Genomic DNA, 144179 nt, shown 5'->3' on the forward strand with positions numbered 1-144179 from the left:
ACGGCGGCTCCTCCCGGCTTCGGCCCCTTTAAGTGCTTCACTGACTCAGCTAAGCTTCCCCCTCAGGTCGCGTTTTTTATGAATGAAAAACGTCCTTACATTCATTATATAAACAAGCCAATGCTGATTGGCCAATGGCCCCCGGTGCATAAATTATGTAAAACAGACCCCTGAGGGGGTGGAGAAAGACCTATCGTGGGCCAATAGGAGGTGGAGTTGGTGGGGCGGCTCCGCAGGATTTGCCCGAAGACAGGGTAAACAAGAAGTGATGGACAGCCGCGGGAACGGCCTCAGGCCAATGGGAACGAGTCTGGGTTAGGGCTGCGGGCCAATGGCAGCGGGCGGAGCAGGGGGCTGCTGGGGGCCGGGCCAGCGCTCCAGCCTGGTTGGCAGCTGCCGCGCAGAGTCCAGCCGCTGGTGTACTGAGCGGTTCACCGTCTCCGGAGCGGCTCGACCCAGTCATTCGCCTAGGCGCCCAGGCCCGGTGCGCGCGTGCGTGAGCGCGCCTGCGCCGCCGGGACCGCTGCAAGGGGCAGAGAGCAGCATCCTCAGGTGAGTGGGCGTTGAGGGGGCAAAGGGGCATCACAAGGTGTGTCCTGCAACGGGTCCGAAAGGCCCAGACGGCGAGAGTTCACTGGCTGATTCAGAATCCTAAAGTCAGGGTGCACATCTGGGGTGAACCCCGGGGGCTGACTGGCCCCTCCCCCCAGCGGCCCGGTCCGGTTCGGTTCCTGGGAGGCATCGGGCGGGGGCGGCTAACGGTTCCGGAGCGCGAGCCGAGAGGGTTTCCGCATATCGCGGGGGAGGCGCGCCCGAGCGCTAGGTGCGGGTGCGGGGCTCAGGATCGAGGTGGGGGAACGCGGAGTTGCGGGGCTTTACTGTCTCTGGAGATCTGGGAGCCCTGAGGGACTTGGAGGCTCGCGAGAAGAGACGCTTGGCGGAGCTTTGCAGTTAGGAGGAGGGGGCGGGAAGCAGCTTGAGGCTGAATGTTTGAGAGGTGCTCCCCCCACCCCCCGCAACACCAAAAAACCAAGAAGGGTTAAATGACATAGGCATGTGCAGCCTGCGGGTTTGGGGGTCGGCCAGGAACTTATGCAGCTCTTGCAAGTTTCAGATTTTGGAAAGTAGACACCCAGTCCCCCACTCCAATTCTTAGCAGGGTAAGGGCACTGGGTTCCGCGGCGACTCTTGAGAAAATCCAGGAGCGCCAGAACTGCGGCCTGGGGATGGTAGAAAGAAACACAGTGCGGAGCGGGGAAGGAGAGATGCTGGAGCCTCGCGGTGGATTGGGGGTCCGGCTGCATTTTCAGAGGGAGCGGGGAACCGAACTCCTGGTGGAGGATGGGGTGCGGAGGAGAGATGTTTGGGGTTGGAGGGGGTAAATTGGAGGCGGTGGGTAGCACGGCGCCGCACCTCGTTTTTATGAATGTGGGTGACTTTATGAATGAAGCGGGTTTCTTTAGTTGGCTCGCTGCTCCCTGCGGCTTTTTTTTTTTTTCCTCCCTTTCCCTTTTTGTGAATGAAGCCTGGAGCTTTCTTCCTAAAACGCTGGGGTGAGGGGCCTGCGTTGGAGGCTGGGCGTGCGTTGGGAGTGGGGGCGGGGGCGCAGTTGAAGTTTTCATGAATGGGGAAGGCTGGGAATTGGGTGGAAGTGTGTCTTGTTTTGTGAATGGGGCCCAGCGCTAGGGATCCAGTTACAGTCTCTACCTGATGTGGCGGCCGCGGCTCGCTTTCCCATTCATAAAACCAGGCCCGCTGCGCGCCACCGGGGAGGGGCCTCCATCGAGCCGCTGCGCTGTGTTGAAGTTTTCCTGGGGGCACCCGGGAGGGGGGGTGCACAAAGGAAGTGGTTTAAACTCCTGGATGAACTCGAGCCTTCCCTTCAGGCTCTAAAAAAATACTTTGAACACAATGTTTCTAGTCCTTGAACTCTGAGGGCTGCTTTAGATCCTCCGTGCTCCTTTGGATTAGTTTATGGCAGTTTCTTTTATTAAAATTTTAAAAGAAAATTTTTTTCTCAGGGAGAAGTATTTCATCATGAAACTCTGAAAATATCTCCTCACCCTCCTCCCTGCTTTTCTCTTCGTTGTCTCCCTTCTCTGATAGACATTTACAGAATTCCTAAGGCCACGACTTAATCAGACAAATTTTCGAAGGCGACAGAGAACTCTTTTTCATGCCCTTCAACTCAATGCTAAGATTTCTCAGATTTTCTATACGGGTTGGTGACATTTGAGAGAGGCTTTATTCTGAACGTTTTTGCGCTGTTAGGAAAGCAAGCAGGCAGGATGGCGGCAGTCTTTTTCTAGAAGTTATGAACTGTACTGTTATGCTCCTTTCTTTCCTTTGACTTTGAAAATATCTGATTACTCTGGCCAAGTGCTGAGAAGGCTGGCTGTGAAGAGTTTTCTTGTATCCTGCTCACTTGTGAAAATTTGATAGGTTCCACATTGTGAATACAAATTGGATGGAATTGCCCATTGGAAAAAAAAAAAGTTCCCCACTTAAAATTTATATGCAAGTTAAAGAAATTATTCATTAAGCATTGCTTAGGTCTGAGATGAGTGAAATTAATGTTTTCCACCTTTATGTTTACCTAACTGCATTTTTATTTGGGAAATGGTACCTTCATAATATTGTTACTTTATTTTTCACAAATTAGGAAACATTCTCTCATCTTGCATTTGACCCCAATCTTTTCCCCCAGCCCCAACACATACCAGGAATGAAAAGAGCTTAATGCTGGGGGTGGGTGGGTGGAAAATGTCTTGGAAATCTGACCTTACTATAAGAAAATAAAATTTAAATTATAATTCTTTTTTTAAAGGTCTTTAGTAAAAATATGTTTAAAATATGTACAGTGAAGTTGTTTATCAATTTCTTTTCATGGATATTTTATTCTTTTAGAAGTTGGAGATACCACAGGTATCTCTAAGTTGCCATGGAGATATTTGTGACATTACAGACATACACCTGTTTGGACAGAAGGTTTAGGTTTTAAATATAAAGAGTTGTGTCTGAAGATAAGTATACTTCTGATCAGTTTTTTCCTTGGAATTATACATAGTGTTTTTTACTACTGACCTATAAAATACTTTTAGAAACACCATGTGTGTCAGATTCTTAATTGCCAATAATTTGGACTACTTAAACCCAGTTTCTCTACTTCCTGTCACTGTATTTTTAAAACCCTACTACAAATGCTCTGGAGTATCTTCTATATCAGAGAATCAAGAGATCACTTTTTAATGATGAAAATAAGGTTTTTGGTTTTGGGGGAGTTTTGTTTGTTTTTTTTTTTGGTTTTTGGTTTAGTTTTTTTTTTTTTTTTTTTTTTTTTTTTTTGTAGAGGAAAAGGAGTACCAAGTCTATAATCTTAATGATAAAAAAAAGACAGACAATAATGACTGGGTAAATGGATTTGGCACTGAGTACATTGTGAACCTTTGATACCATTAATCAAGTTCAAAGTTGGTCTGAAAGCTTACACTTTGAGTGGGCTTTTAAGTACTTCAGAGAAGGGTAGTGATTTTATACAACCCTAAAGAAAGAGCAGTATAAAATTGCTTTATTGCCCCCCACCCCCCAGTTAAAATCTCCCAAATTCATATTACAGGAGGATCTCTTTTCCCCCAGAAATTACTCAATGCTGAAACCTTTCAAAGTGATATTAGAGACATTGGAAGCACCATGGATGGGTTTTACGATCAGCAAGTCCCTTTTATGGTCCCAGGGGTAAGTTTATGTGGCTTTTGGTTTGTTTTGTCCTCCCTCTTCAGTGAGTCTTCTCATTTGTTAGTGGGTCAGTTCCCTTTGGGCCTCTTTACTATACTTCAATCTTGTCTGTTGGCCTCTTTCAGAAATCTCGATCAGAGGAATGTCGAGGGCGGCCTGTGATTGACAGAAAGAGGAAGTTTTTGGACACAGATCTGGCTCATGATTCTGAAGGTAGTGAAGCTTTCCCCTCCTCTGTTTTGTTTTCCTTACATCACTCCCAGTGATAGCAGCATGTAGACTCTTCCCCTCTTCTCCCTTGCAGAAGTAATAGCCTCATTCTGGGGTCTTCTGTTTTTAATTCCAGAGTTGTTTCAGGATCTCAGTCAACTTCAAGAGGCTTGGTTAGCTGAAGGCAAGTTTCTTGGCTGTCCTATTTTCCATATAAAACATTTTACTGTGCCTTTTAATAAAACTTAAAGATCTAAAATAAAAATCTCTTTTTCAGCACAAGTTCCTGATGATGAACAATTTGTCCCAGATTTTCAGTCTGATAACTGTAAGTACCTTTCTGGTGAAGACACATTTGTTCTGAAATTGGTTGGTTTGGGATCATCAATGTCTAGAATATTCTTTTCAGCCATACCAAACTAATCTGGACAGTGGTATGCATGTAGTTTCTTTTAATAATTCAAGACTAAACCTGAAACTTTTTGTTCCATTTCTTATTGAAATTATTTCTGAAATGTTTCTACTCTATTGCAGGCAAGATTTACTGAACATAATTTCATCCTAAATTTGTTTTTTCTGCGGGGAGGGGCAGGGAGAGCATACTGGGGGTTGAACTTGGGAGCTTGCATATGTTAGGCAGACACTCTACTATTACATTACCAGTGCCCCCACACCTTCCCCCGCCCCAGTACTGGGGATCGAACTTAGGGGCACTGTTACCACTAAGCTACATCCTCAACCCTTTTATTTTTTATTTTTTGAGACAGGGTCTCACCAAGTTGCCCTGACTGGCCTCAAATTTGCAATCCTCCTGAGTAACTGGCATTACAGGCATATGCTACTGTGCCTGGCCTAAATTTCTTTTTACTTTTAAGAATATTGCAAAGCTCTGATCTCAAAATTGTAAATTAACTGACATATAAGATGCTGGGCCAAACAATTATTAATCATCCGAGTTCTTATAGCTTTTTTTTTTAATACATTAAGCCTTTGATACAAATGATGAATCTGGATATTTTTTTTTTTCTTTTAAAGAGGCAGCAGATAGTTAATGGGAAATTCCAGTTAATTGTGGTTTCACTCAACATGTTAATTTTGTTTCTGCTAAGCTATCAGAGGGTGTCACAGACTGACCTGATTTTATTTTTCTTGCAGTTGCTGTGCCTTTACTGTTCATATAAGAGTAAAACCTTTTTATTAAAATAGTCATTAAGTGCTCATTACTTGAGATAATAAGATGCAGCTTGTGGCTCCAAAGATGGCTTTGGGTGCTGACAGGAGCACGGTTGGTTTTGACCTGAAGTAAGGGGGGGGGGGGCTGTCCTCAACAGGTTTGGGAGCTTTTATGGTCCAGGCAGAGCTATCAAGGACAAAGCTGGCTGATGAAATTTGAGCAGCACAGGGCTGCTCTAGAGAGCATTAGTCACTGGCGAATGAGCAGGTTTAAGAGAGGCCTGGAGAAAATGCTGTCTCTCTTGAGAGTTGCATCATAGAAAAATTCATGTCTCTTAGTCATAGTTTATAATAGCAAGCACCTGAGCCAGGCAAGGATTTCAGTTTCTCATTTTGCACCAAGATTTTTCCCACCTTTTTAAATCTGTGTGTGTGTGTGTGTGTGTGTGTGTGTGTGTGTGTGTGTAAAAATGCCACTGGGAGATAGGGTATCTTTGAATCTAAGTAAAAGCTGGGTATTCTAAATCTATTAAATGAAAGAACAGAGGTACCAGCTAAACATTCTTTAATGATAGGCCTTATGTCCAAGGCACAATGCCATGAAACTTTAAAAGGAATAGACTAACACAGAGATGCATGGTTACCTTAGCTTTGTCGTAGCTTGCTGTGGATGTTTTCTATATGAAAGGAAATGCTTATTAATTATTGCCCTTTGATTGCTTTCAAGTGATTGGGAAGCTTGCCACTGAAAGGCTAAATAAAGATAATTCAAATATTTTTGTGTGTGTGTGTGTGTGTGTGTGTGTGTGTGTGAGAGAGAGAGAGAGAGAGAGAGAGAGAGAGAGAAATGAAAGACAGAATTTGTAATCTAACTTTGTTCTGTGTTGACAATTTGGCCCAGCCTTTCCATTTCTTGCTCAGAGCAACAGAAACTAGAGTCTGTTTGGGAGGTGGCTTTCTTGGCAGAGGTTCTTTGAAACATTTTTATGACACTTTTGTTTGTTTCTCTATAACCCAAAAGAGTTAAAAGGGAGGTGATTGCCTGTGCTGAAGCAAAGGTCTGTTCATAAGAGAAAGATGTCAGCAAATAAGATTTGTATTTGAAAATATATTTATCTGGAAGAACAAGCTAAAGCAAAGAAATCAATAAATGTGTTTTGGTTCCTTAGAAATAATTCCTGCTTAGTGAATAGAATGTGCTAAGTTCAGTAATTAAAATACCATACCTTAAATGGAGGTGCTTTGAGAGATGTCCCTGCTTACCAAGTGTGAGTTTTTTTACTTTGCTTTTTGCTTTAAATGCTTAAAGTTGAGTTTTTCTATATTTTAAGGATAAAATTGCAGCCTAGAAAAGCCTCTTATAGCTCTTTCCCCCTCTAACTCTTATTTCTTGCCATGGAGCTTAGGGAAGGATAGATTTAAGTAGGTTTACTTGTTGAGAGGTTGGGCAAGAGCGCCATTATGGGGCAGTGTGGCCTTGAGCTGTTCGTTCAGGCTCATCTGTTTGACTGTGGTTCAGACTGACATAGAGCCCCAGAAGAACTGCCAGAGTCCACAGCTGGGCAGGGCAGAGCAGAGAACCCTTACTTCTTTGGGAAGACTTTCCACAGCCTTGTGTTGGAGGTCTCCATTCTAGTTATCTCTGGAAGAGGCCATGATTATTCCAAGGGAGGGAAAGAAACGTATTCAAATTTAATGAAGTCTTAGGAGTTAGTTTGAATCACCCAATCAATGAATTGTAAACCACACTTATAATTGCCAGGAAGAGCAAACCTTTTTTCCCACAGTATCAGAAACATTTGTAATAAATGTTCTTACCAGTAACCACTGATAATGTCAGCTTATCCTGTTAAAATGATTTGATTTAATTTTCCGGTATTCATGAGAGTGTGTGTAAGTATTAAGAAAAAACTGCTAAGTAATGTGAGTAATTATTTTTTTTTATTTTGGGATATCAGTTTTGAGGATTATGACTCTTTTGGGGGGGATAAACACTATAAGTTTAACTCCTAAAGAGATTATGTTTTCTAAGTTTTTCAGATTTGGGTTCCCTGCCCATAGATATCCATCCCTGAGTTATATGAATAAATAAAACTATTGTAAGTCTTATGGAAATGTCCAACTTACTTCTAGCTATGCAGACATTAATGAAGTATCTCTTACTACAAATTCCTAAAAGTCAAATTCAAGGAAGGAGAAAGTGTGACCTATGGACTATAAGCGTTCTACCAGTATCTTCCATTGTCCCTTGGTCCTGAGAAGTAACCCTAAAAATCCTAGACTGTTTGAGCTGGAAGTCCCTTGTAGAGATCATCTTGTCTCACCCCTTCATTTTACAGAAGAGATAATATAATGTCCAAATAGCTGAAGAGACTGACCATTGGTTTGGCGGCAAATAGGTTTAGGTGAATGAGAAGGAAAAAAAAAATCTACAATAACATCTTTTAAGAAACTCTCACAGAGCTGCAGAATCAGGCTATGGGCAGGCTCAATGGATTCAAAACTCTGTCTCATCATTTCAGATACCTGGAGGTGACTCTCAGGAGAAAGCCTTAGGGAGATTGCCAGCCATTTAGTCCATCACCTCAATTCTCTTCTGTAATCCCAAGAAAGCTATTACATCTAGTGCTTCAAGTTTTTCCATTTAGGATTTGGAAGAGAGCAAGAAATTATAAAACAGAAAAATTATTAAAACTGATATTTCCTTAAAGACATATTAATGTGTATATACATATTTTATCTGTTTATAAATCACTGCACGTATGTGTATCTGTATAAATGAATGTGTAGATAAATACGTACATTATCATATAGACTACAAAACCAGGGAATCTGGGTCAGTATATCCATATATACACATCTTTACTACACATTTTTACAGAATTAACAAAAGTCATAGATAAGATTGGTTCTCAAAAGCCCTTCAATGTGGGGGTGGAGTACATGTTACATTCTTTTTTTTCTGAACTGACTACTTGGGTACTTACGGGAGTAATACTAGATTTTGGCATATATAAATAGCAGTTTTTAAAAATGCAGACTTCAGAGCTGGGGTTGTAGCTCAGTGGCAGAGCACTTGCCTTGCACGTATGAGACACTAGGTTCAATCCTCAGTGCCACATAAAAATAAATAAAACTACAAAAATAATTTAAAAACATGCAGAACTTCATTTCTTATTTTTTTAAAATATCTCTCATTTATTTCAGTGATGGTATTGTGAATACCACCATCAGGATCTTGAGTAACGAAAATATTTAATACTGAGGAAAGAGCATGATAAAATCTTATTTTAAAATCATAGCCTCAATACTAAATACAATTTAGAGATTTGTTCTAAAATTCAAATGACCCCATTTTCCCCTTGAAGTGTTCTTTTTAGACCTGTGTTTCAAAAAGAATGGAACTACTGAAGGAAGTACAAGTAATTTCCTAAGGACTGACTAATTAACTGATAAGATCAACTTTTCATAAATACATTGCAGTAGATGGCTGGGGAAATAGGATTAATTGTTATGACAGCCCTTGAGCCTAAAACACATTGATCTTAATCCTGTGTCACTGTGAGATTATTCTGCTGAAAAAAAATTTTTTTTTCTTTTAACATGGGAAGCAGATATAGTAGAAATAATCAGTTCCTTTCTTTTGGGCAAGGCACATCTTTCTGACCCTGATGGGGTGTAGAAAGCTTGAGTTTACTTGCTCTGTGGTCTAGGGCCATTTCCATTTGAAAGGATCCTCCTAAAGTCTTTAGCATTTTTTGGAAGATAAGAAAGAGAACTGTAGGCACTTCACAAAGGAGAGGCATAAGGAAGTCAAGGCTATTGGTTTATACTTTTTAGGAGCAAGTGGTTCTGTAGGTAGGGAGAAGGAAGAAAAGAATGCTGAAGAAAGCATGAGGAAAAGCATGGTCCAATTTTACAGAGTGACTTTCAATGTCTTTGTTAGGCAGCCCCACTACCTTGTCTCTGGAGAGGTTGCTAAATGATCTGAAATCCTTCCTGTTTTGATAGCCTCTAAATCTCAAGGACTCAAGACCTAAAGTACCCATTGACCTAAAAGAGCCTAAGTTTAACAAAGTCTGCTTTTTCTAACTTTGATTCAGTTAGGCTTATTTAAAACAAAACCAGGTAGCCTTTCCAGTCCTTTATATTTCATGAGGAGACTTGAGGAGATAATCTCTGTCTTCCAGGCAGATCACCTGTGTAGGTTCCAGAAGCAACAAGATCCTGACATCTATCAAGAAGCCCCCAATCACTCGGGCCAGGGTTGTAGCTCTCTGATAGAGCATTTGCCTAGCATGTGTGAGGCACTGGGTTCGATCCTCAGCACTACATTAAAAAAAATTAATTAATTAATTAAAGGTATTGTATCCATCTACAACTTAATTTTTTTTTTAAAGCCACTGTCCATTCCTTTCTCCTTTAATAGCCTTAAATTTTACAAGATTAAGACATAGGTAGCTGATAAAGCCAAAAATTTGTATTGTCTGCCATTTCTACTATCTAAGAGTAGTATTGTGACTTCAGTTACTGGGAGTGGGATAGGTTTGGGTGCCTGATTCTTTGCCTAGAGACTGTTTCCTCCAATGTTTCGTGGGTTTTAATGGTGGTAAAGCATATCCAGTCTCAGAGACTGACGGCCCCCTCTCAGGCATACGGCTGCCCTTGAGGCAGCTTGGGCCCCATCTGTGCCCTGGCACACAGTGCTTCTCTACTTGGATTCCAAGGAGCTCAGAGTCTTGTCATGTTGCAGCTCCCAGCTCTTGGATGAGTGCCAGGCATGCTGATGCCATTACCGGATTAGGTTGCTTTTTTAAAAATTCATTTTGTGAACTCATCAAACTCATTTAACAGAGGCTTTGGTCGTCAGTTTCTATCATTGTCCTATTCCTCTAGGCTCTGCTAAAAGGAGTGGTGAGATACTAGGCCCCTAGTTGTGTGTGCGCGCATAAATCATATTATAATGTGTGTGCACCTTTGGGCCTGCTGGGGAGATTAAATGGACTAGCAACTCAGATGTTAAAGGGAGAAGAGCCCCATGTGAAAGGAACCTGCCTAGCAAATAAAGGAGATTTCCCTGATTAGAAGGAACAAGTGTATAAGGAAAATTGCAGCAGAGGATGAAAGATTCCAAGAAGGAAGCTTAAATCTAGGTTTTAAAAAGCCAGGAATTTGAGTTTGGGCTCCTGAACCACCAAGGCATGGAGTGGGGATTGTAGTCAGAAAGACCTCAGAGGAATAAGGGCAGGCAGTGAAAAGACGTAAACATCAGACATTTAAAAAACAGCCAAATGTGTTAAGAAAAAAAAAAGAAAGAAAGAAAGAAAAAGAAAGACACAATCTGTGAACTCAGTTATCTCCTGGATTTGATTTTCATAAAGAAATATGCTTTTCCTTGAAATAAAATGTGGTTGTCAAACCGGCTCCATCAGCTCTCCCTAGGGGCAGTTATTAAAGGTTTGGAAAAAAATCTCTAAGAAACCAAACCAGTTTTTGGCTTTGTACTTTTGGAAATCTTGGAGTAAATTTCACCATCCAGTCCCAGACTTGCACATTCTTCCCTTTTAATGTCTCCTGGGCATTTAAAGGGTGTTCCAAACCCTTCCAAACCATGCCAAAGCCAAGAAAAGGCACTGTGAAACTGTCCTAATAGGGAGCTCACAGCCCCCTTCTCTGCAGCCAGAGAATCTGTGTCTCCAGAATCCCTCTCCCCTGGGAGGAAGCCAGGTGGCTCCCAGTGTAGCTACTGGCAATGAATGGGAAAGAAAGTCTAGAGAGGCAGGCTTCCAGAGAGAGCTGTCTCCTAATGCAAACCAGCTCGCCCAGGGGCAGGAGAAATACCAGTGAAGTCTGTTTTTCTCAGCTGGAAGCTACACTCCGATTCTGAACTGGACTGCTTCTGAACTGGGCTGCGTATGATAGTTTTGTTTTTTTTTTTGCCTTTCCCCTTTTGCCAGAGGGCACTTCCCCGACCTCACTTATAGCAGATTTGCACACCCTTGCAGATTTCAGCAACAGTCTTGGCTGTTTAGATCCTAGGGAGGGTGCAAAGCAGGCAGGCGCCCCTGCAGGGTCTGAATTTCTTACATAAACAGAGCACACTGGGCGAGCAAGCGTCCCTGCCGCGACAGCTGGGCGCTGGGCACTGTTAGGTCTGCCCTACCTAGCTGAGCTGCAGACTCCCCCTTTTGCCTGAATGGAGCATTCCAAATTGGTTGTGAATGGAGGGCGGGGCTCACTTGCAGACTTTTTCAATGAATAACCAGACCCCATTGTGCAGCCTGTGGAAAAACAACCAACTCAAACAACACTGGGACTGTTAGAAATATGCTTGTGATTGGCAGCTTGGAGAGCCTCCAAAATTAGTTTCCTTTGGCTTCCGTGCTGCTCCCTGTTCTCCAAGCCTGGGCTTAATGGAGTTTGAGTTTTCTTTTAAGTGCTGTCTTTAACCCTCAAGCTGCCAGGCTGATGGGGCTACATTTACAGGGAAGGGCCGCCTCTAGGCCAGGAGTCCTCTCCCTATTGGCCCCATCTTGTCTCCCATTTTAGACTAGCTATGTAAAGGGCAGGATAATAGAGGTAGCTTCCTCTGGAGAGAGGTGTTGAGACTTGATCTGAGGATATTATCCTTTTATCTCCTTCCCTGGAGTTGTGGCTTTAACTCCCCACAGAAGATTCCTGCCTGCCCTTGGGCTCTGACCTCCATTGCTCTTCACTCCAGGCCTGAAGAACTTACCATGCACGGATGGATATTTCTTGATTAGGTTTATTTTTTTATTTTTATTAATTTATTGTGTGTGTGGTACTGGGGATCCACATCTCCAGTCCTTTTTATTTTGTTTAGAGACAGGGTCTTGCTGAGTTATTGAGGCTGGCCTCAAGCTTATGATCCCTCTGCTTCAGCCTCCCCAGTTGCTGGGATTACAGGCATGTGCCACTGTGCCCAACTTCTTGCTTAAGATTTTAATACTGGATTGACAAAGATGTAATTATCCCTTGGCCGCCTTTCCTGTTTAATTTCCCACTGTGGATGGATAAATGTCATTTTATAAAAACGCAAACTCTGGTATTCAGCTGTTGGGGAATCTCACTATGGCTGCAACCCTTACACTGGGCACTAATCAAATACTTTGCCTCCCAAAATGAGCAGAAGTACCAGAAAGAACCCAGCCTCTGATCAAGCCCCAAACCAGAGTGACCTCTCCTCACACTGGAACCAGGCCAGATTCTAGGGCTACACACACCTTAGCAGTGTCCACCATTAAACATCCTTCAGGGTGGGCATGGTTGTGCCTGTAATCCCAGCAATTCAAGGAGTCTGAGGCAGAAGGATCACAAGTTCAAAGCCAGCCTCAGCAACTTAGTGAGGCCCTAAGCAACTTAGCGAGACACTGTCTGTAAATAAAATATAAAAAAGCATTGGCAATGTGGCTCAGTGGTTAAGCACCTCTGGGTTCAGTCCTTAGTATCAAAAAAAAAAAAAAAAAAAATCCTTCAGCTAGCTAATACCCACAAAGGGCTGTGTGGGCTAGCCCAGGGCTATGTGATAAGGATCAAAAGAACAGTCAGTTAAAAAGCAAAACAAAACTTAATAGTAATGATTCCATGCATTTTCCTCAGGATTTTATGGATCCCTTTTTAGTGCTTACTCTACATCCTCACAATGATAATACTGCCATTTGCACTTGTGTTTTGTCATAAGGTTTTTTCCCTGAAAGATTCCCTTTGCTATAAATTGATCTTATAAGCATGCTTTCCCTTCCTTATTGAAAACAAACAAACAAACAGTCCTGGGCAGATTGTCCTTTGTGAGAGAGTTTGAAATGTGTCAGGAGGTGACCCTAGATAGTGGTTGTGCAGGATGGTGCTGATAGGGGGCTTCTCCACTGGAGCTGAGGGGAACTTGGCTTACATAAACACTTTTTAGCTGAGTGCCTGGAAATGCTTTGTAATGGCCTGAAAGAGCACTTGACAAGGATGTTTTATACTTTCCCATAAAAAAAAAAGTAGAATGGAAGAGGGGGATGTCTCTTGCCCATGGTCACCCTTAGTGAAGACCAGATCCAGAGCCCACCCCAAGTTTCCTAATCTGCATTTTAATAGAGAAAAACTGAATGAAGGTGACTGCACTGTGCTGAGGAATATCTTGAGCCAGAAAGTTTCTGTGTCTCCTCAATTCTCTCTTCTTCCTTTCCTGACTAGCCATAGAATTTTATTTCTTGAGAAAAGCACATAGGGCCTAACATATTCTGTATCTTGATGAATATTAAATTTAGTCCCTGCTTCCAATCTCTATTTGTTGAAATAGGGAAAAAATGTTTCTAAGGCTTCAAGTGTCTCCAAAAGCAGAGAGGCCCTATGATATGTTTATATCCAACTCTGCTACAGCAACCTGCTCTGCACAGTCAATACCTAGGAAATGTATTTTGCACGTGACTACATTCTCTCTTCTCTCTTCCCCATACATCTTCCAATAGGCCTAATACCAGCCTCTTCACTAGTAGGAAAGTAACTCTTTGAATCTCGAAACCTGAATTCTAAGAGTCCTTGGGATGACATTAGGAAAAAAATATGCTATTTCTTATTTTTTTAATATTTATTTTTTTTAGATGTAGATGGACTCAACACAATGCCTTTATTTTTTTTTTATGTGGTGCTGAGGATCGAACCTGGGTCCCACCCGTGCTAGACGAGCGCTCTATCACTGAGCCACAATCCCAGCCCCTATTTCTTATTTTCTGTTTCTTTTTTTTTTTTTTTTTTGGATGCTTACATTAGTCAGGTACTCCTTGGCTTCATTTAAACTTTGTGCAGCTGATACTTAATGCTTCCAGTAAGACTGCATGTGCTAGAGAACAAGGCACAGTCCAGGCACCCTGCTCACTTTCTTAGTTTCTGCTAGTAGGAGGAGGGCTATGGACAGAAGGGAATGGTTTTGGAAGGAGAAGCTGATTCCTCTAGGGTTTGGATTTTCTCCTGTCAGATTTTAAGGATGAATTTTAAATTTGAAGTTGAAGATAAGATTTTCCACAGGGTTTAAATGCTATTTCAAGTACTGTTATATTTCATTTTAGTGCCAGTTTAGAAGAGAATTGTATAAATTGGGAGTAAGTGTAGAAAGGATGATAAAGCTTAAGGTTTGGTTTCGCTCCTTCTTTTTTCCTTTCAGGAAAAATGCCCTGTTACCCTTATGTAGGTGGTGTGTTCCACCCGAGCAGCCCTTCCTGGTCCGCCATAGCAGGGCTGGAGTGGGAAGACTAGGGCTCTCCTCAGACCTCTTTCTCAGGATTGAAAATGAAACAGTTGCCTATGGTTGGTAAATGTTACTATTAAAACCCATTGAACAGCCATCCAAGGAAAAGTAGTAAGCTGGTCTGAGGATGCTCAGATCCTCCTTTTGGTGTAATCAGGTCAGTCAGTTGCATTTTTTTTTTTCCTGTCAATGTCATATGCACAAAAGTAACCAACACCCCAGATGGAAGCAAGCTCTGTGGCTGAGTCTAAAGCCCCAGCCCACTACAGTGGAAGGGGGTAGTGCATCAGAAGCGGGGATGGGAGGGGGGTTCCTTATTTTTATCTTGGTTTTTTTTTTTTTTTTTTTTTCAGTTAGATCTATCCATGTGGACAAGCCATTTACTAAAACTGTTAAATACTTTGGTGTTCTGGGATGTGATTCTTAATTAGAAATAATCATTCTGCACACACACACACAAAATTTTCTTGTGGAAGAGCTCCATCTATATCTATTGACACATGAGCCCTATCTTAATCAAAGTTGGCCCTGTTCTTTTCTAAGCTCCTTCTCTTTAATTTCTTATATTCAAGCCCTCTTGAGTTCCCATTCTTAGAATTCTAAAGCAACAATTCTAAATTGTTAGGATTGTTAGGACATGTGTCCTCGGAAGGAAAGAGGCTGCATAGATCCAAGTTGTTTCAAGTGCAATGCTGTTGGAAAGAGTATGAACTTCAAGTAAACCCCAAAGTAGTTCATCTAGGTATAAAAAAAAAGTCTCTGCTACTGTTGGCATTCAGTTTTCTTCCTTACTGGATAACAGCTTTTCTGTTTGGAAATGACTATTTAAAAGATGCAGTTTGTACCAAGAAGGAGAGAGCACTTCAGTGCTAGACAATCATTCTTACCCACAGTTTACCATCTGTGAGTCAGGACATTCCTGATTTAGTATATATGTACAAAGTGGGCTCTTCTTACTTCCATGACCACTTCTTTGGGAGGAGGGAAGAAAGAGCATTAATACAAAGAATGTCTTTCCTTCTGTTTAGCCAGAGTTAGAATAGAAGCCTTTGAAAATCACCTGTGTCTTTCTTGTTAGTATTGATAGAGGTGAAGAAAGGACAAAGCCAGTGTCTCAAAATCCTCCTAGCAACCCTCCTTCCTAGCTGATGCCCAAGAACATGCCAGCTTTTCTACTCTGACAAACTTGACACTGGAACATATGTCACCCTCATGGCTCTTTTGTTCTGAAGACGGGCAGTAAACCAGTCTGTGCATCTCTGTGCAGAACCCATTACCCTGAGCTCTTCCCTGGGCCATCTGAACCTTTAGAGGGTGGAAATGGCTTCTAGCCTTGTGCCTTGGGAGGGGTAGACAGCTTTGAGGAGCACTTTTGCTCTTCCTAGCCAAGCTTCCCTTCTCCATTTGTCCCACTGTCTATCCTTTAGGGCCTGAGTGTCATTCTTAACCTGGGTCACATTTCTTATCTCTGGAGGGAAATAAAAAGGTAGTAACTAGGGAGACTGAGGCAGGAGGATTGCAAGTTTGAGGCTAGCCTCAGTCACTTAGCGAGGCCCTAAGCAACTGAGTAAGATCCTGGCTTAAAATAAAAATTAAATTAAAAGGGCTGGAGATGTAGCATAGTGGTAAAGTACCCTGGGTTCAATACCTCTCACCCCCCAAGAAAAAGGTGGGCCGTGGGGAGAGAAGGAGAAAGGGGAATTACTGGGGACTGAAGTAGAGCAAATTATATTCTGTGCTTGTTTGGTTATGTCAAAATGAACCTCAGTCATGTATAACTATAATGAAAACTTATTTTAATAAATGATGGGGGAAGTCTTGAGCTCCCCCTGGAGTTTGGAGTGCCCTCCACATTTTTCCTGGTCAGCCCGAGTAGTACTGTCCACTTGTTTGGTTGTAGTTGTAAATAACTCAGTGATATCTTAAGCTGACTTTCATGGGGAAAATTGGGGGTGTCATCTTCAGAGTTGGTGATGTGATTGTGAGGTATCATGTGCTCCAGAGCTAACTGCTACTGTTGCTTGAAGAGGCTATGAGAAATGGTGGAGGGGAAGGAGGGAATTTCATGCTGGATCCTTGAGCTGGGCCAGCAGAAGCAACTCTCCCAACTGCCTTCCCGTCCCCCATGTTAAATGACATCACTAGATAATGTCGACACCGTAGTTCAAATAATATGATTCTAACAGTTAGGAATGCCTCCGACAGTTAGAAATCCAGAAATCCCCTTCCTGCAGAGTACATGTCCCTGTCAAGTCAATCCCTCTTCCCACAAAGAAGTTCATCTACCTTTGTGATTGCAAAGCCACCATTTTCATCTCTTCATGCTGTGATTCCAGCCAGAAAGGCTTTGTGAGAGGGTCTAATGGAAGCTAGGACCTGGGGCCCCTGAGGCTTGAATTGCTGATGTGCTTTGGCATCTTCAGAGCTGGGTTTTTCCGTAGTTGAATCTATCTTGCATCTCATATAGTTCACATTCCAAGGAGCAATAAGGGCATAAAATACTGTCATGCTTTGGGGCTGGGGTTGTACCTTACTGGTTGAGCGCTTGCCTCGCATGCGTGAAGCACTGGGTTCGATCCTCCACACCACACAAAAATAAATAAATAAAATAAAGATGTTGTGTCCATCTATAAAAAAAAAAAAATAGTATAGCACTGGCTTTATGCAAACCAAGTTAGAAATGCCCCACTCCTAAAACATACACACTGCAGCACCTTGTCATCAAAGAACAACTCTATACACTCGAGCATTTTCCCAGAGGAAGTGATATTCTACAAACCCAATACTCCATACATGTCACAATTGAGACCCACGGTGCTGTTATCGGCTGAACTCCACAGTGGAGATTAAGAGTGATCTGGGATAAACTAGGGAGGGGAGAGAGGCTTACAGAGCATGGCTTCATGGACTTAACCTCTTCAGGTTAAATTGTCTAATTTTAAACCTAGGTGGGGGAAATTTTATCACTAACTCTTAATTCCTCTAAACTGGGAGAAATTCATTCTCTCTCAGGGGGCTTCTTGAAAAATTAGTCCAGTTATTTTCTAAGCTCCTTTTCCTTCCCTTAATTTCTAAGTCCTACATTCAGGGACCTTGGGTTTCCATTGTCAGAATTCTAAAGTAATCTTCCAATGTTCCTAACAACTGTGTGTTTCTGCCACCCCATTTATATATCAAGAGTGGGTTCTCTGAAGACACAGTCTCTACACTGTCTTGCAAGCAAAGTGCTTAGCATTTTTTTAATAGTTCACTAGAGAAATTCCTGGGCTTGTTCCCCCCAAATACAGTTCTGGTTCTTGAATTTCCCAACACTTGGTATAAACCTCAACTGCTCTTAGATATAAGAGATGTCCCCTTACTTCACTTCTGTTCCCACTGTAGTTAGACCTGGCTCCGATTGCACTGGTTACCATTTCACTCTGGTATTCCCCAGCTTTTTTTAATGTAGGGTCATTAAAACTTCAAAAACTTGAATCTTGATCTTAGTTTGGTGCTATTCCTATACCAGTGTAACCCTAACTCGTTTTATTGGATCTGTTCTTCCCCTTGCCCGTATCATGATATTAAGTTCAAAGCCTTTTTCCTGGAGCTGATTGTGTTACCCAAATTTCTGGGACTAAATTCTAACAATAGAGTGGGTTTTTTGTCCACACACCAATTATCGAAGCCTTTTTTGCTGAGTGTAGTTTTTTTTCACACTGCATAGGAGAAATCTGATTCCTGTAGCCAAATGTTCCAGGAACTAGCTCCATTGGTTCCTAATTTGGCTTGTGGGTTATTTATTGTACAGAAGGTGATATCGCCAAATAGAAAGGACTTTAACCTCATGGTTAATCCTATACTCTGGGACCCCAAAATATACCATGAGGGTCAGTTCTTTTGGTCCTTGCTGAGAAACAGGACAAATTGGAAAAAATACCTGGAATAATCAACATCATAACCTCCTCCCACCGTAACTTCCTCCCTCCGCCATGGTTAATTATCAATCTAAAATCCTGAGTACTACAACTGTGCCAATCCTAAAGCAATTTTTCTCTATACCTACTGACTCCCTATCTCAGAGTAGAAACCTTATTTTCTTCATGTAGGACTTAGCCTAAGACAAATGCATCTGTTCTTGAAGTTTGAGATTGCAGAATGAACTTGCCCTGAAATCTCACGGGGTGTGTCTGCGTAGGTGTTGACTGTACCAAGTGTTTATCGTGTCTCTCAGACATTGACTCCATCCCATACTCCTGCTGCCATCCTTGGTTCCTAAGGCATAAATGCACAAGGGATTCTCCAAGGCCAGCATGATTTCTTCAGTACAATTTAGATCTTTAGCTCCATATCCCTTTCTGATTCCTCAGCCTGATAAGCTAGTTTGGGCCAGTCGGAGCCTCAGAACCTCTTGTGCCTTTCCCGCCAAGGGCCCAGCAGCAGAAGTCTTGGCCACCCAATTCAAGTTCTGTTTGCTTGCCCTGGTCTTGGTCCTGTTCAGCCATTAGGGACAGAAATTGCCAAGCCAGCTGCTTGGGGGATGAGAATGAGGGAGAACCTCAAGAAAGAGACCTTGAATTCTTTTTAATTCTGCTAACCTTCACAGTTGGTGATAACTGTATTTTGCTCTCTTGAGGACTCTGGAGATAAAATCTAATGCATTGTCTAGCTTTTCTGGTAATGTTCTAACCTTGTGAATATATATTCACAAAGAATGAATTTTTTTCCCCAAGAATGTTTTATGGCATTGAGTTGGACATATGTTTTAGTTCCTGTTATATATCAGTAATATGTATATGGAATTACTGATGGGTGTTACTTTGGCTGGTCATTTTGTACTTAAGCAGTCTTTTTACTTAAGCAGTCAAGTGTTGGCAGCAGGAAATAGTCACAGTGGGAGCAGTGGCAGTTTTTGCCATCTCTAGGGTATTTTCCTTGCCCTTTTAAGTGGGCCAAGGCCAACAAAATATTTGAGAACCACAGGCTTAGACTTTAGAGTATGACCAACATTTATCCTTGTGTAATTTTAGATTCCCAGGGTTGTATTATCCTTCCAATTTGGTAACAAGCCAAGAGTGGCTTTCTTCATGTGTGAATGCATGGGTTTGAAGTTCTTAACACTTCTGCTTTTGACATGTTAGTCAACCATAAAATAAAGGATTTTTTTCCCCCTTTCAATGCTTTTTTTCCATTTCTTAGAGGAAATGGAATATAATATGTCTTATTGGATTTATTTTTAAGACAGATTCCTACATTTACTTCATTGATTTCTGTATATGTATCTTTTTTTTCCTTCTGAAATATTTGAAAGCAAGTTGCAGACATTATGGCATTTCACCCCCAAGTACTTTATGCGCATCTGCAAAGATTAAGGACATTCTTCCCTTTATCCTAAGAAAATTACATGTCATTTGGTGTAATACTCAGAATTCTCCAGTTGTTCCCAACAGTCTTTTATGACTAATATTGATATTGTTTCTTGTTTGTTTGTTTTACCTAAAATTGAATTAAGAATCACACATTGCATTTATTTTATTCCTCATATATCTTCTTTAATCTAGAATAGTCTCCCAATTTTGCCCATATAACACTGACTTTTTAAGAGTACTGGCCAGTTATTTTATAGTTGTCAAGTTTTTTAGGATACATTTTAAAAGGATATATAGAAATGCAAATAGCACTCAGAAATGCTGATCTCAGGCCTGGAAATACAATATATTGTTGATTCTCTCACTTTTCCCATCCATGTATGTACTGACCTTAAAAGAACAGAGTGAGTCCCTTTAATCCCATCACAAATAGTTTGTGCATATTTGGGGTGAGGGGCTTTGGGAGGGACTCATTATTTTTTTTTAAACACAGCTTGTTTAATAGTTGATCCTACAATTTATGAATGATTTTTCACTACATTAAATTTGAGAATTTATGCATACGAAGGTTCAGTGTGTTAGATGTTGAAATAGCATTTTCTCCTGTACTTCCTCCAGTTCTGCTTTTAGAATGTGTACCCCTTGACTAAAATTGATATTTCCAGTTTTTATTTTCAAAACCTGTTGCCAGGCAGGATCAATGCTAACCATTCAGATGAGTTTGAGCATGGCTCTTATTGGGTTGAGAAATCTTAGACATCCCTTTTTCCACATACTCTTTTTTTAAACTGCCAGAAACAATCCACTCACTTGGTGTTCTCCTTGTGATCCTTATTGTTCCCAGAACAGGGTATTATATACTTCCATTGTCATTCACTAGTGCTGCTATAGCAATCACAAAGAATATGGTGATAATAATAAATTTTATGCCTAAAATGAGTTTCTACTTGGTCCTAAAATAGAAAAAACATTTCTGACTACTTCTAATAATATGGCAGAATTTAAAAAATAAGCCTCATCCTATTCACCCATTTTTTTTCTTGCTAATTAGCTGTATGAGCTTTGTCTCACAATTCATCAAAAAAGGCCAGAGCTAAGAAAAGGCAAGACACGGTTAGAAAGTAGACTTTTGACTTTATTTTGATTTTTCAAATCACAGACCTCAGAGAATACTTCCTCTGGTCACTAAAAGCCCTCTGGTCTTTGGGATGCTAGACAAGTTAAGGGTAAACCATCAAGGAAAAAGAGGCCACACCTCTTTTCTTTCCTGTTGGGTCCTTTGGTTTTTGCTTTGCCAATGTCATTTTATATTCACATGTCTCTCTGCTTGATAGTCTTTCCTTTGCCTTTCCTCATGTTCTCTACACCTGACATAATCAAAAAATAGTATGGTTAGATGCCCTGGGCTTCCCCACCCCCAATTCTTGACTAAACAGCGCATGGTTCTTCCCTTAGAGGGAAATGGGTGCCATAGTAGCAGTTTGAGAAGCAGTGACCCTATGCTGGTAGTCAAGATAGTAGTATGTTTAGGAATCAACCTACCTCACTTTATTTAGGATTACTGTCTGGAATCTTAATAATATCTGGCCATGACTGTTTGAATACATTCCACATCACATTTGTTCTGAAGTGCTATCGGAGGCTCTGGAGTAGACACTGGCCACCTAAGACGCAACCTCATGGGCATGCCATTCAGAAGCAGGTGTTGGTGTTCTGGTCAACTTCCGTCATGAGACACAACCTTCCATGTAAAGTAAGAGGATCATGGCTGTTGAATGTGACCAAATAAGGGCCTCTCCCAAGGTCAGGCTCACACAGCTGATTTGGAAAAGATGAGTCTGTCCCACGTGAAGGTAATGAAACTGAAGAAGGGAGGAAGAAAACCCTAAAACAAAATCTAAAGGACAACTGGTAGAAGGCAGGCAAAGCCTCTGTGTAGAGCAGCAAAAGTCAGGGTGGGTTTAGGCCTTCTTCCCCTCAGACTGCAGTTTAACTGATCAGCAATTTCATTTACTCTCCTCTGTAGCTACATAAATGTTTCATGTATTCACAACAAAGTCTGTGGCAAATTGAAACTTAGATGATTTTGAAACACCAAAGGAAAGTCTTATTAGTCAATAGGTTTTGCCTTTAAGAAAAAAATCCTTTTGAATGAAACTTTCATTCATCATAACATTTAACATAAGTGCTTCCCCTTGTTCATGTCCCCTTGCTGTACTGGTGAAGTTTGCTATTAACCCTATGTGGGGTAGCTGCCCTAGACAGAGTCCACAGGCCTGTACTTGTGGGCAGGAAAAAAATTTTGCCAGTGGAGAGAATTATTATTTCTTTTGAATGGACCAGCTTGTCTTTTTTTCTATCTTAAAATAATTGGGTTATTTCTTTGGAAGATAATTTTTCTTTTGTGATGGTAGAAAAGCTTTCTAAAATTTGAGGAATTTAGCATTAACTCATTGATGTCATTGGGACAGGACAGAGCTGCTTTTTTAAAAAAGTAGAAACTTAATTGAAGTAATAGAAATCATAAGGGTACAGCTGCATGATGAGCTTTCATGAACATTATAATCATTTAGATCAGGAAACAACTTATCAGAATACAAAAAGTCTCCTTTTGCCCTATCCACTTGAAAGTAACCTCTGTTCTGCTTTAACGGATTAATTTCATCTCTTTTTATACTTTATATAAATGGGTGCATACAGTGTATAACTTTTTGTGTCTGGATGCTTTTGCTCAGCATATATGTGACATTCATGTTCATGCAGTTGAAATTTATTCATTCTCATTCTGTGTAGGGCTAAGATTTTGTTTGTGGTTACATGGAACTTATAGATAAACTTTGGAACAATTGATCTCTTTATAATATCAAGCTTTCCAATCCATAACAATACATTTTTACATTTTTTTAGAGTCTTTTAATTTTTCTTAGTGTTTTGTAATTTTTAGTATAGGCATCTTACATGTTTTTTATTAGATGTATTCCTAGATATTTGATGTTCTTGTTGTTATTAGGAATTCTTTTTTAAATTTCACATTGTTTTGGATATTGGATATAGAAATAGTTCTTTTTTCTATATTGACCTTATATCCAATGACTTTGCAAAATTAGACTGGTTCTTAAACTTTGTGGATACTTTAATATTTTCTATGTAACCAACCAAACTATCTGTGAATAATGACAATTATATTTCTTCCTTTCTAATCCTTTTGCCTTGTGTTTATTTTTCTTGCCTTATTGCATTGGCTAGCATCAATCCTTTTTTTTTTTTTTTTTTTTAAATCATCTCTGGGTCAGAAAAATTTTTGAAGGAGTTCCCTAGTGTAATATGAAGAGCAACTAGGAAATTATGTTCATTCACTCATAAACATCAAAGTTTTTTATTTTTATTTTTTGGCTGTACTGGGGATTTAACCAAGGGGTATTCTACCAGTCCTGTTATTGAGGCATTGATTGATTGATTGATTGATTGATTGCAGTACAGGGATTGAACACAGGGAGCTTTACCACTGAGCTGTCTCTCAGCCCTTTTTATTTTATTTTGAGATAAGATCTTGCCAAGTTGCCGAGGATGACCTCAAACTCAGTCTTCCAGCCTTAGCCTCCCAAATTGCTGGAATTACCAGTCAGGCACCACTATGCCCAGCCATATCTAAATTTAAAATGTTATGGTATAAAGCAGTCCACCATATTTGTAATGCATACCCATAAATAAATAATTAAATCTTATTTACTAACTGCCCTTGGCATTTCTATCCCGAAAAGCAGAAACTTATTTATATTCATATATATATACATATATATATATATATAGATATATAGATATATAGATATATAGATATAGATATAACATAATATTCATTTATATATTATAAAATTTGGCAAGGATCCTTAACAGAGTTCTTGTCAAATAGGTATTCAAAGTGTTCCTGCCTCAGAGGTAGTATTAAGAGAGGTTGTCCAGAAGCATTTTTACGGAATGACAGGGTTTCTGGTGTGAGAGACAGCACCCACTTAATAGTGTGGAGTCTGCTTAATTAGTAACTGGCTATAGAAGATAACAGGTCTTCCAGAGTGCCTGCATTTGTCTAAATGAGCTGAAGACTTTGATCAACTTGAGTATAAAAGGAGAATGTGAACTTTTAAGTGGAAATTAGAACAAGAGGCAAGGATTGCCAAAAAAAATGAAGGCTTTTGAGTCAGAAAAGTTAGTTTCCAATAGGGATGAAGGAGGATCCTAGGCATTTTGGTGTCCTGCAGATAGGGGAAGTTGTTCACTCTTGAGTATAATTAAGTGTCTGAGGTGTAACCCTACTGGACAGTACGGAGGAGACATAAGGATACAGCCTTGGCAGTGGCAGAAAGTAATTCTTCCATTGTCTTCTCCTGGTTTGTCTTCCTTCTTCATCACGTTTCCTATTTCTTTAATCCCTTTTTGATTTAGTCTTTTTCCTATCAGATTCCATCTGGGAGGCAAAGGAATGGAATGGCTAAGAACTGCTTGGGTGGAAATTCCAGGCATTTACTGTGGCATATTTCTTTGAGCCTTATTTTCCTGTCTGCAAATGAAGATAATGAAGTAGTTTTGTTTGCCTTTTGTTTTTGTTTCTTTGTTTTTTGGTACCAGGGATTGAACTCAGGGGCACTTAACCACTGAGCCACATCTCCAGCCTTTTTTATTATTATTATTATTTTTTTATTTTGAGACAGGGCCTTGCTAAGTTGCTTAGGGCCTTGCAAAATTGCTTAGGCTGGCTTTGAACTTGCAATCCTCCTGTCTTAGCTTTCCAAGTGTCTGGGATTACAGGCATGCACCACCAAACCCAGCGAAAGTAGTTTTCTTATTTGGCTAGGAAAATTGAATGAAATAAGGTACATGAAAGCAATTTGGCAAAGAGTAAATGTCAAGAGGTCTGCCCATATGCCTCTTTGTTGGTCTCTCTTGTTCTTTTCCAGAGATATGGTTTTTCCTTGCCCATTTTTCCTGTGTTCTAGAGCACTTTCTCTTAACCAGGTGCAATGAAGTATTTTTATTTTAGTTGGGAAAAAAGGTTTTAACATTTTTAATGTACAAAGTGGGTGAGTGGAATATCTTCCATTTTTGTCAATATGGCAGAAGACTGCTAAAAGGACGGTAGGAAGCCTTTGCTTCCTCTCCCCTCTCATGGGTAGCTCCAAAATCTTGATCAAGTCCTTCAACTCTTTTGGTCTCAGGGGACACTTAACCACTGATCTCCATCCCTAGCCTTTTTAATTTTTTTTTTCTCTCTAATTTAGGGCCTCTAAATTGCTGAGATTGGCCTTGAAATTTTGATCCTCCTGCCTCAGCCTTCTGAGTCACTGGGATTACAGGCATGGGCCACCATGCCCAGTTCTTCAGAGTTCTTATCTGTATGTGTAAGGGCTTGATTTAGGTGTATTAAAGTCTTAGTCTCTCTTAACTGCATCTATGAAAGGATGCTAAGGATCAAATTATGCATGCATTGAGGAAGGGCTTATGTCTAGTTTGCTTTCCATTACATCCTCAGAATCTCCAGAATGTTTGGCCCATAGAAGATACTCAAAGAATACAGTGAGATGGCGAGAAAAGGAAAGGAAGAAGAATTCTTTACGATAAAGAAGGTGGCCCATATTCATCAAGAATTCTTGTTAGCGCACCATTGACCCACACTATGGGCCCGTCTTCTGTAACTCTGAGCTTAAAATCAAAGTTTCTAATTGAAGAAGATATTTATCAGCTCAAATAGTAAACACTTTTAACATTTCTAACTTCCCCTCAAGAGTTTATGATCTGTTTTCATTTCCAATTTGTTGCTGTCCTTTATAGTCCTAGGTCTCTGTCATTGTTTAAGGCAGCTATGCAAAGGTACTCTATTTTTGAAAGCACAGGGTATAATTATGCAACATCATAGCACCATCTGCAAGGTGCTGTGCCATTTTCTTTATTTCTCAGGCAGCATCGCATACCTCATTTTACAAATGAGGAAACAGACTGAAAGCAAAGAACATTCCTTGGGCTTCTGAGTTTCTGCTTTAAATACACCACTGTCTCTAACACATGCCATAGTCTGGGCTTCTACTTCTAGTCCAGCAGAACTTGGGGGAACTGAGCTTTCTTCCTCACCACTCATAGGATCCCTAACACTCATAGGATCCTCCTGTCAGGATAGATCTGTGAGACCTTCCATTCTTCTTCCTTCCATGTTTCATTGTCCTTCAAATGGTTGATTCCTGGGGGAAGAAACTGTCCGTGACTAACATTGTACCTAAACTTATAGGGTGGATGTGGTCCCTGCCTTCAAGTTAAGAACCAATTAGAAATAGTATCTGCTTGTTTGCTCATCCAACATTTCTTGAACTCCCTTTTGTTTAGAGAACAGAAGATTTTACATGTAAAATAGTTTTCAGATGAAAAAATACTATAGTAACTTAGAGCCAAAATGGTGTAATACACTCTAAAAGTTCTGTTTACATTTGAAGAAATGAAGACATCAAAATTAGCTAATAGTTTAGATCTCTTTTAAAATGTATGTATGCTGTTCCTGAAACCACCGTAACTTTTCTTTCTGGGCGACTTTGGTTTGCTCTCTAGTATCAATCATGTCAGCAGAACTGATAACTTTTATAATAACATTGTGGAATAAAAGCAAAACATTTCTTAAGCAAATGAGAAAATTGAATAATTCCTCAGATTGTTTCCTTTCCAAACTTAGGTCAAAAAGTGATTACAAATAAATTCTTTTAGACAAAGTAAGAAAAGTACTTTTCAGGGGCATGTAACTTTTGTTTAGACTGGAACATCATTACTTGTCTCCATTATTTTGCCCAAAATACCTACGGCAGAGGATTAGTGAGAATAGAGGCAGTAACCAGGGCCATGCTGAGAGCTGCCTCAGGGGGACCATGTTCTGTGTCAATCGTCTGACTCTCCCTCCACATTTAATAACAACATCCAAACAACAACAATCTTGGCTACTTTGTGTCTGAATATCTGAAGACATTTGATAACAATTGAGTGTTGGCTGCCATGATGTCACCATCGAAAAATCACGAGAGACTCTAATATTAGACTTCTAAATATAATCTGCCTGTTCTCAACTTATTTCATGTATTCCGGAAAAGCAATTGGCATTATGTAAGAAAGGAATTATAAAAACCAGTCTTTTCTAGTCAGTCACTGGCAGGACTCAGCTAAACCTTGTTGTCTGGGGTCAGGCTGCACATCCGTAATCCCAGCTACTCAGGAGGCTGAGGTAGTAGGATCACAAATTCAAGGCCAGCCTAGGCAGTTTATAGACCCTCTCAAGATAAAAAATAAAAAGGGCTGGGGGTGTGGGTCAGAGGTAGAACATTTGCATGCCATGCACAGAGCCTTGTGTTCAATCTTCAGTATCTCTCTCTCTCTCTCTCTCTCTCTCTCTCTCTCTCTCTCTCTCTCTCACACACACACACACACACATACACACACACACTAGTAGTTTATTTAGCTTATGGTTTAGAGGTTTAGCGTCTGTTGCTGGTTCATAACATGGCAGAAAAGCAGAAGGGAAAGTGAGCATGTGCAAGAGAGAAAAGTCTGAAAAGCTGGATTGTCTTTATAATAACCCATTCATTCCCTCGAGAACATCCTTAATTCTCTTCTTGGGGGCAGAACACTGATGACTCAAACACTGCCTTAAAGTCAAATATGAGTTTCAGAATGGACAAAGCACATTCAAACCATGAGTAGCATCATGTATGGAAGGACTGGTTGTGAAAAGCTGCCCTTGCTGGTTGGTCACTAGTTGGGCCTGGGCCAGACATGACCACAGAGGTAGCCAGGACTTCAGTATGCTTTTAGCCTTTCCTAGTAAGTTGGTTGGTCTGTTCAATTCCTTTGCTTTTTAAAATTTTTGTAGTGCTCCTGAAGTTGAGTGTTTCTTATTCAGAGCTGATATTTAGAGTTACTTGGAAAAGGACTTTTTAAAAATCATATATATAATTTGCTACTCTCTCTGAATAAGAAATGTATTTGCACCAGCAGTTTGAAGCCTTTGATAAGCTAATGTATAGTGCCTATCAACACTTTTTTGACTGTTTTGTTGTTTTTGGAAAAAAAAATTCTTTGTGTCCTTAACTCTTGGTGGTCCACCTGCTTTTTTCCTGAAGATCCATCATCTATAGGATTTTTTAAAAATATTTTTAGTTGTAGATGGACACAATACCTTTATTTTATTTAGTTTTTTTATGTGGTTCTGGGGAATGAACCCAGTGCCTCACACATGCTAGGCAAGTACTCTACCGATGAACCACAACCCCAGCCCACCTGTTGGATCTTTAAGGGTTTTGGAACCTCTGAGAAACAAGATCCATTGCCATCGAAATTTGGGGGAAAGATTTGGCTAATTAAAAGTGTCATTTCTGATTTTAAAGAACTGGGGAGGGGGCTGGGACTGTAGCTCTTGGTACAGCGCTTGCCTAGCATGGGTGAGGCACTAGGTTCGATTCTCAGCACCATGTATAAATAAATAACAATGAAGGTCCATCAACAACTAAAAAATATTAAAAAAAAAAAAAGAACTGGGGAGGGGGTATGGGGTCAGAAAGAGGTAGAATGAGACAGGCATCATTACTTTAAGTACATGTATGTCTGTACATGTGGTATGACTGTACATGTGGTACGACTGTACATCAGGTATAATCAGAAATGAAAAGTTGTGCTTCATTTGTGTATAATCTGTAAAAATGGAGCAAAATGCATTCTGCTGTCATGTATAATGAATTAGCACAAATAAAAGAAAAAAGAACTCTTCATTGGGTTTTAATGGGAGTTTATATGTGTGGTTTGCTTTCCTTGACACGCGATTTGACAAGAACAGTCAGCTGGTTTACAAGGTTTTCAGAAGGAAGCATTAAGCTCCTTGTTAACAGGCTGACCTCTGTCTTCTGATTTTCAGTGGTGCTTCATGCCCCACCTCCAACCAAGATCAAACGGGAGCTGCATAGCCCCTCCTCTGAGCTGTCGTCCTGTAGCCATGAGCAGGCTCTTGGTGCTAACTATGGAGAAAAGTGCCTCTACAACTATTGGTAAGTGGAGCAGGGAAAGGCTTCCCAGAAACAGCCATCAAGTTCAGTGACCCAAATATTATCCAGCAGATCCTTGGGGGGTCTTTTGTGGCATTGATATAGGTGTAGCCTAATCCATTGGGAACCACTGAGCTACACATAAAAGGCAAAACATTTAAAGTGTTGTGGCTCTAAGGGAACCAAGTTCATGGGATACCAAGCCCTGCTAGAGCCCAGAATACTGGGTGTTTGATCTGTGGCTTTGAGGCAGGTAATATATACTTCTTCATGTCTATCATATGTTAATGTGAACTTTAAGCACCAAGGAAGTAATCTTCAAATCAGAGTAAACAAAAGAGTCCCGATGCCTGTGCCCTTTACTTAAGAATATGCAGGCCCCCAGAATGAAGCTTTAATTTTAAATCATTCTTTGCTAGAGAAGGTAAACATAGATCTCTGCCTGAAAGGGGGAAGAGAAGACTTGTTAATTCAAGTAATATTACATCAGAAATTTACCTTCTGCAAAGATTCTAATTCCAGGAACCCTGGAATATTTAGGAGAGGGGGACCAGAGAGTACCTGAGGCGGAAATTCTCCCCTCACCCATCTACCCCTACACGTGCCTACATACACAGAGAATTCTTTTAGAAAGAGGGAAAAAGGAAACCGGAAGCAGAGGCTAAAATTATCTTTGTGAAAAATCACTAGAAGTGTTAAACAAATCCCTGTGACGCAGTGTGTTTGTCACTTTTCAGAGGTACAAATATTCCCTCAGGGCTGCTAGCAATTTAACTATGTTAATGCTGTCATTTCCTGGCAACAATGGGCTGCTCACTACTGTTCTGCTGGACCTGGTAACCATGCTAATGGCTTCATTGCAGTTTAATGGTTCCTTTTCTTTTTCTGTTCACAGTGCCTATGATAGGAAGCCTCCCTCTGGGTTCAAGCCATTAACCCCTCCTACCACTCCTCTGTCACCCACCCATCAGAATTCCCTGTTTCCCCCATCTCAGGCAACTCTGCCCACCTCAGCGCATGCCCCTGGAGCTGGCCCAGTACAAGGTGTGGGCCCTGCCCCCACCCCTCACTCGCTTCCAGAACCTGGACCACAGCAGCAAACATTTGCGGTCCCCCGACCACCACATCAGCCCCTGCAGATGCCAAAGATGATGCCTGAAAACCAGTATCCATCAGAACAGAGGTGGGTGCTGCTCCAGACCTTCTGAACTGCCTCCAGTATCCCTCTCCTTTTCTCAGTGGGAGAAGGGAAGCAGTTAGTCGTATTTGCCAGGTACCTATAATGTTCTCATTCCACTGAGGCGTCTTGTGAGGTAAGACCAATAATGATATGAATATGACTTGTTTATATACCACACTACTCCCGAGGTACTCCAAATGGTTTGTAGACATTACGACATCCTTATGAGGTAGGTAAGGAAGAGATAATTAGTGCTGCCCGCCCCCCTCCAAGCTAGGGGAAGGTTGACTTGCCCAGGATGTGTAATCTGTTGACCCTCTTCAAGGGCAGGTTTCCTGGCTCCTCATTGATTTTTGTCTGTGAGGGATGATCTTTGGTTTATGCTGCCTATAATTACTTTATTACTATTTTACATACATATTAGGGAAGATTGCTGAGTTACAGGAGTCATTATTATTCATCTGATTTTAACACGTTTCAACAGTAGATTAACCAAAGACCTTGATTGTAACAATCTGCTTTTGAGAAATCTCATGGTTAGTTTTTCCTGTAGTTTTTCATTTCTAAGAAGAAAAGCGAGGTATCAGGGGTAATTTGGAGTCCTTCATTTATCAAAAACTAAAAGTATTAAGGGAATTTATTCTGTACACTCCAAACTTGAGTTCCAGCCTCCTAACTCTATTATCTGTGGTATTCTAGAATTTTGTAGGTTTATAGTCTGCCTTTACGTAGAATGCTCTGGGGACCTGTCTTTTTTTATTCCAAGTCTCGAATGCTGAGATAAAGGCAGTTGGGTGGGTGAGGGAGCAGAAGGGAGAATGTAGAGTGTACTTCCCCAGATCTGGTCCAGCTCTGATTCCTATCCATATTTACTTGGAGTTTATTTTCCTTATTTCTAGAGAAGTAAAGTGCCTCTGGCTGGTTCTGATCCATTCCTCCTTTGCTCTGACAGCCCCCATAAAGAACTACATAATATGGCTGGTTGGTGTTTATTCCCTTGGTTAGGCCAAGGGCCAGGAACACCTATGCTGTACAGGGTTCCAGGGGTGAGTATTGTTAGGGTGCTGGCTCAGGAGGAGCCTTCGCTTATTTGAAAGAGCTGCCACCAGGCTTTTGACAACTGTTACCTTATATTAACAACCTTGTCCTTTTTCAAGATAACTGGGAAATTTGGACTTTTATTAAAAGTACAGTTTTTGGTTTTTTTTAAGTTGGCAACTGATTTAAATTAAAAACAACAACATTCTGCAGTCTAAACAAAACCTATCTGTGGGCAAAATCACTCTGCATTGCCTGCCAGTTTGTGAACTCTGACCTAGACACCATTTTTATTTCAACAGTTTTTTAGTGTTATGTTTTATGAACTTTTTAATAGCTCTGTGTCCAGGACAGAATTAAAAAGCAAAACATTTTATAGAAGAGAAATCAGGCATTGGAGCAACTAAAGGACTTTTAAAGAACGCACAGCCAAATACAGGGTCCCACATTCAGAAACCAAATGTAAACTCCTGTAACTATACTATTTGTTTTGGTTATGATTTTTTTTTTTTTTTTGAGTTGTTGACATCCACTAATGGCTATTAAAAACTGGATAAGTGACCTTGATTCCAACTTAAACTATATCCGTCTCATAATACAAATAGAACTTCTCTCTCAAATTACAAAACCCTCAGGACCTGCATAGTTACTCCAAAATCATGTGATAACATATCTTTTTTGTTTTGCTCTGGTTGTACTTTATCTGGTCAGGTGAATCAAGTAAGCTTTTTGAGGAAATAAGCACGGTTTAGACTCCTTTCTTTAGACTGCATTTCGCCTTATGTGCTTACTGTCCCCAGTATATATTGATAGTGATGGCAGTTTGCTAGAATCATACTTGAAACAACTAAAATGTAATCTAGTCAAAAGTACATTCTTAATGTTTCATGTAATTTTCGTATATAATTCTTCACAGCTCAGTTTATTTTTAGAAGATAAACACTGTGTTTGAAAGCCGTGATTTATCTTGATTTCCTCCCCACAAGAAGGGGGAATACCATGTAATTTGGCATGTTCAGACATGTTCCATTTACACTGAACGACCAGCTGCTTCTCCAGGGACGTGCTCTGCCTTCAGCCAGCCCCGTCCTGCCAGGGTTTTCAGCAGGCTGCTCACGGTGTTTACATGTGCTGGGTGGATCCTACATTACGCCCATAGTGCTGGCCACAAGTATTTCTGTCTTTTATTGTACCGTATCTCATTACATCTCAAGTAGAGGAAGGTCCCACAATTCAGCGGAAGGGGCTCCACTGAAGAAATATGTCATCTAAGAATTTTGAGATATCCTGATACCCTCATGCACTTGACAGCCAGAAAAGATAAAACATTCCTGTAGTGGAAAAATCTGCTTCTGAATAGTCCCTGAGAGCATCAGCATCCTGGAGGTGATCATGCTGCCATTGATAGACTCTAGTGGCTGAGTGATCAAGAGAAGGCTACTTACATTTGGCATCTTCTAGGAAAAGAAATGGCCTAACCTGTTCTCTCCCTTGGTGGTGACAGTCCATACCTGAAGGCTTACTGGGATGAGCTAAGTTTTCTGGAATTTTGATTTAATAGAAACTACTCAGTTCTTAAAGATAGTAGATAAATCAAGATCTTTAATAGACTCAAATTTTTCTCGTTTCCATTTCTTCTCTTAAGGTCCATACTAATAAATTGTCATTCATTTTTACCTCTCACATTTTATAGTTTTTAGAGAAGAAAAGACTTGACTATGAGTCACACGTATTGTGCGCTGACCTGAAACAAAGCAAATGTGTCTGACGCATCTCTCTCCGCGTACCCTGTTAATAGCATGTTATGTATGGCAGCACAGATTCACTTTGGGATCCAAACTAAGTTTCTTGGATGATTAATGGAACCTAAATAATGAACTTCTATTGGTTGGAATACAGATATATATATAAAATTTTTTTCTCTCCTTTCAAAATTCGGAATCTTAAGAGGGCTGGTTTTCAACATTTTACCATGTTTACTGAAGGGTTATTACCTTTTATCAAGATGTTTAGTAAATGTTCCTTCTACCTCTAGATTACCAAAAGTTTTTAACATGAATTGATGTTGAAATTTATCAGACATTGTTTATGGCCCTATTGAAGTGATCATATGATTTTTCTCCTTTAATCATTTGGTACATTACACTGATTTAAACAAAACCAACTTTTTTGTTTGTTTCTTTGTTTGGTCCTGGAGATTAAACCCAAGGGCACTTTGCCACTAAGCTACATCCCCCAGTTCTTTTTCTGTTCTATTTTTTTTTTTTTTTTTTTTTAAGATAGGGTCTTTCTAAGTTGCTGAGGCTGACCTCCAACTTGCAGTCCTCCTGCCTTCACCTCTGGAGTAACTGGGATTACGAGCATGTGTCACCTCTCCCAGTCCAATCTTGGATATTTGTGACACATTCAACACTTGTTTATTATGTGTTATCTTTTTTTTTTTTTTTTTTTTTTTTGTAAGTTGCTGAATTTGGTGGATTTATTTTTTGTTTGTTTGGCACTGCTGGGGATTGAACCCTGGGCTTCATGCATGCTAGGCAGGTGCTCTACCACTGATCTACATCCCTAGCCCTGAGCTTGATTTCCTAGTATTTATTTAGGACTTCTGAATCTATATTCGTGATTAAGAACAAAGTATCATTTTTTTCTTCTGTTGTCCTTGTTAGGTCTTAGCATGGAGGTCTCATCAAATGAATAAAGGGTGTCATCCATTTTCTGTATTCTGGAATATTACACATGAAATTGGTATTCTTTGTTCCTTGAATTTTTAAAAGAATTTACCAATAAAACCATTTGAACGTGACATTTTTCTTTGTGGGAAGATTTTTTTTTTAAATATTTATTTATTTTTTGTTTTCGGCGGACACAACATCTTTGTTGGTATGTGGTGCTGAGGATCGAACCCGGGCCGCACGCATGCCAGGCCAGCGTGCTACCTCTTGAGCCACATCCCCAGCCCCTGTGGGAAGATTTTTAATTACTGGTTCAGTGTCTTTGCCTGTTACAGTTTTGTTCTGGATTTCTATTTAGTTGAGGAAGTTTAATAAAATGTTTTTCCTTAGGAATTTTTGTGAGTTTCAAAATTAATTGGCAGGAAGTTGTTAATTATGTCTTTTTAAAAAATCTCTATAGCATCTGTAGTTGTCTCTTTTTCATTTTTGATATTGTTTGTTCAGACCTTTTTTGCTTTTTTTAACCTTAACATATACTTTGTCTTTTTGATAAGTCACTTTTAGCCTTATTTCTCTCTATTGGTATTTTTGTATTTCATTGATTTCATACTAAAACTATTCTGTTATTCTTTTTTTTTCTAATTAATTTGGTTGGATGACTAGTGCATTAATTTTTTTTTTTTTTTTTTGCCCTTTTTATTTAGAATATGAGCTTATAACCAAGTAAGATGTCTTTTGAGGCTGGGAATGATATAGACTGATGATTTCCATGTCTCTTAAGGTTCATGTCTTATCTAGAAATAGTTGCTAGTCGTTTCCCCTTTCACTCCCCAAAGTGTCCCAGTTTGGACAATCAATTACTTGATCTCCCTACCCAAGTCCTGCTTTAGTTACATTATATAGGTTCTGATTTGTAGCATTTTAAAAATGCAGTTACAAGTACTTCCTATCATTTCTTTTGACCTTGGAGTTATTTACAAATATGTTTCTTAATTTCTAAGCATGAAATGTGATTTTTATTTAAACGTCATCATCAGAGTATTTAAAAAGTTGATATAGTTGGGGAAACAAGGTAGGCCTATGACTCTGGAGTTGAACAGACTGACAGACCTAGGGTTGAATCCCAGCTCTTCTACTGTAGGATGTCAGGCAGGCACTTCACTTCTGTAAGCTGTGGTTTCTTCGTCTGAAAATGGAAGTATACTACACTTCCTGCATAGAATCATTGTATGGATTAAATAAAATCACATTGGGATAGAGAAGATGTTCAGTAAATATTCTGAGACAATTTTACTTAAAACACCGCTTTTATATTCCATATACTAAAAGAAATCTTCCAAAACATATGGAGATACCACAAACTTAGAAAGTTAATGTTAAGTTTTTAAAATGTAACACTCCTTTTATCCCAAATCTTTTCATCATAAGGCTTATCATTCTGTATATGCACAACTGATACTTGATTCATCTAATATCCTTGTAGTGTGTCATATTTGCTTCACCTTCCTTCTCCCAGATTTCATCTTGAGAAATCAGACCAACATCTAGACCTAGAAAGGACACATTTTCTCCTCCCATCTCTCAGTGTTTTATCACAGTTTAGATCGACTGGTTTGAATCTAAGCATTGTTGACAGGTCTCCAGGAGTTGACAGTCCTGGGAGTTGTTTCAGAGGTTTTTGGGTGTGCTTTTAGGAACCATGTTTGGCTCAGGAGTATATGGCAGGAAAATAAACACAGATGTGAAGTTGGGCAGTACATTGCCACTTGCAATAAAAATCAGGATCCTCTTTCTGAAAAAGGAGAATGGATATTGTAGACAACTAATAAACTCTCTTAGTTAGATTTTTGTCTGTGATGGTCTTCTCCCAACTTTTTAGGGTCTTTAGACTTGCATAGCTTCTGATTTTAGCTGGGGAATTATAGAAAAGGTCGGGTATTTGAAGGTTTTGTGTATTGAGGACCTAGCAGTGTGCTGGCCCTATTCCATACATTCTATTATAATGACCTTTACAATAGACCTTTGAGACAGATATCCTTGTTGTCTGTCTTTTATTGATGAGGAAACTGAGGTTGGGAGCAGTCACATAACTCACCCAAGGTCACACAGCTAGTAAGTGGTAAAGATTGGGTTTCAGCCTGGAATGTTTAGACTCCACAGCCAGAGCCTCTCTGTTTTTCATCATCTTCTCTTAGCCTTAACAGAAATATTAAGTGGTGGTATTGGTTTCTTGGCAGATTGCACACGCCATCTCTAAGCTGGCCTCCGAGCCCCTACTTCCTCACCTGGCACCCATAGCCACTGCGTAGGCTTCATCAAATCTGTACTTTTCTCCTCTTTTTTTCCCCATAAGCATTGTGTTTACTCTATATGTTGGCAGGAGAGACTGAAAAGGAAATGCAGAAAAAGCATCTAACGGTTTTCATAACGTAAACCAAATGTTGGTAGCGTGGGTGAGCTCTTGAGAGGAAAGGCGCTATATAAATCTGACAAATAAATAAATAACTGGTTCTTTAAATAAACTGGCACTGTAAAAAGCCTTACTCAGTAGTCCATCTTCCTTTGCTCACCAAATGTGAGTTCATTATGCTTGAGCTCTGTTGGGGTCATGGGCTGCAGTGGGAGGGAAAGGAGGCCGGGTGGAGGCCGGCTAGAAACCGGCTGCTCCTGGATTCAGAATGATCGCTTGCCTCAGTAAAGAAGCAGCGGCTTTGTCCAGGCTATTTTATGTAGACAACACATTCTTAGATACTTCAAAAGCATTGCTGTGAGGGGAACGGGGTTCAAATGAAGGTCAGTGAGTAAAGTTCACAGAATGTATTTTGAGGACAAGAACTGCATTACTTTACTAATCTCTACAAATAGGAACAATTACAGCAATGAATTCTGCGAGAATCTTTTCTTCCAAATATGTTGGGTTGATGACCTACCCCCAAGTTCCCCTTTGCTACTCCTGCTTTTTCAAAGCAAACCAGTACTGAGCAAACCCCAGTTACAGAAGCTGCCCTGCAGATCCCAGGCCTCGGAGCTTCATGTGTCCTTAGAGTATGGGGTTGAGGGGTGGCCGGTGCCCATGTGGAAGGACCTTTTCCTGCAGAGGCTATCCCAGGCCACTCTAGAGTTTCATGCTGGAAGGTGAGAAGATGAACACTAATCGGAAGTGGGGCCATCAGACCTGCCAGCTGCAGAGGCTCTGGTTACAGAACTGAGAGGTACAGGCCATTTTGGAGCCATCAGAGGAACTGATTTGTGGAGGTCACCTTTGAAGTTGCTAAGATGGTGGCAGAGAGGAAAAGGAGAGAAAAGGGAAGGTGGGTGCCCTCATTACTCCTCCTCCTAAGTAGCCTAAGTTTGGGCACTTAATAAAAATAAAGCCTTAAGAATAGCTTTTTGAGTTTCCTTTCTGAAAGACTTCCCTTCAGGTTTGTAGCATGCCGCTGTGCCTGAATTCTAAATGTCAAGACTAAAAGTGAGTTGCAAATTTTCTCGTCTTCAGAGACCCTTGCAAGGTTTCCTTAAATAATAGCAACTTTGAAAATCTAGTTCCTGATGAAGTTCTGCTATAGGGCATGCCTATCCCTTGTGAAAGGCTCTCGGCCCGCTGAACCTTATTCAGTTACTAAAACACATTGAAGACATCTGCCAAGCAGATATGGGTACTTTTGGTGTCTGGGTTAAAAGGATAAGTACATATAAAATTGCCCAGGGATCATGTTATAAGATTATCTTATGGCTCTATGCCAAGCATGGTGGCACACACCTGTAATTCCAGCTCCTAAGGAGGCTGAGGCAGGAGGACTGCTAGTTTGAGTCCAGCTTGCCAATTTAGCAAGACCCTGTCTCAAAATTTAAAAAAGGATTGGGGATGTAAAAGTACCCACAGGTTCAATCCCCAATACTGGGGGGAAAAAAACATGCAATGCTGGTTGCAGTGGAATGATAGACACCTAAGAACATGCTGTGACGTGCTACACCCCCTGATCTGAAGCGTGTTTTATCTGCACCCAGATCTCTGCAGTTTAAGATTTCAAATCTTGATGTTCTAGAAATCTGTTGGCCACCTGTTGCCACAGACTGATTTAAATCTAAGTCAAGTTATTTGATTAAAGCTATTCAAAGGATTCAGCTAAAAGTAGAGTAACACTAGTGTTTCAGAATTATATTGTTGGTTTTATTAAAAACTCATCGAGGAACTGAGGGTGAAGCTCAGAGTGTGTTTAGCATATATGAGGCCCTATATTCAATCGTCAACACTGAAAATAAAAACCCTCTTTGAAATTAGTTGTTATAAATCATTCATTACTTCTCAAACCCTGATTCCTATTTTCTACCTGAGAAAACCACGAATGCTTCTCTACGTACCCAGAGGTTAGTGCCTCATGCAAATGTCATGGATTGAGGGTCTCGTCAAGCCACACTCTAAAAGCCTGTCCCTGTCTGTCAAAGATCAGGGCCATGGCAGAAGCCAGGCTTTATAGATATGATTGTGTTTCACCGGTCCAGAAGCTTTGGGAGGATAGTATATCCTCACGTCACAGATAGGGAAACAAAGCCAAGACTCTTTGCTCTGTCACTTCCCTAGTAAGTGGCATCACTTGAGGGTCTCAGGCTTTCCTTCCCTCAGCAGGGAGGGCAGTTGGCACACAGCTGGATTTATCTGACAGCTAAAAGGCATCAAGGATACTCACTGATTAATAATCATAACAAAAGGCTTTTTATTGGTTGTTTTTTTTTTTTTTGAGAGAGAGAGAGAGAGAATTTTATTTATTTTTTAGTTTTCGTTGGACACAGCATCTTTATTTGTATATCGTGCTGAGGATTGAACCCAGGCCTCACGCATGCCAGGCGAGCACGCTACTGCTTGAGCCACATTCCCAGCCCTTTATTCTTACTACAAAAACAATGCTTGTTTATGTTTAAACCATAGATGGGCAAAAAAGAAAAATCACCAAAAATCATAATTCCCCAAAGCAAGCAGCATTAACATGTAGGTGTAAATCTTCCCACCATTTTATATGACTGCCATAATTTTTTTTTTATTATAGTAAAACTTTGATGTTCTATGAATTGTTTGGCAATATTTTGAAAATCTTTCCAGGTTCCTATGTATTTGCATAGTACATTGTATGTAATGGTTGCTTTCACTTAAGTGGTTATATCACAATGTACTTTTGGCCAGTTCCCTTGTTAGACATTTGTGTTAGTGGCCATCTTTGTAGCTTTCTCCAATCTGATTCAAGTGACATTTATGTGCCAGGCACAGACTTATTAGCTACTTACTTATCCTCCAAGGAAAAAATATTTCTCTTTTTATTTTGTACATTTTTTTATTACTAGTGAACTTAAATTTTTCATTTGTTTATGACCATTAATGTTTCTTAATGATTTTCCTGTTTATGCCCTTTACCCATTCTTCTCTTCTGAAATGTTAATCTTTTATTGGTTTTTAAAAGCTATGACATTAACATTGTCAGTTAGAGATTTTTCCCTGGTTTTACTTTTGGTTTTGGTTTTGATATTTTCTGACTATTATAGATTTCCCCACCACCACCACCAATTTAATGTTTTTCTTTTGGTTTTGTTTCTGCTATTTTTTTGGCTTGTAGAAATTTATACAGTGAGATATATCCATGTTTATCTTCATGGTTTCTGCTGTTAGTATGATACTTAGAAGTTTCCCTCACTCCAAAATTATTTAAGTTTTCATATCTATTTACTTTGGTATTATGGTTTCACATTTTACATTGAAATCTTTTATCCATTTGAAATTTATTTTGGCATGTGGTATTAAATGGAATCTAACTTTTTTCTCACTAGTTTGAAATGCCAACTTTAACAAGTAGTAAGTTTTGGAATATACTTGACAGATTTTGACTTTCTATTCAATTCCTTTGATCTGCCATCAATTTTTCACTCCTACCATCAGTGTTAATTATTATAGTTTTATAATTTGTATCAACATGTAGTGGGTCATTATTTCTTTCTAAAATTTTTTCATCTTTTAAATAAAGGTTAGAATCACTTTGTCAAGTTGATTGGGAAAGATTTACTTTTATAGAATAATTTGCAGTGATTCAACAGCTTCAAAGTCCTAACTACTTTTTTCCTTTTTACTTAGATCTTCTTTCTTTGCCACAGAAAACAATTTCAAGATTTTATTCTTATGTGGTCTGCACATTTGCTGATTATTCCATGACTTTGATTGCTGATATGACTGGGATATTCTTTTCTTTTTTAAAAATACATTTTTAACTAGAGCTAATTTGTATTCTTTGGTCTTTAAAAAATTCATTCTATTCTATATGTAAAAGAGAGTAAATGAACTAGTGAAAAAATATGTGTATTTTAGTGGTAGTTGCAAATACTTGGTCTTATATAGTTAGATATGTAACCTGGTTCATAATCTGTACAGATAGACTATACGTTAAATAAATGTAGGAGATTATCACATCATTGCTTTGATTATTGTTGTTTTGCCTCCCCACCAACTCAGGATTGGAAATGTGTAATGTAATTTTGGGAAAAGGGTAAAATGTCCAAAAATATGGATTAATAAGTAGTTTCATTAATCTGAACCTCTAGTCCCCAATACTCTAAGTAAATATCATCATGTCTCTATTAAACAATTTAACTTCTTTCTTCTTACAGATTTCAGAGACAACTGTCTGAACCCTGCCATCCCTTCCCTCCGCAGTCGGGAGTTCCTGGAGATAATCGTCCCAGTTACCACCGACAAATGTCAGAACCTATTGTCCCTGCAGCTCCCCCACCCCCTCAGGGATTCAAACAAGAATATCATGACCCACTCTATGAACATGGGGTCCCTGGAATGCCAGGTCCCCCAGCACATGGGTTCCAGTCACCAATGGGAATCAAGCAGGAGCCCCGGGATTACTGCGTTGATTCAGGTGAGCATAAAATCATGCCATTTGTTTCTTCATTCTCATATTTATCTGTCTGTTCCTTATTGAGTGACTTTTGTCTGTAGAATCTTGGGGAATAATAATTTTATAAGAATTGCCTTCATGCTGGGAACAGTGGTGCATGCCCGTAATCCCAGCAGCTTGGGAGACTGAGGCAACAGAGTTGCAAGTTCAAAGTCAGCTTCAGCAATTTGGCAAAGGCCTTTGGCAATTTAGTGAGACTCTGTCTCAAAATACAAAATAAAAAGGACTGGGGATGTCCCTCAGTGGTTAAGCGTCAATCCCCTGCACCAACAAAACAGGAATGCCTTCAAGAGCTGGCAGTATGTAGTTCAGTTGCAGAGCTTGAAGCCCTGTATTTGATCTCCAGCACTGAAAAAAATACAAATAAAAATAAATTGCCCTCTAAGAACTTATGAGTTAGTAAAGCAAACATGGTTATACGTAATTGGATACAGAACAGAGCAGCTGTGCTGATGGTATGAAGTGCAGTAGGCATTCAGAGATAGTGCAAAGTGCACCTCCGAGTCAAGCCTTAAGATTTCTGGGGTATGGTCTCAGATGGTACCCATTTAAGGCCTCTTAGCTATAGGCTCACTGGACACAAGGAACACATTTTGTATTTTAGTCCTATTTCCTGGCTTTGTTTTTTAATTCAAAAGACCTATTAAAATCCCAACGTAACTCTAAGAAAGAGCCCACATTTAGGACCTGGTTCTTTCTATTCTTAAAATAGTGCTAAGAAAGCACCTAGTATTGCATAGCAATTTGGAGTACTGGTATACCATGCAAAAGATTGTTTTGTTGGTTGCTTCTTGGAATTCACTGCTCTGTTGTAGCACTGGTAACTAGGAAAGCTGTGTCCTTCAGCAGAAAGGTATAACATGAGGACAACTATTGTTTGGTTAAAGGATTCCTCTTGCCTAGGAACTTTAGCATTTCAAAAAATTTAAACTGTACACAGGGAAATTCTCCTCCCCCCACCACTCATTTATTCCCTATGTGTCTTAGACTTAGGCTTATTAGATGAAACCACTGAGGGGAAGGAGAATTGGAATTTTGTAGCTTGCAACATTTAGGAACTGTGTTTCCTCCTCTTCATTTCCCCTTTAACTTTACTAAAACTTTTTCACTCTTTTTTTTTTTTTTCTTGCAGATAAAAGAATCCGAGGATAGTTTATATATTTTTAACCTTTCCTTTGGGTGCTTTGCTTTTCTTTTTTTGTACTGGGCATTAAACCCAGAGGTGTTCCACCAATGAGCCACAACCCAGCCTTTTAATTTTTTTTTTTAAGACATTTTTACTAAGTTGCCCAGGCCAGCCTTGAACATGCAATTCTCCTGCCTCTGCTTCCCCAGTAGCTGTGCTACTGTACTTAGCTATTTGTATGCTTTTCTTAAGACCCTGGGAAAGGTCATGCTATCCATATGGAATACGAATAGCTTTCACATATGGAATGGGATATAGAATTTGCCTTGGTCTTCACTGAGATTACATATAGATTGCTCTATTTAAGCAGAAATTGGTTAAGGAAAAGATTGGGGACGAGGGCAGAGGGAGACACCTGTTGATTTATGACAGAAAAATTAGGTAGTGATAACTTGCAAAAATGTCCACTAGCATTCCTCTTGAAGGCTTTGATGTATTTTTCTTAGGAGTAGACATAACCAGAGACCTTTTTCCCTTGGGGATTGATATTTTAATCAACCGTGATAGGCTTTTCACCCTACCCTACTCACTTGAAGCAAGACATTCAACAATGTTACCATATCTCTAATTCTTGAATCTGAATAGTGGTGTCCCTGGGTGAAGGCTTGTCCCACATAGGCACAGCCCAGTTCACTTTTCCTCTCATGGACTCCTTGATATACCATGAGGCCTGAAGAAGAGATCACCTGAGTATGAGTGGGTTTCAATATAACAGACTCAATGTGACAAAAACTAATGCTTACCAAATTGCAGTCCCCACTCCTGCCAGTTCTTGTCCTGGCTTCTTAACTTCAGATCCCCTAATCCCTTTGGCCCCAAAATACCCTCATCCCTTGGAGCTGAATGGGACATGACCATCAACAGTAAAAGGGAGCAAGGTGAGAATGATCTAAAGCAATCTTCTTCCTTTACTCTCCATAAAGCGTAGGAGACCAAGTTCAGCCTTTTGAAAGTTAATTTTTCTCCCATTAATTCTCTGGCCATATTTGGTGTTAACTTGTTTCTAAAATGTGTGGATTAGTAGGGCAAGGCATCATTTTTTTTTCCCCTCCTGTGACTATTGAAGAGTCTTACTTTCAGATGGTGGATTAAGTGTTTCCCATGTTACTTATTGGGATGATACCACTTTCTTAGGATAAGACCAGAAGGACTTGACCCTGGAGCAGAAAGTTTAAAGACTTTACTACCAAGCTGATCCTGTGTGCTGCTTTTCCTACAGAACCTATTGACAGGAGTCTGTGTGTCTCTGTTTCCCTTTCAGAAGTGCCTAACTGCCAGTCATCCTACATGAGAGGGGGATATTTCTCCAGCAGCCATGAAGGTAAGAAATTTTCTTTTTTAAAATATACTAAACTTGGGGCTGGGGCTGGGGTTGTGGCTCAGTGGTAGAGTGCTCGCCTAGCACATGTGAGGTCCTGGGTTTGATCCTCAGCACCACATAAAAATAAATACATAAAATAAAGGTGTAAGAAAATAAATTAAAATATATATATATTAAACTTAAAAGTGCTGTTTCCAGACTGAGGTTTGAGATAATAGGTTAAACTTTTCTTAGCTAATGAGTATGCATGCTGATTGATCATAATCTTCAGTTATCTTGCACATAGGGTCTGAGTCATGCTCCTAAGCACTTGTGAGGGCTGCCATCATTTTTGAAAGCAGTGACCCTAACTTTTAAGAGTTCACAGGAGAATATGGGGGAAAAAAGGGAAGTTGGTTGAAGTCCACATTTCCAGACCGATCAGCCTAAACTAGAACTTTTTAATTAGGTCAGTGAGGGTAATCCAAGGACATGTTAGAAAACAATTTTAAAATGTGTTTCTAGGTTTGATTTAGTTTGGGTGGCTAGCTTTTTCTTGAAATTATTACATAATAAATGGTTGCTGCTTTTAACATGGGAGAAAAATTTGAGGTGTTCTTGGCAAATAAGATGTGTAGATGTTCTATAGCATATGGCTCAAGGAAGTGGTCAGATGGAGCTAGAAGCTCAGTTTCCTGGAGGAGCTTGCTTTTGACCTTGTTTTACTTAAAATATGAACTTCTATAGCTTCTTGTCACAAGTAATAAAAGTTACACAAAATTTAGCAAATACAGACAGACAAAAAATTTAATAAAAATTAAATTTCATTGTCCAGAGATCACCATAAACTTGCTATGTAAACTCTTCCATTTTTTTTCTTTGCAGACATAAATATTATACAGATCATACACAGGATTCATCATTTTATACTGTTCTTTTAACAATAGTCATTAACTCAATGAATGCTTAATGTATTTCAAATCCTGTTCTAACTTCTTTAAATGTGTTGATTTTAGTCATTTAATCCTTTCATTACTCCTAGAAGACATATATTCCAATTAGCCCCATATTATATGAGGAAACTGAGGCTCAGAAGTTTAGGAGTTTGAAAGGTTTGCTCAAGGTCATATGACTGGATAGGTAAAGCCAGAATTCTAAGCCAAGGTGTCATCGCCCTCCACAGTGTACAGCCAGTGTAATTGCTATAGCTTCCAACATCCTCCTTGATTGCATCTGTAGTGGCAGCACAGTATTTATAATGGGTATGCATTTAGCTGATCACCTCTTGCTGAAAATGTACATATTTCCAGATTATTCTCAGAATAACCAGAAATAAACGTTCACCTAATTAAATCTTTCACGTTCCCTTGATTAATTCTTGAAGCTAAATCCCTGAAATTTCTGGGTTAAAGAAATGACATTTTCAAGGCATCTGCTGCCAGTGTTTGTGAGGGCCTGTGTTTTGTTGTTGTTTGTTTTTAGGGCATCAACACAGATTTTTTTTTTTTAAATCTAGAATTTCTTTAAAGGAGTAATTAGATGGGAACGCAGAGGAGGAAGGGGGCCTTTTGTGGGGGGAGGATAATTGAGCTGTCAGAGCTGCAAGGATCATTTGCTGAATAGCTCCTGCATGAGTGGATGACAATAGCAAATCAGCAGGCTCATTTGATGGAAAGGAGCACCGTTGAGGACTGAAGTCTGTGGGGCATGAAAGGCCTTGAGAGGTAGGCTCAGGGCTTAAAAGTTACCCTTCTGGGCAAAAACACTACTTGAGGTGGTAGGTTTAGGATTTCCCTGAAATAAGGAAGGGTTTTTTTTTCCCTTAGAACAGCTTCCCCAGAAGTGTGTCTTCTTGTCTATTAAATAGCATTTCTTCTTAAATATCTAGAGCAGTGTGATTCCCCAAACCTGTGGCTTCTGCTTCACCTGGAACTTGTTGGAAACACACATTCTCAAGACTCATTTTAGATCTATTAAATCAGAAACCCCAGAATGAGGCCCAACAGTCTATTTTCACAAGGCCTTCAGGAAATGCACCTCCAAGTGTAAGAACTAAAGTAGTGATTCTCAACTTGGCTGCATATTAGAATCACCTGGGGAGTTTTAAAAAATTATGTTCTGCCTTCATCAAAGCAATTAAATCATAAATTCTGGGGTGGGCCGAGCATGGTGGCACATGCCTGTAATCCTGGAGGCTCAGGAGGCTGATGCAGGAAGATAAAAGGTTTGAGGCCCTAAGCAACTTAGCAAGACCTTGCCTCAAAGTAAAAAGAAATTTTTAAAAAGGGCTGGAGATGTGGCTCAGTGGTTGAGTACCCTTGTTTTAAAAAAAAAAAAAATGCTGGCGTGGGTTCAGGTGCATGTAAGATTGAGAACCACTGATCTCTGGCATTTTAGGCGGAAGATCTGATACTCATGAAGCATTGGCTGATTTTTACAGGTGATTAGTTAAAAAGGGTGGTTTGTATGAGTTTCCCACTAGTTTGGTTAGGTGGGACATCCGGGTGTGTTTCCTCTGGTTACCCTGTGAGGGTCCAGCCCTCCAAGGGAAGGACTACAGGACCACTGGCTGCGACAGGCACAGCTGTGCAGGGCTCTCTTCCAGGTTCCTGAATGTCTCTACAGAAGCAATTGATGTTTGCAGCAGGCAAACTAGGAGGGAGTGAGGGAATAAGGGAGGAAAACATTTTACTTAATTACAACATTTAGCAAAGAGCATGCTCTTAAAGGAAATATTTTTAGTAAGACACTGGGTTGCTTACTATACACAGACTATCTGGTGAGTTTGTGTGCGTTTTCTCCCACTCTTTCCCATTCCTTTCCCTGACCCAGTGCATAGAAAAAGTTTTTTTTCAAAGATACCAGTATTTTTAATTGTTCTAAATAACCCTGGCATGGTTTTTCTATCCTTATACGTGCTTGACCACAGATGCCTGTGAAACAGTTAGCAAAACAAGTGTTTCTGATTGGCATCTGTGATTGCTAAGATAGCCTTCCTGCCTTAAGCCTTCACCTGGAATCCTTGTAGAATGTTTTGAATCTTTCATTTCCACTTTACCCCTCAAACAAGTTCTTCCTTCCTGCCACCTTTATTTGAGTGATTAGCTGGTTGTGGCCACAACTGAAATAACTGATGGTGCAAATTCAACTGACATAAATTTCACTTAAACCAAGAGCATCTTCCAGATGTTTTAGAAGACCACATGTGGCAATAACTAGAAACCACAAAATGATTACTCCTTATAGGCAGTCCTTCATCTGATTAGTTTTAAAAACCAAACTGAGAATTTAATCTAGCCCTCCCCCTCCCCCGCCCTACACAAACACACACACACACACACACAGTAAATGTATTATTCTTACCTCAAGAGGAAGAAAGGTTCTAAAAATAACGTAATAGTTTTGACAGGTGTGTAAACTTTGAAGTAGTTCACTTATAGTGTCTTTATAATGAAACCATTAAAACATCATGTATTTATCAAAATACATATGGAAGGTCAGAAAATAAACATATAGGTTCCTAGCAACCAAGGTAAAAAAAAAAAAAAATGATACAGATAAGATTGTGATGTAAAGTATACCAACTTATCATAAAAGTCAAACAGGTTTCTAATACCAAATTGGAAAATAAATTGATCAGGACTCGCTAAATCTCTGAATTAAAGGTTAGCATTGTTTTCTTTTCCTTAATGAAGACTGGAATCTCCTATTTATTCAAATATTTATTGAACACTTCTGTCTGCAAGTGCTGTGAGGACACTAAAATACTCAGTATGTGGTCCTTCTTAAGGAGCTTCAACTCCATTATAGAGAATGTTACGAGAAGGCTCTCTCACTGTCCAGTTAATTTCTTAATAGTAATTATCCCAATGTGCAGTTATTTTTTTTAAGCTATCATTTATTATAGGAGCTATTCTTGGTGCTCTGTTGTAAAGAAATAAATAAGTGGAATAGACTATATATTAACTCATTAAATTCTCATAACAACCTACAGGGTAGGAATTATTCTCTTCCCCAGACTTTCTTGATGAGGAAACTGCAGCACAGAGGGATTAATGTATTCAAAGCCACAGCTAATTGGGGTCCATCAGTTTGGCTCCAGGACCTGCATGTTTTAACTTCCACACTATACTATGTCTTATTTCTTTTTATCCTTTTTCTCTGTCTCCCCCAGTTGAGACATAAGTTCCATGAGAACAAGAACCAAGTCTATATTGTTCTAACTCCTTACCCACTGGCCTCAATATTTAGTGGATTCAACAACAAATAAATGTCAGTAAAATAGACTTCCTTTGATGTAGTTAAGCAACAGAGAAATCATGCCTAGAGCTAAGGAAACAAAAATCAATAATAAAAAACTCAAAACAATCTTTAGTTTCCTCCAAGTTGGGCCAGGCTTTTCCAGTCCTAACCTCTTAAAATGGTGTTCTAGACCTGCCAAGAAGCTACTTGATCTGGGCAGACTGAAAAGAAGGAGAAAATAGTGGAATCATATCTTGGCTCCTTTACCCATAGATTTTCCAAGTCACAGTGAATCCCTCTCTGATTCTAATGACAGCCCTTTATCACAGAGTGCTTTCCCCTACCTGTCCCCACTACATGTCCAATACACATTTACCTGTACTAGCCAGGTGAATCAGCTAAGAACCAAACCCAGAGAGGAGGCATCCTTCGCCAGGCAGGATCCTAATAACTCTGAGACCAGCTAGAAAACAGAGAGGGTGGGATCCCTGAGGAGGAGGTATGTTAGCTGGCTTTGCTAGGAAGTCTCTTTGGATTTCTTCCACTATGTCTGGTAATACCTCCAATTGGCTTTGCAACTTAGACTTTTTCACAATCTTCTATAGGCCCTGGTCTTTATTTATTGAGCCATGTACTTTACCCTTCAATAAGGTATTTGAGATGTTTAGAGAACCTGGACAAGTTTATATGGAAGATTGAAATTAATATTAGCTAAAGGCAAATGGTAAAACCATGTACAGGTCTAATAAATATATCCGGCTAGGTTAACCAAAATAGATAAGATGTCTTTTCTGATCTAAGGGCACAGTCACAGCAACACTGACCCATGCAAACATAAACAAGATGTGACAGAACATACTTGTGACTCAGCGCTTCCCTTAGTCTTAGTTCTGATAGCAAGAATTGATGCTGCTCTGACTGAGGCTCAGGTGATTACATCAGAACTCGAATGCCTTAAGTCCTTTTGAAGTCACCCAAAATTCAGGGCAACATAGATACAGCATAGGGCTTATGAGCTGAAGTGACCAAATCCTATTTTAGTCTCTAAATCCAGTTTTAGTATTACACAGAGAATCTATTAAGCAACATGTTCTTTCTCTTTCAACTCCTTCAGGTTTTTCATATGAAAAAGATCCCCGGTTATATTTTGATGACACTTGCGTTGTGCCTGAGAGACTGGAAGGTAAGTAGCCCATCCAAGGTTTTAATGCTAAATGAAAGGGTTGGAGATGTCAGAATTCCTCAAGCAGTCTCTCCAATTGAGATGATTAAATCAGAATCAAACAACGCTCCTTTTTGTCCAAATCTCCAGAGAAATTCTGGACTAAATTCTTGCATATATATCTTTGTCCCAAACAGGCAAAATCAAGCAAGAGCCCACCATGTATCGGGAGGGCCCTCCTTACCAGAGGCGAGGCTCCCTTCAGCTGTGGCAGTTCCTGGTCACTCTTCTTGATGACCCAGCCAATGCTCACTTCATTGCCTGGACAGGCCGAGGCATGGAGTTTAAGCTGATAGAACCAGAGGAGGTAAGCCCTGGGCACTGGACTCAAATGAGTTTTGACTTGTGGTGGTTGATGTTTGTTATTTAGATCTCCATTGAGGCTTTTTCCTGTATTAAGTATGCTCTTTATTCTGGCCTGGCCAGTGGGCTTGGCAGTACTCTTCTTTTTAATAAAACAATTTTTAATTCATGGACAGCCAGAGTTCTCCACTATAAAATACATGAAAAGTTTCTAACCCTACTGCAAAATCAAGGAGTAAGGCCTTGAATATGTACATCCAAATAGGATGTGTTCTGACTCTTGGAAAGTCTTTTTAAGTGTTGTTTCAGCAACACAGGCTTATTTTGGGGTCAGCCCTTGTATGTCATATCTTATATCTGAGGTTTACATGGACATGTTATATGATATTTCAGTCATGTGCTACCCCACTATTTTTTTAAGTGTCTTTAACCCACGGAAATTAAATAATCAAGAGATAGGTCAGTCTTAGAAACTTGGATTTGGATTTTTTTTTTTTTTTTTTTTTTGGTACTGGGAATTGAACCCAGGGGTACTTAAGCACTTAGCCACATCCCCATTCCTTTTTTTTTTTTTTAAGATGGACACAATATCTTTATTTTTTAATTTATTTTATATGGTGCTGAGGATCGAACCCAGTGCCTCACACGTGCAAGGCAAGCGCTCTACTGCTGAGCTTTAACCCCTGCCCTCATCCCTTTTTCTGTGTTATTTTGAGACAGGATCTTGCTAAGTTGCTGAGGTTGACCTCAAACTTGAGATCCTCCTGCCTCAGCCTTCTGAGTCCCTGGAATTATAGGTGTGCACCACTATGCCCAGCAGGGACTTCGCTTTTCTTATAGTGTATCATGTAACATCACAATAGTTGAAGAAATGACACAAACCACCATTATTTTATTAATAGAAGAAAAATGAAAGAAAGAAACGAAAGATTGTTGTTCTTTTGCCAAGAACTATTGACAGAAAAACCTAGGACAGATCAGTGTCCTTTCTTTAGTGGAGAAGACATAATATAGAACCCTTTTTGGAATACCACATAACAGAATAATTAAATCAGTCTCTCAATGTAACATACTTCAAAGGGAGGTAGTGTTTTAATTTTGTTTGATTTATTATCTAGAGTTATTATAAATGGAAAAGCAATAACTGCCCCCCCCCCAAAACTGACATTTCAGTAGCGTGAACTTTTAGGCATATGTGTTAAATCAGCAGAGTAAAAGATACCCTTGAGTTGAGTATAACGGAAATGGAAACAATACTCTTGGAAAGCATTTGAGCAAGGACTGCAGTTTTAGATGTTCAATTAACTCCATGGCTCACTTTAGCACATGAAGGGGATAAGTTGGCACCAGGGTTAGCAGCTGGAGGTAACAACCTGGCACTTGGTTTGGAAGAATGAAATGGTCTGAAAGATGAAATCAGAAAAGGAAGAGAAAGTATGGGTTGGAAGCATGAAGAGTCCTGATTGGTAGAACAGGCAGACTTCATTAAAAGCAGTTTAAAAAAAAAAAATGTGTTTGGTATTCTCTGCCTTGTTTATATTCATTCATGGGAATGGATGTGTGTCCACATCCATTTCAGGTACTATAAACAGCCATTCTACCTTCAAAGCAATAGCTTGGTACCGCTGTGTTTTCCCAAGCATTTCTGTCTGGCTAAGTCATGTGGAAATGGACCATGTTTTAGGCTTCCAGCCCTCCTGGAGAGCCATCCACGGCACATAGGCCTATCCTTCCCCTCCCTTCTTTCCTAATAATGTGGCCTGGTTTATGTGAGGCCTTTTTGAAAGCAAGTCTGTCATGTGGGCAGCCTTATTGATTTATCTCATTTCACAAACAGGAGCTTTTATTACTTTATTGCCACTGCCTCAGGCCTAGCACAGGCTGTCCAGCTACAGGTAAAGCTGGTTATGACCCTTTGTAAAGCTGTTATTGAATCTTCTGCTCTCCTGCCAGTGGTAAAGAAGATGATGAACAGATGGCAAAGGGCCCCTGCTTTCTTACTTAATAAAGAAACTAATATTAATCCAGAATGTTCATAAATGCCAACCAGCTGAGTTGCATGTGTGAGAGGCTTGTGGCAGCCTTAAGCCTCTCTATGTTGATTGGGCAGCTTTGTTTCTTCACGAATTGCTCTTCTCACCCCACCTGGAAGTTCCCAGGCATTCCACAAACTCTCAGTGCTCCCCTAACCTTGGACTGACTGAGTTCCTTGAATGTACTGTTAGCCTCAGGACACATGACATTGCTGAGTTTTCCCCCTTACTCCTTGTGTAACTTTGAGGGCCCATTCTTGTTAATGTCAGGAAGATACCAACTCCTGGAAAAAGCTATAAGGAGTTGTCATGGGGGAGCTTGAAGGGTGAAGCGGAGGAGGAAGCTGTTGGGGACGTAATTGTAGGCAGCTGTGTGGCTGAGTAGTGCACTCTGGGTAATTATCCATAATATCCATTACACTGTGCATGGAAATTGTGGTTTTAAAACTGCGTTTTGGCAGGCCCCCTAATCAAATGTCTTTTGATAGTCATCCAGCTTAGCACCCTCTCAATTATGACTGACTCGGCTTTAATCTGGAGCCATTTTAACTGTGAATCTGCATTAATGAATATTTTGGGGGGTAGGGTTGTTTGTTGAACATGTGGCAGATAACTGATGCCTTGGGAAGTTTTAAAGGATGGGCTGCTAGAAAGAACCACTCCCTGTGCTGCGGCTGTTCTCTCTTTAAAGGGGAGGAGGGGATAGGTGGATTTTTTTTTTTAACTCCTTCAGCCTCAGTCTTTAAGATGTGTGTTCCCTAAGTTACTAAAGGGAGATGTGAAAGAAAGAGCTGGCAATGATCTCTTGCCTGCTCCTCCCACTGCAGAAGAGGGGCAGCCCTCATTTCCAGCTGCTCTGGAGCTGTGCTGCATCATGCATTACTATAGAAGGAGCAGCAGTGGTTAGAGCCACTGAATCATAGGGCTCTGGCCTGGGAGGATGAGTCAGTAACTATGGCTACCAGAGCTGCTTTGAAATCTGTGCATATACAAAACCTCTCTCCAGTAAGCTATTGCATATGCAAGTGACAGCAAAGAGAGGTCACAATTGAAGTTGAAGAATATTCAAAATTGCTTTCTGTTGGCATAGTAAAATGATGATGCTGGGATTCTTTGAAATTTACCCATGTCACTTGGGGCAGACGGTGGTTAAAGATTAGTTTCAGAGAGTGTCATTTCTGTTGAACAGAGCAGAAGAACTTAGGTTGATGTAGCAGATTTTCCTTCTAAACCACTATTTTCCTTGCTTTAAAAATATTCATTCTCTGACCAAGATGTATTTTTGGTCAGTTTTGCCTTTTGGGCTGTTTTTAAGATGGAATTAAATGGGTGTACAATATGGGGACAGTATATGTGCCAAAGGGGCATGAAGCAAATAAATGGAAACATAACTTTCATGGGATTTTTTTGCATGGCAGAGTAGAATCATTACTGTTGAACTATTCTAATTAAGACAAATGCATTCTTCCTTATAGATCATTTTTGGTATTTATTTTTTAAATTTTGTGGGGCTGTTTTGTTTTGCTTTGTTTGCAGTACTAGGGATTGAACCTAGGGCCTCACATGTGCTAGACAAGTGCTCTACCACTGAGTTACATCTCATCCCCTTTTATTATGAGACTAGATCTCTATGATGCCCAGTGTAGCCTTGAACTTGCAATCCTTCTGCCTTGGCCTCCCAAGTAGCTGAAATTGCAGGTGTGTGCATGTGTCCAGCTCATCTGTTATTTATTAAAGGTTGTTTTATAATCCTGAATTCAGAAAGAGTTGCTTTCGTTCTGTCAAAATAATTTAAGGAAATACTTTATGCGAAATGCTGTTTTCGCCCTACTTTCCTATTCCTTGTTTAACATTTGGCTTTCAAAGATTAAAGGAATATATAGTTATTTTTTTTAAGTTACCAAAACTGACCTAAAATGTTCAAAATATGACCTGATTTGCATACATTTAAAGACCTCTGAGAAAACCCACATTTCCAGGGCTATTTTTCTCCTGCCTCAACAGTCATCATCATAAGTAAAATTTTGGAAGTTGAGATACTTAAAACCAGAAATGCTTGACTGCCCTGATAATTGGGTAGACTCTAGTAAGAAGTTTTCCTGCTATAAGTCTTCTTTGCCCAAAGCTCCAATTACATCCCCATCACTGTACCTCAGGTGTACTGGGTTAGATATAATGCACTTCAGAACTGTTTGTGAGGCCCTGTTAATTTTTCATTAAGTGGATAATGGTGCTATGTGCTTTAATGTCCATTCTGCAAGTCTTCTGGGAGCAGGGGATTGGATGGCAGAAGGCCGAAATGATCTGATTCCCCCTTAGTCCGTGAGCAACAATAAGTAAACATCTCCCGGCCCCTCTCCAATCTTATTAGAATTGAACTTTTGCTCTGCTTGCCCATTAGCAACTCACTAGTGTGTTTCTAATGTTTCAAGGATGACCATTCTAATTATTCCTTATTGACTGCTACAGAAACCATAGCACTTAATGGCAACATGTTAATGGTCTATGGGTATTGGTCAATAATTCATACATGGAGAAACAGTAGAGAGCTTGCATCCTCTGGGACACTAACCAAGCCCTCTGCAATCTTAAAGTGGTAGGATTCTTCTAGGTCTCACCGCCCAGCAGTTGTGACTGAATCATCAGCTTTGTTCAATGTTTGGTCTGAAGGGAATTAAATGCTTTCTTTTGTAGGTCAGAGAAATGGATCATTGGCCAAAGCAGGCAGGTTACAGAACTGGTGCTCCTGGGATTGGGAGAAAACCGTAGGCCCAGGGAATGTGTTTCCATTGCCCTTTGCTTTCCTTGTCTTTTCAGGTTGCTCGGCGTTGGGGCATCCAGAAGAACCGGCCAGCCATGAACTATGACAAGCTGAGCCGTTCTCTACGCTACTACTATGAAAAGGGCATCATGCAGAAGGTGAGCAATTACAAGAGACTCTTAGACCACTCTGATCAATTTCAAAGAAAATGTCCAGGGCTTCTATAATAAGACTGTTTATGATAGCTGAAAGAAAGTGTTAGCCTGATGAGTGGTTCTGTGGTAGAAAGGCATATTGAAAAAACAAGCAAGGTAAGAATTAAGTGGATAATTAAGAGCACCTTTAATATTCTTGGATACAAAGAAACCAGGAGTTGCTTATAGGAGACACAATAGGAAAGTTAGCCTCTTCTGCTTTGTTTAAATCGCATGATTATTAAGATGTCCACTAAGCCAGCCATTTTATCTGGAATCAGTTTGAAGGTCTCCATTCCCATAAGAGCTTTGTTGAAGTCTTCAGTTGTTAAAACACCTTGCCCTCCAAATCTGGTGGCTTAATGCTCTCCAAAGTGTTAGAGGAATAAGAAAATCTTATTTTTCAGAACCTATAGAAACTAAAACTCAAAAGCCCAAAGTTTATAAAATGGCAAATGAATCACCCAGTAGCAGGTTGCTTTTTGCAGGGTAGAGGACAGGGTATATTTTGAAGATGTCAGGCAATACAAAATACTTATTGGGATGGGTAGTAATAGAAGGTGGGAATGGCAAGTCTTTTTCTGACCTTCCTTAGCCACCAAATTTTATACTGTGCAGTTCCCAAAATTCTGGCATTTATACTTTTAGGCAGTCTACATGATGTAGACTGAGTATACTTTATCTGAAATCTTGGGACCTGAAGTGTTTTAGTTACACAGTTTTCTAGGTTTGGGAATATTCACATGGACTTTACTAGTTGAGCATCCTTAATCCATGCAACAATCACAATTTAAAGATACTTTATCACACCCAAAAGAAACCCCATTCCTGTTAGCAATCACTTCCCATTTCCTTCTGATCCCCTGTCCCTTTTACTTTTAGTGTCATCAGCTAGGCCTGACTTGGATCTAGTAGTATTACCATCCTCCTCTCCTGCCTCACTGTTCCACACAGACTGACTCTGGGGGATTAAGCTGTGGCTTAAAAAAAAACAAATAAGGATGGTTGATTAAAACTTGCTTTGATGAAGACCATAGCCATCCAGCTTCAGAAAAATCTCAGATTTCTGATACTTGGGTTCTATGAAAAATTGGTGCAGATACCACATTCTGATGACTAAACATACATAGAAGTGGAACTGTGAAATAAACTTAAGACCTCTTGGCCTGATTGTACTGTTACTTCTGCAGGCTTCTACTGGAACCACATACTTCTTAAACCCAAGATTTGAAAGCAAAGCCATACTTTTTTAATTATTTGAGAATCACAACAGAATGACAAATGGGCAGGACTAAACTCAATAATTCAGATTTTTTTATCCTAAAGTGCTTATTTCACCAGTAATGATAGCAGTCTTCCTTTGTCTTTCTGCATTACCTGATAAGCTGAGGATCAGGTTTGATTTTCAAGGATATGTGCCCTCCTGCACTGTTGCTGCATGACCAAAAGAGAGTGGGCTGGATGACTCATCAGCTACCAGATGAGCATCATAAATAATCAAGATCTCTGGTTCCAATGATATTACAATGCATAAAGTCCATACCAAGGCAGTTGTGAGCTCCTAGAGTACAGCAGAACCTTGCAGTGAATAATTTTTTTAAAACAGGGTATACCAAAAAGCATTTCTACTTGACTATGGGACATCCTTAAAATTTTCACACAGATTTTCCAATCAAATTCCTGATCCTTCAAAGTACTAAATCCAGGGGATGGGGTTGTGGCTCAGTGGTAGAACACTTGCCTTGCATGTGTGAGGCACTGGGCTTGATTCCCAGCACCACAAAAATAATTAAAGATATTGTGTCCATCTATAACTAAAAATATTTTTTAAAAATAATAATAATAGACCCAACCCATGAAGACCGTAAACTTTGGAGGTAACTGAAAATGAGGTCTGGCTTATGCATTACACCTTTCAACCCTCAGACCTTGGAACCCCAGGCAGCAACTTCAGCATAAGTGTATTTTCTAAGCTTTCCAAGCTGTCAGAATGAGACCAAAAATGAGGATTTTCTTCTGAAAGAGCCTATCTGGTGTGAATTTGAAATTGAAATATCATCTGTTTCAACTGCTGAGTTAGGTCCCCAAGATTGCTCAAATCCCAGTGATTTGTATAACTGGCTACTCATGAGACCTTTTGATTCTTAGCTCCCTGAGAGGTTGGGCTTCAAATTATGTCATTTTCTTCCCTTGACCCCCCCCCCATTCCCTGTCCCAGCTGGGCCTTTTAAGGTGTGTTTCTCTCGCAGGTCGCTGGGGAACGATATGTCTACAAATTTGTCTGTGACCCAGATGCCCTTTTCTCCATGGCCTTCCCGGACAATCAGCGTCCATTCCTGAAGGCAGAGTCTGAATGCCCCCTCAACGAGGAGGACACCCTGCCACTGACCCACTTTGAAGACAACCCTGCTTACCTCCTGGACATGGATCGCTGCAGCAGCCTCCCCTATGCTGAAGGCTTTGCTTACTAAGTTCCTGAGTGGCTGAGCAGCCAAACCCCAGAGCTAGCAGTTCCCGTTCAGGCAGATGAGGGCAGTGGTTTTGTTTGTGTTCTTGGCTGTTCTAAAGCTTGCCATTTGAATATTATCCGGAGAGCCCAAGCCATCTCTGGATTTTCACCCTGAAAGGCATATACCTTGGCTGGGGAGTGGGAACAGGCAGGGGCAGAAAAACCACCAAAAGGTTGGTGCCCCAACTCTGATTCTGATGAGGTTTCGGGGAAGAGAATGTGGGAATGGAGCCTCCTCACTACCATGGACAATATATGCAAAGCAATACCTTGTTCAGGTTAGTACCCTGAAAATGGGACCGAGTGTGTGACAATCTGTGTTGATCATGGACTACTAAATGCCTTTACATAGAAGGGCTCTGGTTTGCACAATTTATTAAAGAAATCACAAGCTCATAGAAAAGTAGGTAGACTGAGTTGGGGAGGCTTAGACCAATTAAAGGTTAAAAATATGTGTTGAAATTTGGAGAGTTCTTCTAGCTCAATCTGAAATACTTCCCCTTGGTTTAGAAAAAGGGGAGAATCAGTCCTGACAGCTGTTACCCACTCCATGGTTCTCAAATCATAAACCATTGGGAACCTTCCAGCCATGTGGTCACCAAATAGAGCAGGCCCCCTCTCTCTTCCCAGTCACATGGCTGAATGTGGATGGCTTTCATTTTAGGGGAAGGGCGATTAACAGTTTTGACAGTATTTAGTTTTGCTTTGATTCGGGGGGCGGGGGGTTGTTTTGTTTTGGTGGTTGTTTTGGAAAAACAGTTTATAAACTGATTTTTGTAGTTTTGGTATTTAAAGCAAAAAAAACAAAAACAAACCGTTTGGTAACTGTGCACTGTGTCCCATAGGCAGGGCCGTGCCGACTTATGAAGAGCTGCAGCTTGAGAGGGGCTTTGCTGGGGCTGTTCCTTAGCCATGTAAAAGCCCACTCTGTGGCCTGCTTTGTGCTTTCTGCACCAGACAACCTGATGGAACATTTGCACCTGAGTTGTACATTTTTGAAGTGTGCAGGGCAGCCTGGACACAAGCATAGATTCTATGTGTATAGCTCCCCGTGTTCACTAACATGCCCTCTCTGGGAAGCAGATGTACATATTACATGTCATGTCCATTTGAAACTTGGTCACCCGGTGGGAACCCTAGGGATTCTTCCCTGGGCATGACTAATGACAATTTCCATTTCATCCGTTTGTGTTTTTTTTTTTTCTTTTTCCTTTTTCTTTACATCTTGGGCTTTAAACCCTGCATAACAGTTCTGTAGGGTTTGAGGCTTACTGGTGACACAGGTAAAACAGTGCTAGCACTCTGGTTTCCTGCCACTTTTTTAAGTTTCTTCTAATTGCTGTATTATATTGGGAAAGTTTAAAACAACCAAGTTAAAGCTGAGTGAAAGTTGAGCTCAAAGTAGAGGAAAGTCACTCTAGAGGGTGATGGCACTTGCTGCCTGCTCCAGTGATGGAATTTTGTGCTCCCTGTGTCACTCAGAACATTAAGAAGGACTGTGCTGTTCCTCGTGTGTGGAGAAGACAGTGCTGAGTCCGAGAGTGTGAGGCATATGCATTGAATTGCTTTTCAAAAAACGGAATGCTCCATGATCCCCCTTATAACCAACAGCACGTTTGTGAAGAGGTTCACAGGGATAAAGGTGCATTTTATAGATATGGAAAAATGAGATTTTCCTCTATGGGAAATTAGCCCACAAAGGTGTGGAGCTTATATCTTGGGTCGTAATTAGCATTGTACTCTAATCAAAGGACTCTTCTAAACCATATTTATAGCTTTCTAATCTACACATAGTCTATACATAGATGCATATTTTACCCCCCAGCTGGCTAGAGATTTATTTGTTGTAAATGCTGTATAGATTTGTTTTTCCTTTCTTTACTTATCCTGGTTTGGGATTTTTTTTTTAAATAAATTTATGCTGTTTTAGCAACTATGAAAATAATCTTCTGTTGCCTGAGCTGCCCCTCCCCTGCTGTAACCACGTGGCCTGTGCTGTCTCAAGATATAGGATGGCGGCATCACCATTGCATTCCCATTGGACTCATGCATCTCCTGGGTGGTTTTGGTTGTTTTTTTTTGTTGTTGTTGTTGTTGTTGTTTTGTTTTTCTTCAGGGTTTTGAGGGGGGGGGGTTGTTTGTTTGTTTGCTTCTTTTCCAGAGTGTGGAAAGTCTACAGTGCAGAAAGGCTTTAACCTGCCAATTGATTTTAAATACTTCCCCCTGCGCAGGGCTGTATGCATCCTGCCAAGCTGCGTTATATTCTGTACTGTGTACAATAAAGAAGTTTGCTTTTCATTTAACAAGTGCCTGGAATGCCTCTTTCTTGCCCTCAGTGGTCTAACTTTCAAGCAAGCAAAAGCCACCTTTATACCCCGTACCCTTACCCCTGCTGCACAATTATTTAGCCTTACCAATAGATGGTAGAGTTCAAAGTAGTTGAAGAAACTGTTACCTGGATATTCTAGTTAAAAAAAAAATCATCCAAAAGGGATGAGAGAAAGATTCTTTTCCTAGCCAGTGGTGAACAGAGATCACCCCCACCCCTCATCCCACTTAGTCACCAACTCTTGGTAACTAATTTTTAAAAACAGAGTTCATGTTTGGACCTTGGATTGTGTGAAAAGATTAACTAGACTAGACTAGTTAAAAGATTAACTAGACTAGTCCCAGGATGATTCTATTTTAGACCCTTAGACAGATACCTTGAAAACCAGTAAAAACTTACAAGACCATTTCCTAATTTTCTCCCAACAAGTTTTGCTTTTGACAAGTAAAAATTTTACTCATTATCAAATTTGGTCCCTTTGTAAAAGAAAAAAAAGAACTTCTTGTTGTCTTGTTGTGTTTCTTTCTGGCCATTCAACAGTGGGTATCTTTCCTCCAGGTATCTCTTTCTTGTGAGAGTTTATCACTTGGGAAACCTGTGGAAGGAAATCAAGTTTGCAGGGTTGTGTGCAGGTATTGTGCCCTTTAGTGTTCTGTACCTTTAATTTGGGTTTTTCAAGACTCCTATTACAATGGAGAAATAAAATTGAGCCTTTTTTCAAGTCTGCAACAGAAGGCTTTCTGTAAGTTTATCTACTATCTTTCTTTCACTGGTTTACAAGCTTTAAGTGTAGTAACATCGAGACTGAATCGGTGCACAGCCACTCTATTTGGAGCTTGTGGGGAATGAATGTCTGCCACATAAACCCCATTAGCTTCAACAGATTAAGAAAAGATGCTTAGGGAGAAGGGGCAGGGTTTCAGGACAAAGGGGCCCTCCTCTCAACTCCACCATGATAAGGCTTTGACAGTCAGCTCCCCCATTATTCACAGGCTCATTATCCAGCCTGGGCCCAGACCCAGATCGTTAACCTAATGCGGGAGGTCACCAAACACTGCTGCCCTTCTAGTGTTGGGCGCTAGAATAAGGAAGCCAGAAAATGTGAAGTTTATTCTTCATCAGAGTCCCTTTTCACGAGCCATGCCAGAGGAACAATGCTTATTCAGTTGTCAGATGACAAAGAGGTAGTGTGAGGGCAAAAGAATGTAGTTCTGAAAGCCAGAGTATGTGCAGAATCTCAATTCTGATGCAGCTGGGACAAATGGAAACTAATGTGGAAGAAAAACACTCATGTACCCAGACAGTTGGAAACCTTGGAGAGACAATCTGATGCCCAGCCTTGCAGGTGGCTAGAGCTCAGCGTGTAGCTTCCAAAAATGAGCAAAAATGGGAACGTCCAGAAAATTATCCATTTTAAGGCAAACATATATAATGTAAGTATTGATGCTATTCAGCATAAGTATATATTGTACTTAAAATAGGTGCCCGGAGTGAGGGTAATACACAGGCAAGCAACTGTATCCTTTGATCCCGGCAAATACACTGATAATCCCATTCAAAAGGGGCCCCTTAACTGACCAGCCTTTCCTTACTTAGCTTCTCCAATTTAACAGCTGGCTCAACCTCCGGGCCTGGATTTGTTGACCTTGGTGATGAACCTCAGATAGCTAACCTTTGGATACCGCTTTACAGTTTACAGAGCACTTTTTTTTTTTAATCTCCATTACCTTTTTGGCAATCTTTCTTAAATGGAATTACTTTGTTGAAATTGAATCTGAAAATACTCATGGCTGTCAGCCTCCAAAATTACTTTCTTCCTTGGAATGTTTACAGTGGCTATTGTGGAAATAAGACTAGACCCTTGAAGGCTGGACATCTGGTTCTGGTCCCTGCTCAACGGTTGACTAAGTTTGACTACACAGTCTTGGAGGACCTCCTAGGTCAATAGGAGAACCAATAATGTGCTGCTTCCCAGACCTCCTAAGAGGCAAGGAGGAAAGGAGTTTCTTAGGTAACTCAAGGTGTGTATGTGTATGTGTAGTCAAATTCAACAATTACCTCTAAGCAAGCTCCAAAGACAGCTCAGTCCCACAATTAAAGACATATGTTTATCCATTTTCCAAGCACCCAGTAAGTACCTACTAGATGGCAGGCACTGAAGGATACTGAAATTATATTAATGACATTGTCAAACTAAAGGGCTGTTTGTATATGATAATACATGTGATAATCCCTTAAACACTTAAATGCTCTACTTGCCAGCTCCATACTTAAATACTGTGCCACCATCTTACTCTGACTACATTGGCTTCAGGCTGAAGAGCCTGGATCCTCTATTGGTTGAAGGTTATACAGGGATGTACTTCCAGGTATCTGTGCTGGGAACTATTCAGTTAACTCAGGTGGCCGTGGAGCATCAACGGAGTGTGTACCTCTAATAATTAGCAGGGCTCTCCTGGATGACCTTATTTCCTTCTCTCCAAGATGGATAAGTCTCCATCTTGAGTTTCCATCATTCAGTTATGTATCATGTAAGACACAGTGGTAAGCTTTGCGGAGGGGGAGGAATCAAACCCACCCTTCCCTTTAGCAACTCTCAAGCTAGTGGGGAAAACATTTCTCTATATGAAACTAGAATCTAAGATATAACATACCAAGTATCAGTTACCCAATAAATAGAGTCTATTCTATGCCAAGGACTGGGATTACATCTGGGGAAATGAGAAAGGAAGAAAGAAATGATAGCATTTGTTGGAAAGTACTAAGTACTATGGAAAAAAATAAAGCAGGGAAGGGACAGAAGTGAAAGATGGGGGTGGAGAGTTGCACTTTTAAACAAGGAAGTCAAAGAAGACCACACAGTTGAGCAAAGACTTGTGAACAGTAGCTGCCATGTGGATATCTGAAAGAAAAGTGAAGCTTTGAGCAGGCTTGACATATGGAATAGTGAGGACTATGAAACTGGATTGAAGGAAGCCAGAGAGGGAGTATAGTAAATTATAATCAGGAAAGGAACTGGGGTCGTAGCACCTAGGGCCAGCAAGATTTTTAGGACACCAGTATCTATTCATGTTTAGCTGCCAAGAGTTTTTTGAGCTTAGAAATGACATCATTTGATGTATTATATTTAAAGGATCACTTTGACGTCTAAATTGAAGTGACTAGGAAAGAAGCAAAGATCATTATAGTCTGCTGCAGTAACCCAGGTGGGGCAAGAGGGTGACCAGGGGCCTACTGAGGCCATAACTGGATACATTTTTTAAGATAGATACATTTTTAGACCTGAAGTGAAGAAAAAAAGAGGAGTTGATTATGCCTCCAAGATTTTTGGCCTGAGCACAAGGAAGACAGAAGTTGCATTAATAGAGAATTGGAGCAACAATTTGGGTTGTGGGTGAGGGAAGAACAGCATTCTGATGGGCATGTCAACTTTGAGACGGCTGTTAGAAATCACATGGAAACACCAATTGGGATGTGGGAGTCTGGAGTTCAGGATAGAGACACAGCCTGGAGATAGAAATTAGGAGTAGTCAGTGTGTGCAAGAGTATTTAAAATTGAGGCTGGATGAAATCACTAAGGAGTAAGTATAGATAGAACAAAGAGAGGTTCCAAGGACCAAGCCCCTGGGACACTCCAAGATTAAAAGATTGGAGGGGCAAAGAAGACTGAAAAAGACTGGCTGGTGAAGTAGGGATAACCAAGAGGGAGTTTCCAGGAGGAAGAGATCCACTGTGGCAGCTGCCTCTGATGTGTCAAGTAAGATGAGGACTGGGGCTGGATTAGCAGCACAGGTCATAAATGATGTGCATGAACTACTCCATGAAGTGGCAGATACAACAGAACTGATCAACACTATTGGCATCCAGCCAGGGACAGGCACATATCTATAGTCCCAGATACTCAGGAGACTGAGGCAAGAGGATCACAAGTTGGAGGCCACCAGCCTGGGCAACTTAGCAAGACCCTGTCTCTAAATGAAAAGGGGAGGTAGCTCAGAGGTAGAGTGCCCCAGTACTGGAGGGTTGGGAGGTGGGGACATAACTAACCAAAGTAAGTTGGGCACAGGGATCAGAGAAAGAGAAGTCTTCATGGATTTCAAAATCATGGATTTGAGTTCAGCTCAGTCTTTCTCAAAAGCCCTTCCACTTCACCCTCAGATTCTCAAAATCTGAAAGAAGCCTAGAAATTCCTGCCAGATATTGTGCCCAGAGGAACAGGGTAGAAGGAGCCATTCGAGGATAAAGGAGGAAGGAAGGAGCTAGATGCTGTTACCACTACCTTCCCATCCCTTTGGGATTCTATTTATTCTCATTTTGTGCTCTTAAAATAAATTTCTATTTTTGAAATTTTAAATGTTTTAAAAATAACTTTTTTCATATTACACAATTAGCACATGTTCTTTGTAGAAAAATGGGGAAAAAATATAGCCCAAATTAAAAACTATTCTGAAAACTCAACCTAGAGATCACAGTCAACAGTTCACTGTACAGCTTTTCAGATGACTTTTCTCAGTACAGTTTGTTTTTGTTTTGTTGTTGTTTTGTTTGCTTGTTGCAGTGCTACAGATCGAATCCAGGCTTCGAGCATGTTAGGCAAGCACTCCTCCACTGAGCTACATCCCTAGCCCCTCAATATGGTTTTATAAAAATAAAAAGTGGTCAATCTACATTTACAAAATTTTGTAACTTATTATTTAAGCAACTCACTTTGAAATCTTTATATATCAAGAAATATTCCTCTACAACACATTTTTAATGACTGTATGCTGTTCCACAGTAAATGGACAACATGTTCAAACAGTCGCATTTGTCAGAGGCACCATAAATGTCTATTCAAAACCAAGCCAAGCCAAGTGACCTATACCCTCCGCCAAATTAAAAAACAATAACAAAAAATAATTTGGAGCTTTTCTAATGTTCCTAACTAGCAGCAAACTCCTCTATTAATTTTACCTTCTAAATACCTTTCAAATCCATCTTCAGCATTAAGTTCCATAAAGTAATCCACATTCTCTCTCACCTGTACCATCGAAATCGGCACTGTGTATATTTGTAGTATGAAGATCACATGTGGTTTATTTATCTGATGTCCTGTTGATGGACATGTGAGGTTTATATTTTTATTTTTTAGTGGCTGTTATGAATAATACTTCTATAAATGTTCTAGCAAAGGTCTTTTTGTAATACGTATTTATATCTCTTTTGAGTAAATACTTAGGATCACAATTGCTGGATCATGGAATAGATGTTTTACATAGATAAATGTTTATTGAACAGCCCTCACTTCATCCATTCTCCCCCTCCATATTGTACTCAGAATGATTTTCTTTTTCTTTCTTTCTTTTTCTTTTTCTTTTTTGTACTGGGGATTGAACCCAGAGGCATTTAACACTAAGCCACATCCCCAGCCTTTTTTATTTTAAGGCAGAATCTCACTACATTACATAAGGCCTTGCTAAATTGCTTATGCTGGCCTCAAACTTGTGATCCTTCTGCCTCAACCTCCTGAGCCGCTGGGATTACAGGTATGTGCCACCTGTGCCTGGCAAGAGTGATTTTCTTTTAAAGTTAAGTCTCCCCCTGCTTGAGACCTTTCAGCGATACCCATTGGAATGGCTAAAATAAGAAAGCCTAGCAACACCAAACGTTGTCGTGGGTACAATGCTGGTGGTTGTGTGAAGAGGTACCACCACTTTGGAAAACTACTTAGTGGTTTCTTATAAAGGAAAACATCTATCTATGGAAAACACCTATGATCCAGTAATTCCAATCCCAAGGGTTTATTCCAGAGAGATATAGATACATATTATTTAAAAAAAAACTTTGCTAGAACATTTATAAAAGCTTTATTTACAACATCCACTAAAAAAATAAAAATAAACTCAAATGTCCATCAACAGGAGAACAGATAAACCACTTGTGGTGTGCATACTACAGTGCCATGGATAAGTCTCAAAAACATCATATTAGCCGGGCACAGTGGCACACACCTATAGTCCCAGGGGATCAGGAAGTTAATACAGGAGGATCTTGAGTTCACAGCCAGCCTCAGTGAGAGCGAGGCACTAAGCAATTCAATAAGACCTTGTCTCTAAATACAAAATAGGGCTGGGGATATGGCTCAGTGGATGGGTGTCCCTGAGTTCAATCCGTGGCACCACCCCCCCAAAACCATATTAAACTAAAACAAATAAATAAATGACACAAAATAATACATACTATCTGATTCAATTTATGTGGGATTTTAAAATAGGCAAAACTAATCCCTGGTGATAGAGAGCAATAGCTAAGGATGAGTGGGCAGGTATTGATTGGAAGGGTAGAGTGGATGTGCTGTACCTTGGCTTGGGGAGTTGTTCATGTATCTATTTGTCAACACTCATTGAACTGAACACCTGAAGTAAAGGATTAACTCAGCTTGCATTTTACCCAAACCTTGCACATTCCAAAAAGTTTGGCCTTTACCTGGCTCCTGGGCAATAACTCTTAAACCCCTGGAATATCCTGCTTGATAAGTGTGTTTTTATTTATCTAGGACCTTGAGCCATACCAGATAACCTATGATAACACTGTGATTTATGGCAGGGACCTTAGCCCCCTGTGGATTCTGAAAGGAACTGAGTAACTAAGGTCAGCCATGTGCACCATCGGTCATGCCTGTGTGACCCACCCCCCGTACGGGTCCTGAACATCAAGACTCACACAAGCTTCCCTTGTCAGCAATACTTCATCAGTGTTTTCGTATATCAGAGCTGGAAGAATTAAGTGCTTTTCATCCACCACTGGGAGAGGACAACCTGAAGCCTGGGCCCAGTGTTTCCCAGACTCCACCCTATATGCCTTTTTCCTTCAGTGACTTTAATCTGTATTTTTTCACTATAATAAACTATAACCCTAAGAGTAGCAGCTCTTCTGGGCTCTTTGATCCTTCTCACAAGTCACTGAACCTAACGATGATCTTGGTATCCTCAAACACACTTCTCCAATGAAGTCTGAATCTTAGAAAAAGGAGCTGTGTCTCAGCCCTATGAGTGGCATCCATTCTTTAGATCTTCTCTCTCTTCACTTCTGAACTGCCAATCACCTATTATTCCAATTCCCTGTTAGGAATTCTTTACATTAAACTTCCCTTATTCAAATTACTTAGTGGCTTTTCTTTTCCGTTTGGACCCAGATGAATGCAGCGGTCATGTTATTCATTTCCCTCTAAAGATAAGCTGAACACTATATGTTATCTCTGGGCTAGGAAGCAGTGGTACCTCCTATATATGTTCTTCAGGTTGGATGGAGATGATGGTGAGACCTTGGGAAATGGCAGAGTCAAAGATGGAAGAAGCCTGGGTCTCTGATTCACCACATGCTGGAGAATCAACAAAAAAATAAACCTCCAATTGTATTTGAACAATATTGTAACAGCAGTCTAGCTTACCCTAACATACTTTGTTCACTTAAATGCATGCTTAAGAATGGAAGAAGTTGTGTGTATGTGTGAGATATAGAAAAGCCATTCCATTCTCAGAATACTTCCAAGTTGTATGCCAAAATTCCCATGCTTATTTTTCATAAGAAATTATTTTTTCTCAGAAATTATTTTTAATGACCTCTCCTATGTAACTCTTCTAGGTCCTCCTTTAATTTTGTTGAAAATAAAAGATTGGAGACAATTTAACTTGTGAAGAAATTTGTACTAGTCATTAAAACCTAATCATTTTCTCAATTTCTGAGAGGTATAGCAAAGGGGCTTTACCAAGACTTAGCTAGCAGTGACTGCACCCGTGGTTGTCAAAGTGTGGATTTCAGACGAGCTACCTGGCCATCACTTGCCAACTTGTTAGAATGCAAATTCTCAGGCCCTGCCCCAGACATGTGGAATCAGAAACTCTGGGAGTGGGACCCAGGAATCTGAATTTCACCCGGAAGGCCTCCAGGTGATTTTGATGCATGCTCAAGCCTGAGAACCACTGCCTTACATTATATCTCTGCAGTTCTTCCTCTTGAACTGCCACTTAATCAGCTGGTTTCCAAATCACTTAAACATTAAAATATTAATTTCAAGAAAGTTTTTCCATTTATTGTATCTATCGGTGTGTAAAAACATTACTACAAACTTCAACCCAAGAAATTATTTTCTCCCAATTTCTATGGGTTAGGAGTTTGGGCACCAAACCTAGCTGTGGTTATCCAGCTGAGTCCTCTACTTCACAGTCTCCCCAGGCTGCAGTCAAGGTGTCAGTGGGGACAGCAGTCACATCTAAGGCATGGCTGGGAGAGGATTACTTCTAAGGTCACATAAGAGTTGGCAACATCAGTTCTTTGCTGGTTGCCAGCTAGAGGCTACCCTCAGCTCCTTGAGTCTCCCTGATTGGGTTACTTGTTTCTTCAAACCAGCAAAGGAGTCTCACTGTTATAATCTTAGGTAACACAATCACATACACACAATCATGTGCATCCATGGTCCTTGCCATATTCTCTTGGTTAGAAGAAAGTCTCAGGTTCCATCCCCATTCATTGGGAGAGGGTTACGCAAAGGCAGGATACCAGGAAGTGGGGATCATGGAACCACCATAGAATCTGTCACATCTCAATTTTTTGTTTTGTTTTGTTTAAATGCCTTTGTCTTATTGCATACTTTAACTGTTTTGTCAAAACTTCAAAGATGCCATTTAGATAATTCAATAATGAATGTTCTAGAAAATGTTTTCCAGAATAGTTTTGGCAAAGCTGAGCCTCATTGTCAGACCAATAAATCAGATTCTGACTTTAATTTGCCAGAGAGTCTGGTGTCATTTTTTAATTCAAATAAATGTGCCACTACACATTTTAAGGGATAAAAATTTAAAACTTGGAACAATATGTTTTGTACTATGTCTCATCACAAGAAATATTACTAAAGTAACCAGGCATGGAGGTGCATGCTCAAGTCCACAGTTATTGGGAAGTGAGATTGTATCTCAAAAAAGAAAAAAAAAATAAACTACTAAAGCAGACAAAGATTAAACTGATGCAGATGCAGATCTAACAAATTAATCACACCAAGTTACCAAAGCAAGATGATAATGGTAGTCCTCCTTATTTTATAATTACCTAAATTATAAAATTGGTTAAAATTACCAATTATTATTAATGTGATGAGTGTTGCTGAAGGCAAGGTACTGCTTTGGTAAATGTGTGTCCATATAGGTACTGAATTCTGGTGGACAGCTTTTGGGAATAATGCAATTAAGTGATGCATTTAAAAGGCCAAAATAGCTCCATTAATTTCATTAGGCATTATGATTAAATTTTCCATGTATTTAATGAAAAAGGAAGGTATATATTGCTATAACTAATTGACCCAGCAGCTAGCATATAATTTTATTTTTTGTTAATAGGAGGTAGAAAATCTTATTATAAACTGAAATAAGATGAGTATTGACTATAATTATAATGCACATTTCATAATATGATTTGATAAAATGGATTTTAACTGAATGCTGCACAACAAAATTTGAAAGCACGTGGATTTTTATGTAGTATTATTTTGTGTGCATGTGTTCATTGTGTTTACAAACTTGTTTTTGTAGAAATTTCAAGTCCACAAAAAGAAGAAAGAATATAAATACATATAGACACTTAAATTTATCTGTCACATCTGTTTATTCACTTTTTAATTAATTTCAGACATTCTCCAGCCTCATTGTTTATTAGAATGCCTCCTGAGCTGGATTTGATATTTCTCATGGTTGGATTCAGGTTAACAGTTTGGGGCAGGAATACCACTAAGTGCTATTATGTATTTCCTGCCACATCACTTCAAAAGACACATGTCAGTTTGCTCCAACATTATGGATTCTGGGTTTGATCATTTTGTTAAGATGGTGATGTGTATGTGTATTGATCAACTCAGGACATTGAGGTTATCCATCATCTCAAAGATATATCATTTCTTTGTGTTGAGGACACTCAAAATTCTCTCTTCCTTTATTTTAAATGGTATGATACAATATTGTTGACTATACTCACCCTTCTGTATAATAGAATATGGAGCTTTTACAATCAAAAGAACATAAGTATGGGGGCTGGGACTGTAGCTCAGTGATAAAGTGCTTGCCTCACATGTGTGAGGCACTGGGTTTGATCCTCAGTACCACATAAAGATAAATAAAGATACTGTGTGTTCATCTACAACTAAATAATTACTTTTTTAAAAAAAGAACATAAGTATGGAATCAACTGAGGTATCCATTAACAGATGAATGGGTAAAGAAAATGTGATACATATATACAATGGAATACTATTCAACTATTAAAAAGAATGAAATCCTGTTATTTTCAGCAACATGGATAGACCTGGAGATAACTGTTAAGTGAGAGAATTCAGACACAGGAAGGCAAACACTGCACGAGTTCACTCATATGTGGAATTGGAAAGAGCTGAGCTGAGACCAGAATTGTGGTACCAGAGGCCAGCTGTTAGAGGTTGGTTCACAGATACAAATTCATAGCCAGTTCCGGTGTTCTGTTACACAGTCAGGTGAGTATTGTCAACAATATGTATCATAACATTTAAAACAGCAAGAAGAGGAGCTGGGATTGCGGCTCAGTAGAACACTCCCCTAGCATGGGCAGGACCCGGGTTCGCTCCTCAGCACCACATAAAGGCATTGTGTTGTGTCCATCTACACCTAAAAAATAAATATTATAAATAAATAAATAAAATAGCAAGAAGAGAGAATTTTGAGTGTCCTCATCACAAAGAAATGATACATGTTTGAAATGGTGAATAACCTCAATGTCCTCATTGATCAATACACAATGTGTAAATATACTGAAACGTCACACTATACTCATAAAGTTGTGACATTACTATCTGTCAATTTTTAAAATAGCAAAATAAACAAAACCACTTTTCCCTGGTGTACTTAACCCATTCCCTAACTAAATATCACCCACTGGTTTTATCTGATGAACTTGCCTAAATAAAGTGACACATTGGTAGTCGCTCAGCATTAACTATCTGGTATGTTTTGAAAGATTAGTAGATCCAGGAAACTTTCCAGATACATTTAGAAGAATCAACATCCTTGACCTTTGTTGTTTCTTTTGCCAGAAGGGTTATTTCTTCCACTGAGTGACAGCTTAGAGAGGAGTATTAAGAACACCTGGAAAGAATTCTTATCTAGAAGCAAAGCCCAGAGATTGGGATTCTTGCTCAAGTGGTGGACTGGGAGTGCTCTCAGGAGAAGGGGAGTAAAGGTAATCAGAGAAGGCAAGGAGGAAAAGTTAAGCAAGAGTGCTCTGGTGCACAAAGTTAGTCCCACTTTGAGATAAGATGATTGATCTTTTGTACCCCATGAAGGTCAGTCATTAGCCATTTGGGGACAGTCAGGACACAGCCTCCCTTGTATGAAGTCTCCTGACTGGCCAAGGGTGGGCCTCTGAAGAGGGAGCAGCTAAGAATTGTTGTTATCAGCCATTGCTCATAGCAACATTCAGCTCTGAAATGTGATTAAATATTGAGCTAATCAAACAAAAGACATTTGAAAAGACAGTTCCTCTAGTGATGACTCCCAGAATAAATACATGGACCAATGGATCAGATTGGAAAGACAAGGTCACATTAGAATGTTATATATAAATATAAGTCTTAATTCAAATCGATAGTTTGGGGAGTTTTGTTGCTGTTTGGGGCATTTTGTAATTTAGTCAGGGGTCTTTTAATTGCAAGCAAAAGCTATATATATCATTACTGAGACTGGGTAGGACATACTGAATCCAGAGGCTCAAATAATTTGACCAGTACTTTTTACTGTATTGGTTTCTTTCTTGGGCTTTACATGATGGTGGTCCCTGGAAGCCCAAGCTTACACTTTTTCGGCTTCAAATCTAACAGAAAAAGGCTAACTTTTCTAAAATAATGCCAATAGGGCCGGGCACAGTGATGCACCTCTGTAATCCTACAGTCTCAAGAGGCCGAGGCAGGAGGACCGCAAGTTCAAGGACAGCATCAGCAACTTAGTGAGGCCCTAAGATACTTCGCAAAACCCTGTCTAAAAATTAAAAAAAAAAAAAATTAAAGAGCTGGGAGTGCAGCTCAGTGGCAAAGCATCCCTGGGTTCAATCCCCAGTTCCAAAAAAATAAAATAAGTAAAATAAAATAATGCCAATATAGCTCTAAGAGCTTAGTATTCTTGATTTTGATTGGCTTAGCTTGGGTTATACTCCATCCCTGAACCAAACCAATCACTGTGGCTAGGAGAATGATACCAAGGTTGATTTACATACTCAATCCTGGAGCAGGAATTGAGGTCAGTTCCAAACCAACTCTAGCAATGGAGAGGTGATTCCCCAAGGAAAAAAAAGGGCTGTTATTGAGAGAGGGTGGGGAGGATGGGGGGTAGAGATGCTGGGCAGAAGGCAAGAGCAACAGATGTCTACTATAATTGATGATTCAATCAAGATGTTTAGATATCTCTTAAGCCATTTTAAAAGACCATGGTTAAGGGGTAGAGAGTGAAGCTAGGCACTTACTCATTTTTACATCAATATAAATTCCAGATGATTTAAACAAAAACCACAAAAATACTGGAGGAAAGCATGATTGAGTAATTTTAAAAGCTGGGATTAGAAAAAGCTTCTTTAAGCATGACACAAAACTCAGAAACCATAAAGGATAATATTGATAACATTTGACCACATAAAACCTTGAAAGCTTTTCTCCATAAAAAATACCAGGTCAAACAAAATAAGGAAGATCCACAATGAAGATATAATAGTTATGAAAATCCATATACCAAGTAATGTAAGAACAGCAATCATACACCATAAATTATATAAGATATAAGGAGAAATAGACAAAAACACATTAGTAGGAGAGTTTAATTCACCTCCCTCAGTCTGAGACAGGTCAAGCAAATAAACAAATAAGAAATGAGAGGTAAGACCTTATATATAATTATTAGTAAGAAAGTTCTGGCAGATAAAATTTCAATCCCACATACTGTGAAAATAAAGAGTACTCTCTCCCCACTCCCAAGGACCATGAAACATTCATGAAACTTGACTAAGTAGTAGGCCACAAGAAAGCACTATCAGACCAATATACAATAAAACCAGTAACAATGAGAAAATCAGGAAATAAAGAGTCCCTTCCAAAGTGAAAAGAATGTTAAAATTCTGTCTTAGACATTTATTGGGTTTAAGGAAAAAGAACAAGTGTGGTCTATTTAGAAACAATAATAATGAAAACCACATATCAGAACCTAGTAAATAGAGTTCAACCTTCAGGGAAAATTTCATGCTTTCATATTGATAAAGAAGAAAGCAGAAAAATGCATTAAGCATCTGCCCCTCCCCCAAATTAGAAAAAGAGAAGAAAATAAAGGAAAGTAAAAAGAAAAGGTATAATTAATGTGTTAGAAAACAGGGGAAAAAACAAGAAATAAGAATAAATCCATACATAATGAATAAATTAAAGAAAACATAATGAAGTAGATACAAATTTAGCCAATCTTATCTAGAAAAAGAGAGAGAGAGGGAAATTGGGTGCAGTGGCGCATGCCTGCAATCCCAGCTACTTGGGAGGCTGACACAGGAGAATCACAATTCAAGGCCAGCCTGGAAAATTTAGCAAGACCATGTTAAAAAAAGAAAGAAAGAAGGGGGGGGGGGCAAGATAATGGTTCCCCCAAAGATAGCCACACTCTAATTTCCATAATCTGTAAATATGCTACTTTACACAGCAGAAGGGACTTTGGAGTTGGGATTAAGGTGCAGGATCTTAAAATGGGGAGATTATCCTGTATTATCCAGGTGTACTCAGTTTAATCACATGAGTCCTTAAAATCAGCAGAGGTCAGTAAGATGTGACATTGGGGTTGGGGGAACACGTGCCTAGTATGAGCAAAGTTCTAGGTTCAATCCCCAGGACACACGGAAGGAAGGAAGGAAGGAAGGAAGGAAGGAAGGAAGGAAGGAAGGAAGGAAGGAAGGAAGGAAGGAAGGAAGGAAGGAAGGAAGGAAGGAAGGAAGGAAGGAAGGAAGGAAGGAAGGAAGGAGGAATTTAGGAAGTTGTGACAATGTCTGAAGGCTCTGAGAGCTGTGAAGTGAGAATGTGACCTGCCATGGGAGATTTGAAGACAGACATAGGAGGCCATAAGTAAGTCAAAGAATGAAAGTGGCCTCTACAAACTAGAAAAGACAAAGAAAGAGATTCTCTCCAGAACTCTAGGAGCAACACAGGCTGCCACCCCTGATGGCATCCTGGTCACACCCAAGTTAGACTTCTGACCTTCTGAAATGTGAGCTATGAATGTGTATTGCTTTAAGCCACCAAGTTTTTTGGAATTTGTTACACAAAAATTGAAACTTAATACAAGAAGCAAGTTCAACTTCACAAAATAAGAAATGACAAGGGAAAAATAAACCTACAGCAGAACAAACAAACAAACAAAAAATCATCTAACTATTTTACTAACTCTATACAAGTAACTTTGAAGACCTGAATGAGATGCATAAGTTTCTAGGAAAATAAAATTCACCCAAACCAATTCCAGAGCAGGTAGAAAATGAAAATAGACCAATTTCCATAAAAGAAGTTTAACAGAGAGATATTCCCTCAAAAAGAAAAGGCTCAGAGAATTTCCTAGAAATCTTACCAAGCTTTTGAGATTTGATAATGCCAATGCTATTTAAACTATCCCACAGTTTAGATAAAAGGGAACTGATCGGGGCTGGGGTCGTGGCTCAGTGGTAGAACACTTGCCTTGCATGTGTGAGGCACTGGGTTCGATCCTCAACACCACATAAAATAAACAAATAAAATAAATGCATCTGTCCATCTACAACTACAAAAAAATTTTTAAAGGTAAATGATGCACTTTTTTATATGAGAATATAACACCGACCCTAGTAAATAACAAACATTGCACACATACAAACTGTAAATCAATTTAACTTAGAAATAGATGCAAAACTCCTAAGTTAAACATTAGACCCAGTAGCATAAATAAGAAGTAGCTACTATGTAATGTTTTTTCTAAGAATGGAGAGATAGTTCAATACTAGCAAAATCTATCAGTATAATTCATTGTTAATAGATTAAAGAGGAAATTATTTATTTATTTATTTATTTATTTTGGGTACAGGGGAATGAACCCCGGGGAACTTAAGCACTGAGCCACATCTCCAGCTTTTTTTATATTTTATTTTGAGACAGAATCTCAGTAAGTTGCCTAGGGCCTTGCTAAATTGCTGAGGTTGGCTTTGAACTCAGGATTCTCATGCTTCAGGCTCCCAAGCCTGGGATTCCAGGCATATGCCACTATGGCCAGCAAGATGGTTAAACTTGCTTACAGAGATTCAGGAAGTGCTTCATAGCAAAGATGGCCCTATCCAAAATACCAACTACATCTTTGTCAAAAACCCCATTGGAGCTGTCCCTAGAAATCAGTCTTTGGGGGTCAAAGTCCCACCCACCATTATTGACTAAGCTCTATGACTGGCCAAGCCACCAATCCTCCTCACTGGTCTTGAAAATGAGCATTTTTCACCAGATGGGAACTCATATCCTTCAGTCACTGACTTGCCCAGATTCTGTCATCACATGGCTATTGGCCTCTCAGAGAGGCCAGCAATGGTCATGAGCTGATCCTGCCAGTGTTAGGTACAGGCAGAGTAAATCCTTCCACAGTGTAGCCTCCCTGAGCTGGGAGGGCTCACAAATTTACTCAGCTAAGCGTTCAGCATCTCAGATGAACTGGGCTCAAGTTTGTAAAACTCTTGGGCTACAAAATATTTTCACTTGCATTCACTCCTCCCGTTCACCCTGTGAAGTACTTATTACAACTCCAATTTCTTAAATGAGGGAAACTAGACTCAGAGTATGAATCACTGGCCCTGGATTATTGGGTCAGTTAGTGCAATATAAAACTGGAGCAAAGCCCTATCTTCTGAGGCAAAATGCCACTGGTTGTCCTCAGAGGAAATGCCTGTCTTGGATCTGCTCCCTCTGGACCAGGCTGGGCAATGACCTCTCTTCACCACCCTCCTTTCCTCAGGCCATTCTTTTCACTTGGATGAAAACTAACTAAGGAGCAGACAAGGAGACCTCTAGCTTGCTCTCAGCTTTTGAGGAAGCAGCTTTCTAACACAGCAATGGCTTGAAAGGTAGTGAGCTCTCTGTCACTGGGGGTGTTTAAGAAGACATAGGGTGACCATCTGGCAAAAACATGGTAGAAGAGATTCCTAATTCACAAGCTAAAAAGATCCCCAAGGCCCCTTCCAAATTGGAAAGGAGAAGACTCAGAGCCTAGGGAGACAGCCTGGTCGGAAGCTGTCTGGGCTGAGAGTCAAATCTGGAGAAGGAAATAAAGAAAGAAGAAGAAAAAAAAATCTGAAAGCGATTGTGAGGACTAAAGCAGATTCTTCCTTTCCAAGAAAGAGACCCGGAGCCCCAACAGGGATGGGGAGACAAACTGGGTTGATGCCTAGAGAGGAAGTTAGGGGAAATGTCAGTGTTTCTCAAATAGCCTTGCCCAGAAAATGTGTCAACAAACACCCAGCCAAACTTCACAGATACAACTCAGTCAGCACAGACTAGAAACGGGAGGAGCCGTCTCTTGAGAGAGAAGCACTTGAATTGAGTTAAAAATATATTAAATTCACAATCAATCAAAAATGCTAAAGGCCCAGAGAATATCTTTGGACTTTATCTTTGAACCTCTTCCATTTCTCTGAAAGCAGGTGGTGTGGGATTCTTTTTTAAGCATTATCTGAATCAACAATGAGGGTGTGGGGAGGACTGGCCTCCCAATGGGAAATCTGCTTTCACCTTTCAGCACATCAGTATCCTGAATGCAATTCCAGAGGGAATTCTGGGGACTGCTGCTTTCCTTAAAATGGAAACCAGGTCCAGAATGCATCTTTGCAGCCTGGCAGCCTGGAGTAATAAACAGTTCCAGGTGAAAAACAGATTTATTTTTACAGTGTCCTAAAAAAATGCCGTTTTCCCCCCACTCTGAAATCCACTAGAAATCTCATTCAACTCCTTTCTTCAATTATGGGTATAAAAACTTTTGTAGGTTTGAAAAAAAATTTTCAAAATAACTCCTTTCTTACACATGTAAAACATTGAGAATATACACATATTCCCCCCCTCCCCCAAAAAGGAGTAAATATCCTATTTCTCCACTATCCAAAAATAAGCATTTTGGTATATGTTTACTACGTTAATTTCTTTTTAATTTTAGATTTTCAAATGGTTAAAATCAAAGTGGTATTAAAAAGATATTCCTTGAGAAGCACTTCCCCTCCTACCCATCCCCCCTCCACCATGTCTCCCCCTGCCCCATTCCTCCCTTCTCAGGTAAACTCTTTTGGGTTGTCTGTATATCCTTCTGATGTTTCCTAATGCAAATACAAGCACAAACAAATTCTTATTTTACATTTTGCTTACTACACAAGGTTGCATACCACACACACTGCATTTGGCTCTTTGCACTTGACAATATATCCTATTGCAGATTTTTAAAATGTGTTTATGCAAACATTTTAGTTTTTACTAAAATGGAATCAGACTTCTGAAACATGCTTTTTTTACTGGAGGATTTTTTTATGGACATCTTTGCATATTTTCAAATATTCTTCTACGGTATCATTTTCAAAGGCTATGAAGTCAGAAAAAGCCCTAAAATATTACTATAGCTGTTTTGTTTTGTTTTTGCCTCCCCAGGATAATCTCTGGGATAAAAAAGATGATGATGATGATGATGATGATGATGATAATGATAATGATGATTTTTTTGTCTCTGGGCTTTGGAGACAAAGGCCTGTGGATACATACCTGTTATCCCAAGGATCACAAGTTCAAGTTCAGTTTGGGCAACTTAGTGAAACACTGTCTCAAAATAAAAATAAAAAGGAAGAGGAATGTAGCTCAGTGGTAGAATGCCTCTGGAATCATTTCCTAGTACAAAGGGGAAAAAAAATGCTGGTGCATCTCCAGATGGATCAGTTATCAGCTGTATGAACTTGGGCTCTGAACCTCAGATCCCAATAATTTCTCAACTACAATAATGCCAGCCTTGCCTCTAACCCAGGGCTGTCATGAGAAGTAAATGAGACAAAGGTTAGGGAAAGACCATTCAATATGAAGCAACGAGGTGCTAAAATACAAATATGACTACACTAGACACACTCACATGCATGCACAGAAACATACAATATACACAAAAGCATTTGCATTTTAATAGGAAACTCTTCTTGGTTACTGTTGGTTTTTCAGTGAATACCTTTTCTCAAAATTTTAGTATTCTAAGAAACATTTTTCTTGTTACATATTTATATGCATTATAGAGAAATTAGGAAAGGTAAATAAAAAGGAAAAATTGAAATAATCCATAACTTATTTGCAAAAATCCTTCCAGATATTTCCCATGTGTGCATATAGATATATACTTAAAAGTATGTATACATATGCATACATTCATACACACACACATATATATATAAAATTTACCAAATTGATTCACATTGTACATATTGTTTTTTATAATTTCCTATTCCCACTCAACAATATATTATAAATACTCTTCAAAATTCATAAATAAAGTCTTAGTCATAATTGTTAATAGCCACATAGAATTTTGCCATATTAGTGAGAAAGTATCATACTTTGCCTAATCAATCCATTTTCACTGGAAATTTAAGTTCTTTGGGGATTTTGACTATTATATATGATGTTATGCTGGACATTTTTTTTTTTTTGGTACCAGGGATTGAACACAGGGGCAACTACATCCACCCAACTACATCCACCCTTTATTAAAATTTTTATTTTGAGATAGGTGTTGTTAAGTTGCTTAGGCCCTCACTAAGTTGCTGAGACTGGCCTTGAACTTGTGAGCCCCCTATCTCAGCCTCCCAAATTGCTGGGAGGCATGTGCCACTCCACCCAGCTATGCTGGCCATCTTTATAGTCAAATATCCACATACCTTGAAGAAGTCAATTCAGTAGTAGTGTGCATGCTTCTTTTATACACTCAACAGAAGCTCTTAAGCACCTGCTGTTCACCAGTGAACTGTCTAGGTATTAGAGTTACAAAGATAAATTTGGCACAGAAACTGTCGCTCTGGGGAAAGACCCTGAAACATTCATGATTACATTTTGAGTTTGCTGAACTCCCTGGGTGTTCCTGGTGTGCCTGGCAATCCAATCGAAACATGCCCTGCTCTATGGAGCCTTCCCTGATACCCCAAAAGTGAGTAGGACTCTTCTAGAAAATTTTATGACCCCAGAGACCTGTCACATTACATTTGTAATTACCCACACACACTCCTCCTTTCTCTCTTCCTCTCTACTATTTGTTCCTTAGGGTTGGAAACTGTCTTATTGTCTCTGACTCTGCCCCCCAATATGACCACAATATAGAGGCTGAACACTCATTGATTGAATTGATTGAATTCACTGAACACTCATTGATTGAATTGCTAGTATGGAACACATTGCATGTGTTCAGTAAAATAATAAATACAATGAATTTACTTTATGGCCAAGAAGGGCTGTTAGCAAAGCCTCATGGTCAGCAATCAGTTTAAGGGAAGGCTCAGCTGTCCTGGTCCATGAGCTGGGCTAGATTTTTTTTTTCTATGTCCCGATTTTGTTGTTCTCTATCTCTCTCAACTCTGAATATTGAAGATCTATCCTTCATACTTGGGCTCACTTAAGGCAGCCAAGAAACACCAAGGGCTTGCCAGGAAATATCTAGGGCCTAATACTTTTATAATTGGGGAGTCTCTTTTAAAGAAAAAGACACAAATTCATGCATACCAAATTAAGCCTAAAAATAATGCTTATTTCAGTTAAGAAAAAAATCACAACAACTTACAAAATTTTAAACCACAAACCCCAACTGCCTAATATTTTTAAATTTTTCAATTATTCTAAGGAAAATATATAACATTAAGCTAAAGAACAATCCAGATATATTTTTAAATGGCTACAAATGGGAGCAGGAAATACACAGGATGCCAGGATGTAAGGAAGTACTTAAAAAAAATGGTGGTCATATTTAAAAGTGCATAGGAGCTGAGTTTCCAATGGTCAAAGCTGGAATAACTTAAAACAACAAAACCAACAACTATTGGATAATAACCCAAAATATAAAATACATATTAAGGGACCAGAGAGATAAAAATTATTGAAGAGAGAGGAAGAGGAAGGGGAAAGAAAGGAAGGAAGAAGCAAAGGAAGTAGAGAAGAAAGGAAGAAGGAAAGGGAGAAAAAAAGGGGGGAAAGGCAGAACTCTCCTATAGAGAAAAATTCCAAATAATTTGTGTGAATACCGCTCTCTCGGGATTACATAACTCCTCACTCCTTAATTGTGGGCTGCAAATAGCAATTTCCTTCCAAGAGGGAAGTTGCCTACAAAGTAGGAAAGTGGGTGGGGGATGGGAAGAGTAACATTCAAGTGGAGAAACCAGGTAATCGAAAATAAAAAGGAAGTATGTTCCCTTGACAAGGTATTATGAAAATGGTACTTGACCTCTGAGGTCTTCCTCTCCCAAACCCACTCCCTATATAACCATGAGAAAAACAAATTCTAGCCTGGCACCACAGCACACACCTGTAATCCCATCGACTTGGGAGGCTGAGGCAGGAGGATTGGGAGTTCAAAGCCAGCTTCAGCAATGTAGCAAGACCCTAAACAACTCTGTGAGACCCTGTCTATAATAAAATATAAAAGGACTGGGGATGTGACTCAGTGGTTGGTGCCCCTGGATTTAATCCCCAGTACCTCCCCCCACCTAAAAAAAAAAAAAGGAAAAGGAAAAGGAAAACAAATTCCAATAGAGGGGCAATCTGCAAAACCTGAGCAGTAGCCCTCAAAATTGGTCAAGGTCTTCAACAAAGGGAAAGTAAGAAATGTTCCAACCAAAAAGAAGCTAAGTACACGTGACAACTAAATATAAGATAAGATCCTGGATGGGATCCAGAAATAGAGAAAGGAAATTAGGGAAAATAAGGAAATCTGAAAAAGTATAAACTTTGGTTCATGATAATATATCAATATTGGTTCATTAACTGGGACAAATATGCTTTACTAACATAAGATGTTAACAGAAAGCTAGGAACGGAATATATAGGAACTCTCTGTACTGTCTTCACAATTCTGTAAATTTAAATACTACTCTAAAAAATAGTTTATTAGGAAAATGGCTATAACGCATTGAATTCCTTAATTGTATAACTAAATTATTCTTAAATACAAAATTTAACTTGTTAATGAGTGGGTGTTGGAGTTTTATCACAGGAACACTTGGTCTTCAGGTCATTTTGCCACCTTAGGAGAAATTCTCCCCATTCTTTTGTCTAGAATGACCACACATTGTATAATTAATAAAGAGTTTCCATATTGTGTCAGTCAGCTTTCTGTCACTATAACAAATACCTGAGGTTATTATCTGATAGAGGCAAGATTTATTTTGCTCATAGTTTTAGAGGTTCCCATCCATGATCAAGCAGATATGTTGCTTTTAGGCCTCTGGTGAGGGTACCAGATGGCTATGGTAGAGGGAATGTGGTAGAGCAAACTACTCATTTCATGAACAGGAAGCAAGAGAAAGATGAAGTGCCAGGGTCCCATGATCCCCTTCATTGATATGTTCCTAATAATCTAAAGATCACCCACTAGAACCCACCTCTTAAAGGCTTTCCAATAGCACCACCCTGGGATCAAGTCTAACACCTGACCTTTAGGGTTTGTTTCAGATCCAAACTGAAGCACAGAGCTTACCTAGAAGTATATCTGTTCCAGTAGAAGTAGGGAAGGGTCCTAGAGCCCAACAAATTTTCTTCCTTTCCCTTACCCTCCGGGGCATCAGTTTTAGTCAGCTTCTGTGTTACTGTACCAAAAAAAATTGACAATAACAACTTAATGAGAAAAAATTTATTTTAGCTCATGGTTTCAGAGGGTCAGTCATGGTCAGCCAACCCCATAGCTCTGGGCCCAGGATGAGGCAGAACATCGTGGTAGAAGGGCAGGGCCAAGGAAAACAGCTCACAACATGGCAACCAGGAACCAGAGCGAGAGAGAGAGAGAGAGAGAGAGAGAGAGAGAGAGAGAGAGAGAGAGAGAGAGCGCTCAGCTCACCAGGCAGGGACAAAATATAAACCCAAGAAACATTCCCAGTGACCTGCTTTCTCTGCAGCTTCAACTTACTTGCCTACAGTTACTACCCAGTTAATCCATATCTGTGGATTTTATTCACTGATTAATTGTCTCACACATGAGCTTTTGGGGGATACCTCATATCTATACCATAGCAGCATCCAAGGACTCCCCAGGGCTCTGAGCAGTAAGTCGGATCATTCATTCAACAAATTTAGTGTTGCTGGGGATACAGGGGTGAACAAGAGAGACAACATCTCTGTCTTCCATTAGAGGTGATCTGGAAAATTTTGCACTGGGGCAGTGGTTTTCAATCCTGATTGGATTTTAAAATCACCAGGGAAGTTTTTTAGAAAATACCAGTGCCTGGGCCTTTCCCCAGGCCATTAAATTAGAATCTCCAAGAGTGAAGCCCAGGAATCTGTATGCTTTAAATTCTTCCCTGGTAGATTCTGAAATGTAGCTAGCATTGAGAAAAGTTGATTATGTGATATAAGAACCTCTAAAACTCTAAAATGGGTATTCTGTGATCTTTGCCATCATGGAAAACGAGGAGAAAGGGGCTGAGGTTGGGTTCCTGGGGTACATCCCTTCCTCCAAGGGAGTCTGGAAAGGAATGGAGGGAGCAGAGGTTCCTTAGCTGAAGATAAGGCTGGTGTTGGCAGAAGTGGGGGCGAGGGGAGGGTGCTGAGGAGCGGTGGTACGTAGCAACCCACGCACTTGCTCGTTTTAGAACAAATCAGCTCTTCTCAGACATATGTACTGAAGAAGCCTCCTCCTGGAATTTTCCAGACAGAACTGAGGACTACTCCCTGCATAAAAGCATCCAGACTAGATTCTACTTATCTTGGTACAAAGAATCTGAAAACTGGAAGGTCCTTGAGGGGTCACCAGTCTCTCTCCTCTTCTCTCTCTCTTATGAGTGTGTGCACACACGCGCGGTCGCGCGCGCGCGCGCGCGCGCGCACACACACAACACACACACACACACACACACACACACACCACTAATATTAATGCCAGGATATTTGATCTACCTTTGGGCATTTTTTCAACCACAAACAAGAACTCAGCTTAAATAGGAACCTAGAAAACATGTCTGAAAGGTAAAGAAAGGGAGGAACAGACAATCCAGAAGCCTAGAGTTGAACAGCTATGCGCCAACCTACCACCCTGTAGGGAAGGAATTAGTTTCCCCACTTGGGGAGGGGGCTGTACCTTAAAGGGTCCATTTAGCTCTTACAGGGAAGAGCCAGGATTCACTTTACCTTCACAGGCTTATCCCTGTTTTCAGATGAGGAAACTGAGGTGGAAAGGTTGCAGGAGCAGAGGGAGCGCAGCTAGGCTTGAATGCGAGAGCAAGCCAGCCAGCGCTCTTCTCCTCGGTATCACAGAAGCCTACTGATCTGAGAGGCACCATCTGCTTCCTCACCCCCACCAGGGAAGGCTCTGGAGAACACTCTGTACTATCTTTGCAATGATTTTGTAAATGTGAAATTATTCCAAAAATTAAAAGTTTATTTTAAATGACACAAAATCATATTGTTGCTCTCAAAATTCCTTTGTATATTATAGATAAACAAGATGAAATTATAATTATAATTACTATTATTATTATTTACAGGTGGGTACCAGGAATTGAACTCAGAGGCACTCAACCACTGAGCCACATCCCCAGCCCTACTTTGTAATTTATTTACAGACAGGGTCTCACTGAGTTTCTTAGGGCCTCACTTTTGCTGAGACTGGCTTTGAACTCGCAATCCTCCTGCTTCAGTCTCCCAAGCCACTGGGATTACAGGAGTGCACCATCATGCCCAGCAAGATGAAAATATTATTATTTTATTTTTTATTTTTATGGTACTGGAGATTAAACCCAGGAATTACAACTAAGCTACATCTCTAGTGCTTTTTATTTTTTTATTTTGAGATAAGGTCTTGCTAAATTGCTGGGGCTGGCCTCAAATTTGCAACCCTCTTGCTTCAGCCCCCAAATCACTGTTATTACAGGCCTCAGTCAAAATGCCTTGCTTCAATATAAAATTATTTTAGAAATCTTGAGGTTTCATCTTTATACATTTGTCAATATTTCTTTACATGTATACTTTCTAATCAATCAATTTTAAAATGTATCAATCTAGTAGCATAAACACAAGTTGTATTCATCTCTTAGGGCTGCCATATCAAAGCACCATAAACCATATGACTTAAAACAACAGAAACTTATTGTCCCACAGTTAAAGCTAGAAATTCAAAGTCAAGGTGTCTGCAGGGCCAAGCTCTCTCTGAAAGATTTAAGTGGAGAATTTGATCCATGCCTTTCTCTTGGGCTCTAGTCTTGCCAGCAATCCTTGGTGTTCCTCAGTTTAGAGACATATGACTTCAATGTCTGCCCCTATTGTCACATAGTCCCTCTTCCTGTCTGTCTGTATCTTTCTCCTCTTCTTAAAAGGACATAAACATACTGAATTAAGGACTCACCCTACTGCAGTATAACTTCATCTTAACTTACATCTTAGCTATATCTACAACTACCCTATTTCCAAATAAGGTCACATTCTGAAGTTCCAGAAAGGACATGTATTTGGAGGAACACTAACTAATCTATTGCAGTCTGGTTCCTGACCCTCCAAAATTCACATCTGTCTCACATATACAATACAGTCACCAACCCCAAAGTTCTCAAAAGTTTCAAGCCATTTCAACATCAGTTCTTAAGTCCAAGATCCCATCTAGAGATAATCAACTCAAAAAGTCCCAAATTTCATCATCTAAATCAGTTATGAGTGAGACTCAGGTAGGTACGTCCTGGGCAAAATTCTTCTCCATCTGTGGATCTGCAAAATTAGAAAACAAACATATGCTTCCAAAATATAATGATGGGCTAGTTACTCATAGACACTCCCATTGGCAAAGGGGAAAAATAGAAAGGAAGCAGGAGTCATGGGACTCAAGCAAGCCTGAAGCTCAGTGCACAAGTGTCCACGTATCTAGGTTCACTAGTCTAGTCTTGTTATTTTTGTTTTTTATTTTTATTTTTACTTTTTGAGGCAGGGTCCTGCTATGCTTCCCAGACTAGCCTCAAACTCCAGAACTCTAGGGACCCTCCTGCCTCAGCCTCCTGAGTTGCTGGTACCACAAACATGCAACCACCAAGCCCAGCTTAGTCTTAGCTCTTTTTATATTTGTTTAAAAATTCCAAAACTTAAAAAATACATAATAAGGAAAAAATAGCTGATTTTTTTCCTAACATAAGAGGTATAGGCTTATTACACATTAAAAAAAAGAATAAATATCAACCCTAATTTGAAGACCCATATTATACCCCACTATTCACATGTGAGGCATTTCTATATATTCATCAAATTTAGTTTTGTATTTTATCAATTTTTTCACATTATATTGTAGTACTGTATAGAAAAAAGGAAAATGACATATATTAAGTACATAGGGGAGTCTCCCTGCTTTGTCTAAGCGTTTATGTCTGTGCCCCATATTTCCTAGCCATTGTTACAAAAAGCCTTCTTGGAAAAGGCAGTTGCAACTGAAGTGATAACCAGTCATCAGCCACCAGCCACTGAGCCCCACTAAAAAGACCTATGATGACAGAAAGATTTCTCAGAATAAAAATTTATCTTTATTTAGACAGAAGTTTTAGGTCTTTCTAGCATTCAGTGTAGCAACTTGTACTCTTTCTTTTCTAGTTTTGCTGACTAGAAAGGTGTGTCTCAAGATGTTAAACTCTGAATTCTATCATTACAGTAGTTTGCAAAGAAAAGGGAACATGTAAATAATTCTTTGAATATTCTCAGCTAACAGAATCTGTTGAGTTGCAAATAAAATAAATCTGATTTTAAAAGAAGCATCTCTGTGTACAACCAGGGGCAAAGTAGAATTGGAATAAGTTGGTTGACAATATAATGTTGAAAATTATTCAAGATGATTCATAAAAATCCATTTACATATTTATACCTTTATACCTCCAAGAACTTACTCAATATTTTTTTTAGAGTTGGGGTTTGGTAAGAATGTTTAAGTTCAACTATTTAATAAAATGTTTCATTTTTTGAAATGTAACATAAAATCACTGTTAAAGCAGTAACTCAACAACCTAGCACCAATCAGTTTCCCTTCTGTTGGACCACGCATCCTTCGCCCACGACTGTTTTTATTAACTGGGATATCGTCCATCTCTGTGTAACTTTATGAAATGTGTTTTGGCTTGGAGCACAGAAAATCCATTTAGACATTAATAGTCTAGTTGCAAGCTATGTTATTCATTCACAAGAGTAACAACAGTATGCTGTGATTTTTTTCCAGCATTTTCCCCTTAATTTTATTGGCTAATAAAATCCAAACACTGGAACCTTTTGCCCAGAAAGAGGCACCAAAGGAAAGCAGCTGCCCACCCAGACCCCCAGAAGCTCTCCAAAGAGAACTTCAGAGTCCTGGGTGAGGCCCCAGGGGAGAGAGAAGGCCTGCTCTCCAACTGCTAAGCTTCCCTACAGGGTCAGCCAGAGGTTTTCCCTACTTCCTCCTGACTGGAAGAAAAAAATTTAGGTTTCCCTCTAATTCTTGAAATTCAAAATGATGGTAGCAAACTATAGAAAGATCCTGAAATAAACCAGGTACGGAAAGACAAATACCATATGTCTCAATCATATAGAGAATCTAAAGCAATTGAATCCATAGAAGCAGCAATTAGAATGGCAATAACCAGGGGCTAAGCATGGCATGGGGTGAGAGGGCACAGAGTTGCCAGGCTAATCGTGGAAGTTGCAATCATACAGGAGGCACACGATTTGAGATCTATTTCGCAGAAGTATGACTACAGTTAGTGATAATATATATATTTCAAAATTGCTAACAGAAAAAAAAATTCAAATGATCAGCATCCAGGCACAGTGGGGTATGTCTGTCCCAGCTGCTGGGAATCTGAGGCAGGGGATCACAAGTTCAAGGCCAGTCTGGGTGACTTGGTGAGACCCTGTCTCAAACTAAAATGAAAAGGTCTGGGGGCAGGGGAATGTAGCTCAGTTGATGGTAGAGCACTTATGTAACATGCTTGAGGACCTGGGTTCAATTCCCAGCACTGCCAAAATAAATAAGTATGTGAGATGATGAATATGTCAATCAGCTTGATTTCATTAGTCCACAGTGTATACATATATGAAAACATCACATGGTACCCCATAAATATAAACAATTTTTATTTGTCAATTGGACAAATGGTGATATGGCTGCAGTACATTCCTTTATTTAATTCTTTCATTCAAATGTTCCTTTTCTTCAAAACCTCAATAGGCAATTTTGAGCCAACACTATGTACTAGAACTGATGTAAGACTTTGGGTACATAGAAAGGAACTCTGGGAGGGCTGGGTTGTGGCTCAGCGGTAGAGCGCTTGCCTGGCACGTTCAAGGCCCTGGGTTTGATCCTCAGTACCACATAAAAATAAACAAAATAAAACTATTGTGTCCAACTAAAAAATAAATATTAAAAAAAGAAGGGAGCCGGGGATAAATAGGAAAGAGAGAGGGATGAGTAAACCAATAGTTAACAATATGACCTGGTGGGAATATCAATGCAAAGTAACTGGGGGCCCAGAGCACATTGCAGGTTTTAGGGACTGGGGATATAGCTCAGTTGGTAGAGTGCTTCCCTGGCATGCACAAGGCCCTGCGTTCAATCCCCAGCACCACTCACATACAAAAGAAACAAACAGTGCATATTTTAAAACAAAGACTGCTGACCAGTGACTGTTTATAATTCTCACAGTTACTTTGTTTGTTTGTTTGGGGACTGGGGATTGAACTCAGAGGTGCACCACCACTGAGCTCCTTTTTATTTTTTATTTTGAGACAGGATCTCACAAAGTTGCCCAGGCTGAACTTGAACTTGAGATCCTCCTGCCTCAGTCTCCTGAGTAGCCAGGATTACAGGCTTGCACCACTGGGCTAGGCATAGTTACTATTTATACTATATAAATGTGGGCATTTATATATTTTTAATTTTTTTTAGTTGTAGATGGACATATAACTTTATTTTATTTATATATTTTTATGTGGTGCTGAGGATAGACTCCAGTGCCTCGAATATGCTTGCAAGCTCTCCACCACTGAGCCACACCCCAGCCCCAGTATTTGTATTTAAATGTGGTGATATATGTATCACCTCAGCTCCATTAGACAAAATGGTGAAAGACATAGGTAGGCAATTAACACATAATACAAATAATAAAGAAACTGTTTTAAAAGATCCTCTATTTTATCAAAAATATAAGGATTAAGATAATAAAAAGCAAAAATTGTATAAAAATCCAGTTCTTAGAAGTCTGCAGGAAAACCAAAACTCTATTTGATCTAATAGCAATGTTGATTTGTACAAACATCTAGGAAGACAACATGGGGCAACATGACACAAATCAAAATCATAATCATCTTTCTAAATTATTCTAAGAAAAAAATTGTAATGAAGAAGAAAGACATTTGTGGGCTGGGATTGTGGCTCAGTGGTATAGCACTTGCCTAGCACATGTGAGGCACTGGGTTTGATCCTCAGCACCACATAAAGATAAATATATAAAATAAAGATGCTGGGGTTGTGGCTCAGTGGTAGCCTTCTTGCCTAGCATGCATGAGGCATTGGATTCGATTCTCAACACCACATACAAATAATAAAGGTCCATCAAGAACTAAAAAATATTATATATTTATATATATATATATATATTATATATATTAAAAATAAAGGTATTGTGTCCATCTACAGCTAAAAATATTTTTAAAACATGTTTGTCATAGTATTATTTATACTAATGATAAGTTGGATATAGCAGTATACTTAATACGAAGGGAATATTTCAGATTACAAAGGCTTCATAGCCACCCAAGAAATGGCTTGCTTCTTGATATAAAATTTAATAAAAGGAAAACACAAAATTGTATATATATACAACTTTAGCCCTCAGATCCATTTGAGACTCATGGACCAGAAACCTTCAACTAGAACAGGTTTGAAAGAAATTCTGGAAACTTTAGGCTCAATAATTCCATGTGTGTGTGTGTGTGTGTATGTGTGTGTATGTATGTATGTATGTATGTATATATATATATATATATATATATATATATATATATATATATATATATTTTTTTTTTTTTTTTTTTGGTGGTGGGTACCAGTGGTTGAACTCAGGACCACTCAACCACTGAGCCACATCTCTAGCCCTATTTTGTATTTCTTAAAGACAGGGCCTCACTGAGTTGCTTAGGGCTTTGCTAAGTTGCCGAGGTTCACTTTGAACTCGCCATCCTCCTGCCTCAGCTTCCTGAGTTGTTGGGATTACAGGCATGGCTACCAGACCCAGCTAATTCCAAGTTATTAAACAGTACTTCTGCATTATGCTTCTGTCACTTAGCCACTCCTAGCTGTTGTCGTCTTTTTCTCTCTTCAATCCACTTTAAGATTCTTCTTTAAGTTTGGATTTGTAGCATGTACGAGGCCCTGGGTTTGATTCCCAGCACCAGAAAAGAAGTTGGACACAATACCTTTATTTCACTTATTTATTTTTAAGTGGTGGTGAGGATCGAACCCAGGGTCTTGCATGTGTGAGGCAAGTTATCTACCACTGAGCCACAACCCCAGCCCTATTCTAAAATTCTTTACCTTCCCAGGAGTGGTGGTGCATGCCTGTAATCCCAGCAGCTCAGGAGGCTGAGGCAGGAGGATCACAAGTTCAAAACCAGCCTCAGCAATTTAGCAAGGTTCTAAGCAACTCAGCGAGATTAAGCACCTCTGGGTTCATGCCCTGTACCGCCCCCCCCCCACAAAAAAATATTCTTTATCTCTCAGCTTTCCCTTACCTCCTCCACCAATAGAAACCATGCTCTACTACTCATTTTTATGACTGCCTGCCCTTTATCAGCCTTGGAACTTGTTAAGTTCCATAAAGTCATGATTTATTTAACTTAACGTAAAACCATGTACAAGAGGGAATGCAAGGAAATGGCAATAATTTTGTAAGGCTGGTGGAACTGAGAAAGAATTTTTAAAAATTCACTTTTAGGTTTTATTTCACAACTTTTTTTTAAGAGTCAATTTTAGGATAGGTTTCACTGTGTAGTATCTGAAATCAGTTTCGGCACATTTATATCCAATATAAGTAAGCAAGTTCATCTGGCATAAGCAAGTTTATTTATAAACTTGAAAGACAAGGCAAGGCATTTTTTCCAAGAGTAAGGAAAAGGATCTTAATTCCATAGATGCTATCACTTTTTACAAAGCCATAATAATTCTGGGAATAAGAAAGAAGCCAAAGATCTAGGCACCTGAATGTGACTGTGTTGGGTATGATTGAAGGAATAGGCCCGACTTTGAGACACACACAGAGAAATCACATCCAAGTGTTTGACAGTGCTGGCCACCCTCATATTTTTCATTGTGAGCAGTGATGAGTCTGAAGGGCCACACTTGGCAGAGTAGCATAGGACCTACCTTGGCTATGACTCAAGTTCACTGTGAGATTCATTTATTTCCTTTTTCCTGTTGTCAGTAATTCTCCAAAATGTTCCAGTTTTATGATATAGCTTTTAAAGGAATTAAATTTGAATAGCACAAAATTGTATAATTATGTTACAATTCCATTGCAATTATTAACAGATCCAAGTCTGCTCCATCATTATTTGGTAATAATGATGATGATAATAATAACAGCTAATATCCATCGTCTGTTTACCACATGCCAGATACAAGGCTAAGCAACGGGGAAAATGATCAGGCCTACTAGCCTGCTAGTTCGTGTGTGCTAGTAATTTAACATAAAAAAAAAGTTCCAAGAATTTCAGGTAAACTATGATCCGGAGGCAGATGAGTCACATTTAGCTTCCAGAACACATATTGATGAAAAACAGGCCCACATCCCACATGGCAACAATGGGCAACAGCTGAATTTCTGAGGTTTTCTTTAAACAGGGCATTTCCTTTCCCACAGTCCTCATTGGACTTATATCCATCTTTCCTCCTTCATTTACATAGCTTGCCTATCTTCTATACATTTGAATTCTCAGCCCACGCCTACACATTACACCTGCAATTCAGGCGTCTGCTACTAAATGTTACAAAGCCAATAGGCAGAAATAAAGCTGGCAGGGGAGGAAGGGGAAGAAGTGCTGGGGAGTGATATTGCCAAATTATATTGATATATTGCGTGCATGAATGAGTGTGTAACAGCAAATTCCATCGTTATGTACAACCATAATGCACCACCACTAACAACAACAAAAAAAAAAATATATAAGAGGAAAAGCTAGCAGGGACTTTGGCTATCATATGGCCTGATAGTTTTCCCAACCTTTTAATGGCAGGGAATATTTCTTCTAATAAAATCTTACACAAAGGCCTATCTCTAAACACAAAGGAGAAGTTCTTCCGGCTGTGGGTGGGGAAACTCTCAAGAACTACCCAACTTGCTTGGTTTCCCATCTTTCTCCCCTGAGCCCTTTGATACTTTAAGGATACTGGCAACTCAGTTCAGCCCCCTCATTCCCCTTCACAAACAAGGGAAGGCACCTCTCCTAGTCACATAACAAGTTAAGGGTGAAGCAGCTAGTCTGTGATAAGTGATTCAGGTTTTAATAAATTCATTAAAAATTTTGTTGAACTTGTAGAAAATACACCATAATAATAACAAAGCAGAGTAATAGTTTTCCATCTACATCTTTTTCCAGTCCTCTCATTATTCTTTGTCATATGCCAGCAAGTACCTTTATTGGAAGATTTTTAAACTTAATAGTTGAGTGTAGAATTAAGAAAGTCCATGATTTTAAAGCTGAAAGGAACATTGAAAGTTGTTTTTGTTTTGTTTTCATCCCAGACCAGGAGAATGGGGAAGGGTTTGAAAACAATTCCTGCTCTTAATTGTTCCAAGTCACCGTCCTGTTCCAATATATCAAATACATTTGACTAAGGGGTCAGAAGCCAGAACTTTCTATTTTAACCAGTTCTTCCATGAAAATCATGAACAGTTCTCTGTTAAAATTGTGATATCTTTTATTTTGCAGTTTTTTTCCATCTTTGCAACACAACACACCTTTAGCTGGGGTATTAAATATCTTTTTACTCAGAAAGTGCATTTATAAATTCATGTGTGAATTTATAAGTGTTTGCTCTAGTGTGAATTTTTCTTTTTATTTCCTCCCCACCACCACCACTCACACACTCTCTGTCTCTCTCTCTCTCTCTCTCTCTCTCTCTCTCTCTCTCTCTCTCTCTCTCCTTTATTCCATGGTACCCAGAGGCACTGGCCTCAAACTTGCAATCCTACTACCTTAGACTTCTGAGTTGTTGGGACTACAGGCAGATACCACTGCACCCAGCTCAGCCTGAACTTTTCTGTAAAAATCTAAGATATCTGTGGTCAGAGCTGTTGTTTTTAGATTTCCAGTTTATTGCATTGTAGACCAATATTTTTATACAACACAATAAAATCAAATTATTAGACAAATAAAAATTTAAAAGACACAAAATAAAAACTCATTTATATTATTAAACTCTAAACATAAAATTACTCTATCAAGGGCCAAAGTTGTAGCTCAGTTATAGAGTGCTTGCCTAGCACATTGAAGCCTAGGGTTTAATCCTCAGCACCACATTTAAACAAACAAACAAATAAATAAATAAAGGTATTGTGTTCATCTACAACTAAAAATATATAACAAAATTTTTCTTAAGTTATCAAGTAGGTTTAACAGTTTCTAAGTGCCTATTTCCTATTCTGTACTCGCCCCATCTTATACCAGTAGCAAACACTTCACTAACACTGGAGCTACTTCGAGTAGCTCTGGGGCAAAGTACCATCTAAGTGACTGGTCTGGAGATAGGGCATATTATTAAGTCCACTCATGAAACCAGGTCATGTTCCCATCTTTCAACCCCAGTTCCAGTCAGCCATTTTGAAAATGTAATTATGGTCCCCAAAGACTTGGGACATGGTTGCCATATGGCTCATGGAAAAACAGAAGTATACAACCTCTTTACATTGCACCACTCAGAAAAGATCATGTAGAGCAGAGTTCAGGTCTAGAAGGCTTGGAAATGGACTAAGCAATATGAGGACTTCATCCTGAAAGCAATGGGAAATTATTTTAAAAAATAAAAAGCTTGAGTCATATTTGGCTTTTAGAAAGATCAGTCTGCCTGCAATGTAAAGCATGATTTGGAGAGAAACCAGACCCATTAGGAGGCTTGTGCAAGAGTTTCAGGAAACAAAGATCATATGGGTAGTAGCAGTAGGGACAATTTCAAGAGCAATTTAAAGGACTCAGCTATTGATCGGATACAAGTGGCAAAGGGCAGGGAGGAATCAACAATGACACCCAGATTTTGGTTTGAAGGATTAGATGACTGACAGTGCTCTTCACTAGGATGGGGAGCCCAGAAAGACAAAGGTTCTGAAAACCGTGAGTTGGGTTCCTGACTGCCTGGCTGTGTGTGAACCTTCCTGACCCTGAGCTGCTGCTCATGGGAGGGGGCGGGGGGCCTCTAAACTACACTGCCCTGCCCTTATGTTCACTCAGATCTCAACCATAAAAGGGCTTGGCAACCAAAAAGGGCTTATTAAGAACTTTAAAGCAACAGAGGAAAAAATTTATTAAGTAATATTAGGTAAAGTAATAAAAATGCAAATTAAAATGAGGCAAAGTTCTTCCCCTCCCTATTAAATTAGCAAAAAAAAACTTTTTTTTAATTAGAATTCTTAAAACTGCCAAGGGTGCAAGAAAGCTGGCACTCTCCCACGTTGCTGGTGGCAATGTAAATTGGTATAAACTTTTTGGAAGAATTTGGCAAAATGTATTGAGGGCCATAAAAAAGTTTGTATCCTGTGACCTGGTATTTCCACTTCTGGAAATCTGTTCTAAGGAAATAACTCAAAATGTGGGGAAAAGCACTTCATGCACAAAGATGTTTATCACTGCAGAAGCTGGAAACAACCAACGTCCAAAAATAAGATATTGGTTAAATAAATCATGATAAATTTATTTTCTGGCCCCTTGTGCATAATGAAAACGATGGCTAAGAAAACTGTTCTGTAATGAAAAAAGAATGTTTGTGCTATCATGTTAAAAATATATATGCAATATACATCTACTGCTATCCCAATTATATAAATAATTCCTGTAAGAAAAAGACAAGAAGAGCCAGGCATGGTGGCTCATGCTTATAATCCCAGTGACTGGAGATAGATTGAGGCAGAAGCATTGCAAACTAAAGGCCAGCCTTAGCAACTTAGTAAGCCTCTGCCTCAAAATAAAAAATAAAAAGGGCTAGGGATGTAGCTCAGTGGTAAAGCACCCCTGGGCTCAATCCCCAGTACTGGGGAGAAAGAAAGAGAGAGGAAAGGGGGAGAGAGAAAGAGAGAAAGAATTTTTAATAATTATGGGGTTAGAGTAGTAGGTCTACAGGTAACTTCAAAATTTCTTTGAATGTGCTGGGCACAGTGGTGAGCACAGAGCTTCCCAGTGACTCTAGAAGCTGAGTCAGGAGAACTGCCAGTTCCAGGCCAGCCCATCTCAAATAAAAAGGACTGGGAATATGGTTTGGTAGTAAGCACTCCTGGGTTCAATTTTCAGCAGCCCCCCCTCCCCAATTTCCTGAATGAATTTTCCTAAAGTTATTTTTTTCTTTTTTTTTTTAATTTGTTTTAATTAGTTACACATGACAGTACAATGATCTTGACATATCATACATTTGAATCAGATGGGGTATAATTTCTCATTTTTCTGAGTGTACAGGTTGCAGAATCACATTGGTCATGCAGTCACATATATACATATAGCAATAATAAAGTCTTTTTTATTCTGCTGTCCTTCCTTTCCCCCTAAAGTTATTTTAAATGGCCAAAATGTTTATGCAATAGAAACCATAACATATTATGAAGAAAAATGTTAAATATTAAAGAAAAATGTTAAAAAGTTAAATAATTTTACCTGTGTTAATTACAAATATGTTTGTTTACTCATGGACAAAGAATGAAAAAGATCACAGATAAAAGAAAATAGCTGATTTCTCTAGGTGAAGAATTTTCAAAATTCTTCACTGTAATTACCATGTTATTTGTGAAATTATATTCTATTCAAGCCATCTACCCAATTTTCAAAAGTCCTCATAAAAACATCCTCATTTCTTAAGCCTTTCCTCATCTTTAGACAAAAAAAAAATGGTTGGTTCTTCTTTTATTTTTTAATATATTTTTAGTTGTCAATGGACCCCTATTACATTTTATTTATACTTGGTGCTGAGAATCAAACCCAGTGCCTCACACATGCTAGGCAAGCACTCTACTACTGAGCTACAACCCCAGCCCTGCACTGTGGCATTTGGTTTAGGTTCTCATATGATTGTGACCTACTGGTTCTCAAATTTTAGTGTGCATCAGGACACACAGAGGTAATGGCAGTACCTCATTCCCCTAAGTTTCTGATTCAGGAAATCTGGTGAGGGTCTGAGAATTTGCACTGCTAACAATTTCCCTAGTGATGCAGATACGGCTAGCCTGGGGACCATACTCTGAAAACCACGGTAGTGTCAGGTACAGATGCAGTAAGACACTCACCCTCAGGTGCAATGTCTATTCTCTTCCTCCATCAACCCTTGCCCATGACTAGTTAATCTGAGAGTAGAGATAATTAATCCAAAGTGTACTATTCACCATGCCCATTTGCACATAATTGGTGCAAAAGGCAGACAAGGTATTCATGCCAGACCAATCAGATTCCTTCCCCATGATTTTTCAGCAGCATTAAGATGTATGCGTAGAGCCTGCCACGAAGGAGACTTCCTGCAGTGAAAGGAGCTGGCATGGATCTGAAGGTGTGTGTTTGACCCTGTACCAATTTAGATTCCACATGAAAGTAGGAGACACTGAACTCAAACCATAAACAAAATGGAAAAAAAAATGTTTAAATTAAATGTCTTCAGTAACCTCAGGTAGGGTGGTCTCCTGGGATGGCTGACACAGCTGCTAACCAGTCTCACCAAAGGCCTGTTTTCTCTCTGCTCTTACTGGTTGGACATCATGATTGGGTCAGTCTGTTCACTGGAATAGAAAGTAAAGGATGCACAAGAGTTAGGTAAAGGCAATGAGCGTAATCAACACAGCCTCAAGCTATGTTATGAGTCACTCAGAGATTCCACAGGATCCAAGAGCTGTCCCAGGAAATCTGCTGTTCCACTCTTCATTCAATCCTGTGACCCTTACTTCAGTGTCTTTCCTCCTTGACGCTTCACTTGCTTTGGGTTGCTGTAGATTGCATTAGGAATCCTATTACCTTAGTCTACCTTAGAGAAGCTTTTTTTTTTTTTTTTGTCAGTTTCCACTCACTCTTCAGGTAACTACGACCCTCCTCCCCTCCCCAACCTTCAGCTTGTGGGTCCAGCTGGGTCCTACCCCTGGTTCAAAGAGCATGTGATTAGGATACAAGTTTATCAGTGCATTATCTCCTCCTCTGCATCACATCAACGATTAGTTGAGGAATGGTTAAAGCCAGTGATGCATTATGAGGCTTTTGTTAATGATCCTGGAGGGAAAAAATTATTCTCCATTTCCCATTAGACATCAGCCTGATAGGTATCCCAGTAGATGTGGAAACTATCTTACAACCACAAGGGAAAAACCTGCCTGAACATGGAGTCAACCCAAAGAAGGCTCCTAGCCCCTGTTGTGCCTATTCTCTTACCTTGCTTAAGTCATCAAACAAAAGGGCAGTAAATGTTAGGTCCTATCGCTCAACCTCCTACTGCCATTACAGAGTGATTTTTGAAAACAGAGACTGGGTCTTATCTGTAGTTGTGTCCCCAGTGGTTGCAGCACTGGCACATGCATGGCACATAGTACTAGAGAAGTTTCTTGGATGGACTTGAAGCTGCCTCCACTAGACATTTCTAATTAGATTCCAGAACTCTGGGTAGCTAAAAGAGCCTTTGTCCCCTCTCTGGGCAGTGACTGAAAGAAGGCCAGGATCCTTCCCGGGTCATCAGCAGAGATGCACAGGTTTCGGCCATGAGAGAAGCTGCAGTGTGGGTCAAGACTAACTGTTAACTTTAAGTTTCCAGTTAAAAGGACAGAAGCCAGGTTTACTCATCCCATTGTTCACCCTCACCCAAACTAGGCCTTGAACTGCAAGTGTTTCCTCAAGAACTGTTTATTTTGTAACTAAGCAGAGGCCCTTCTTATATATTTTGTGGAGGAGCCCAGTAGTAAATCTGAGGTCAAGGACCCAGGACTGCCATGCCCCTTGTTTACCACAGCTGTCAGTATCTCACATTCCAACAGACGCTCATTTCTGGCAGAATCTGAGGCTAAGAGCAGAGAGAGAATTATTGGATCAACCTGACCTCCCTTGGAGGCTAATGGACAATTTCACAGTCCTCTGTTTCGGGTTCTGACCTGAGACTTCTCCAGCCTGTTTGCAGGGTATGGGGGCCTCTCAATTCCCAGCACATTTCATGGCCCAACAGAAATGCTAGAGGCAGAGCACATCACTATCTAAGAACACACTATCCAGAATGGGAGTGCTCAGGCTATTCTTTCAGGGGAGGAATGTGTAACCTGATTGTGTTTCCAAAGAGAGAAGCATGCTTTGTCCTTCAATAGCATCTCAGCTTTCTGGGTCCCTGAGTTGCTTTAATTCCTATCTCTGCCACTAAGAGGTGAGTCAGCTTGATCCTACCAATGTGGGGACAGAGAAGATAGAAAATAAGTGAATGATCTGCTGATGTTTTGCTGGTTAATACTAGAGCTGACCAAGCCCCAGACTCCTGTCTGTAGCAGGGAGACTAACTAACCCAAATCTTCAGACACCACTGTTAATAGATCATTGGAATCTGGCCAAAATACAAGTCTAACCATGTCACTCCAAATTACTCTCTGGAGACATTTAGAACCTCCCAGACCTGGACCCTTGCCTCTCTCCAGTCCCATCTCTCCCATGACCCATCTCTTAGCTAATACTACAGTGATAATCTTAAGAGTTGATCACTCAAAGCCAGATACCCACTTTTCCATGTCTTTTCCCACACTGTCTCTCTGCCCAGATTATCCTCCAACCTGTATCTTATTCCTCTCTCATGTTCAAAGCCCAGCTCCCGCCATCATCATCTCTGTTGATACCTCTTTCTCCCCCATTTCACCAATGACCTTTCAGTTCTGAATGTTCGCGGTAGCTTGAATCTGTCTGGTTATACTTGCTGCCTTTGCATAATTCTTATGCATCTTTTAATGTTCGATTCAGTTATCACCTCTTGCAAGAAGCCTACCCCGATGCTCCCATGTTTGGCTGAGAACCCCATTGAGCTTCATTTCTGTGTGTGTCCCTCCCCCATTAAACTGCGAGAATGTATGTGGAAGGGACAGAGTCAGCATCATTCTTGACAACCCCAGACTCCAACACCGGGTCTGCTGTGCACTGGGAATAAATATTGTGAGTTTAATTGAGCTGAAGTGCCTGCCAATTGGGACACCTTCTCAGAGACAGACACATTCACAGGGAGCAGTTACCCATGACAAACAAGGGGGGTATTTACACAGTGCCCATTACCCAGTATGCTGCATTTTTCTGAAATTAGGGAAGGCAGAATCAGTGAGCCTGACACAGCAAAAAACTCAGTCTATTGCTCTGGCTCCTCCCTGGTATCATGAGAGTTTGTCCCATCAGTTTGCAAAAATTCAAATAAAGCAAGATATGCTAAAAATAATATTGATTTCTTGGAGGACACAGCACATAATTATAAATAAGGCATGGTCCTGTCCCAAAGGTCGCCTAGTGGCACACACAAAGGAGAGCAGTACACAAGTCTCATGGAGTAGAAATGGGGAGGCATCAGCTTTGTCTGGAGGAATAGAGCAAGCTTCACAGAAGGAGTAATACTTGAACGGGGTCCTCCAAGATGATGACGAAGGAACTGCCAGGCAAAGATGGGAAGGAGGGGGAAGCCACCAAGACAGAGGAACCAGCCTGGACAAAGACCCGCAGGCTGGAATGGACGTGGCAAGTCTGGATAGCACGCATCTAGCTGGCTGGCATTAAAGGCTTCGTGGGATATAAAGGATGAGATGAGGACAGAAGGATCACGTGGCTTGCGGGGGGCGGGGGGGGGGGGCTTGCGCACTCTGCTAAAAGGTGAGGTTTTTTGTTAAATAAGCATTAGGGAGTCTTGAGTGTTTTTAAGCACAGAAATAAAAACTGGCAGCAGTGTTTAGGATAGACAAGAGGGGCAAGAGGGTGCATCAGAAAGTATCCCTCTGGTCGGTGAAGATGAGAGCCAGGACAGGGTGCTGTGCTAGGGAAGGGGAGGAAGGGGTGGCTTGAGAGACACTGCGGGGGTGGAAGCACAAGGAGCCAAGCCTGTTCAGCATCCTGAATCCTTCCAAATCCTTTTTACACATTACCCACATGGCCCCCCGCTCCCCAGCTCCCCAGCAGATCCTTCTTTCCTCCTTGGCTGTTAAATTCTAAGGCAAGGAGAGTCCAAATGCTGACTACATCTTCCTTGGCCCATCTCAGCTTTTGGCAAATAAATTGGTACCGTTCCCCAGAAAGCTTTTCTTGAACTTCATAAAGTTAGCAAAGAAGAGAAGTGTTAACAGTATGATCTGTTGAGTCCCGAATTCTAATCCCAGCCCTAACACTAACCCAGCTTTTTCACTCCCTGAAGCTCTGCCAAAATCAAAAGAGAAGGTCTGTGCCAGACACAAGTCATTTCAGCTGAACAAGCACTCCAAGGGTCACCGAGTGCTGCTAAGCTCGCTAAATGTTCTGCCACTTCACAACTGGCTTGGGCTGCTGGTGGAGGTGAGTGTGGACAACACAAAGGAGCATGCAAATGCTTTTCTTTGGTAAACAAATGCTGTAGTGTTAATACTGAGTGAAATCAGAAACCCCAAGAAGACAGAAGCCATTCATTCACAAAAAAAAAAAAAAAAAGAAGAAGAAGAAAAAAGAAAGAAAATGGAAGAAGAAGGAAGGCATTTCTGCCCCTCTCCCAGAAGAGGCAAAAATGATTTATCCTCAGCAGCTAGAGAAAAGTCAAGGGTTGGGGGGACACACAGTACACACTCTGGAATGTCTGGTCTATGTCTAATTCTTCAATAGTATTGCATTTATTTCCCACGACTGCCTTATAAAAGAGCAGATGGGATTACGTCCATTTCTCAGATGAGGAAGGTTTTAAAAGGCAACTATTCAAGGAAATGTGTAAATAAATTTTGCTATAGTGAAATGTGGACTGTATAAAAGTGTTCTTACTTGAGGAAACAAGAGGAAAAAATAATATTGATTTCTTTGCATCTTTATAAGACTCCAGAGTTCTCAAGGCATACTCACATGATTCTCAGAATGGCTCTCTGAAGGGATAGTAATGCTCTTGTTATAGAGGCTGGGAAACTGAGAGGCAGGAAGAAGAAAGGATTATGACAGTTGCAAACTAAGACTTGAACATAGAACTGAGTCCTGACCCATAATTTTCCATAGAGGGAGGCTCTGTAAAAGACATGGGGCTTGATTAGAAAGAGAAGGGCATTTCCCCAGAAAAGGGTCTTGGGGGAATTAGAGCATCTGGTAAAGAGTCCAAGATCCACACAGCTGGATTATATTGACATTCAATTTTGTCACCTGAGCCAGGCTTGGAGCCATACCATCTAGATTTGAACCCAGACTCTACCTTTCAGCCTCAGATCCTTCTTCTGTAAGTGAAGGATGACAAAAATAAGCATTTCCTTCACAGAGATTGTTGTGAAGAGTTAACATAGGAAAAGAACTTACAAGAGAATCTGGGGCATAGATAATCTTAATAAAGATTTACTCTCATTACCATAATTATTATCACTAATACTATTTCTTCCACTGGAGAGTCCTGAGGATGAAGCTGAAGGAAACCTCAGAATCTCAGTTTGCAAAGTTAGAACCCAAATGAGCAAAAGTAAGAGAAGTTCTGGCAGAAGTACATAGGCTTCCCCGTATGCCTCCCCGCCTTGTGGATTAGGGCCCCACCTGAGGGCTTCCTCCATCACCACCTTTATCCCAGAGCTCTGTAAGTGCTTGTCAATGACCTGACTCCCCAGCTGGACCATGGCTGTTCCCAGTACGTCTGATGTCCAGGGCAGTGTCTGGAGGAAGAGTGGAGTGACAGTTTAGAAGGGGAAGAATCTATTGGGAAACAAGCCAGGAGACAGACGCATGTCTCTGGGGTAGGACAGAGGCAGAGGGAGTGAGGAAAAGGTAAGAGATGCTTGGAAGAAAGGACAAACTGGAGTTCATGACGACACATATTAGAGCTAATGGGAAAGGAGGAGTCAGGGTTGACTCCAAGCCTGGGCTCCTGGACACTGGCAATGGCCTTGTTAAAAAAATAAGAAAGAAATTGGTTTGAGGGAAGGCCTTCATTTTCCCCTGTTGAGCTTTGTTGAAGCTGCTGGTGATATTGGGCAGTGTGGAGTGAGATATACTGGCTGCCGATGGAGATTCAAGAAGAAACAAGTTCTTCTTCTGGGAAAAGAGTACCTTCCAGAAGAGTGATGAGGTTGGCCAGTCAGAGATCATGGAGGAGCTTTAGGACAGAGAAATAGCAGGCAGATGGCAAGAAGGACTGTAATTCCCAGCCTGTCAGTTTTGCCTCAGGCAGCCCTTCCCAGCTGATGGGGCTGGCTTTAAAGCCCACCTTGGGGAGCCAACCTAGATGCCCTTCAGTGGATGAATGGATAAAAAAATGTGGCATATATACACAATGAAATTTTACTCAGCAATAAAAGAGAATAAAATCTTGGCATTTGCAGGTAAATGGATGGCGTTGGAGAAGCTAATGCTAAGTGAAGTTAGCCAATCCCAAAAAACCAAATGCCAAATGTTTTCTCTGATATAAGGAGGCTGACTCATAGTGAGGTAGGGAGGGGGAGCATGGGAGGAATAGACTAGATAGGGCAGAGGGGTGGGAGGAGAAGGGAGGGGCAAGGGATTAGCAATGATGGTGGAATTCGATAGACATCATTATCCAAAGTGCATGTATGAAGACACGAATTGGTGTCAACATACTTTATACACAACCAGAGATATGAAAAATTGTGCTGTATACGTGTAATAAGAATTGTAATGCATTCTGCTGTCATTTATTTTTTAAATAAAAAATCAATTAAAAATAAGTAAATAAATAAAGCCCACCTTTGGCCCTGCCCAGGTATTGTGTGTGTGTGTGTGTGTGTGTGTGTGTGTGTGTGTGCGCGCGCGCGCGCGCATGTGCGCGCGCCTGAGGATAAAACCCAGGGCCTCACATATGCTAGGCAAGTACTCTATCACTGAGCTATATCCCAACCCCCAGATATCCTCTTTTTGTGGTGGGTACCAGGGATTGAACTCCCAGGGACACTCAACCACTGAGCCATATACCCAGTCCTATTTTTTTTTTTTTTAATTTTATTTAGAGACAGGGTCTCACTGAATTGCTCAGTGCCTTGCTGTTGCTGAGGCTGGCTTTGAACCCACGATCCTCCTGCCTCAGTCTCCCAAACTGGGATTACAGGTGTATATCACCATGCCTGGGCCCAGATATCCTCTTGCACACCACCTCCTCACACTGCCCTTCGCTGCTCTTCCCTTCCCTTCAGTGCTCCCATTTTTTTTCTCTACTTCATAAGAAAGACATAAAATACAAGCAAGCGCATTTACTAGGTGTGTTGAAAGAAGAAATGTGGCTTTTAGCTCTCAGAACCACTTGCTCCCCTTTCTCAAGCCACACTTTGTCCAAGATGTGCCAATGGAGGAATTGAAATGAAGAGGAAAACCGCTTTATATCAGAACACCAATTTAGCTTAAAGTAAAGCCAAAAGAAGAGCAAGCCATTTCACTTTTTAATTATTTGTTCTGGTTTCTTGAAACATTTATTATAACTGCAGCTATTGAGAACCCATAACGTCTCATTTCTTTTCTTTTTTCTTTTTTTTCTTTCTTTTTTTTTTGTATCAGAGAGTGAACCAGGGGTATTCAACCACTGGGCCACATCCCCAGCACTGCCCCCCGACTTTTTTTGTTGTTTAATTTTGAGACTGGGTCATGCTAAATTGCTTAGAGCCTCGCTAAATTGCTGAGGCTGTCTTTGAACTAGCAATCTTCCTGTCTCAGCTTCCTGAGTCACTGGGATTACAGGTGGGCGCCACTGCGCCAGGCGAACTTCTCATTTCTGGATTTCTACAGGAAAAGCACCCCTGCTGGAGTTCTCAGGAGAAAGCAAACACATCATTATTTGCACACTTCTGCCTCCCCCTGGCAGGTGGAAAATCAGTGAAAAGAAAATCAAAGCCCTTCCATACTATGGTGGAAGGGGAAAAAAATCAGTTTTGGAGCCAAATAATCTTAGATGTGCTCTGCAACTAACGCACAACTCATTACCTTTCTGAGCCAGCTCTCTGCCTGATCAAAAAGAGCTGATAATGGACTCTTGCCTCAGGAGACAGTTGTGGGGATAAGATGAGGGTGCTAAGTTCTTTGCACAATGTAGTGTGCCACACATAGCAACTCTCAGAAGTCTCTGCTGGTTCATGAGCCTCCAGACCTCTGCTATCTGCAGGCTTCTAGGGGCACCCCAAGGGAAGGATCAGTTAGGGAGTTTACCCCCAACAGGGATTTCAGTCTAATGGCTTCAGAGATGGTGCTTTATCACACATTTGCTCAGGTTTCAGTCTGATTTGATGAAGATGTAAATAAACTGCCCATATTTGGAGTGCCCAGAGCAGCCTGGCTCCCTAGGCCAATCAAATGCAATGGGCACAAATTTGACCCCATTTCCAAACAAAGTGTCTATTTCTTGCCAAAAGGGGATCCTAGAAATACTGAACTGTCTACCTCATCAAGTGGGACACTTGCTTGGATGGGATCCAAGCATGTTGGAGTCCTGGCCAGCCCAAAGCACCCCAACCACTTTGGGAGAGAGCAGGCAGGAAGTGATGGCTCTATTTTCATGTTAAATCCCCATTTGGCCTTGGAAATGTTAAAAATAAACTTTCACCTGCATCTGATTTTCCTTTGTTAATGCAGCTATTGTCTGTTTGAACAAAGAGGTAGCAAGGGCCTCGTTTTGAGCAGTTCACAGAGTTCAAGCCAGAGCCCAAATTGGAGGGACACAGATGTTAATGAACAAGAGGATCATCAAGAGTGCACTGGGAGTGGGAAGCTCACCCAGGATTTCAGGCTCCTGGTGGCAGACTGGGGACTGGGTGCTGCTGACCCAGTTCTTTTCTGTCAGCAGCCCCACCTGACTCTCAGGAGAAGGACCTGAGAATTGCCTGTGGATTTCCTCCAAACAACTTCATATCAGAGGGAGACTTCGTGATTCAGTTCATGACTCCAACTCTTGCCTCCCCCTTGCTTACATTTTGGAGATTCCCATCAAATGGGGCGTGGTTTACAATAGGAAGAGAAATCACAAAATAAGCACTATAGAATTTATTGGTTACATTGGCATCAGTATATTGTTATAGAGACGGCTTGGATTTAAATACATTACTTTCATTTGCATAACCTTGGGCAAATGACTTGGTCTGTCTGAGCCTCAGTTTGCTTCTTTATAAAATAGGCATAAAATATTCGTGTTCGTTAAGGCAATAACTGCTACAATAAACACACACACACATACACACACTGTAAATTGCCTCTAACACTATGGAAATTTACTTACCAAAACAGGTGTTCCTCATCTGTGGGCCACTCTCCTTTAAGATGGAATTTAGGTGGCTGGGATTTCCTAAACGCTCTTCCCTAAATGTGGCTTTCAAGGTCATGTGGCTTGTGCACATGAATCACATGTGCAGAGGGAAGATGATGGAGGATTTTAGCAAGGGGAAGAGCTGTAAGGCAGCCCTAGAAGTGTCACACATCACTTCCACTCCCACGCTAGTGTCTGTAACTCAGTCACACGGCTGCAATTAATTGCAAGAAAAAACTGGGAAATGAGGCCCAGCTGTGTGCCAAGGAAGTCGAGGAAGCAGGTTCAGTAAACATCTAGCTAGTGTTTGCCACGGACACCAGCGTTACAGGGAGATAGGCTTACGTGAAATGGTGACCATTTCATGAAAAGTGCAGTTTTCAAAAAAAAAATGTTGGTTCCTTTCTTCTCTCTCTTCTCCTGTGGCCAAACATTTGCTAGAAGCAATGAGGGGAGCATATCATTTCTGATGACACACAAATAGGAGCAATGACTGCCAACAAGCTCCTAAACCCCCACAGTCACTGCCCCTGGTTTTCCCATCACCAAAGCGGCGTGGACCCTGCAGTACTGTTCAGGTTTCTTTCCTCGTGATGGAGGCATCCTTCTACTCTCCCCACCGCTTCACCAAGCTGCAAAATCAGAAGGCTCAGGTGCGAAGCCTAAGCCAGGAAGCCATCATGTTAGGAACAGCTGAGACAAGTTGCCTTTCGTTGTCCCTGTTTCTATTAAAATTTATTGTTCATGCCTCTCACAGGTGTGTTGCCAGTTCCCTGTCGGCTTAATCCCTGCCCCTCCTTGCTGTCTGATATCTGGCCTGCTCCTTCATTTAGCAGCCTGGTGCTTGGAAGCATTTGGGTTTGATACTTGCAAGGCCTCCTGGGGGCTCTCTAGATTTCCATGTTGGGCTTCCACACTCAACCCTGGGACCTGTCTTGTCTACTGAACAACCATTTGGCCCTTATGCCTATACCCTGAGACCTACCTCTGCTCTCTGCTTTCTCTTTTTATACATATACATGAACTTTTTGTATTTTGAGGGTATTTGTGTTGTTGTTGTTGTTGTTATCTTTGGTACCAGGGATTGAACTCAGAGCCACTTTACCACTGAAACACATCCCCAGCCCCTTATATGTTTTCTTTTGAGACAGGGTCTCACTAAGTTGCTGACACTGGCTTTGAACTTGCAACATTCCTGCCTCAAACTCCCAAGCAGCTGTGATTACGGGTGTGCACCACCACGTCTGGTTGTTTTTGGTTTTTAACACAAGGTCTGTGGTGTTATTGCCCAGGTTGCTCCCCAACTTCTAGGTTCAAGCCATCCTCTCACTTCAGTTTCCCAAGTACCTGAGACTACAGGTCCACACCATTGTCTAACTCACACACAGGAATTCTGTGATACCTCCGTCCCCTAAGTGCTTAGCCCCGCATTGGTTTCATTATTCTCTGTGTGTGCGTCTGGGAGTCAGAGTTAACAAGCACAAGAAACATCCTATTGAAAGTTGTAGCTAACAGCCTATAAGTAGACGTGGCTTCAGCAGCTTTTTGAGGGGTGACCTTTATATAGTATTGCAGGTGAATATTTATACAGTATTCCTAAGAAAAATATGTTCAAATTCCAAACAAGTGAATTCCAAATAAAGCTGATGGCTCGATTATTTCATACCTAGAGAACTTATTGATCAATGTTCTGATGTGGAAAGAAGTTCAGACTGGAGGCAGACAGATATAAACCCTGGCTCTGCTACTTCATAGCTGTGTGGCTTTGGGTAAGTTATCTAAACTCTCTGAAATATGCTTCTTTATCTGTAAAATGAAGAGATAACCTTGTTTGGAGTATTTGCACACAGATTTCATGGAAGTATGCATATCCATTTCTTAGTATAGAAGCTGGAACATAAACATTCATAACTATTACATTTGCCATAAGGTAGAATTAGGACAATTTATAATATTTGTTATAATTTTAAAATAATTCCTTTATATAAAAGTTCAACCTAAAAGTACTATGTTTTATTAAAAAAAACTAGGTAGCTGGGTCCAGTGATATGTGCCTGTAATCCCAGCTTCTTAGGAGGCTGAGGCAGGAGGATTGCAAGTTCAAAGCCAGTCTCAGCAATTTAGCAAAGCCCTGTCTCAAAGCAAAAGCTAAAAAGGACTAGATGCAGCTTCATGGTAAAGCGTCACTGGGCTCAATTCCCAGTACAAAAAAAAAAAAAAAAAAAAAACTGAGGCAAAGGAAAAACTTCAAAGAAGAAAATAGAAATTAACCACAATTCTGCTTTTAAATGAAAACCCTATTAACATTTTGGCATATTCCTCTCAAAATCTTACCATGTGTGTGTAATTTACACAATTGAGATTAGACTAGATACAATGCCATTTTATATTTACTTATTACTTTTACATGTATTACTTACTTATTACTTTATTTATCTTGGTGCTGAGGATTGAATCCAGGACAGCACTAAGCTACTTCCCAACCTACAATGTTATTTCACATTCAGTATTTCTCATTATAATTTTATTAATTATTTTTCAGGAAAAATCCTTCACAAATGATAGTTTTAAAGAGTTTTAAATTGAAAGGAATTTAAAAACTTAAATGAACTGTCCATTCCTCCAATGCTGAACATTTTGCTTACTTCTGTTTATGTGGTGGTCATCTTTCTCATATACAACACTTCCAATCTAAATCCTTGGAATTTCACTTTTATCTCTATTTATGCTGTTTACTTAAGACAGTTTCTCTAGAAAATTAACCAAGGACAGACTGCACACTCCCTGCCCCACTCCGCCCCCCCCTGCCCAGAACTGGGGATTGAACTCAAGGCTTTGTGACTGATAAACAAGTGCTCTAACCACTGTGCCACATCCTCAGCAATGATGAGCAAAATTTTAATCATCTTGCAACACTCAGCTGGGGAGTTCTTCAGTCATAGTGTAAGAATTCAAAAGTGTTTCAAAACCCATGTTTTTGCCTTCCTGTTCACTTCTTCGAGGGGTCTGAGATCTGACTGCCTTGCCAGTGTTGGAGAGTGGGCATGCCCGGACTGCATTTCCTTTTCCTAACCACATCCCAGATTCCCTTGGGTAGTGTGTCTCTGTCCCTTGGGTAGTTTGATGGGACCTCAAAGTTGCAAGGGACAGGATAGAGGATCACAGGAGCACAGCAGGTAGAGATAGCAGCTGCAGGAATAAGGGTCCACAGCTCCCAGGTGGTCAGCAGGCCCTTGTGCTCTGCATTCTTGGGGCAAGGCCTGGGAGCCCTCTACCTAGTAAGCTCACCCTGGCCGGAAGGGCTCTCTCTGTAGGTGTGGGGGGAGTCTGGATGAAGCCTTTGGGTAATGCCCTGGTTCCTTCTTTCTTCATAGCCCCAAATAAGGGACAGAGAAGGTAACTAATCCCAGCACCAGGCCCAGAGACGGTACCCAGCGCATGTCTGTTGAAATGACCATGGAAGGTGACTAACAGGCTGAAACCAAGAGGCCAAAGGGCTGTAATATACACCCTTATAACTATCTCCTTTGTCTCGGTCCCCAAAAGAGCCCCAAGAAAAATCCACCTGGGGTGAGATTGGCGCCACCCTTTCTCATGCTAGGCTTATTCTGCCATCTAGTGGCAGGCAGAAGAAGATGGAAGGGACAGCACCTTGGGTGGTGGGTGGTTGGTAAGTGATGAAGGGGCTGTCAGGGGGGCCAGGGCTCAGGAGACAGGTCAGGGGGCACCAAGAGCAGCCTAGTGGGCCCCTCAGAACTTAGGAGCAACATGTTGGAGGCCAGGGCAGGAACTACTCTCAAGAATAAGTAACAGCTGTTTCATGAGCACTTCCTGTCCGTGAAAGACAGTGCCAAGGGCCTTTCCTCTTTCTTCCTCCCAGCAATCCTAGTGGTAATGGGGAAACCAAAGCCCAGGGGTCAAATAACCTGGCCAAGTTCAACTAGTCTGGCAGAGACAATGAAATCCAGCATTACCTGACTTCATAGCCCAGGTTTCTAGGGAAAATTCTAGAATGATGGAGATAAATCTCCTTCCATGTCCCTTCCATTCCACCACCACCACTAACCCACCCCCCCACTCCCAAATCATAGAGGGTAGCTTCATCCACTGGGGTGCACAGCTCGACTTCAGTTCCTCTCCTTCAGTTCCTCTCTTGAGACCCCAGGTTTCTAACCAAGGGGAAGCTTTGCTCTCCCTTGGCCTGGAGGTTACAGTGCGGGGGGCGGGGGGCAGGTAAAGGAGTGGTGGTGCAATCCCTGTTCACCGTCAACAAATATCAAACTCTCTTGGACTAACTTCTGAAGTTCTTTTTACCTCCTTGGTTGTGTAAGAGTGAGGCCTCTAAAATGCACTGGGTCATTTCAGATCAGCCACTGTAATGTTTTATTCTAAATCATGAAAGGACTTCTCAGGCTTTCTAGGAACAAAGGTTGAAGTTAGCCCAGGGCTACTCCACCCTTGTTCTGAACAGAAATAATCAACTGCTACCCCAGCAAACACACAACTGGACCAAGAGATCCTCTGTCTGTAGCCCACGTCCATTTTGGAACCCTGAAGTTTATCTAGGAAATAGCAGCCATTCTTCCTGTTGGATTTTTTTTTATAATTTAAAATATAAAAAAAATTTATTTTCATATGACAGTAGAGTATATTTTGAATTATATATAATAGAAGAATTATAACTTATTCCAATTAGAATCCCATTATTGTGGTTGTACAAGATGTGGAGTTACATTGATCATATATGAGGATAGGAAAGATGTATCTGATTCTTTCTACTATCTTTCCTATTATCATCCCCTTGGTCTAGTCCAATAAACTTCTAATCTTCCCCTACCTTCTGTAGGTTAGTATCCACTTATCAGAGAGAACATTCTGCCTCTTTTTTTTGGGGGGGCGGAGTTTGTGTGTGTGACTGGCTTATTTCACTTAGCAAGATATTCTCAAGTTCTATTCCTTTACTGGCAAATACCATAATTTTATTCTTCTTTGTGGCTGAGTAATATTCCATTGTGTATATAGACCACATTTTCTTTATCCATCCATCTGTTGAAAGGCATCTAGATTGGTTACATAGCTTGGCTATTGTGAATTGAGCTTCTATAAACATTGATGTGGTTGCATCACTGTAAAATGCTGATTTAAAGTCCTTTGGGTATAAACCAAGGAGTGGGGTAACAGGGTCAAATGGTGGTTCCATTTCGAATTTTCTAAGGAATCTCCATACTGTTTTTCAGAGTGGTTGCACCAATTTGCAATCCCACCAGCAATGTATAAATGAACCTCTTTCTGGACATACTCACAAACATTTATTGTTACTTGTATTCTTGATAATTGCCATTCTGTCTGGAGTGAGATGGAATCTCAGTGTAGTTTTAATTTGCATTTCTCTAATTGCTAGAAATGTCGAACATTTTTTATATATTTTTTTGACCATTCATATTTCTTCTGTGAAGTGCCTGTTCAGTTCCTTAGCCCATTTATTGATGGGGTTATTTGTTTTGGGGTGTTAAGTTTTTGAGTTCTTTGTATATCTTGTGGATTAATGCTCTGTCTAAGGTGCTGGTGGTAAAGATGTTCTCCCATTCTGTAGGCTCTCTGTTCATGTTCTTGATTGTTTCCTTTGCTGTAAAATTTTTAGTTTGATATCATCCCATTTATTGATTTTTCATTTTATTTCTTGTGCTTTAGGTGTCTTATTGAGGAAGCTGGTTCCTAAGCTGACATGATGGAGATTTGGGACTACTTTTTCTCCTAGTAGGCACAGGACCTCTGGTGTAATGCCTAGGTCCTTGATTCACTTTGAGTTGATTTTTTTGTAGGGTGAGAGATAGGGGTCTACTTTCATTTTGCTACATATGGATTTCCAGTTTTCTCAGCACAATTTGTTGAAGAGGCTATCTCTTCTCCAATGTATGTTTTTGGCTCCTTTGTCTAGTATGAGATACTTGTATTTATGTGGGTATGACTCTGTGTCTTCTAATCTGTCCATTCATCTTCATGTCTGTTTTTGTGCCAATGCCACGCTATGTTTGTTACTATAGCTCTGCAGTCTAATTTAAGGTCTGGTATTGTGATGCCTCCTGCATCAATTTTCTAAGTATTGCTTTGGCTATTCTGGGCCTCTTATTTTTCCAAGTGAATTTCTTGACTGCTTTTTCTATTTCCGTAAAGAATGTCATTGGAATTTTAATAGGAATTGAACTAAATGTGTATAGTGCTTTTGGTAGTATGGCCATTTTGACAATATTAATTCTGCCTATCCAAGAACATGGGAGATATTTCCATCTTCTGAGGTTTTCTTCAATTTCTTTCTTTAGTGTTCTGTAGTTTTCATTGTAGAGGTCTTTCACCTCTTTTGTTAGATTGATTCCCAAATATTTTATTTTTTTTTGAATGGGATTGTGAATGGGATAGTTTTCCTGATTTCTCTTTCAGCTGATTTGTCATTGGTATATAGGAATGAAAATGATATATGGGTGTTAGTTTTACATCCCACTACTTTGCTGAATTGATTTATGAGTTCTAGAAGCTTTCTGGTGGAGTTTTTGGGGTCTTCTAAATATAGAATCATGTAAATAGGAATAGTCTGAGCTCTTCTTTTCCTATTTGTATCCCTTTAGTTACTGTCTTTTGTCTAATTGCTCTAGCTAGGGTTTCCAGGACTATGTTGAATAAGAGTAGTGAAAGAGAGAATCCCTGTCTTATTCCAATTTTTAGAGGGAATGCTTTCAGTTTTTCTTTATTTAGAATGATGTTGGCCTTGGGTTTAGCATGTACAGCTTTTACAATGTTTAGGTATATTCCTACTATCTCTATTTTTTCTAGTGTTTTGAGCATAAATGGATGCTGAATTTTGTCAAATGCTTTTTCTACATCTATTGAGATAATCATGTGATTCTTGTCCTTAAATCTATTGATGTGATGAATTATATTTATTGATATCCATATATTGAACCAGCCTTGCATTCCTGGTATTAACTCCACTTGATCATGGTGCACTATCTTTTTAATATGTTTTTGTATGTGATTTGCCAGTATTTGATTAAGAATTTTAATATGTTCTATGTTCATCAGGGATATTGGTCTAAATTCTTTCCTTGATATGTCTTCATCTTTGGGTATCAAGGTATTAGCTTTATAGAATGAGTTTGGAAGTGTTCCCTCCTTCTCTATTTCATAGAATAATTTGAGGACTATTGGTATATGTTATTCTTTGATGATCTTGTAGAATTCAGCTGAGAAGCCCTGAAACCACCTATATTTAGTTTAAAGGAATTTTTGTTTTGTTTTGTTTTGTTTTGTTTTGTACCAGGGGTTGAACTCAAGGGCACTCAACCAATAAGCCATATCCCCAGCCCTAGTTTGTATTTTATTTAGATACAGAATCTCACTGAATTACTTAGCACCTCACTTTTGGTGAGGCTGGCTTTGAACTTGCAATCCTCCTGTCTCAGCCTCCTAAGCCACTGGGATTATAGGTGTGCACCACCACACCCAGCAAGGGTTTTTCTTTATGTTTTATTTTTAGCAATTTATCCAGGCCCATTTTCTAGGGCTGAGCATGAAAGGTTACATTGAAAAGGACAGTTGTCCTCAAATGTACTTTGTGATTTTGCCCCAATAATAGTAATTTGTCTACATAACATTAACATCATTTATTCAACAAACACCCCTTAATGCCTTAAAAAAAAAAAAAAGCTCTGTTTGGCACCACAAAGACTGTCTCCAAAGTCAGATCCCAGGCCACGATATCCTCTCATACACGCACCACCACCCAGTCCTTACTCAGTTGCAATGCCTGCCTCAGGATAGTGGTCCCCTTATCTTTCAGAAGTGGATAATCCCTAGGCTTCAAAGTAACTGTTGCAAATTCTTACCACCCCTCCAACCTATGTGCCTGTTTATTTCTCTTTTCTTGTAATGATATGGTCAATTAACTTATTTATTCATTTAGTCAATCAATATTTATTGGTCACTTATTACATAGAAGGCCCTGGGATAAAGAGGAATACAAATCACTCATAGCCAGGAAGAAGACTAGCAATTACAATATGGTATAGAAAATGTTAATCCAGTGATACACAAAGGTACTTTGGGAGCCCTTCTTTTCTTTTTTTTTTTTTGTTTTTTGTTTTTTATTGGTTGTTCACAACATTACAAAGCTCTTGACATATCATATTTCATACATTAGAATCAAGTGGGTTATGAACTCCCATTTTTACCCCAAATACAGATTGCAGAATCACATCGGTTACACGTCACATTTTTACATACTGCCATATTAGTGACTGTTGTATTCTGCTACCTTTCCTATCCTCTACTATCCCCCCTCCCCTCCCCTCCCCTCCCATCTTGTCTCTCTACCCCATCTACTGTAATTCATTTCCCTCCATGTTTATTATCCCGTTCCCCTCACAACCTCTTATATGTAATTTTGTATAACAATGAGGGTCTTCGGGAGCCTTTCTGTCACATCATCTTTCCACTTCCATGCCCTTCCTAGGCCTTGAGTCCAGCTTCCTGCCCTTCACCCACTGCAGATCCTCTGCATTTCATTTGCAGTAAATTCATTTGCAGGGTTCCTCTAGCACTGGCATGACACAAACCCAACCATGAATTGGGAAGGAACCACAGCATCCTTGGCAAGTAGACAACACCAATAAGAAAACACAGAGGCTGGGAGAGAAGTCTGCAAATATCCCACCAGTTCTGGAGGTTTAAAAACAAACTGTTGTGGGATGGATAAATGAAGGATAGATGAATGAATAGACAAACAATTGAGTGATGATGCAATAGAGGCTTTAATGAGTGAATCAGAGAATAAACTCCCAACCCTGAAGCAACACTGAATTTCAGTTTCCAAAGCTTGTGCTTGTTCATGAAACACCATGTTCCCCAGAAGACTCTCTACAAAGATTTTGGTTTAAAAATTCAAGTTACTTCAAAGTTCACAGAAAATTTTGAGATACACTTGAGAAGGTGGAGCCACCTAGGGGAATTTCAGAACTGAGACTTGAGATCACTTACCCTAGGGGAAAGCTGAGTGGCCTCCCATTCATGATGCTCCAAGTTCATCAGGCCAGAGCTTTTTGAGGTGACTTGGTTGTTGGAAAGAGAAAGCTACAGAAGGTGACATGGGGGCAGGAGGGATAGTTCAGTGGTAGAATGCATGCTGAGCATGTACAAGGAACTGGGTCCCATTCCCAGTGGGAAGGAAGAAAGAAAGGGCTTTCGTTTAACCAAATAGTTGGACCACCTTAATCACAAGCTGTAAAATTTTATGTGAAACCAATACTGTGCCAAATCACTAAAGCAATGTTTCCTACTAAAAAGAGGATTAAAGGGGTCTGCAAGTAACTGCATTCTAACACACCTGTTCTATAAATGTGAATGTTGTATTACAGATAGGAACAGGATTACAGAGGCTGTGAGGTCGAAGCCTGTCTGAACAGCTGATTTTTCTATAAGTCTTTAAGGGCTCCTAGGTTCTCCGAGATAAACTGGCTGAAGCTTCTGACTTTGGGATTTAGACGGTGGGTGAGTTTGACATCACGGTCTGGCTTCATTTGATAAAAGCGACACATATCAGCCAATTCCTTTGCTGCAGGGAATCCCAACTTTTCATAAGCTTCTGGGGTGATCTTTTAAGAACAAGTAAAAAAGGAGAAAATGTTATAACCCATTTAAAGTAAGATAAAAAGATGATATTCACCGTAATGATGATCCAAGTCCACAATTTTTTAGCTCAATTCCAAAATCCAAGAAACTCAAATGTGTTTCACATGTAATTAGGCAAGAAACTTGGGGCTGGGGATGTGGCTCAAGTGGTAGCACGCTCGCCTGGCATGCGTGCGGCCCGGGTTCGATCCTCAGCACCACATACAAAGATGTTGTGTCTGCCGAAAACTAAATAAATAAATAAATATTTTAAAAAAAAAGAAACTGACTTTGCTGAACTAATTTAGTGACAAATCTGATCTGAACTATGTAAAAACTATTTATAGTCTTTAATTGTCCCATTTAGTTGAAATATTCCAATACTTTACCACAGTGATATTGGTATATTTGATTACAATTTCCTGCTCCAGCCCCTGCTGGTGATATTACATGATGTATATAGACCATACCCCATATAAAAGCTGAAGGATTCTGAAAGCCACGTTGTTTTAGGACCCAAGTATCTTGGATAAGGTGCTAGATATCTATACCACCCTTCACTTGAATGGCACTTCATAGTGCTTTTGTTGACATTTCCTCATGGGATTCCCCTAGCTGGTCTCTGGTATATTCCACCCACTTGGGACTCCATGTAAAAGTCAAGGTCCCCAATGCTGAACCTGCTTTCTCCTTAAAGATGGCTGATGTCCCATTCATCTTTTCTCCCTTCTTGGTTAGACATTTGCATTTTTCCCTTCAATCATCATAACCTCTGCCAGAACCAGACAGGCCTGAATAGAAGTAGAGCCCATCCCATACCTACTGAACTGCCTTCTGTGAAATTCATTTCTCAAATCCTTTCTGACACTAACTAGATCAATAATTGCTCCCACTGAATAAGCAAAGCTCACTTCTAACTATCTGATCCAGTGTAATCTGTCTTTAGACTCCAGAGATGAACTTTGACCTTAAAAAAAATTTTGACAAGCCTGGCGCACACCCGTGATCCCAGCAACTCAGGAGTCTGAGGCAGGAAGATCGCAAGTTTGAGGCCAGCCTCAGCAACACAGTGAGGTCCTGAGCAAATTAGCAAAAACCTTGTCTCAAAATATAAATTAAAGAAAAAATTTAAAGAACTGGGAATATAGCTCAAGCATGCCTGGATTCAATCTCCAGTACCAAATAATAAAGTTAAATAAAAAAAATTTAAAATGTGACAGACATAAACAACTTATGTAAAACCATGATTATCACATGCCACTTACAATAATGAAAATTCAAGACCAACCTACGTGTCCAGCAATAAAAGAATAGGAGAATACATTATGGTATATCTACTCTAAGAATATTAAAATTTGTTTTGAAGGAATTTAGCAAAATAGAAAAATGTTCTTAATATAATGTCAAGTTCAAAGGCCAGATACACAATGGCACACTCAATGTTATTTTAATTTTATTAAGTATATGTGCATATACTTATTATATATACTGGAAAAGATAGGAAGAAAATCAACCAAATCTGAATAGTAACTATCTCTGAGAAATTTAACTGTGTGTGATTTTTATATTCTTTTTCATAATTTCTGGAGTTTTTTTACAATAAGAATTCATTATTGGGCTGGGGATGTGGCTCAAGCGGTAGCGCGCTCGCCTCGAATGCGTGCGGCCCGGGTTCGATCCTCAGCACCACATACCAACAAAGATGTTGTGTCCGCCGAGAACTAAAAAATAAAAATATTAAAAATTCTCTCTCTCTCTCTCTCTCTCTCTCTCTCCCCCCTCTCTCTTTAAAAAAAAAAAAAAAGAATTCATTATTTTAGAAATCAGAAAAAAACTAAAAACTTTGAAAAAGAAGGCTCTATGTAAGAAACATGGGAGATGGATTAAAATCTGTCACCTCAAGTCATTTTATTCTGCTGTAACTCTTGACGACTAACATGCCTCAATAAAATAAGGAATTTTTTACTGTAGATTTTTGAAGAATCTTTTGAGATTTGTTCTGTTATGTCTCACTTTGTAAGACAACCATGTTTCCTCTGGGGGTTAGATACTTTCAGCCAATCCAGAACTTCTGGTAGGAGTTTGGTCTGGAGCCTGCATTCACCAAAACACCTCAACAGCCTCCTTTGGCCAGACTTGAGTGGGTGGAGGGGCTGGGACAGGTTGTGTAGTGGTGTCAGACCAGGAAGACTGGATCGCCACCTTGTGGCCACATGTACCTTCCCCAGAAAAATGATAATGTCCAAGCATTTTCCCAGTCCACACATAAGTGGTGTTGTCTTCAAGTGAGACTAGTTACTAAGAACAGCATTAACCACTCCATAGAACTCTGTGCCTCTACTGCTCTAGAACTTTTGGTGCCAGAGAAGCATTAGCTGAATTAGGAAACAACATAATGTTCCAAGAATAGAATGCCCACATTCCTTCCCCTTTACTCCCCCCCCCCCTCACCCCCCTGTGGTGCTGGAGATTGAACCCAGGGCATTATGCAGGCTAAGCAAGCACTCTACCAACTGAGCTATATCCCCAACCCACTTTCCTTCTTTCTTAAAAAGTTCAAATCCCACAAGACAAAATGAATATAAGACTCAAATGCAAATGCTCCAGGAGAGGGATCACCAAGAAGACAATCTGCACTCAGCGACAAGAGACTGAGCAGACTTTCTGTGAGTCCATGGTTGAGTGAGTGACCTTCATGAGTTTGGGGATAACTTTTCTCTAGGAAATTTTATATGGTTTCAATGAAATACTCAGATGTTATTTTGTGGCTAGATTGACACCTACAATATTTTTTACCAGTCTCAGTCTCCTCAAACCCCAGTACCTGAGGCTGAATTGGGAATCTAGACATCCCCTCAAGATTCACTGGACCAAGAGCTGCTTATGTAAACAAGAACCAAGCTTCCACCCCTAACTTCAGGAAGCATCCTAGAATAGGGATCCACACCCTTTTTGTTAAGGGCTGGATATAAATAATTTAAGTTTTGTGGGCCATATGGTCTCAGTGTATCATTAAAACAGCTCATTCTTTCTCCTCTTATCAACAACTTGCTTGGGGAAATAGTTGTAGTGCTCAATATCACCAATCCTTGTCACTTGGCTATAAAAGATCTGTCCTTTCCATATACCAGTCCTTCCTCTATGATTTATAGCACCTTAGTTATTGAGGGTTTACTAAGCACTATAGCCAGTGTCAACTGCATGCCATAACATCTCAGTTCATCCTCACAACAATCCACAATGGAGGTATAATAATATTTTTTAAACACCCAGAAACTGAGACTGAGAGAGGATAAGGTGCAGAGATTCCACACACAGATACGTAGAGTTAGAACTAGTCAATTTCCCCAACAGCCACTGGCTTCTTGACCTTTATTGCAGAATTTAACCATGTCAGCCCTATTGCTACCCTCTACCTGTACACAGTCTTGTCCTCCTCAAGGACCTCTTTTGAAGCCCCCTTCTCTCCTGAAGTCTTCTCCTACTGTCCTCTGTCCAGATAGTCTGGACAACACAATTAAGCACCCGTGTTACGCTTTGAGATGCTCATGGTGACTTTCTTTATGTGCATCAAAATTTTTAGCCTGGTACATAATAAGTTCTTGATACAAACCTACTACATGTCAAACACCAAGGTAGGTCCTAAATATATCCTGATTTCACAAGAGCACTTTGAGGTAGATACTTGACTTCAAAAAATGAGGAAACTGAGGCTGAGCGGGGGACTAAGAGCCTTGTCCCCATCAGCCTTTTCTGATGCATTTAGCAGTGAGAGCTGAGGAGAGGAGTCAGGAAGGTGTGTGAGGGAAAATTTGTACCTCAGTCTTCAGATTCTAAGTTCCTTCCACCCAAAAGTAATTTTAATTTTTTTTTTTAAAGAGAGAGTGAGAGAGAGGAGAGAGAGGAGAGAGAGGAGAGAGAGAGAGAGAGAGAGAGAGAGAGAGAGAGAGAGAATTTTTAATATTTATTTTTTAGTTCTCGGCGGACACAACATCTTTGTTGGTATGTGGTACTGAGGATCGAACCCGGGCCGCACGCATGCCAGGCAAGCGCGCTACCGCTTGAGCCACATCCCCAGCCCAGTAATTTTAATTTAACAAGCTGATTAACCTTGAGTCAAAGAAATGAAGCCATTATGGGAAGGATTCAACCACATTAACCAATGAAGATAGGTTCATGTGATCACAGTCCTCTTCAATTTCTTCCAACAGTCTAAGCTAAACCCCACCTAAATCCACTGAAAGTCTAGTGAATTTGTGAGTTAATAGTATGTTAACCAAGGTGGCCCCTCATAATCACACTGATACATCCTAAGAACTCACCTTTGCATCTCGGACTTCTTTCCCCAGACTCTTGGAGAGAACATCAGCATATTGCTGTATTGTTAGTGCTTCTGCACTGAGGCCCACAGCCTTGCCTATAAACTCCTCTGGAGAATTAAAAATGCTAGAAACAACTGCTCCAACATCAGCAACAGAGATACCATCCATTGGTACATCCCCCATGGGCAGTGCTAGATTTTAAAAAAATAAAATAAAGATAGCTCATTTTATCACTTCCTTCATAGATCCACCAAGCCAAATGAACCACTTAAACAAAAGGAGTAGAAAGGCAGTTGCCATGGTCTGTCTCCCAGTGGTCCTTGTGTTGGATTCTGTTTCCTGATGTGGCAATGTTAAGAGGTGGCATTTAAGATGTGGAGCCTAGCCAGAGATCATTGAAGCCACTGCCTTTGGGAGGAATTAAGATCTTTCTTGTGGGAGCCCAGGTTAGTTTTCCTAGGGTTGTTATAAAAAGAACGAGACTGAGCAGGACAGTAGCCATGTAAGTCAGGATCACTAAGGAGTGTGTAATAACTCATCTGCTGAATCAACTAACCCTGAAAATGGATGCTGCTGGGTGGTGGGGAACAAGGCTGGCCCCACTCAGCCCACACTGCAACCTAGTGGTCGCTTAGTAAATATCAGCTATTCCTGTAGTGGAGAATGACATTCACGGTACTCAAGGCCTGGTTTTCCAGATTTGTGGGTCCCAGATGGCTCTAGGTACCAAGAGAAAATGAAGGTATCACCTCTTCACCCAGAACTAGTTAATCCATAGATTATAGGCTCCACTGATTCCATGTAGGGAGGACCTGGGAAGCTGTATCCTAGAGTCTTGGTCCCTTGAGATTCTAATACTGACCATAAAATCCAGATCCTCCCCTGTTGTCACAGAAGGTCAGATGGATGAGCTAAAAGGGCCCTTAGCAGACATCATGTCCAACTTTCCCATTAGACAGGAGGAATCTGAAGCTTGAAGCCACAGAACTAACTACTTCCATAAGAAGGGTCAGCATGCTAAGACAACCCTTTCTGCTTCTGGTCTCAGATCCAGTTCTCTTCCCTCTATAGTGTAACTGATGCAAGCAAATTTAGGACAATTTAATATCCCTCTTAGTACAGTAGGTGCTTAAATGATGGGCCCACTGAAGAGGAGCAGGAAAGGATAGAGAGAGAGGAAGGCAACCAGGTGTCTGGTTACCTTTCACCGAAGCCTTCCATTTACCTAAGGTGTAGTAATCTCCATCAGGGGCTTTCGAGGGCTTCAAAGTGGTGAGAAAGTTTTCAAAATAAGCTGCCAAGCGCACGCTGGTCATGGGAACGCCAATGGACCAGAAATACTTCTCCACCTCTCCCTTCCCATCAAAGTGGGGCACCTTCAACTTGCCCCCACTCAGCCGCTCCACGTTCTCCAGGCCGCTGTATACCACGTGCTTCAGCCCCAGGTGCTTGGCAGTATCTGCCACCATCTTTCCCTGAGGGAAGATAGTAAATCCTTTATGTGGACCACTGTTTCTGCCTATAGACTAAAGGGAAGGTGCTGGGTCTCCTCCACTCCCTCTGTACTTATTGTCTTCACTGTGAAGAGGACATTTCTGCATCAGTTATGAAGTGAGGGGCCATCAGCATTGGCAAGGAGAGGCTCTCCTCCAAGATGCTGAACCCTCAGCCTGCTCCCTGCAAGGGCAGGGACCCAGGGCATGGGGGAGTAGAACAGGAAAGAGGAGGGCAGCAGAGAAGCGAATGCCAGGAACCCGAATGAAGCTGAGACGCAATAGCCAAGGAACACTCGCCCTCTTCCTCTGGGCCCTCAGTATCTTTGTGGTCAACTTCCACATCTGTATATATTATATTGTGGGAGACCAGCCTTGCACGTGACTGAGTCACACTCCCCAGCTGGGTGCTGAGACGCTCACTCGCAGAAATGTAGCAGAGCTTTCTCCACCCTTCCTGGGTGCGAGTGGGTGTCTCCTGCATGGGTGTGTCTTGCTACAGCCCCCATGGGTGGAGCTATGCTCACCTCTTCCTTTGTAATATTACCCCTGGCCCTGTTTAGGATAGAATGTTCCATGGAAGTGCCTTGTGTGTGTCCCCTTCTCTTACTGTGCCCTTGGGTGTGGTCAACCTAGATGTCAGTCAACCTGCTGACAGCAGACATCAAGAAGATAGACTCAGCCCCCTTGAAACCTGACCCCTTGCCTTATTTGAATAGCTTCTCCTCAGTAAAAGGGGTTAGCACGTTAGCACGTGTTCTGGCTCTCTCTTCCTGCAGACCCTTAAGGTCAGAAGAGCCGTCACAGCGACCCCAAAAGAAAAAGGTTTATGTGTCTCTTGTGTGGTTATATTGCATAGCCCAATCAGCCCAGTTCAACTGGAGTAACCCCTGAGTGTTTTAGTCGCGAACAGAAACCCAGCATTATATAAATTTTTCTGATAATGGATTATATATGCACATCATTTGGATATTACGGGTATGAGAGATGGGCACATACATACACACCAACACAAATGTATTATATTCTCTTCTTTGTTTTTAGTTCCAAAGTATCTTAATATGGCTCTCCTTCCTTCCCCACCCCTTTCTGTTTTCCTTTTCTTCTTTTCACTGTCTCATTTTTCCTCATTCAAAAGGCAGAGAAGGCATGATCTGGTTTAGCAGACAGAAGAAAGCGAAGCAGAGAGATGACTTCTACCTCAGGTTCCATAGAGAGTGAATACCAGCATTAGAACCCAGAACTCTTAAAATAAAACCCTCCAGATTTTAACCCTAAAAGATGTGCTGACATAAATAGATAAAAATAGGGCTGGGGATGTGGCTCAAGCGGTAGCGCGCTCGCCTGGCATGCGTGCGGCCTGGGTTCGATCCTCAGCACCGCGTACCAACAAAGATGTTGTGTCCGCCGAAAAACTAATAAATAAATAAATAAATAAATAATTAAAAAAAATAAATAAAAAAAAATAAATAGATAAAAATAAAAGGCTATCTATAAATATCAATTCAATAGACATTCCTGAAACAGTTCCATCCTGCTCTTAAGCTTTAGAATTGTGACATATCTGTAAGTGGCTGATACCATCCATCACATTCTTTAAATCTAATCTTTATTTTTCTCCCAAATTCATAACATATACATGTTTTAAATTCCCAAATAGTACTGTCATAGGGGGTAGATCTTATAATATAAAAACAGTTTCCTGTGCTCTCACACTGATTACTGCTCTCTAGAAGTAACTGTTTTAATTCTTTTTAGTTATCTCCTTACTTCTAAAAAACATGTTTACGCCACTAATTGGGTTTTTCCAGTTTTCTATACCCACTAAACTCCTACTAAGATGAGAATTCAGTGCATACCTATGACGTGTTCTCCCTCTCAGTCCTTTTCCATTACCACCATCATACATCTACACAATTCCCTTTATTTCATCATCCCAATAAAAAGTTTCTGGCAGATCAATGTGCCATGCTTACACACAGCTAAGCGGAGCCTTGGGATCATCTCTACCCTTACTATTTCTACACACTCTTTTTCCTGAAGTTACTATTATGAGATTATTTGCTTGCTAGTCTCTTTTTTACATGCCCATTGCTAATTAATCCCCAATTCTCTGCCTGAAGTGTAAATATGCTCTTTTATACTTTATTCTCCCTGTTTGGCTCTCCGAGTGGAAGTTACGTGGGGAAACTTGCTGTCACCCCACATGCCATCTAGAAACAAATGGTGAGAAGCAGGGAATCAAATGACTGACTATATTAAAGTCACTCTCAAATATATAAGATCGCACCTAGGTGCACATAACATTAATTTCATAATCAAAGACTCCCTGAGCAAGTACCTAAAGTACATGTATTCCATAAATGTCAGAGGGATGTTGCGGAGTGAAGCTTATACTTTTGCCCAGACTGAAGTCCTTCTCCCTGCCAGGGAGGACAGAAATAGGTAGGGAGGGAAAGGGAAAAGGCTCAAAGGGGAAAGAAGAAAGAGTTTGGTTCCCACCTGACACACTTCCTTGTCTTTGCTGAAATGCTCCCAGAAGTTGGTCACCACGAAGGCCCCATAGGCTCCTTTTAAGGCAGCTTCCACTGATGCTTTGTCATTCAGGTCACCTTTTACCACCTCAGCGCCAAGGTTCTGGAGCGCTAGGGCATTTGGTCGAGTCACGTCCCTCGTCAGTGCTCTCACTGCAAAATGTTTGCTCTCCAAAAGGGCCTTGGCCACAGAGCCACCCTGAGATCCTGTAGAGTCAGGGGAAGAGGAAACACAGGAAAGATCAGGAAGAATGTTCAGGAATGATCAGGAAGTTTCATTGCTCAGTGTAGGCTTGCTGTAGAACCTACTTTGGGGACCCACATGATACTTGAGATATCCCCAAGTAGTTCCCAACTGAGTTTCTTTCTTTCTTTTTAAATATTTTTTTAGTTATAGATGAATGCGATATCTTTATTTTGTTTATTTATTTTTATATGGTGCTGAGGATGGAACCCAGTGCCTCACATGTGCAAGGCAGGCGCTCTGCCGCTGAGCCCCAGCCCCCAACTGAGTTTCTTTGAGCACTTCAGAGGTGCCTTTGCAGAAGCCAAGGGGAGAACAGGATTGGGAAAGGCTTGAGGCAACAAGAAGTCCAGGTGAACAGGGTGCTTGCCTCTCTATCCCAGAATCAACAAGGGAAATTATAATATAATTCAGTTATAGATTTTTTATGGGGGTTCTTCAGACAATTTTATTTCAAAAAAAAAAGCTTCCTAGTATGCACACTTTTTTTTTTTTTTTTTCGGGAGGGCTAGGTATCAAATGCAGGGCCTTGCACATGCTAAGCAAGCTCTTCCACTAAGCTACATGATTAGCTTAGTCTATATTTTGTAAACATTTTGAAAACTTGCACGTTTCTTTTTATCACATTCAAGACCAATCACAATATGATCATATGATCGTCACTTATCTAGCTGATCTACTCTGGACATGCTTACTGAAAGCCCTCTGATATATGCCAGGTACTGTGCTGGGTTACTGAGATTCGAGTTTCTCCATCAGATTGGCCAGATCTGTCCTAGATGATTTTGTGTTTTTAAATCTACATTGACTTTCTCCATCCTGCTTAGTGCCCTGGGAGGCTCACCTTGATAGACTCCATCAATAGGTTGTCTTGCCCTCCTGTTGGGTCTGAGCAATGGGAAGGGTCAGCAGAAGACCCAAGGGCAAGGTAAAGCTGACCATCTTCATATCACTATTGTCTCAGGTTCTGGTCATCTCTTTTATCCTTTTCTCCCTCCTTCTGTTGCTTACATACTCCTTATTGTTCTCTTCCCTGTAAAACTTTATTAATTTTTTGCAATTTCTCTGAATATGTGGCATCTGTTTCTTATGAGATGCCAGTTGATACATGCTTGATAACCCTAAAATAAGGTCTACCATTCATGTGCTCTCCCTTTGCACCAAGAGCTTCAATCAATGAAAGTAGCAAATTGCTTAGTGGTAAGTATGAACAGGTACCATAAAGTTCACCAAATGTGTAAGGAAAGCCTCCACATTAAAGGCAAAACCAAAATAAACAAACTGATAAAAGGAAACAGTGCAAAGCATAGGGGGAAAAATAAAAATAATTACTATTCTCCAAGGTTGATGAAGATTTTGCATTCCAAACACTACATCTGCAAAAGGGGGAAAGAATTAGTAGGGGAAAAAAGGCAAAGAGAAAAAGCATTCACAAGATGAAGCTCTAAGGAATTTAAAATATTAGAGCAGAAATAAAATTTCAATAGAAAAAGTCTGGGAACTCTACAAGGATTAGAAGAAACAAGCAAAGAAATAGAAAATAAGAGAGAGAAAATAATTAGAAGATCAAGCCAAGGGAATTCCAAAATGAGATAATAGAGAAAATGGAAGTGCGGAATTTATTTGATAATTATTTGATAATTAATCAGAGATAATATCTCAGAGTCCAAGGAGATGGGCTGAGCTCCCAGATTGAGGGGTCAGTGAGGGCCAAATACAATGACAATGTCCCCATTACAGTGAGATTTCTGGTTCATATTTTTATTTACTCTTCTATTTCACGGTACTGGAAATTGAACCCAGGGTTTCACACATGCTGGGCAAGTGCTCTACCGCTGACCTACATCTCTATCCCTTAATGTGAAATTTCAGAACCCTGGAGATAAAAAGATGTTGATTTCTGGGGAAAGGAAAATCAACTCTAAGACATGGGATAAAAACAGCATCAGATTTCCGGATTTGTTTGTTTTAAACAAGTTTACTGAAACAACAACATGATTAAATTGAAGGGAAAACTAACTTGGATTCTTTTTTAGAGTAATTTATTCCTACTTAATGACAGATTGCCCTACAAGTAACAGTTACATACAAAAGTTATAAAATTATTCTTGGTTTTACATGAGAAGTGAAAAGAATTAAAATTCTCCAGTAGAACAAGGTATATGAGTAGTTTTTATGTTATTAAAACAATAAGAACAAAATAACTTACTGGATTATAAAGATGAGTGCTGAATGATCATGGCACTATTTTCACAGTACTGATATTTTCCCTTTGTTATCTGCATTTGATGTTGACCAACACATACCACTGGCAAGCCTGGGGACGAAGCTCAGTGATAGAGTGCTTGCCTAGCATTCCCAAGGCCCTGGGTTTCATTTCCAGCACAGCCAACAAACAACCCATACCACTGGCTATTTGGAATACATATATTTTACACACGCATGCTGGCAGGTGTGGTGCATGCTTGTATCCCAATGACTCTGGAGGCTGAGGCAGGAAAATCTCAAGTTCAAGGCCAGCCTGGGCAATTTAGCAAGACAGGTTTAAAAAAAAAATTACAGACTGGGGATATAGCTCAATGGTAAAGCAACTCTGAGGATTACCCAGTAGCAGGCAGGTAATAGGTGTACAATAGGCTTGTGCACATATACCAATCATTCATGTACCAATAGAGGAATGGGGAAGAGGAAAATGAAAGAAGAGAGAATTTTTTACTGGAGCAGTCAGGAGGTGATAGAACCAAATTGTAGTTTTCTAATTAACATCATAAGAACAGAGTTCTGGAGTGTCTGTTTCATGGATCCCTGTCAAATCTGAATCTGATTTGGAATCTGTGGTTCACAATAAGCTTTCTTTAGTTACTTAGTGGATGGAGTGTGCGATTAATCTTAAACTGCCCCACAGCCTTCTAATGAATAAAATAGTGTTCTCAGTCTTGACTCCTTTCTTGTGTTTTACATGAGCCAATGGTGAGCTCTGGAGATCAGCTCTTAAACCCCAGACCATCAGCAGGGGTGATGGTGCAGGACTGAGAGAGCAGGAGCCATGGGGTGAGTCGGGGGAACGCCGTACTTTCCTTACAATGTCGAACGCAATGAAGCAAGGCTATTCAGGGGGGAAAATAAAATTCTATCTAGAATTCTAAGCCTAGACAAAAAAATCAATTCTAAAAATTTTATATGAAGACATTTTCAGACACATCCTCAAATTTTTAACTCCCATGCATTTAAAAAAATTTTTTTAATTGTAGATGGACACAATACCTTTATTTATTTTTATGTGGTGCTGAGGATGGAAGCCCGTGCTAGGCAAGCACTCTACCACTAAGCTATAACCCCAGCCCTCCCACGCACTCTTTATAAGGTACTTAAGTTGCCAGAGATTGCCCAAGATGAGAAAGTAAAGCAAGCTGAAGAAATCAAGAAGGCTAGGGGTTTGGCTTGGTGGTAGAGCACTTGCCCATCATGCAGGAGGCTCTGAGTTCAGTTCCCAATACTGAGAAAGAAAAAAGTATCCAGAAACCAAACTCAGGAGAAAAAAAAAGAGAATTATTAGAATAATGAAGACAGGAAGACAGAAAGACCGAAACAGAAAAATGAGCACTTGAGGAAGGAGATCTCCACAGTGTTGCTGGGAGAAACAGAACCAACAGATTAATGATGTGCTTGATCATTTTCAGAGAAATCTCCCAGTTTTAAAGAGATAAGAGAAAAATGGTACATGTAAAGAAAACTAAGCAAATAGAAATAATGGCAATTAATTTAAGAGAAAACAAATTGTGTAAGAAGTAAAGTAGCGTACATTTGGCTCAAGTATGAACAAAAATTAGGGGTTCAACTCAGTGGTAAAATATATATACTTCAGGGGCTGGGGTTGTGGCTCAGTGGTAGAGTGCTCACCTAGCACGTGTGAAGGCCTGGGTTCAATCCTCAGCACCACATAAAAATAAAAAAATAAAGGTATTGTGTCCAGCTACAACTAAAAAATAAATATTATATATACTATATAAATATTATATATAAATAAATATTTTATATATAATATTTATTTATTTATTTATTTATTTGGTGCTGGGGATTAAACCCAGAGGCACTTTCCCAGCCGTTTTATTTTTTATTCTGAGATAGGTTCTTGCTAAGTTGTGGAGGCTGGTCTCAAACTTGAGATTCTCCTGCCTCTCAGCCTCCTGAGTAGATATATTTATAAGCATACACCACCATGCCTGGCCTACAGTATGTATTTAGTATGCGTGAGGCCCTAGGTTCCATCCCTAGCACCAGTAGTAATAATAGTCTATGATATATATATAAACAAATTGTTATAAACTTTTTGGGCAGGACGGAGAAAAGAAAGCATGTGCTTGGAAGCAGAGCTAAAGACAATGGATACAATCTAAAAGTAAAAAATGAATAACAATATTATCAATTTGTATTATTAATTTGAAATATGGAGATAGGACAAATACCAGTATAAACAGAAGAGTCAAATGTGGACAGGGTTAGGGCTGGGTGTGCTGATTTTCTTTGTAAGCTTTGAAGGACTAGTGACTTTTTAAAAACTAAGATTATGCACTTCCATTAATTTTGTTGTTGTTGTTTTTCTACTTTCTTTTTATTTATTTATTTATTTTTGCATTACAATTCTTAATACACCATTCTACAATAACTTATCATATCTCTGATTATATATAAGGAATGTTGACACCAAATTCACATCTTCATACATGTAATTTGTATAATGATGAGGGTTTCCTTTCACCATCCATGCTATACCCTTTCTCCCTCCTTTTCCCTCCCACTCCTATTCTCTATCTAGGTAATCTTCCTCCCTTGCTCTCCCTCCCAACCCCATTTTGAGTCATCCCCCTTATATCAGAAAAGACATTCAGCATTTGTTTTTTTGGGATTGGCTAACTTCACTTAGCATAATCTTCTCTAATGCCATCCATTTCCCTGCAAATGCCATGATCTTGTTCTTTTTATTGCTGAGTAATGTTCCATTGTGTATAAATGCCTCATTTTTTTATCATTCATCCACTGCACTTCCATTAAATTTTAATAAAAATATTTGTTAGTTTTCTAGGGCTGCCATAATGGACTGGGTGGCATAAATAACAGAAATTTCTCACAGTTCTGAAGGGCAGCAGTCTAAGATCAAGGTTTAATCCCAGTTGGTTTCTCCTGAGCCCTCTCTCCTTGACTGGTAGATGACTGTCACTGATCCTCACATGGTCTTTTCTTTCCTTAAGCATTCCTGATATCTAGGCCCAAATTTTCTCATCTTACAAGAATACCAGTCAGACTGGATTAAAGACTCTACCCTAATGGTCTCACTTTATTATCTCTTTTCTCCAAATGCAGTCACATTCTGAAGTATTGGGGTTTAGGATTCCATCATATGAATTTGGAGGGAAAGAATGACATAAATCAGCTCATAACATTGACCAGTATAATTTTTTCCTTACATCCCTCCTAGTAAACCAGGCTATCCTTGATGATAAAAACTGTTCATTCTTTTTTTTAAAAAAAATATTTTTTAGTTGTAGATGGACACAATGCCTTTACTTTATTTTTATGTGGTGCTGAGGATAGAACCCAGTGCCTTACCACTGCTAGGTAAACACTCTACCACTGAGCCACAACCCCAGCCCCAAAACTGTTCATTCTTTATCCCTGCTTCCCAGCTAAGTTCTGAGACTGGTCCATCATAAGGTCTCAATACTACTCACTAAATGAATGAATCTAGTGGGAAGATTGAAACCTCTATTCTCTCAATGCTCAGCTTTGGTAGTGGGCAATCCTATCTGGACAAGCATGAGATGGAGAAGCCAATAAGATAGACCAAGAGGTAAAAATAAGAAGAGCTGGAGCAAGGCTCTCCTAACCATTCATAGCTTCATGTTTCAATAAGCAAAATGTGAGAGAAATTCATCCACTTGACCCCATTCTCTAACCCAACAGAATATACCAATAATATGGTTTCTACCATGCGGCCTGCGCAGTGGTTTCATTAATGAGGTTCTAGGCATTAAGTTAGTTAGAAGAGATCGAAATAAAACACATAAACCAGTTACCTTATTTATATTGCTAGGTCCGAGACAGCTCACCTCCCTGGTTCCCGCCTCCAGCCGCCCAGCAGGGCAGCGAGGATTACTCTGGGCTAGCAGGAGAGAGAGAGAGCGAACACGCCTGGGAGTAGCCTTTTATTTGGGGAACAAGAGATTCAGGGGAGAATTCCATCCAATGAAGGTTGAGGGGGGGCTGCACTCCAAGGTCAGGGTCAGTGATTGGGTCTCTGGGGTCAGTGGTTACGCACACCCCCACACGGATGGGCTCTCTCATCAGGAAAGGGTCCGGAAAGCTCTGACACAGCCAGAGCGCCTCAGGCCCTTAATGGGAGTCACCCAATCACGTGTCAGAATGGCCCACGACAATTGTTGGTCTGAAAAAGCTGCCTCCACAGTACAAATGCTTGTCAAGACAAAATTGTCCCATGTCCCACTTGCTTGTTTTGGATTGTGGCCTGTTGAATCCAGTTCCTTCCCAGATGATTTCATGTTGAGAGTAGTGTTTGGCTGGCAGGCACTAGAGATACTGCTAAGAGTGTGATGTTCAAGTGCATATGCTATAGGTTTAACATCTGTGCTGAGTATGGTAAGAATGTTCCACATTTGCAAAATGGGGAGCTTCCAGATATTTGAGTACAAACATATATCCCTTAATTTGGCAGAAAGTATCTGAGATGGCCAGGTATGGTGACACATGCCTGTAATCATAGCCACTCAAGATGCTGAGGCAGGAGGATCATAAGTTTGAGGCCAGCCTTGGCAACTTAGTGAGGCCTTGTCTCAAAATTTAAAAAAATAAAAAAATTTAAAAAGGACGACTGGAGTTGTAACTCAGAGGCAGAATGCCCCTGAATACAATCCCAGTACCATCACCAAAAAAAGAAAGAAAGAAAGAAAGGAAAAGAAAAAGAAAGAAAAGAAAAGAAAAAGTAAGTGATTGAGATGAGAGTCCAGGTAAGGGAGAGCAGGCCCTTCAGGTTCCCCAGCTTCCCCAGCCTGTGCTACCTTCTTATGAAAGAGGACTTCTCTTCTTTCATTTATTTTTTAATTTTTTGTAGTTGTAGATGGACAGCATGCCTTTATTTTACTTGTTTATTTTTATGTGGTGCTGAGGATTGAGCCCAGTGCCTCACACATGTGAGGCAAGCACTCTGCCACTGAGCTACAGCCCCATCCCTCATTTATTTATTATTTTTTCTTTTGCACAAGTCCCAAGGTCTGTCCCAAGGGGCTTTATGTACATTAAATGGGTTCTTCAACTTTTTCCCTTAAATGTCATTCCCATTTGATCTTCAGAGACCACAGAAAGATATTATTTTTCAAATACATGTTTTAGAGATGGATAGATCCTAAGTTTGTTTTGGTTTTGAGTTCTTAGCAAATAATGGGCATTGGACAGATCACTTCATCTCAATTCTTACAGTGAGCCTTTAAGACAGAATTACAATTTCTGTTGGGTGTGGTGAGGCACATCTATAATCCCAGAGACTTGGGAGGCTGAAGCAAGAGAATCTCAAGTTTGAGACCAGCCTCAGCAACTTAGTGAGGTCCTAAGCAACTTAGCAAGACCCTGTCTCAAAATTTAAAATTTTTAAAAGGGTTGGGATTGTAGCTCAATGATAAAGCACCCCTGGATTCAATCCCCATTAACCAACAACAACAAAAAAAACTGCATGACAATTTCCAGTTTATAAATAGAAAGTTAAGGTTCAGAGAAACAGACTTCCTAAATCTGCACCAAAGCTTTGGGAGTTCCTAATCTTCTAGAAACCAGCAACAGCAGCTGCCACTGCACCTGAACCTAGCCACTCTCAAGTCTGGCACAGAAAGGCTTGACACTAGGGTTAGCAGATAAAATGCAGAACACTCAGTTAAATTTGAATTTCAAATCAACAGTAAAGAAATTCAGTGTATGTCTCAGGCAATATTTGGATATTCTTTATAAAAAATTGATTCATTGTTTATCTAAAATTCAAGTTTGACTGGGTATCTTATGTTTTTTATCTCCAAAATCTAGCAACCTCAAATATATAAACACACCCAGAGTTCAGGATTTACAACTAAGGACAAGAACTGGGTTAGAAGGTAAGCAGCCCATTCCTTGACTAACTAGGAATCAAACTTCAATTCTGATACATCTAACCTGATTCCTTTAGTAGCCAATCCCAAGGACCTTAGCCAACTGCCTGTGCAAACAAGCCTGTTTGAACAAGTTTAAGGACACTAAAACTGAGCTGCTGGATTTCCTTGAAATGCACCTCCCTGCTCTCTTCCACACTTAAGTAAATCTCAGTTTTCTTCTTCTAGTTGCTCAAGCCAGAAAACTTTGAAGATATCCTCCATTCCTCTTTCTTACTCTTGACATTTGGTATATCCAAACCTGTCCAGATTCCAACCACTCCCCACTACCCCATGACTGCTTGTGTTCTAAGCCACTGTCATCTTGCCTGGTTTATGAGAACAACCTCCTAGCAGGTCTCTCTGCTCCTGCATTTGCTCCCTATAGTCTCTTCACAAAACAGAAGCTCAAATGATCCTTTCCATACTGAACTCATGTCATTACTCTGCTCAGAATTCAATGGTTTCTCTTTCAAGAAAGATGGAACTCTTTGCCATCACTGGAAAGTCTAATACAGTTATTCTCCCAACTTCTTGCCTTTTTTTTTTTTTTTTAGTTGTAGTAGGACACAATACCTTCATTTTATTTATTTTTATATGGTACTGAGGATCAAACTCAGAGCCTCGAACGTGCTAGGCAAGTGCTATACAGCTGAGTCACAACCCCAATCCCTTGCCTTTTGTTCTTGTTCCTTTTAACATCAATAACTTGCCTGACTGCTGGGGCTTTTTTGTTAGTTTTCTTTATGTGTGTGTGTGTGTCTCTCTCTCTCTGTCTCTCTCTCTCTCTTTTTTTTTTTAATAACTGTGGCTTCAAGGGGATGGGGATATAGCTCAGTTGCTAGAGTGCTTGCTTCGCATGCACAAGGCCCTGGGTTCAATCCCCAGCACCACAAAACAAACAAACAACAAAAACAAAACAAAACAAAAAACTGTGGCTTCCACAAAGTTGGTGTTTTTAAATTTTATTTGTTTTTTGGACCTTTATTTTGTTTATTTATATACAGTGCCAAGAATCGAACCCAGTGTCTCACGCATGCTAGGTAAGCATTCTACCACTGAGCCTCAACCCCAGCCCAGTATGTGTCTCTTTTTTGAGACAGGGTTTTGCTAAGCTGCTGAATATGGCCTTGAACTTGAAATCCTCCTGCTTGGCCTCCCATGTCGCTGAGATTACTGGTGTTTGCCAATGGGCCCCCACCCTGGCTGTTGGTTTTGAGGACCTATTTCACCTTTCTCTCTGCTTTAGTGCTTGCCCTCCTCCAGACAAAAATCTCTGTCCACATTGAACTTGTTTTCTAGTGTGGAGAGGCAGATAGTAATAGAATAAATCATGCAGGGAAGGGAACCAGATGGTGACCAGATGGGAACAGCATTGTAACTTTTAAAATGAAAGTCTGGAAACTCCTCACAGTGACATCTTTTATTCCCCGCCGTGGAATTGAGAATTGAACCCAAGGGAGACCTAACCCTGATCTAGATCTCCAGCCCTAAGTTGCCAAGGCTGGCCTCAAACTTGTGATCCTCCTGCCTCAAGTCTCCTGAGTCACTGGGATTACAGGCATGTGCCACTGCACCTGGCCGCAGAAAGTGACATTGATGGGACTTTGAATGATGGGAGGAAAAAAAATTGTGGGTACCTGGGGAAGATCATCCTCAGTGAGGGAGCAGCCAGCATAAAGGCTCTGAGGTGGGAACACCTTGAAGAACAGCAAGAAAACCAAAGTAACTGGAGCAGAAGGAGGAGGATAGAGGAATAGGCGGTCCACTGATGTGGGTATTGCATGCCACATCATGAATGCATTTTCCTTGGAGAGAAGCAGCAGGTCATGGGAGATTTTTGAGCAGAGACAGGACATGCATTATCCAAGGGTTTTGAATGGATCATCAGGAGGCTAAAATGAGAATAAAAGGGGAATTATCTGGTTTGATTAACATTTTTGCAAAAATGACTCCTTTAGGGAACAGACTTTAAGGTAAACCAGAATAGGATTAGGGGGGCTAATTCAATATCTTCCCAGGTGAGAGAGGTCCCTCATGTATGCAACAGGGTTCCACTTTATGCTTTGAATGCAAACCTTGCCACTTGACCTTAGGTGACATTTTAAAACAGAATTTTTTTTTTTTTTTTGTGCTGAGGATTGGACCCTGGTCCTTGCACATGCCAGGTAAGTACTCTACCACTGAGCTACATCCCTAGCCCTGATATAATTTTTTTCTTCTTCTTCTTCACCCTCTTTTCCTCCTTAAATGTAGGGGAAACAAAACTAACATTTTTCCTGTCCCAGAAAAGCTACCACGTCCTTTACTACCCAGAAGAACATCACTGCCCACAAGAATAAAGAAATGCTAGGCCTGGAAGCTAGAGGAATGGCTCTCTTAAGGACACCCGATGGACTCTAATTAATTATATGTACTGATAATATTTGAATCCCAGCCCTTGTATCCCTCTTTTAAAAGCCATGCATTCCCCTTGGCAGAGAGAATCACAGCCTCTGGGACAGGAGTCCCATGTTTCTCCTTTGCTTGCAAATCAATAAAACTTTTTGCTTTTTCTCAAATCCTTGTCCTCATTATTGGTTAGGCAACAAAGATAAGAACTGAGTTTTCTGGCATTAAGCTTCTGGCATGCTCCCAACGCCTCTACCCTTTCAGAACCCATGGAGTATTGGTCTACACACCCACAGGCCTCTCACACAGGCCATTTATCAGGAAGTGAGTGGAAAAAGAATTCCAGAGGATAGCCCCAGATGGAGAAGATGTCATTTGTTATCTGGAGACTATGTCAGTTGCCATTGTCCCACAGAAGTCATGCTTTACAAATCAAGTTAAATCAATCTGCCCCCTCCCACATCAAAAACACAAAACAAGAAGCAATGCCCTAGGTTCAATCCCCAGTTACACACACACACACACACACACACACACACACACACACCAGCACAAGCAATAGGATGTCTTTCTTAATTTTCTCCAAAGGCTCATTGTTCAGCCCACACTTACAGGCTCTGAGGTTAAAATCAGAGAGATTGAGCAAAATCAGCATGCACTTAAACAGAGGAACTGGTTTTTTTTTACCTGTTGCTCCGAACACTGCAATTACTTTCCTGTTGGCCATGTTCCTGGGCAAAGAAAAGAACTGATGGAGTAGCAGAACTTTCTTCTGGAGCACACACAGTTTTGTTTCTTGTGTGAGAATTTAGACCACAGCTAATTGCCACACCCTTTCTGTTGCTCCTCCTTTTCCTGTTACACCCCACTCTGACACTGCAATTTTTTCCAAGCCCCTGTCTTTTCAATTAGAGCACACTGGTTTTGTATACTAATGAGGTTTTCTTGCGTGAGTGTTATACACCATGACCACACCCCTTATGCTGCCTCTCCCTGTCCTTGTTAACCCACTGACTTACTCACTCTGACACTGCAATTTTTTCCAACCCTCTATTTTTTAATTAGAGCACATTAGTTTTGCACACTAATAGGGAATGTTTGTGTGAGAATTACACACTATATTTGATTACCACACCCTATATGCTGCCCCCTACTTGGAAGGGTTTTCCATGTTACATCAACTCATTTACTCATTGTGATGTTGCAGTTTTCCAAATGAAGATTGCTTCCTTCACTCACTCATTCATTAAGCAAATGTGTAATAAGTGTTTTTGGTACTTGAGCCATTGAATTAGAAATCCCCAGAATCCAGATGTTATAAAGAGGCTAAACCCATAAAAAAATAAACTTACAGTACAGAGGAATGGCAGAGGAAACCTGAGGGAATCTAGTCATGGAAGAGCGGCACAAAACCCAGACCAGGTATGTTAGGTGTTAGGAAAGTGGTGCAGGACTAAATCACTCGAACACACCAAAGCTAAGCAGAAGCAAATTTATTGTCAGGAAATCTGACAAGGCTGTATCTGCGCAGAGAGAACAGCAACAGACTTCCTCTGAAGTAAACTTTTATAAATCAGAGCCTGGGTTATGCATTGGGGGTGGGCTTAGCCCTTGCTATTGCAGGTGGAGAACAAGCTTCAAAACTTCAAGAACCACAAAGGGGAGGGGGCTGGAGGATCGAGTACATTGCCATTAGCTTCTGGAATTGGCAGGCCCCTGTAGTACTGAGAAAGTCTGTGAGCACGGTGGTCAGGGTGCAGGTGGGTAAAGGTGCCAGCCTCTGGGTGGGTGGGTTCTTACAGGAAGGGGAAGGAAGGGGAAGCAGGGAAAGGTGTCTGGGCAGAAATGGGGTCAGCTTGACTTAACTTCTAAATTAATGCATAGTTATGTTAACAGGCTAACATTAGGAAAGGTTTTTCAGATGAGATAATACAACAGCTGGCCTGAAGACCCCAGGAGTTATTCAGCTCAAAGGCACGTTGATCATGCTACAAGACTCCTGAGGCTGTGGCAAGGTTATGTGAGCAACAGAAACAAGCCTGGGAAGGATGACAGAGGCCAGAACAAAAAGGGCTTAGGCACGACAAGGGACTTGGTTTAAACCAATGCCACAGCAGGTTTTATGTGATCTTCTGGCAGCAGGGAGTGACTGGGTTAAAACAAGACAATGCTGGAAGCAGGGACATGCCTAAGAAGATACAGCAATGACATTTGTGAGAAATCTAAAGGCCTGAACAGAGGTGATGTGACAGGTTCAATTGTGTTCCCCAAGAAAACTCATCTTGAAGTCCTAGCCCCCAGTTCCTCAGAATGAGACCTCATTTGGAGATAGGGTCTTTACAGAGGTAATCAAGTTAAGGTAAGGCTGTTATAATGCTTCCCAATCCAATCCACTATATTTGTTTTTAGTTGTAGTTGGACACAATACCTTTATTTATTTATTTTTATGTGGCGCTGAGAATGGAACCCAGGGCCTCGCACTACTAGGCAAGCTCTCTACCGCTGAGCCACAACCCCAGACCACAATAGGTGTCTTAAAAAAAAGGGGGGGCAGAAATTTGCACACTGACAACTAGAGGGAAGACAATGTGAAGATCCAGAGAGGGCAGCATATGAACATGAAGATGGCCATTTTGTGTGTGTGTGTGTGTGTGTGTGTCTTCCCTCTTTTTTTTTTATTGGTTGTTCAAAACATTACAAAGCTCATGACATATCATCTTTCATACATTTGATTCAAGTGGGTTATGAACTCCCATTTTTACCCCAAATACAAATTGCAGGATCACATCGGTTACACATTCACATTTTTACATAATGCCATATTAGTGACTGTTGTATTCTGCTACCTTTCCTATCCCCTACTATCCCCCCTCCCCTCCCCTCCCTCTTCCCTCTCTACCTAATCTGCTGTTGTTCAATTCTCTCCCTTGTTTCCCCCCCCCCGTTTCCCCTCACAACCTCTTATATGTAATTTTGTGTAACATTGAAGGTCTCCTTCCATTTCCATACAATTTCCCTTCTCTCTCCCTTTCCCTCCCACCACTTGTCTCTGTTTAATGTTAATCTTTTCCTCATGCTCTTCCTCCCTGCTCTGTTCTTAGTTGCTCTCCTTATATCAAAGAAGACATTTGGCATTTGTTTTTTAAGGATTGGTTAGCTTCACTTAGCATAATCTGCTCTAATGCCATCCATTTCCCTGCAAATTCCATGATTTTGTCATTTTTAGTGCTGCGTAATACTCCATTGTGTATAAATGCCACATTTTTTTTATCCATTCATCTATTGAAGGGCATCTAGGTTGGTTCCACAGTCTAGCTGTTGTGAATTGTGCTGCTATGATCATTGATGTAGCAGTATCCCTGTAGTACGCTCTTTTAAGGTCCTCAGGGAATAGTCTGAGAAGGGCGATAGCTGGGTCAAATGGTGGTTCCATTGCCAGCTTTCCCAGGAATCTCCATACTGCTTTCCAAATTGGCCGCACCAATTTGCAGTCCCACCAGCAATGTACAAGTGTACGCTTTTCCCCACATCCTTGCCAGCACTTATTGTTGTTTGACTTCATAATGGCTGCCAATCTTACTGGAGTGAGATAGTATCTTAGGGTGGCTTTGATTTGCGTTTCTCTGACTGCTAGAGATGAGCATTTTTTCATGTACTTGTTGATTGATTGTATGTCCTCCTCTGAGAAGTGTCTGTTCAGGTCTTTGGCCCATTTGTTGGAAGATGGCCATTTATAAACCAAGGAGAATATATCCTTCGCTCATGGCCTCAGAAAGAACCAACCCTGCCACCACCTTGATAACTGGTCATCTGGCCTCCAGAATTGTGAGATACTAAATTCCTGTTGTTCAATCTACCCACTTTATAGAGATAGTTTGTTATGGCAACCTTCACAATCAAATATAGCCATCAACAGTGGGGATGAAGTTAAAGATATTTCAGCAGCACATTAAGAAGATCTTTGTGATTTATTGGATGTAGGCCCAGGGACAGTAAAGAAGGGAAAGTACTAAAAATATGATTCTGGCCAGGTAAAATGGTGCAGGTATGTAATTTCAGCTACTCTGGGGGCAAAGGCAGGAGTATCACAAGTTCAAGATCAGCCTCAGCAACTTAGCAAGACCCTGTTTCAAAATAAAACAAAAGGACTGGGAATGTAGTTCAATGGTAGAGCACTTTCCTAGCATATGTGAAGTCCTGGGTTTAATCCCCAGTTAAAAACAAAAATAGAGTAAAGGAATATCTACTACATAACTTAATTAATACAAAACTCAAAAGCAGAAAAAACTAATCTATGGCAATCAACATTACTATAGTGGTTACTTTGGTGGGTAGTGATTGGAGGAGTTAATTTTATTTTTTACACCCAAAGAAATTCCTTATTGTAAACAAAATATAAAGTACAACAAAAGAAATACTGTGCAATTTGTGGGGCTGGGAATGTGGCTCAGGTGGTAGCGCGCTCGTCTGGCATGCGTGCGGCCCGGGTTCAATCCTCAGCACCACATACCAACAAAATGTTGTGTCCGCCGAGAACTAAAAAATAAATATTAAAAATTCTCTCTCTCCCCTCTGTCACTCTCTCTTTAAAAAAAAAAAAAAAAGAAATACTGTGCAATTTGTAAGAAGGATTTTTTTTTTTTTTTTTTTTTTTAGTCAGAAGTAATTTTTTTTTTTTTTTTTTTTTTTGTGGTTCTGGGGATTGAACCCAAGGCCTTGTGCATTTGAGGCAAGCACTCTACCAACTGAGGATATCCTCAGTCCAAGCCAGAAGTAAACTGTTTTTAATTGGAGGAATTTAAAGAGGGCTTCTGAAGAGCTGATGATGTTCTAGTTTTTGATCTGATCTTTCTTTTTTCTTATTTATTTGATACCTGGGTTTGAACCCAGGGGCACTTTACCACTGAGCAACATCTCCTTTCTTTTATTTTGTTTTTATAATTTTTTATGTATTTTATTTTATTTTTTATTTTTCAAGAAGAGTCTTGTGAAATTACTGAGGCTGGCCTCAAACTTGCAATCCTCCTGCATTTAGCCTCCTGAGTCACTGGAATTACAGACCTGCACCACTGCCCCCGGCTCTTGACCTGGTCTTGATTGCAGGTGTGAGTCATTTTTTAAAAATGTATCAAGCTCTACAGTTAGTATGTGTCGCTATTTTCTATATATGTATCTTAAACATAAATAAAATGTTTAAAGATAAATTTTAAGGAAAAAATTAAAAGTGTAAGTGACTGAATCTATAAAGGAAAAATGGGCAGGCACCAGCCTGCAAATATTTATATTGGGTGGAAGCAAAAGGCTGTGACTTTATTTTAACTAGTTTAATCCCTACCAGGAAAAATAGCAACCTATTAGAATATTGTGTGTTTGCCTAATACTGTGAAGGCCTGAGTTTCATCCCTAGTACTATAGAAAAACAAAAAACAGGGCTGGGGATGTAGCTCAAGCGGTAGCGCGCTCGCCTGGCATGCGTGTGGCCCGGGTTTGATCCTCAGCACCACATACCAACAAAGATGTTGTGTCCGCCGAAAACTAAAAAATAAATATTAAAAAAAAATTCTCTCTCTCTCTCTCTCTCTCTCTCTCTCTCTCTCTTCACTCTCTCTTAAAAAAAAAAAAAACAGGAACTCAAAACAATAAAAAACCTATGGGTTCACAGAGAACAGTTAATGTTGACTTTTTTTTTAGTTGGAAGAGAAGACATCTTAGGCTAATGTCAAACCACTTATTTAAGGTCCCTTTGATAAAAGGAGTCTGTTTTTTGGGTTCACGTAGTGAAAAGAATGAGCAGGATTTTTAGCACCCAACATCCCGTTGTATGATCTTTCCTCTTATTTGTGGGTGTATTTGGCTCAACCCAATCCATTCTTCCATTTCCCACTAGAAACCTAAAAAGCTGTACAACATAATGATTCAAGCTTGGGATGCAGCTCAGAGGCAGAACTTGCCTAGGATGTGGAAGGCCCTGGATTTGAGTCCCAACACCGAAAAAAAAATCTGAAATAACACAGTCCTGGGTTTAACACCCACATCTGCCACTTTTTAGGCAAAACCTTGGGCAAATTTTAAAATTCCTCCAAGCTTCTGTTTCCTTACCTATAAAATGGGAGTAATAATAGTATCTACCTCATTATAGAGGATTAAATAGAAAGGATTATATAATTTAGTTTTTATGGAACATTTATAGAAAAGATTATATAATTTATAATTATAGAAAGATTAAATAATTATTATAGAAAGGATTATATAATAGAAAGGATTAAATAATTTAGTTTTTATGGAACAGTTAGAAGAAATTAACAGTTGTTATTTTCAATGCTTTTTTTTTAACTACCAACCTTGTTTCTTCTCCCAACCAGCCTCTCACACTTTTTCTCCCACTCCACTAAACTAATAGGTACTCAGAGAAAAGCGATTGGTTTAGTTAAAAAAAAAAAAGAAGAAGAAGAAGAAAGAAAGAAAGAAAGAAGAGAATGATTCAGCCAGGGGAGGAGACACAGCAGACTCCAATGGTAAAGGAAGGGATCTGGGGCTATCCAGACTAGGTATTCACACGCTCTCACCCTACCCTGCAATCACCCTTGCAGGATGAATATCACCTTGGCTCTACCTTTTTATTCAAGTCTCAATAGCAACATCCAAGAAATCAGGGAAGCATTGGGATCTGGAGAGGCTGTCCTGCAGAACTCAGAGAGAGCAAGTAAGTCACTCACCTTGTAGCACAATTTAAAGGATGACCAAGAACTCAATCATCAAGATTAAAAAAAATTAATTTTTTAATTTACTTATTTATTTATTACAGTACTGCCGTGTCCGGCGAAATGGACCGAGTCCGGCGGGAGACGTCGGGGTTAAAAGAATTCACAGGACACCAAGGTTCTTCATCCAGGGGAGACTGACTTTATTATCTCAGCTCATACTTATATATTTCTTTCAGAAAGAACAGAAAGCCACTAGTAGGCGGGAGCAAGGAGGAGGGGAAAACAGGTGGTTCACGTCGACTCATAGTGAGCCTTCAACCAGGAACCTTATCAGACCCAAGCAGGTCAGGGCGTCCCCACATGACCATTATAGGCTGAATATGAAAACAGACACCACAAATCTTTCAAGGCCTTGGGAGCTGGCCTCTTTGACGTGCACAACAAGAAACCAGGGCCGGCACCAAGCCCCGGGGGCCAGGGGGGATCCGAGCCAGCAGTTCCCCCTCTTTTGTTTGTTGCACGTCAAAGGGAATCAAGTAGCCCCTGTCTTAGGTCGTTCACTGTCCTTACAGTGCTTACCCGTCTCTGGGGAGGCCCCATTCCCCTGTCTTAGGTTGCAGTGTAAGCGTGAAAGTTGCCCGTCTCTGGGTACTACAAGATCAGCTCATTGTTGCCAAGGCATTTAGTGGTAGCGATCCAGCCAGTCATTATTGGGTCTCTAATTGGTTCCGGTTCGACAAGGCATAGAGTCAGAGGAGAGGAACAACAAAAATAAAGAAGGAAAAGGGGGTAAAAGGAGGAAGGCATGAAGCAGGGATCATTGTAGAAAAATCATCTTCGAATCGGTCGGAGACAAACTTCAGCAAAATCATCCTTGGTTTGTAGGCGTTGATAATGAACCTGTATTGGCTTAGAAGTCAGAATGTTAATTTGATCTTTAATAAATTGTGTTATTCTATTGACAAGGCAGGGGCCTATAGCAACTATAAGGAGAAGGCCCGACAGGGGTCCAAGCAAAGGAAGGAGATAAGGCAGAAATCCATTTAGTCCCGTCCAAAGGGGATTTTCAAGTAACTCCCTTTTTCTTTTCTCCAAGTCATCTTGAAGTTCCTTAATTTTTGTACGGACCATGCCTGACTTATTAGCATAGAAACAACATCTCTCCCCCAAGGCCAAACAGATCCCACCCTGATTAGCGGTTAGGAAGTTTAAGCCGCGTCTGTTTTGAAGGACCACCTCTGCTAAGGAGTCTATTTGATCTTGTAAGTTCTTAATGGTCCCTGATAGGGTCTGCACATCATCTATAAGCTGCTGAGGTAGATGGCGATAAGAATGTATCGCTGTACCCAGTCCAGCTGTGCCTGTGCCCACAGCAGCCGTTATCCCCAGTGTGGCGAGTAGTGGTAAAGCCTGTATAGCTTGCCTGTGCCTTTTTACTAGGGTGTCTAGACTGGGAATAGGTAAGGGCTCATCCCCAGGGACAATGGTTATGTCAGGGAGGAGCAGGGTGAGAACACAGACACCTGTCCAATTTGCAGGGAGTCGAGGGAAGGCAGAATTTTCTCCACACATAAAAACAGTGCCATTAGGGGGACAGAGGGCTGGAGTGGGTGAGGAGTCTCCTCTCAAAAGGTCATACAGGGGTTTAAGTTAGTAGTTCAATATACTTAATGTTTAATCAACAATGTGAATTTATTTACCAAAATTAATCTTTATCTTAAACAGTAAGAATTATTAGGCAATAAGGATCTTTCTTTAAAGAAATAAACTTACATTTTAATAGGTGTTTATCATATCAAAATATGGACAAAATTTTTGCTCACATTAGTATAGTTAAATTAGGAAAATAACCTGAAATATCCTTAAATTAATTATAGTCAGTTTAGTATATATAAATCTCTTTTTTAATTGTTCTAACTTTTTACATCATCTGTTTAGATAACAATATAAACCCCCCCCTTTTTTTTTTTTTTTTTTTGGAAAATGAATATAAAGACCTTGTTTTACCCAGAGATGATTTCTTTCTTCTTTTTAGGATCCGTGTGTGCTTTTTCTTTGTTGAAGCATCTTTTTCTTAAAAAAAAATATACTTTGGAACAATTTCTGAAAACCTTAGAATTTGTAAACAAATTATTATACTTTGATAAGAAATATCAATGAAAATATAGTTAAAACCCTTAGATATTTTGTAGAAATAATTATAATAATTTATCATCTTATAAGTTTAAACAGTAACTTTGAGAATTAGAAACTACTTGATTGTATTTTCACTTAAAAGCAAATTTATAGTAAACACACTTATCTCAAATATCTGTAACTGAAAAGGCAGAGTATCTGATAAATGTAGATATAAAACATAAATTATGGGTTTCCTGTTGAAGGAAAACAATTAGGCAAATATATATTAACTAATCAATTAGGCATGTGCTAATTAATTTATAGATTAACAAATATAGGTTATTTAAATATCTAAAAAATATATATTAAGAATAAGAACTTAACTTATAATTGTATTAACTTTATGTAACCACGTGGTCTTAAAATATTTGGATCCATTTTAATTTATTTTTAACTAGGAGTGCACTCTTCTATGTGACGTCACTTGATGTACTGAAATAAGATCCTTGAGTATACATTTTTATTTTTATAGTTAACAATGAAAATAAGGATTTTTTGGTCATCACAGGAACTTTGCCGGCTTGTTCCTGTGGCGAGCAAATGTATCCTCATGACCTCCAAAATTAAAAGTAAAATATAAAGAAGCATATTTGATATCTCTCATCAATAGAACATTATTTAGTAACACAACTATAAAGAAAAAGTCAGGTTATTTAACTTAGAATTAGCTTAAATTTAGGACTGTAACATAGAAACCTGTAGAATTAAATTTTGTCTGAAAAAGATATCTTTCGTTAGCATTTACAGGTAGGCATCTTTTAAAAATACAGGCTCTGAGCAGCTCCGGTAGAAATCTGAAACACAGCAGTACAGGTTAGTGGCTGGAAGGTGGGACTAGAAGTCCTGTCTGAGTGACTGTGGAAGAACCAATCGGAAGCCCGCAAAAGTGTGGGAGGTGGGACCAGGAAGCCGCTCTTCCGGCCAGGCAGCCCATGGTTACCATGGAGTCTGCTGCCCATTTTGGGGGCAAAAGTTCCCCAAGTTTTCCTAACCGATTGCATTTTGTTTGATTTTGTCTGTATTTTTCCCCCGCCTGGCCAAGATCTTACTGCGGTAGCAGTTTGTTCTGTCTCTGGATTGCCCCGTACTCTCTGGCTTCCGGGGCCCGGGGTGGGCCCCTGTTCCCGTTTCCCGGCTGCAGTGGGTGTCCCTGAGCAACAAACTTGGAACTACACTCGCTGCTCCAATGATTCCCCTTGCCACATCGGGGACAGGGGCCAGGCATGTCTTTCTGACCCCGTCTATCCCCCTCGGGACAATTTCATTTAATATGTCCCTCTTTCCCACATCGGGAGCAACTTTTGGGTTGGGCCCCTTTACCATTAAACCCTGACAATCCCATTTTGAGGGCAGCAGCTAAAGCCTGTCCGGTAATATGAGTTCCATTAATATCCTTACAAGCTCGAATCATGTCATTAACACTCTTTGCTCTGGTAGATTTAATAGCATTTTGGCAATAGGAATTTGCATTTTCAAGAGCCAATTGCTTAATGACTGGCATGACTTGTTCCAAGTTAGGGAATATTTTTCCTGCTATCTGCATCAATCAGGCTATGAAGTCAGAATAAGGCTCAGAGGGTCCTTGAGCAATTTTTGAAATTTTTGTTTCAGCATTTGAAATAGGTAGAGCCTTCCAAGCCTGAACGGCTGCTGTAGCTATCTGAGCATAGACCCCAGGATCATAATTAATTTGTTGATTTATGATAGCATATTGTCCCGCGCCTGTTAACATTTCAAGGTTACGCCGTGGGAAGCCGGCGTCCTGATTGACTCGGGCTAGCTCGCGACACCTCTCTTGATTTTCACTTTCCCACAACAAAAAAAATCCCCTCCGAACAACACAGCCCTGCAAAGCTGTAGCCAGTCACTAGATGTCAGCTGATTGGCAGAAAAAGACTCGAAGAGAGTCAATGTAAAGGGGGCATGGAGTCTGTAATTATTAACTGCCTCCTTTAGTTGTTTAATATCCTTAAAGGCTAAAGAAACATACAGTCTGGCCGGCTGTCCATAGGCATCCAGGTTTTCAATTACTGGAAAAGTTTGGGCTATCTTAGGCTGTCACTGAACATTCCCCCCCCCCGCCTTTTGGGGTTGTCCTTGTCCCAATCGGGGTTATAAGGAGGGAGCGCAACAGGGATCGGGGCCGTAGGTGCTTTAAATCTTGACTTTTTCATTCGACCCTCTAGTTCCTCCTCCTGCCAGCTGTTACCATGGAGCCCAGTTAGTAACTCCCTTATCTTAGAAATGTACTCAGCACTGTGAAGCCCAGCTCAAGGCCAGAGGCCTTGTTTACATATTTTTGTGAAAAACTAGTAAGGGAGTGTCCAGCGCCTGGAGTGCTGATTTTTTTTTTTTCAGACAGTAGCCAAATAAAACAGGGCAACATGAAAATAGGAAATTTATCTACATTGAACCTTTTTGTAGAGATTCTTTTGTTGAAAATCCTAAAATAAGCCATGGTGAATATTTTGGAGAAGGTCAGTTAAGACTTTTCTGTGGGCCTATTAGGGAGGGGGAAGATGAGAAGGCAGGGTTGAGAGCAGCTAGGGTGGATCTAAGAATGAAGAAGGAGATATGAAAGAATAATGGGAAAGGGGTAAGGACTCTGCCATTTGCTCTTCCTGGACCTGGTTAAGGACTTGTTCACATTTTGCAAGCTGTTCCTTAATCTTTATTTTATCTATTAACAAAACATCTTTAATCAGTCTCCATAAAGAGAAAGTGGCGATTGGGATACTTTCCGGACCTTGATCCCTCAACAATCTTTGTAAATCACATCTGACCTGATCCTGTGAGGAGCCATTCTGACACGTGATTGGGTGACTCCCGTTAAGGGCCTGAGGCACTCTGGCTGTGTCGGAGTTATCCCGACCCTTTCC

General features: G+C 40.3%; 2 protein-coding genes across 3 annotated transcripts; one reads left to right on the forward strand and one right to left on the reverse strand.

Annotated features, from left to right (window-relative positions):
• Positions 1 to 346: 346 nt before the first annotated feature.
• Positions 347 to 58662, forward strand: ETV5 (ETS variant transcription factor 5). Of its 2 annotated transcripts, none has more exons than XM_081301654.1 (13): positions 347 to 552; positions 3617 to 3735; positions 3861 to 3948; positions 4082 to 4129; positions 4223 to 4273; positions 28652 to 28781; positions 29674 to 29961; positions 40317 to 40576; positions 43063 to 43122; positions 48458 to 48526; positions 48703 to 48872; positions 53719 to 53820; positions 56106 to 58662. In XM_081301654.1, exons 2-13 carry the CDS (start codon positions 3691 to 3693, stop codon positions 56325 to 56327), a joined length of 1533 nt encoding a protein of 510 aa, XP_081157780.1. In that variant the 5' UTR covers positions 347 to 552; positions 3617 to 3690; the 3' UTR covers positions 56328 to 58662. The 2 variants fall into 2 exon arrangements, with proteins under 2 accessions (XP_081157780.1, XP_081157781.1); XM_081301655.1 differs by having other exon boundaries at positions 3637 to 3735.
• Positions 58663 to 111975: 53313 nt separating this feature from the next.
• LOC308653489 (nmrA-like family domain-containing protein 1) lies at positions 111976 to 133211 on the reverse strand. The gene is made up of 5 exons (XM_081302061.1): positions 133106 to 133211; positions 121566 to 121804; positions 118796 to 119045; positions 117571 to 117761; positions 111976 to 113232 (listed from the first exon to the last, which is right to left on the reverse strand). Exons 1-5 carry the CDS (start codon positions 133143 to 133145, stop codon positions 113053 to 113055), a joined length of 900 nt encoding a protein of 299 aa, XP_081158187.1. The 5' UTR covers positions 133146 to 133211; the 3' UTR covers positions 111976 to 113052.
• Between the last annotated feature and the right edge of the window lie 10968 nt (positions 133212 to 144179).

Source organism: Spermophilus citellus, assembly GCF_964194105.1.
Source record: "Spermophilus citellus genome assembly, chromosome: 7".
Taxonomy (NCBI): domain Eukaryota; kingdom Metazoa; phylum Chordata; class Mammalia; order Rodentia; family Sciuridae; genus Spermophilus; species Spermophilus citellus.

What these genes read in the sequence shown, in the direction of transcription:
- ETV5 (XM_081301654.1), top strand. Translation starts at nt 3,691, where the DNA reads ATGGATGGGTTTTACGATCAGCAAGTCCCTTTTATGGTCCCAGGG. An exon ending in AAGTGCCTCTACAACTATTG is followed by an intron (nt 28,782 to 29,673) that starts GTAAGTGGAGCA and finishes TTCTGTTCACAG; the next exon opens with TGCCTATGATAGGAAGCCTC. An exon ending in AGCTGATAGAACCAGAGGAG is followed by an intron (nt 48,873 to 53,718) that starts GTAAGCCCTGGG and finishes TTGTCTTTTCAG; the next exon opens with GTTGCTCGGCGTTGGGGCAT.
- LOC308653489 (XM_081302061.1), bottom strand. Translation starts at nt 133,145, where the DNA reads ATGGCCAACAGGAAAGTAATTGCAGTGTTCGGAGCAACAG. An exon ending in TGCAGTGTTCGGAGCAACAG is followed by an intron (nt 121,805 to 133,105) that starts GTAAAAAAAAAC and finishes CTGACTCTACAG; the next exon opens with GATCTCAGGGTGGCTCTGTG. An exon ending in TGGAGATTACTACACCTTAG is followed by an intron (nt 117,762 to 118,795) that starts GTAAATGGAAGG and finishes TTTAAAATCTAG; the next exon opens with CACTGCCCATGGGGGATGTA.